This window comes from Peromyscus californicus, unplaced genomic scaffold (assembly GCF_007827085.1).
Source record: "Peromyscus californicus insignis strain IS unplaced genomic scaffold, ASM782708v3 Scaffold_24__1_contigs__length_46423439, whole genome shotgun sequence".
Taxonomy (NCBI): domain Eukaryota; kingdom Metazoa; phylum Chordata; class Mammalia; order Rodentia; family Cricetidae; genus Peromyscus; species Peromyscus californicus.
Window position 1 is genome coordinate 33,335,312 of NW_026294535.1, and position 130,822 is coordinate 33,466,133.

Sequence of the window (130,822 nt, forward strand, 5' to 3'; positions counted from 1 at the left end):
ACTACAGTGGAGTTGGTCGGGTGGTTCCTCTACTGGTTCGTCCTAGGCTCACAATTATGGCTGAAATCAGCATGGGAGGCCAGTAGGACTCTAAGATCAGCACTCGGCTCATTTGCATGACTAGCATTCAGCATTGGCTATAAGCCGGCCATCTAGGCTCACCTCATGACCTCGCATCCTCTAGTAAACAATACCAGCTTCCCTTTCATGATGGGAAGTCAGTCCAGCTTCATACAAGGCCAAAGGTAAAGGCTGAAGGATTCTAGGAGTATAGGCTCTGGAGTCACACAACACTACTTCTTCCACATTTAGAGGTTAAAACAAACTATAAACCAGCCCAGATACAAGGAATAGGGCAATAGACTCTACTTCTTCATGAGAACATCAGCAAAATCATATTGCAAATATATATATTACACACATATTTATATATGTGTAGTAGGGGATGAATCCATAACCATTAAACAAGACAACATATCGTATCAACATCACCACTGTTGTCGTCACCATCTCTATTTTGCAGACATCTAGCTGAAATATACAGAGGTTAAAACCCAAAGATTTGTTCAAAAGAAAAAATAGCAAGAGCATACACACACACACACACACACACACACACACACACACACACACACACCCCACACACACACAGTTACTGTATTCTCTAATATATAGTACCTATTCATCAAGGCAAATGCCAAGGAAGACATGTTTGAACTGCGGCTATCACTCTTCATTAAGCACACAAAATAACCTTAAACTCACTCTTTAAGGATGCAGAGTGTTTCTTTTCTTTACCTCTCCTCTTTTTCTTACATCCTCCCCTGCCAATGTGATGAATTTGACTCTGGAAGGTTGTATACATGGACCAGAACTTGGTCTCAAAGCTCTGTAGCTACTTCCCTCTCTGTCCCCCAACCTCCAACTCAAGACCTTAAGGAATTAACAGATTGTGATGCAGAAATGAAGAACTAGGGCTTTGTTGTCAAGGAAACCTAGTCTGGGTCCTGGTGGCTTCTACTCAAGCCGTACTTCCTTCTTTGGAATGGAGATCACGATGGGCATTTGTCTACCTCACAAGGTTGAAAATAAAGATCTGATTAAAGGAATCACCTTGGTACCCTAACCATACGTAAGTGAGTATTTAGTAACGTTGGCTTCTTTTAGCCTTTGTTTTATCATTCATACCCTGGCTGACTCCAGGCTTCTGAGGAACCCAGATGAGCTGGCCCATTCTGCGAAAAATGCTCCAGAAGGGATAAAGTGCTGACTGTGCATAAAAACAGGGTTGCGGCTGGTTCTGATACCACTATCTACAAATCTTGCCTAGAGGCTCATCGCCTGCTTCCTCTCCCACCCCACCCTTGTGCTGGCCTGGGGAGGAGGAGCAGCATTTCCTCAGTTTGTGAATAGCCATTGTGGTTCTGGGCTGAGCTTTCACAGTTCTGCATTTCCTTCCATTTGGCCTTCAAAGAGATCACAGCCAGTGTGAGTCTCCAAAGAAGTAAGGAGGCTGGTGCAGAAAGTGCCCTACAACCCCAGGCAACCTCCCTGACTGAGTCACTTAGAGCGTGCAGGGAGATAGATACACTACTGTCACCACTGTTATGTAGACAGACTAAAGACAGTATCCCCACTACCTAGAGCAGTGGTGCTCAACCTTACTAATGTTGGGACCCTTTAATAAAGTCCCTCATGATGTGGTGACCCCAACCATCAACTTATTTTTGTTGCTACTTCATAACTATAATTTTACTACTGTTATGAATTGTAATATAAATATCTGTGTTTTCCGATGGTCTTAGGTGACCCCTGTGAAAGGGTCATTCAACTCCCAATGGTGTTGTGACACACAGGTTGAGAACCCATGGCCTAGAGGAAACCATACAAGCCACCCTCAGAGAACCCACATGGCGCTTAAACTGTCTGTTATGAATAGAATCAAGTATCACAGACCATGAGACTGATACAATTCTTTTTAATCCTTATTTTTATTATTATTAATTATGTGGGGAGGGCAGGGTATGTGCGTGGGAGTGCAGGTGCCCTCAGACATTAGAGGCATCAGATCCCCCTGGAGCTGGAGTTATGGGCAGCTGTGAGCCACCCATCATGAGAACCAAACTCCAGTCCTCTGGTAGACCGGAACACATTCTTCCCAGTCCCCATGTTGAGACCTTTAAAAAGTAGGAAGTAATATCGTTGTGGTATTTACATGTGTTTCTAAAGCCCCTGCCTTATAGTTAGCATCATCCAATCCCAATTCCGAAATGCAGTTTCTTGGTTCTTCAGTTAAAATGGATGATGGTCTGCTAATACTTTAGAATTCGCCTGACCTCCCCCCCCCCCCCCCGACTTAAAATCTCAAGGATTCCTTTTTATTTCCATTTTTTCTTTCAGTGACATGTAATTGGCTTGCCTTCCATTTTGTTCATAGAGTCTGGGCTGATAATTTGTCACAATATCACACACACACACACGTAAGATATGGCCACAGCACATGCCATAAGTGTCGAGATGCTTGGCTGAAGTGGCCGACTTTCTCTGGCACACTGGTGTCTCTGGGAAGATGAGATGTAATGGAAGCACGGACTGATGCAGTGAGAAGAGAGAATGAGAGAAGGAAGGGGAACTAATATCCACAGAGAAGCCAGACTGTGCCAAATGTCAGGGCAAGTCTATGACCCTCAGCTCTGGCCACAGCCCTGGCTGTCCTGGAACTCCCTCTGTAGACCACACTAGCCTCAAACTCTCAGAGCGCCACCTGCCTCTGCCTCTGGAGTGCTGGGGTTAAAGGTGTGTGCCAGCAGCTACCCACAGAGCTTTTAAAGCTACAGTTGTAGGGTTCTGCTTCATACTCTACTAAACCGGAATTGCCTGAAGTAGAAACTCAGAGCTTACAGCCTGAAAAATCTCCCAGCGATTCTCTTGTGAGGCTGCCTTTGTGATCGGTTGGGAGATAACTGAATGATCAGCTTGTTGGGGAAAAGTATTGAAGACGAGAAAGAGAGAAAGCGCTGCTGAGCCTGAAGGTGGTCCCAAGGAGATATCAGACAAATCCGAGGGGAGGAAACCGTTACAGAAAAACAGCTGGAATCGCTCAAAGAACTCGATGCTGTAAATTCCATGTCACAAAACTCCAGGGTGTTCCAGACCTAAAACCATGAAGAGATTTAGCAATTCGATGTAATACAGGATCCTCTACTAAAAAAAAAAAAGGATACTAGAAGAGACATGACTGGGATCGTTGGCAAAATTGAAATATGAAACGTGGGTTTAAGTTTTGTATCAGTTTGAAGATCCTTAATTTAGGGATTTTATTAAGATTGCAAACTTAATCCAGGATGTCCGCCGCCTATTCTGAGATAGTTTAGGTAAATGTATTTTATTTACAGAGAGAGGGAGAGGAGACAGAGAGTTGGGAGGCTCAGGGAAGTGTTGTAGAAACTCTCGGTACAAACGTTACAGTTGACCTGTTCATGTGCAATTATTTCCAAATAATTATTTTTAAAATAAAAAGAAATCGAGGAGACGTTTGCTGGGCGGGCTTTCGGAGGGTGGCATCCACAGGAAGCGGCTGAGTTACAGTGAGGCCAGTGGCTCAGATATACCAAGATGCATCTTCTTCTTCTTCGAGAACTGGGGGAAGTGCAAGAGGGGCTTGGCGGCCGCTGGGTGGAAGAAGAGGAGGAGGAGGAGAGATTAGCATGCACAGTAGGAAAGAAATGAGATGAATTTGCAAAAACAAAGAAAAAAAATGTCAGAGAAGCCAAAACTCAGAACTGGCGCTGAGCCTCCTGATAAGTATGAGGATAAGATAGACACCCTGGGAAGACGTGCTAAGTACTGTAAATCTCTGCAGTTTACCCCAGCTAACGGCTGCACCCTCCAATTCCACACACAGACAAACAGCTTTGAAACCCAGTCACTGTAGAATATGGTAAAAAACTAACTGGAAACACTATGGATTCCAGGAGCCGTTACTGGAGGAAGCCATGACTGTTTCCATACGTCCCTCCCACACTTGAAGGGAGCTGGTAGCCACACGCAGAACCATCACTAGGTCCAGATGAGAGATTCCTACTGCAGACACTTCTGTTTGGGAGCCAGGGGCACTCATGTTTCTGTGGCGTCTCCTGTTTCAGATCCCTCATAGATTTGGGCCAATGAGCAAGCCATCGTGTATAGCCTTGCGAGATGCCTGCTGTCCCAGGCTGTGTGCCTGTGGGCTACCTGTGTGCTCTTCTCTCTTCTGGGATTGGGGGTGTGAGGGAGAAAGAAAGCAGAGCGATGGACAGAATTCAGCACGTGCATACTTTGCTGGGGGTTCTGATCTTGGTGTCACAAGTAGGAATTTCAGGAGTGTCTCTTCATTACTGAGAAGCACTAATCCTCACAGGGTGTCTATTCCTCCAGAACAATGGCTAAGGCATGGATGCCACTTCTTCTAAGGCTTGGCGGCTAGGTACCAGATTCTGTGGTGGTGAGAGTTCTGATTCTGCACTGAGATGAGTGAGAATGTTACTTTGTGTAAGATTCACACAAAATTCTTAGCCACGCCCTCATTGAGTGGAAGAGTATAAAGGTTTAGTCTGTCAACATATGACTGAGAGCCAGTCGCCATGACCTGGGGATGTGGAGCGGATGAAGAACAGAGCTCCTTCCTTCAAGGGCTCTATAATCTGGCTGATAGTTTTAACATTACATTTGTGGAAAACATGATAAGGTCTTTTGATCTTCTACCTTCATCACTGTCAGACCAGCCCTCAGGGGTCTCGGGGATTCTCTGAGTCTGTCTCACCCAGGAGAGAAGGGTGGGGTCAGGAAGACATGTTGAATTAGAGATAACCAAGAAACAGGCAGAATGTAGGACCACTGTGCTTCTGTCTTTTGATTTTTTTTTGAGTCAAAATCAAGATTTTTTTTTTTTTAACAAGGAAAAGATGTGATTTTTCTCAGTATTTGCCTTCTTATTTTGATTTTTTTGTTGTTGTTGTTGTTTTTGGTTTTTGGTTTTTGGAGACAGGGTTTCTCTGTGTAGCTTTGCGCCTTTCCTGGAACTCGCTTTGGAGACCAGGCTGGCCTCAAACTCACAGAGATCCGCCTGCCTCTGCCTCCTGAGTGCTGGGATTAAAGGCATGTGCCACCACCGCCCAGCGTCTTATTTTGATTTTTAAAGCGATGTTAAGATCGTGTTATAAATGCCAAAGGTCACCCAGGTTAACCAAATTATAAGCCTCTCTGTGGCGATATATTGTGTACCCTAATAGACTTGACTGAAGAGCAGAGAACAGAACAAGCCACTAGATTAAACATAGAGGCCAGGCAGTGGTGGCACACACACCTTTAATCCTAGCACTCAGGAGGCAGAGATCCGTCTGGATCTCTGTGAGTTCAAAGCCACCCTGGACTACATGAGATTGACTCAGTCTAGGAGAGAAACTGAGCCAGGCAGTGTTGACACACACCTTTAATCCCATTACTGGGAAAGTTGAGACAGGAAATGATATGTGTGGGCAGAGAAAGGTATATAAGGTGTGAGAGACAGGAACTAAAGTCTTTCAGCTGAGGAAAGCTTTTCATGCTGAGGAGTGCTAGAGGTAAGTGGTGGCTTCTTCCTTTGTCGCTCTGATCTTTCAGCATTTACACCAATATCTGGTCCAGGGTTTTCATTATAAGACCATTTTAGGAATTTGAACAACATCTCTCCCTTGTGGCATCTAGAGAACTCATAGGGAAACAATGTGACCCACAGAATATTAAAAATATGCCTTTGGCTTCCCACCTTAAGCCTCTAAAAAAGCGAAAGGCTTTGTTTGTTTGGCTTTTTTTTTTTCAATTGTTTTACATTTGTTTATTTATTTTATATGTCTGAGTGCTTTGTGTGCATGTGTGTATGTGCACATGCATGCCTGGTACCCAGAGGCCTGAAGAGGGCATCATATCTCCAAGAACTAGAGTTATCAATGGTCGTGACCCATCATGTGGGTGACAGAACAGAACCAGCAAGTCTTCTGCAAGAGCAACAGGTACTCTAACTGATGAGCCATCTCTCCAGCCCCATGTTACTTTTTCTTTTAAAACCAATCTTACCTTATGCCCAGTTATCTTATGACAGTTTATCTACTGTCAAGGATTGGGTGAAACGATTTTGTGAGTATCACAGTCGAACTCCTGCAGCCTTTCTGCCTAGACGCCATGCCACACACTGACTGCCCTGTGGGAAGCATCGCCACCCAGACTTGCCTTAATGTGAGCAGGCTCATCTCTTGGGGTGGGTGGTGGCAGCTGTGGTGTCGGTAAAGAGGCATCAGAAGCCTGGAGCTTGAGGAAGCGGTTTCCTTAGAGCCACTGCTGTTTGTAAATCATGTGACTACCTTTGGCCACAGTACTAAGATGAAAGCTACCCAAAGTCTATTTCCTCCCAGCTTAAAAAAAAAAAAAAAGAACAAAAAGGATAAGAAATTAGCGTAGAAAATAAATACCAAGCGTACTGGCTAGTTTTGCATGTCAACTTGACATAAGCTAGAGTCATCAGAGAGGAAGGAGCCTCAGTTGAGGAAATGCCTCCATGAGACCCAGCTGTAAGGCATTTTCTCAGTTAGTGATCAATGGGGGGAAAGCCCATGGTCATGGGTTCTATAAGGAAGCAGGTTGAGCAAGCCAGGAGAAGCAAGGCAATAAGCAGCTTCCCTCCACGGCCTGCATCAGCTCTTGCCTCCAGGTTCGTGCCCTGTTTGAGTTTCTGTCCTGACTTCCTTCAGTGGTGTACAGCAAATGTGGAAATACAAGCCAAATAAACCCTTTCCTCTCCAACTTGCTTTTTGGTCATGGTGTTTTGTAGCAGCAATGGAAACCTTAAGATACCTTAAACCCTTAAAGATGTGTTGAAGAACCTACTGATAACTATTCCCTCCTCCTCCCTTCCAGGATGTAGAAAATCATGGCATGGCCACCAGTCTGAGTAGCTGTTAAATGCCTCTCACGCTGATCTACTGAACAGCTTTGTTTGGATACAAGATAGAAATGCAGTGTGAATTTATTTTCATTTGAACGTTCTGAGAAAGATATTCTCATCTGTGGACTCCATTATTCTTAGTATTACTGAGTACTCAATTCCCATGGTTTATCTTAATGTTCCTTGTAGAATATTATTTTACTATTAACAATTATAGGTCCTAACATTTCTGGCCCTGAGCTGGGAATAGCACTGTGCATGTAGTACATGCCTTCTCTTTCCATCCCTAAAACTGTCCTCCAAATGTTTTTGTTATTTCCTGGAGACTCATGATCTAGGAAGTTTATCTAGAAAGATTTCTTTAAGTACTCCAAATTGTATCTCTAGATACAGAACAGGATGGTCATGACTTCTTAAAAATAACTGTTCATCAAAATTATGCTTTCTTCTATTTTTGTGCTTCTCCTTTGAAACTGGTGACATTTGCTGCAGGTTAAAATTGTGTTGTTTTTACCATTTTCTATTGAGGCAATACAGTGAAGAACAGAAAAGTACTTGCTATCTTGTGGTTGGTTGTAGTTGACACATCTGCCTGGTTGCAATACCTTCTTCTAAAAATTATTGTAGTTTCCTAGGTAGAGCATTTGCATAGCCTAAGCGAGGCCCTGGCTTATATTTTAAGGACCACATTAACTTGGCATGGTTGTGCATGCCTGTAACACTAGCACTCAGATGGTATAGGCAAGAGGATCAGGAGTTCAAAGTCATCCTCAGCTACAGAGACAGATCAAGGCCATGTTTTCATGATGCCCTGTCTCTAAATAAATAAAGACATTGCATGAGATCTGAATAACAAAAAATACTTTTAAGGAGTCATGGTTACCTGCACAAGAGGAAGGCAATCAAAGTCCCAGCATGATAAACATTATGGTTGCACAGTTATATTTTTGTGGGACCCCTAAAAGCAGGAGTTGGGGATGTCTCTGACTCTTTGGCCTGCACCTGGGACCCTTTTCCTCCTAACAGGTCACCTCATCCAGCCTTGATATGAGGAGCTGTGCCTAGTCTTATTGTAAGTTGTTTATGCTGTGTTCAGTTTATTCCCCTGGGAGGCCTCTTTTTTTTTTTTTTGAAGGCAAGCAAAGGAGGGGTGGATTTGGGTTTGGGTGTCGAGCACTGGTAGAGGGGAAGTAAGTGGAGGAAACAGTGGTTGGGATGTAATGTATGTAAATAATTTTTTTTTTTTAAATCCCAGCAAGGGTTGTCGGGGAGCTCACAAGGCTCACACCTAGTTGAGGAGTTGTTGACAACTGATGGCTGCTGGTGGGGGATGGCCACACTGATAGGTTGTACATGCCCACCTGTAGATGGCTCCATGACCATGTATATAAGTGCTGCACTAATTGGATTCGATGGTTATTGCTTTAAAAATGATAGAGGGCATGAAATTAGGAGAGAATCTAGGGAGAGATGGAAGGCAGCATTGATCAAACTATATTGAATACATGTATGAAATTCTTAAAGAATAAATTTAAATATACACGCGCGCACGGGGGCACACACACACACACACACACACACACACACACACACACACACACACTTCTACAGACTTGGTGAGCAGGCCCGTATAAGCTCATCTACTCCACTCAGAAGCCAGAGCAAAAGGGTGTAAATTCAAAGCCTTCCTGAGGTATGGAGCAAGTTCAAGGCTAGCAAGGGCAACTTGGCAAGCCTCTGATGAAAAAAAAAAATGTTTTTTGAAGAAAAGTAAATACAGAGTTAGAATAAAAATCGGAAGCAGAGCACTTGTTGAGCATGTGCAAACCCCTGGGTTTAGTACCCAGTACTAGAAAAAAATAAATTCTTCCTAGAAGGAATGGCATCAGGCTGGTCTTATGCCTAACATTTGGTGTCAAATTAAGTTGTGTTCCCAAGTCTTTTTCCTGCATCATCCACGCTGAATTTTTCATGAAGCATTATAAATATCAAGACAGGCATGATATTTATTATAAAATTAACTAATTTATGAATTCTAAACTTGTTCAAGACCCTCTGAATAGTCTGTGACACATCTTGGAAACAGAGAAATCAGTGGAATTGGAGAGGCATCAAGAAGAAGGGCGAGTTAAAATTAGCTCGCCTAATAATAAAATTTTGGTTGAAGGTTTATCAGGGAGCAATCTGAACTGGAGCCTGAATAACTCTTCCCCACCGACTAGCACAAACTAAAACACAAACTGTTTCCTCCACCCCCTTCGTTACTGATTCCTCTAGGTCCTTCTAGGCCGGGCCCTATTATATGAATTTCTAGCAAGTTCTCAGCTCATCGCTGATGCTACACTGTCCTCTAAGAGCGTGTCTCCTCCTCATCTTCTTCCTCTCCCTCTTCCTCCTCGTCTCCTATTCCATTTCCTTTCCCTCCTCCTCATCACATTCCTCCTCTACCTTCCCTTTCTTTCATTTTATTGTTCTCCCTCTTATCTCTTCCCACTTTTTCCTTCTTTCCTTCAAAATCAATCTCTTCCTGTTTTAATCTTTCTCTCTCCCATGTTTTCTTCCTCCCTGTATGTCCCACCCCACCTCTTCCATTCCTCCTTTTTCTAATTCAGCACAGCATTTAAAACATGCATCAAGGCCATACTGGCAAGAGCGTGTTAGAGAATTTACTCACGTAACAGCATTTACTGAGCAGCTACACAGACCCAGTCATTCTCTCAGAAAATATTTGCTGAGCTTCTACTGTATTCTGAACCCTGTGCAGAAAGAGGAAGCAAAACTCCACCCGAAAAGAATTTCTCAAAGGACCAAAGACACAGACAGTACTCAAATACATAATTAGATTATCGCCACACATTATTGCTCTGAACTAAACAAGTGGGTTATGAGGGGGGAAGTATGAAAGGCATGTCTTCCTCATGATGTCTGATGTGTTGGAGGAATCTTCAAAACATAAACCAGAGCCTGGCTCTGAGCAGGTGCTTAGTCATGTTTGGGGAGGGAAAGCACGCACCTGAAGAGAGGAAGCGAGCAGGAGATACACAACAAGGCAGAGCCAGGTAATGAAGGTCCTGGGTGAGGTCCTCGGCCTTTCAGTCTCTCATGGGAGGTTTGCTTGCATTAATTTTTCCAATCCACTTTGCTTCCTCTCTACCGCAGAAGTTTCTGTTTCACACCCTGGTCAGTCCCTAGTCTACAGTAGCTCACCTCCTTCCTATTGAGACATCAGATGATGTCATAGGCACCATCCAGCAGGCACATTCCTGTGTGAGTGCAAACCCTGCTGGTGGAATGCTTAGAAAAAGTTACTGGTTAGAGAAGACAAAATATAATGGTGGTGTGCTCAGTGTGCTGTGCCCACACTCATAACACCCTTGCTTGATGTGTGGACAGGAAACTGGTGAGAGAGCTGAGGAGCGAAGGTGTTCCAGGTGAAACTGAAGCAGTGGCCATCCCTGGCTGGGTCTGAATTTCCCTGGGGAATGGCCTCACCCTGGGATAAGGAAAGAAAGATGTGGAGACCTTGTGCCATATACTCAAATCAAAGTATGTAAAGGTGGAACCACCACACAGCTAACTCCATCATGAGGCAACTGAGATTTTGGGGATGCCAAAGGTACACCCCAACTCTACCCCAGCCATTGTGGTAGAGTGAACACTAGATCACAGATGGGCTTATTGGGACTTAAAGTCCAGAGGAACATTCTGTACATTGGGCTTTTTAAATCTATGGCTCCTCGTACATGGTTCCTATAATCCTTGCAATTTCTTATGTCATTGGAATAATAAAAATGTTTTTTGTTAAAATATTCGACTTAGGTCCCTGAAACAGCTCCAAGTAGATACAGGTCAAGCAATGTTTTTCAACCACACCTGAGCCTTTATGAATGTGATTTTTAGAGGCACCACTGATAAACACTTAATAGGGGTGAAGAGACTGGGAGAATTGATGAATGCTTGAAAGGGGTCTCTTGGAGGAAGAAAGGGCTGAAGGTTGAGTTCATTACCAGTGGCCAATGATTCAATCAGCCCTACTGCATGTAATATCTATAAAAACCAAGTGCCCGAGGTTGAGGGCTTCCAGGAAGGTGAGAAGGAGCACATCCCTATGCTCCTAAGTGTGACATGCTCCCGACCCCAAGGGGATGGACAATCCTGTGCTCAGGACCTTGTACACCTTGCCCTATACACTAAGTTGTTTACTTACATCTTTAAGTTGCTCTTTGCAATAAGCAAATAAGTATGAAAAATATACAAAGAAATAAAGTCACCATTCCCAAACAGTGGTTCTTGCCCCTGGTGATTGATGAACTCAGCGTCGGTGTTCATAATATAAAAAGATCTATGCCTTAGCTGTGAGCTTGTAAGCAATGACTGTGTTAACTCAAACACGATTGTTACTGTGGACTTTTTATCACCATTTTTAGAAGACAACTGTCTAGTCAGAAGCAGCCACACCCTTCCTGTGGAGTCTGGGAAAGGTTTCCTGATGGCGAGGAGAAAAGGTTAAGCCACTGTCACAGTACAGAATGACTGATCCCCATTCCTGGAATGCAATGACTTCTAAAAGTAAATGCAGGGTCACATTATAGGAAAAATGGGCTCAAAAGCAGTTGAGGAATTCCAAACAAAGAGAGCAAATGAGAAACGAGTCAACATATTTATACTTTGCACAGAGTTTCAAACAGTCTCCATCCAAAAGGTGACCTTGGGCATGTGATCCTGTGCTCCTGGAACCTGTAACCACATTTACAGAGTTGCGTATTAACACTGCAGCTGTGGTTCCACTTTTTAACTTTTTTATTTGTTTATTTAATATATGTGTGAGTGTTTTGTCTGCAGTTATATCACATGCACCACATGCATGCCTGCCTGGTGCCCATGAGGTCAGAAAAGCATCAGATCCCCTAGAAGTGCAGTTAAGGATAGTTGTGATTACCATGTGGGCTCTAGGAACTGAACCCAGGTCCTCTAAAAAAGCCACAAATGATCTTAATTGCTTAGCTACTTCTGTGGCCCCTGTATTTGTTATTTCAAAAGGAAAAATACAGTCAGTAAGAGTCCAAGTTTAAGTCAAAACTATTGTCTCTCATTACACATTAATTTTTATGGGCTACTTAGAACCCACAAAGTATTGGAACCTCTGTGGTCAGCCTTGAGATGATAACGGTAAAATAATGATAAATTGAAAGTCCGAAGTTATATACCTTTGGAAAAGAAATGTTTATAACTACTGGTCCTTCCCATCATGTACTGATATGATTCTTCAACTATGTTGAGGATATTAAAAATGACTTAACCTCAATTATTCTGAATAGACATGTTCATCATTGATAGCTCAAAAATGGATTTAAAAACAGGATTTCTTATTTTCCAAATTCCTGGTCCTGGGAGAGCTCTTGGCAGGTTCCTGGGAGCACTCTTGGCAGGTTCCTGGGACCACTTTTGGCAGGTTCTTGGGAGCACGCTTGGCTGGGTTTCTGTTAATTTGGAAGCATCTAAGCAGTAATGTTGGGAAGGTTTTTCTCACAGTCCCTATTTGCTCCTTTTCAAATGTCTTCAGGTATACTCATCTGAGTCATAAGGAAGGATTATCAGATATATTAAAAAGCTTGGTCAAAAAAAATGCAGCATGTTAGTGAGTGTGTGTGTGCAAGTGTGTTTGTTTGTGTGTGTGTGTGCTTGGGAAAGATAAGATTTATTGAAGATTTCCAGGGGACAGTGAATATTTAATATATTTAAGTGGGAAGACTTTAAATCAAAAAAACCAATTGGAAACGATGACAAAGAAAAGCATAAACATCAGGAATTAGAAAGTGGGGCCTATCCAATGAGTAAATTTACAAGAGGACCAAAAATAAAAACAATAAGAGAAACTGATTTGGATGCACCTGTTGCTAAACAAGCTAACACTTGTTCAAATGAGGTTTGCCAAGTTGCTTTTACATTTGTGATTGTATCATAGTTCTCTGTGCGACGCCTTTAGAACATGGTTCTTCTTTGACTGAGCCTAGTTCTCTGAATACAGAAAGGTAAGAAAGGGCTAAGAGGAATGAGCTGAGAAACTTCGCCTAAGACTCAAGGTGGTTGGTGCTTGTAATGAAGCACCTGGCTAGTGGAGGAGAGAAGCAGGCTATGGGTGATGAGACAGAAAGGTCTGCCCGGCTGTGGAGAATGCTGGGTAGAAAATACAGAGAATGAAAATGCATTTAGGGAGACAAGTACCCTGGGTGAAGAAACAAGACACGCTGCATTTTCCCAAAGCACACAGGTGCTCGATGCTTGGTGAGTGCCTGCTGACTTACAAGGGTGATAGATTTCAGACCTGTATGTGTCTACCTCTATAAGCCTGAAGTCTCTGGAAGGGAACAAATGCAGTTTTTCATGGAGAAATATTGACAAGCACATCTTCTAGAAGAACTAAAGTAACTGTCACTTTCTTCAAGTTTTCTACTTTCCTTCAAAGTGAGTACAGGAGACATAAGTAGCCAATAACCTAAGTTTATCCACTCTGTAATATATGTGCGGGAGTGGGTATCCTAATCCCTCAGTGATTTGAAATGTGGTGTAATGGTCCATGAGAGACAGTTATTGACAACAATGCTGATTAAGCCAATTAAGACTCTGGAGTCTTTTATTAATGGCCAGACCAAGGGCAGGCTCACGACTCTGGAAGTCTCTTGGTGGCCCAGCTCAGGCATACATCATTTTCAAAGACAAAACCCACAAAGATACATCAAAGTTAGAATAGCGTCAGAAAATCTTAAAATGTTCATTTCTGCCAGAGCATAATAGTCATTTTAAACATAACTTGGCAATTATTTTGGCTAATACATCTGGAACCATAGTCAAGGCGTGGAAATCTCAAATGTGTTGCCAAAGCAGGCCTGACCGTTGTGGGGAGGGAGTGTAGGGGGCTAAGAACTATCTTAAGTAAACCCAAGATGGAATCCGAACAGGATTTGGCCTTACCTTAGTCGTTTCAGTGGGGTCATATCTCCTTTTAAGTACCTCAGAACCTTGAAACCATAAAACTGGCTACAAGGCTTCACTGTTATCACCTGTATGCCATTAAGTACATTTGCTTTTTAGATAGAGTTTTTCTCGAACCTACTTTGAGACACACATTTCTTCAGGTTATAGGACAGTTGTGCTGACAGTTGGTGTGGGAAACACCGTGCCTACTTCTTTGGAAGGTGTGGGAAGCTGAGTTACGGGAGTGTTTCCCACTGAACGAAGCTGATGTTCCTTTCTTCTGGATGGTCAGTGGCGACACTGCTTGCTGGGGGCTTGAACATGTTGCTGACGACTATTTTGTGGTCAGTTCACAGTATCTCCCTAAGATTTAGGGAGCCCAGAGACCTATGCAAGCAAACTGAGAGACTGGACGGAGAAACGAAGGTCGTGTTGATAATGGGCGGGCTGGTTGAGGGTCTTTTCTCCGGCTGATGTCAAAAGGATGTGGACAGTGACAAATGAGTATTTTGAGGCGAGAAGGGCTAAAAGCCCTCTAATAAAAGGCTTCAGGAAAGAGTGTGGGCGACCCAGGGAAATGTGCTCCGGTCAAGTTTAAGCCTGGGAAAAGAGGCCCTGGAGAAAGCAGATGAGAAAGATAGGAAGGAAGATGGGGAGGGGGACGCTGGGTGTGGAGAAGGGAGGGGGGCTGAAAAGTGAGAGGGCTCAAAGCACCGTTTAAGGCTATGATGACAGAGTTGAGGACCACTGAGAAGGAAAAAGTGAAAGTCCAGGAGGAAGAGAAGGCAGAGCCCCGCGGCCCCGGAAGGGACCCTTGGCGGTGGAGGCGGCAGCGGAGGCAGGGGGGCAGCTTGGCTGGCCTCAGGCCCCCTTGGCAGCCTCAGGCGTTGGCTCCTCAGGGCTCCCTCCCTCTCCCGGAGCATTGTTCCTTTGCCGGGAGACAAGGAAATTGCCTTTTGATTGCGGAAGTCCCGGACGGGGCTTGGGGGCGAGGCAGCACGGGTCAGAATGGCAGCGTGGGAAGGGCCGCGCGCCGCGGGTCCCCGCCGCCTGTCGCGTCCGCAGCCCGCCCTGGGCGGCAGCAGAAGCAGCTGCTGCCCCAGCCCCAGCGCATCGCCGGCTCCCAGGGAAGCGCGCTGCGCCCACGGGGCGCGCTGAGCGCGCAACAAGTGGTACCCGAGGTAGCCTGGCTGTCCTCCCAGCGAGATGCTGAACCATGGAGCCGCACTGGCCTTGTGGATCACGCTGAGCCTCCTGCAGGTGAGCGCGGGCAGGCAGGGGTTGGGGATGATGCTCTGATCCTCCCTGCTAAGAACCAAGTCCATCCTCTTCTCAGCCTCCGGGGCTGCACTGCTAGGTGGAAAGGAACAGAAATCTCATGTTTCTATGTAGGAGAGTCATCCTTTCCCAAAATTCTGCCATCTACCAAACTGACAGCTCAACCTGCTGTCAAGAAAGCAGCCTTCGGTCTCCAGATGCTCCTGGGGGAGGTGGAGCACTAGGGTGAAAGTTGCCTGCCATCCACTTCCCCTCTGAGCCCTTTCCTGGGTTGGAGGATGAGTGGACAACTGAGGCTGGGCGCCAGGGGTGAGGACAGGTGACTCCGGGAGGTGGATATATGTCTCTAGGCAGTACAGACTGTGGGCTTAATCTGTGCTCTCTGATCCTCTTGCAGGCTGGACTGGCAGAGCTAGAGAGATGTAACTTCACACTGTTGGAGTCCAAGGTCTCAAGCTTGTCAGCGTCTATCCAGTGGAGGACTTTGGGGTCACCCTGTAACTTTAGCCTCATCTACAACAGCGATACCTCAGGGCCCGCGTGGTGCCACCCCATTCGGATAGACAACGTCACCTATGGATGTAACCCCGAGGATTTACAAGCAGGAACCATCTACAACTTCAGGATTGTCTCTCTGGACGGAGAAGAGAGAGCTCTGGTCTTACAGACAGGTAAAGAAAGTGTGACAGGTGTAATGGGATGGCCAAGCCACTCTGAGCCTTGCCTTTTCATACTGGGGCTTTCATTTGATCTCTAGGCATTTAAAAAGTGTGTGTGTGTGTGTGTGTGTGTGTGTGTGTGTGTGTGTGTGTGTGTGAAGACACTGGACCAGGAGTTCTATTTGGCTGAGACCTGGTCAGAGCAGCTTGCTTGACTCTTGGAGCTGACTAAACGGCCCCTGGAAGGGGAGGAAGTGGGCAGAGGGAGTTGTCTAATTGATGTGGTCTGAGCTTCCATCATGTTAAATTGCCAGGCACCAGAATCATCATAAGTAATTGTTTTGATAATAAATAATGGAGTTGTGATGATTAAGGATATGCTTGGTTGCGTTTATAGGATGTGAACCAGGACATAAAATCTTCAGGAATAAAATAGTACTACTCATAGGGAAAGTTGGAAAAGTCCCTTGAAATGAGGGTGCAAAAGTGATCTTCTGTGTCTTGAGGTACACAACAGTAGAGAACATTCTTTGGCCACTCTGAACTTCGAACCAATGGCTTCCCAGCACCTCCTTCCATGTGTGGATGCTAAGTCTGTCTCTCTTGCCTCCACTCTCTTACTCTGTGAAATGAGAGGCTGGATGGTGCTTCAAGCCCAAGTTGTTCCCACCAGCAGAGGCTGCCACAGGCATTTACCTCACTGGAGCCTTAGCCTGTGAGGGTACCGCAAATTCCCCAGTTCCTTGGTCTTTGCCATCTCTGTTCCACACAACGGTGAAGGCTTCCTCCAACCAGAAGTTTAAATCAAAGAGAAAACTTCTGAAAGTTAGATAGAGAAATGGGTTGTCTTTAGGACTCTTCCTCATTTCTGCCAGTACAAAGATGATGTCTTTGGCCACAGCTCTTTGAAGGCCACCTGTCAGACGGGAAGTGCGAGCGGGGTTGGGAAATCTCACTGGGCCCCTGAAATATTAATGAAATATTAATCCTTTCATAATTTTCCTTTTCAAGTTATAACACCCACTTATATCATACGACAGATGAAACATAGAGGTGATTCTTAAGGGCTGAAGGAACCTTAATTTGAAAAGACAAACAACTTGTTAAGAATATGCTTACATTTACATGGAACCAGAGAGAGACAGAGAGACAGAGAGACAGAGAAATCAACTACAGAATTAGAGATTCTCCCAGAAGTGGAAGCAGCTGCATTTTCAGCCATGACATGGTCGGTTTCTTGGAAGTCAAAGACGGTTCTGTGGGTACTCACATTACTACAACCAGAGAGTGTTGAACCTAGAACATCCAGATGTAACAGTTGCACTGGAAAGGGTCTCACCAACAGTGTGTGTGTGTTCAGTGGGGCAGAGCGAATTTTTAAAGTAGCTGCATTTTCAGCCATGACATGGTTGGTTTCTTGGAAGTCAAAGACGGTTCTGTGGATACTCACATTACTACAACCATAGAGTGTTGAACCTAGAACATCCAGATGTAACAGTTGCACTGGAAAGGGTCTCACCAACAGTGTGTGTGTTCAGTGGGGCAGAGCAAATTTTAAAGTGGCTGCATTTTCAGAAGCTTTTGGGGAACACATAAGCCTTAAGGAGCTTGGAGACAGTTATTCAATCCAAGGATTTACTTTTTGGGGAAAAAAAAAAAGATCACGAGAAAAGGTTCCCTGTAGATGTCAGTAACATAAAAACAAGCCTTGAGTTGTTACGCAGGGAGATACTTCAAGTCTAGAGGTGTTTGGTGAAACATAAGAAATATTCACATCATATGGATGATATCGAATAAAAGGCTTCAATGTGTTGTTTTACCATGCTAGGGACAGAACCCAGGGCTTACTCCACACTAGGCAAGCACTCTGCCACTGAGCTACGCCCAAACTCATTCTTTTTCCTAAGGATGTACTTTTCACCATACATTTCCTGAGCCTCAGGATAAATACGGACGATGAAAATCACAGATGGTGTCCCACCCTTATTTCTATGACGATGTAATCTTTCTCAGAACTCTCCCTGCCTTTAAAATAAAGATTTCATTTAAATATGAAAATTTGAATTAGGATTTTAAAATATTGTTTTTTGGGGGGGATTTTTTAGTTGTTTATTTATACATTCATTTATATGTAGTACTTTCTAAATTTTAAATGTAAGTTTTCATTTTTGTTAAGAAAAAAGGACTAGTATTCCTCAGTATTGATTGCTAAGCCTTAGTGATGAGGTCCATAAATCATATTTTACTATTACTAAAGCAATGCCAACTAATATAATATCGAGTCAGAAAAAGCTTTAAACAAACAAAAGACGTCATTCAAAATGTGAGTTTTTTGCTGCCTTTTACCAATCTTATTGGTCTAGGATGAATTAGAACAAAAGCAAGAGTCACTCATGAATGGAGATCAGACTGTTGCTTACATGAGCTGGTGTGATTTTTGGGTATGGGTTTTACTGATAGTCCAAAATAGTTAAGTATTTTGTTTTATGTAGACCTGGACTTAAAAAAAATAAGTAAATTGTATTTCAGTAATAGTAAGCATCCATTCGAGATTTCAAATGAGATTTGGAAACTGTGGACTCAGATTTAGTTTAGCAAGTATTCGCTGTGTGGGCTAGCAATGGGAACAAGGCTAGAGAGAGATCGATGAGTTTATAAAATCATAGTACAAAGAAAAGAAAAAAATGGTCCCTGCACTTGTAGTCTAGAGCAGGCATGAGAGGTTATATTGACAATGGCCACACAGCCTTGCACATCTTTCCTGAATGAGGACTTGTCCTGCCTCCCGAGTACCAGGCTGTTATAATCACAGAGAAGACCGAGGACTATTCTTAAGTTTATCTGGTCATTAACTGAAATGCAGCAAGAATGTTGTGAATGTCCAGTTGTGCAGTTGTGGATTTACCAGGAAATAATACAATAGCCATACCCGATGTTGAATAAACGGGCATGCTTCAGGGACGGTAACCTCAGAGTCTAAAACAGCCTTTGCAAAGTGGTGGCCTCTGGGATGTCTTGGTGTTTAAATAACTAGACCCTGTTTGGCTTCTGTAGGATTTGTGAAAATTCTAGTTCGTCTCAGCAGCACTAAAAATGCAAAATTCACTGGGCACGTCTTTAATTCCAGAACTCAGGAAGCGAAGGCATCTGGATCTCTGAGTTTGAGGCTAGCTTGATCTACATACTGAGTTCCAAGCCAGCCAGAGCTACACAGGGAGACATTGTCTCAAAAAAAAAAAAAAAAAAAGCTGGATTTTTAGGTCAGTTTCAGATTTACAGAAAAGTTATGACCTAGCACCAAGATACCTCAGATTTCCCTGTTTTTACTGTGTTTGTTGCGGTAAATGAACCAGGATTAGCATGATTAACCTATAATGGATTAACATTTCCTTAGTTTTGTTTGTTTGTTTGAGCCTATCTCCCCTTCTCCCTTCTCTGTCCCAGAATTCTATTTGGTATCCCACATGACATTTCTTGTTGCTGATAATCCAGACAGCTTTGAATATTTAATACCACAATGCCAGAGAGAAAGAGAGAGAGAGAGAGAGAGAGAGAGAGAGAGAGAGAGAGAGAGAGAGAGAGAGAGAGAGAGAGAGAGAAACCCCTAGGTTTTGCTCTATAGCCCAAGGCTGATAGAACTTGCTCCATAGCCCAAGGCTGATGCTTTTCTTAGGTTTAGCCTGGGGCTCCAGATTTGGAGTTTTCAGGAGGAAGAGCATGTACAGAGGTCATGTTCTCATCGGGTCACACTGATGTTCTTCCTGTGAGCATGACCTGTCACTTTCGGTGTTGAAAAGTTGTCTGAGGTAGTGTTCAGTTTCTGATCCATTATCTCATCTCCTTGAGCCCAGTGAACTCGAGGTTGGAACTTTACCTGGGAATAAATACTCACAGGCATTTGATTTCCTGTTAATCTCAGATACTTATTAATCTTCCTAGAAAAAAAAAGTCCAAATATCCCCAACCTCAAACGATTTTAATTATCTTATCATGGTGAATTTCTTTTTATTTAATATCTATTTTTCATTTTTATGTGCATTGGTGTTTTGCCTACATGTATGTATGTCTGTGTGAAGGTACTGAATCCCCTGGAACTGGAGGTGTAGACAGTTGTGAACTGCCATATGGGTCTTCCAGAAGAGCAGCCAGTGTTCTTAACCACTGAGCCATCTCTCCAGCCCCAAATTTCTTAATCTATATGAAAACCATTTAGGCACCTTAATTACTGCATCAGCTATTATTTCCATTCCAAAATGTTATTTATTGTATGGGATTGACTAAGGCTGCCATACCAAAATTTGAGTAATCTAAAAACAAAATTGATTTTCCTCAGTCCTTGAGGCGAAGATTCCAAGGTCAAATGTCTGCAGTTTTTCTGTCTTCATGGGCTTCTCTCCTTGTCTTGCACATGGCCACTTTCTCAGTGTGACAGATCTGTCCATCCAAGCAAGGCTGTATCCTTCTTCTCTGCTTTTCTTGAAAGGACACTAGTCATATTAGATCAGGGCCCAACCTAATGATACCCGTTCAACATACTCACCTCTTTAAAGACCCCCACCTTCTCAAATATGGCCTCATTCTAGGGTCATTGGGGGCTTACAGCTTCAACTTACATGTCGACTATAATTTTAAATATAAGCCATTATTTCTGAAAACTCTCTGTAACTTTCTCTCTTCATCAAATTCTACACAGATTGGAATGAAAATGCCTCTGGTTTCCACGCTATGTGAAATGAACCTGAACTTGGAAATAATAGAGCTGGGGGAACCAAAGTGCCTCAGAATACACTGCAACTTGGGAGCCATTGACATTTCTTTCCTATCATTCATTAATAGTAATATTTGGGGACCATGCCTTCTTACGTGTGGTTAAATCTGTAATGCCTGGGACTATTTTATTGTGATTTCCAGGAAGAAAGACTTTTTGTGTGTTTTTATGCACAAAAACTTCATATTTAATACATGAAAGCATGTACTAATATAACAATAGATATTTATATATTTATATTTATATCAACATAATAGGTATTTATGAGATATATATATCTCATATATATATATATATATATATATATATTACTTTTCGGTTTTGATTTTTGTTTCTTTTGTGTTTTGAGGCAAGGTCTCCCTATGTACCTTCCATGCTACACTCAAGCTCATGACAATTCTCCCTCCTCAGCCTCTTGGGTATTTACTGTTTGACTCTATCTCATGGAGACGCTGTGGAGCGGGCATTTGAAAGGAGAGTTTGCATAATGATTGAGAGATGAATTCTGAAGGCAGGTGCCTTCACTGTTCACTGGCCAGGATGTTGAGAGAAAGTTGTCCTTTTTCTCAGGGCCACTTATTCATCTATGTAGTTGGGATGGGAAAACGATAATACCTACTTCATAGAGTTGTTAGGAGATTTTAATTGTCAGATTGGAATGGTTGGTCACATTCTTCATGCAGTAAATCTACTATTGCTTCCAGCTTGGGTATGGTCTTCATCTTGCTCAGAACTAATGTAATTTCCACAAATCCACCTAGCTCATTCATGACAGAGCTGGAACTTGATCTCTGCTTCATCCATCTTGATAGCCTCACCGTTGTTTACAGAATGTATATTATTTTTAAGCTGATATTGGTTCCTTCAGATTTCTACGTGATGTTCCATTACCTTTCAAGTCAACTTTAAGGAAATACAGAAAAGAACAGAAAGAAATGTTCTGCCTTCCTTTTTCATACGGCAGTTTGCTAGAGATCCTACAGAAAATAAAATGTAGAGACAGTGTTGGCCACTTTCTTTTCCCGTAGGAGAAACCACGCCTGGTGGATATACAAATATATAGAAATTATGGCACAAATCTGCCCCTAAATGTGCTAGGTGCAGCTGAAGTGAGCAGGACAGGTTTTTCGGGGATTTTCATTTTGAATGTTGTTGTATTCTTCCTTCAGTACGGAGGAAGACACTGAACATATCAAACACGTAAGAAAGTATAAAGAAATGGCTCAACAGTTAAGAGCCCTTGTGGTTCTTTTAGAGGACCTGGGTTCAATTCCCAGAACCCATATGGTGACTCACAACTGTCCATGACTCCAGTTCCAGGAGATGCAGCGCCCTCTTCTGACCTCTACAGTACTAAGCACATACACAGTGTGCAGATACTCATACAAACACTCATACACATAAAATAAATGCATTTCATTTTTTTAAAAGAAGAAAGTCAAAATAATAGTATAATGAAATAGCATGTACCTATTACCTGCCTTTGATAAATTACCACTTTTTGGCCAACCTTGTTTCATGTATATCCTTGTGTATCATTTTGAACAATCCAAACCACGGTGATCTCATTTGATTTATAAATATTCCAATTTATATCTTTATATGTGTTATTAAAAAAAACCACACAACAACAATATAGTTAACTTACCCAACATCAGAAAAAAAAAATATCCTTACTTGTTTAGCTGCCCGGGTATAGAAGCATATATCACATTATAGCTCACTCATTTCTACTTACATACAAAGTTTTGGAGCAGCAATCCCATCAGGAGCTGTGGCTGGAGAACTTCTCTTTATATTGCACCCAAGCAGCACTTTAGATAACACTGAGGAGACTGTGGTGTGGGTGACAGTGAACTGGGGACAGGAAGTACTAAAGGACACTGTGGGGAGTGGAATGCAGGCCCTGTAGACTGTAGGAATGCTCTCAGTGCTGACAGTGTTCTGTATTCAGTAGACGTGAACTCTACAGTGCTTCAGATTAGACTGCTTTCTCACTTTGCAGTCGCTCTCTTTATTCTGATCTTCAGGTCCTAGGCACCCTCCCAAATTTTTTAGAGTTTGTCTCTTTCATGAAGCACACAGCTGAAGTCCACGGTCCTTGGCTATTACTCTCGGCTTTTCAATTTTAGCATTGAAATTTCCTTTATTACTGTAGAGATCAAGCATCTTTATCCAAAAAAATCTGAAGTCCTCAAAAATCTGCAATGTTTTGAGTACTGACATGATGTCACAAGTGGAAAATTCCACACCATGAAACTCTCTTTTCTGCATGAATTCAAGATTTAAAATTACCTTTACACTAGGAACATAAGATGTAATGAAACATGCAAATGTTGTGTTTAGACTTGAGTTCAGTCCTCACAACATTCATCATGGGTATGGAAATATTTCAAAAAATAAAAAAAAGTCCAAATCTGAGACATGTTTGTTCCCAGCATTTCAAATAAGGGAAAATGTGTGGAACACAATACATGCAGTAAGACTCACACCAACCACATTCTATGAAGTGTCCCCCATGGGCCAGGGCTACCCTTAACTCTCTGCATGGCATCTTACCACAACTCTGAAAAAATGCGTATTGCTAGTTCCAGTCAAGACGAGGAACTGAGGAACAAGGGGACAGAGTCCCTTGCCTATAACCATCCTTGTGATAAATGCGAGTTGGGATGTACCCATCTATGTGTGATGCCAAAGTCAGCCACCTTGATAATCCATCTTTATTCTGTTTATTCCTCTCACGTATGTCTCCAGTTCACAGATTGCTAGCCTTGACCAGCACTTAATGAATATTTAGTATTTGATACTGTGATCTGCACAATAATACGGAGTCTGTACCATTGTTAACGATGTGGCAAATGATTGTCAAAAGTGTTGCAACTTCCTTCAAGGTTGTTAGTGGTGTACAGGTTCCTTGTGGCTGAAGTTTACATGAAATGTAAATCTAATGTCCAGAAACCTGATGTATTGGCACAACAGTATTATATATTCTACATTGACATAATATATTACATCATCCTTAAAGTAAGCAAGAAAACTGACTATGGCAGTGGTCCACATCTTTCCTAATGCTGCAACCCTTTAATACAGTTCCTCATGTTGTGGTGACCTCCAACCACAAGATTATTTTCTACTGTAATTTTCATAACTGGAATTTTGCTACTGTTGTGAATAGTAATGTAAATATCTGTGTTTTCTGATAGTCTTAGGCAGCCCCTGTGAAAGAATCTTTCAACACACACCCCTCCCAAAGGGATTGAGACCCACAGGTGGAGAACTGGGGCATTATAGTCAAACAGCAACAACAAAGGAAATTCTTTCCACAAGAAATGTATTGAATGTGCTGGAGACTGTGGGAAATGCCTTTCCTGTGCTAATTTTCTCCTCATTTTCAAGAGCATGTAGCAGGAATTATTTGAAATTATACTCCACACCCCTCACGTAATTTCCATGAAAAAAAACCCCTCTGATTATTTTATTTGAATCATTGACGTCCATTCCAGTTTATATAAAATGCCAAGTAAACGTTGCTTGCAATCGATCAAGCTTGCTACCCACCTGCTTTTAAATAAGAATGATAGCTGTCCTGGTTTCTGTAAAGTACCAGAACTTGGCTCTGGGTGCCCAGAGGTCTCCTGAGCTTGAGGGAGACCCTAAAGAAAGATACAATTAGAAAGAAGGGCACTGTCTAAAGCCAGGAAAGCCTTGAGTGCCTGTGAGGAAACTTGGGCTCTGCCTTGAAGTGGATGCTAATGAAGATCTTGCTGCTTCAGTGGGGTGCAGATGGAAGCTGGGAGAGGCACACACAGGATAAATGGGCAATAGTGGAGGGAAGCCCTGACGTAAGGGAAACACCTAACCGTCTCTTGCAGTAGTGCAGCACAAAGTGATAGGACCTCGGGTAAATGCACTAAAACAACCAGGGAAAGGAACAGAGAAGGAAAACACTTCAGAACTCAACGGGGTGACTCCCTTGAGAAGCCAACATCCACTCCAGGGCATGATTCTGGCTGCTGTTTTATGTGTCTCTTGCCCACACTCTCAAAGCTCATGCTCAGCTCTGTGCTACAACCACTTCTTAATAAACTCCCGATTGGCTTCCTAAAATGATAAATCAATCAGTAGTTCGAGGGAGCTTCCATGGGCCTAGAACTAGACATAGGTTACTCCCGTTGAGTACGCTATCAACTGAGGAGATCTATAGACATACCTGTCATTTCCACGAACATCTGTTTGGTGGTGGTTACACTGAATATGCAATTCAGGGCAGCATTTCCCGTGCTGGGAAGAACACACAGTTTGCACCGGGTGTCAGAGATTTGGTTGTACTTCCTCAAGCCTAATTCACTGTGTCTAAGCTTCTCTAAGCAGAGAAGGCTCGTTGTAAATCATGGTGTCCTACACAGATATAATGTAGGTTCCAGATACCTGTCGACACCAATGCATAGGTTAGCTGCACTCTTCTGGGTTTAACTTTATTTCTAAAATAGACTCAATCATTTCCAATTCTAAGCCTAGAAATCCTTATATCAATAAACACTAATGTTTTTCAGTAACCTCACTGGTAAGAATTATAGGAATTAAATATTACTTGCATTAGAAATATAATTTTCTCCTTTCCAAGCGACTTTTTTTTTTCTCTTTTTAAGGAAAACATAATTCATTTTGGCTTAGGAATTTTGCCAAGCTTTGTCTTTTCTTTTGAGAACAGAAAAATCGGATTGGTGGTTATTTAAATAAATTGTCAAACAATGTTAAAATCCTTCCCACAACATACAACAACATACATACATACATACATACATACATACATACATACATACATACGTACATATAAAATTTGGGGGTGGGGGGACTGGAGAGATGGCTCAGGGGTTAAGAACCCTGACTGCTCTTCCAGAGGTCATGAGTTCAATTCCCAGCACCCACATGGCAGCTCACAACCATCTGTAACTACAAGATCTGGCACCCTCACGCAGATATGCATACGGGCAGAACACCAATGCACATAAAATAAAAATAAATAAATTATTTCTAAAAAATTGGGGGATGGGAGATGGCTCAGTGGGTAATGCTTTCCATGCAAATATGAGGACCTGATTCAGAATCCCCAGAACCCACACACACAAGCACAGGCATGGCAACACATGTCTATAACCCCAGGGCTCCCAGGGCAAGTTGGGAAATAGAGAAAGAATAAAATCCCAGGAAGCTCATGGGTCAGTCAGCCTCTTGTGTGTAGTGACAGCCACAAAGAAAGCCTGTCTCCAAAAATAAGGTGGAATACAAGGGCACCCAAGGTTGTGATCTACCCTCTGCATACATGCCATGGCATGCCTGTGTACCAGTACACACACACACACACACACACACACACACACACACACACACATACACACACACACATGCATACCCATGCAAACATATCATACACACTGATTGACATCAAAGAAGCCTGCACCCCAGATAGAAGCCTATGATTTATATCTCCTATGAAATCGAAAAATGTTTTTAATACCGTGAAATTTCTGCTGGGCTTAGATTAAAAAGAGTTCTCCAAACCCTTTAGTTTCTGCAGCATGCCGAGCAGCCGTGGACCGCTGCCAGCGCTGGGCTTTATCACAGCGTAAATGGGGTTTTAAGGGTTTGTTTCCAGGGCAGGTTCCCGCAGCCCAGGCACTTCCCAGTTTCATTGTTTCTTTGTTCTGCCGGATGTACAAAGGATCGACTGTTTTGTTTTCTGGCTCAGAGAGATTAGATGAAGTCCGCATTTCTGAAGTTCAACCTCTCGGCACGCAACCTGAGAATTCATTTTTTTTTCTCCCCCCCCCCCCCCCCACCGCCCTTTGGTACAGCTCCTATTTTGCAGATTATGTATAATGAGATTATACCGGTCATAACATTTTCTTTCACCTTTATCTGGCTTGGTAGTAGGCATAGATGGCAAGATTTATCTCTTTGGAACCGGCACTGAGTGAAATTATCCCTGTCACCCTTGCCCTTAAAATGCTACTTCAGCGAGAATACTTCTGCTTGGTCCTACTGGGTTGCTCTTGAGGCTTGCTGGCTAGTAGAATCTCATGGTGTTGGATACCTGATTCTTGTCAGGCACCTATAAACCCTGTGTGAGGAGAAATTGCCTTCTTTCCTTTTGATAGGGCATCTGCTGTGTGGGATAGAAAATTTAAATAACATTACCCCCATCCTCCTCCCCCCACAAAAAAAACTCTAGTTTTTCAATTAAAAAAAAAACTATGAATAAAAATCGTCTTGGGAAATTATTTTAACTTAAGAGTTAGAAAATTAGTTCCAAGATTTTACCAAGACTTTTTATTTCAAATAGCAGAAGCAATTAAAGATATTATCAGCTTAGTTTGCAAATTTTTTTGTTTTCCTTTTGCCTCCTTGTTATCAGTGATTCACAAGAAAATGTTTGATAAATGAGACAGAAATAAGATTTTGTATTAAGTACCCATTGCATCTGAGTAAAATCTCCTCTATACTTGATTTGCTCTCAAAACTCCTTGGAACTCTGGTATTTGTCATTATTATTACTACTACTACTACTACTACTACTACTACTACTACTACTACTATTATTGCTGTTATTACACTCAGACAAATAGGGAGATAGAAGTTTTGATGGAGTACCAGTCACTCACAGTGTCACATAAATGCTATGCAATAGAGTCAAGATCTGAATGCAGCTCTATCTAATCCCAAAGTCCATGCTCTCTAGGACTCTATGTCACTGGTTCTGTGGCAGATTATCAGCGTGTAATAGGACCCATACAGACAGCTAACTTTGAGCATCACAAATTGCCCAAGTATAGAACCACCAAGCCATAGAGCCAGATTCAAAGTCACCGAGTGTTAGAACTAGAACCTACGGGTGAACACAGGGGTTGAAAACACAGTGTGAGGTGCGCTTGTTTTCAAAGCTCACCTGTGCTCTGGGCCCTCTCTCTGAGATAATTTGCTTGTCAGTTACTCTTTGTATTTTTAATAATTATTGGTACATCGGTGTCATATTTAATTTTTACTGAATGATGAATTCATATAAATAATAGCATAAGACAGGAAGGTATGGAGTTTCATAAGCTGTATTACCCATATGATATCTTGTTCACCCATAGATGATAGTCTTAGGAACTGTCTGGCCACAGATGACATTTGAGTATAGAATGAGGTTAGCTTACTTGTTGGAGTTGTGTTATTGGCAAATGGGCATCATCTTTTAATTGCACTCTTATGAGTACGTCTATAATTCTTGATGTCATGAACAAAATGCAGCCCATCAGGAGGTGGATAAAGCTGAGGTCTGTAAAGCTATGCCACTCAAACAAATGGCCTGACTTATAAATTGCCCCCCCCACTATCTCCTTCTGACGTTGAGGGCCAAGAACTATGCAGGATTGCTAATCCTTTTCATGTGGATGTTTCTCAATGGGTCTGGCCTCTGCGCACAAAGTAGGGACAGACTGATTTCACATGTTTGACTCCTCACTATACCTAGTGAAGAGCTGCTCATGAACTGCTGTGGACCCAGTTCCCAATCTGCTGATACCGTCCTGATACAAGGTCAATGGTGAAGATTCGGCACAGGAAGAGCATGCTCCCCAAACTGACCCTCACTTTGAGAAATGAAATGAAGTGAATTGTTCAGTGCAAAACACTATCGATCCCACGAGCTCCAGGGTCCCTGGCAACTCCAGCATGCTGCAGAACTAAGATTTTAAAAATCTAAGGATGTTTAGTAATCCCAGCTAGTGAGAGCATTGATTTTGGTTAAGCAACTCTTATTTTAGAATCAATATCAAAGCTGTGTCTTTTGTGATTATCTAATAGCTAAATGCTACCCAAACTTACATAGGTAAATAACACCAAGAATCCACAACCCAGGAAGAGGCTGAGTACAAATTTCCAACTCTTATTATCTCTTAATAGTTTGTATTTTCTGGTTGGATCATCGGTAATTAATCAAGCACAGGCTGTATCCCTGTCAATGTCTAAAAAACATGCTGAACTTGGCAAGTCAAAGAAAACATTGATTGAGATTTCAAGGCCAGACCTACCTTAAGGACTTATCAAATAGGAGTTCACGTCACTATTGGGTAAGGGAGCCCTGTCTTTGAAAAACGGAACACTGGGTTTGCAAGTATGGCAACATGCCAGATTTTTTCCCCCCAGGTAGCAGATTCTTTAAATTTTTAAGGAAAATGAACCTGGGCTTCGGCAGAATAAACAGGTTATTTTCAAAGCCCTCATGCTGCCTTCTCTTTGATGGTTTTGCCTTGCAGATCCCTTGCCTCCTGCTAGGTTTGAAGTCAACCCCAAGAAGACAACTTCAACTACCCTGCAGGTGCGGTGGACCCCTTCTTCTGGCAAAGTCACCTGGTACGAGGTGCAACTGTTGGATGATGACAGTCAAAAGCTACAAGAGGTCCAAGTTCAAGAAAGTAACCCATGGAGCCAATACACCTTTTTGAACCTCACTGCTGGTAGTAATTACAGAATCGCCGTCATGGCTGTTTCTGGAGAAAAACGTTCCTTCCCCGTGTATACCAATGGGTCAACAGGTAAGATCTGTGTTGTCTGTGGTAAATAGTCTACGATAATCTTGTTTTTTTTTTTCCTTCTTTTTGATGGTGCTGGGGATGAAACCCCAGGGACCCCTGCATGCTAGGCGAACACTCCTCAGCCCTCTACAGCACCTTCAAAATGATATGTTATCAAAGGAAATGGAACTATGCCACCCACCATAAGTGAATAACGTAAATAACCTTTTAAAGGGAGGTTATAATGGAGAGGAGAGTGGACTGAGTATGGGGTGTGTCAATGTGCTGCTACCTGGCTAGGTGATCTTAAACAAGTCACGAGATTTTTCTGAAAACAGAATTTTCTCTTATTTAAAATAGAGACTCCCTACAGGCCTGTCTAACTGAAATCCAGGAAAACGAGATTTTTCTGACTCGTTTTCCAAATTGGCATCACAAAATGTATTTTTCCTCTTTTGTACATTTTCATAATACCAGGTAATGATGTCTTCTAAATACTCCCGTGTCTAAAGTAAGTTTTTGCTTCCTGAATATGGTGAAAAAGAATTCATCTAGTGTCCCCATGCATCATGATATCACTCCCAGAAAGTGCGTGGCTTTCCTGTAACTTATTCTCCTCTCTTTCTCCTCCCATTTTCACCTCCTACAGTTTCTTCCTTTATCTCCCCTATTGTCAACAGTACACTGCATTGGCCACACCCACCTTCATCTCCATAAAGCAGAGGAGACAAAACAGGCAATGTATAATGTCCCTTTGCCCTTAAAGCCTGCGGACTTTATAAAGGTGTTTAATGAAGGTTCCAGTGAACTCTTGAGGACCATTACTGATTATTGCTATGATAAAATATAAAGAGAAGTATAAATAAACATGTAAATTAAAGAACTATGTCTATGTCTTCTACAAGAGGATTATGAATGACCCTGTGGATATGTGTTTTTTTTCCCACTAGTACCATCTCCAGTGAAAGATATTGGCATTTCCCCCAGTCCTAATTCTCTCCGAATTTCCTGGTCTCGTGGCTCTGGCAATGTGGAACAGTACAGGCTGGTGCTCATGGATAAAGGGACCTTAGTTCAAGACAGGACTGTGGACAAGCATGATTCTTCGTACGCTTTTCATGGACTGACCCCTGGACACCTCTACAACCTCACTATTATCACCATGGCCTCAGGACTCCAAAACTATAGGTGGAAACCAGTGAGGACGGGTGAGTTCCCCTTCTTCAGCTAAACAAGAGCAAAGCTCAAATTGAGTTTAAATAGGGGTTGTTGTTTGGGTAATGGTAATGTAGGACAAGCTGAAACTCATATGAGTTATAGAAAGACTTTAACATACCTGCACTTTACTGAAGAAAAATGAGTCTTTTATTCCAAAGTTAAAGCTCGCCTGTGGCAGCATTTTGAAGCTGATAAAGTTAGTTGCTGATATGGCTGAAATTCCTCCATTTAATACATGCCTAAGGCTTCCTACTTCTGACTCGTAAATAGGCATCGCTTATCTTTGGGATCATCTGCAGTGAGTTGGGGGTGTATAGAAACATGGCCTTTTAGGACAGTTATTTCCAAAACTCTCTACCCAAAAGAACATGATGTGGGACCCAGTCACATAACCCAACCTCCTCTGAAAAAGCTAATTGAGCCGGGCGGTGGTGGCGCACGCCTTTAATCCCAGCACTCGGGAGGCAGAGGCAGGCGGATCTCTGTGAGTTCGAGGCCAGCCTGGTCTCCAAAGCAAGTTCCAGGAAAGGTGCAAAGCTACACAGAGAAACCCTGTCTCGAAAAACCAAAAAAAAAAAGCTAATTGATGCTACTTATTAATGAATTGTTCATTCACTGATCCATTTAGTCAATATTTACTGAGTGTTAGGTATATGTCAAGCACTACAGGTTAGTACCATTCAAGGTAGACAGTGCCAGAGTTCTCGTGGAACTCATTTGAATGGTCCTAATTAGTGTAATGTGTTGATAAACTTCTCTTTGTGAGTTATCTCACTTTAAAATAAGCTGTAAGATAAGGGAGTACCTTTGAAATTGCTCTGGTAGGGGGAGTATCTGGAACAAAAGGAGGCTGCGGAAAAAGGTACTGGAAACTCAGACACATTCGAATATCTTTTCTAACACACTCCAAAAATATGAAGATGTTCCTAAGAAAAATGCACAGAATGTCTTAAGAGATGTTTGTGAATATCAAGAGCAAATACAGCCAGACGTACGCTTGTAATCCCAGCACTCAGAAAGCTGAGGCAGGAGGACCACAAGTCTGTAGACAGCCTTGATTATAAAGCAAGTTCTAGGCCGTCCTAGACTGGAGAGAGGGAGAGAGAGACAGAGACAGAAACAGAGAGCGACACAGAGAGAGAGAGAGACAAAGACAGTCTGAGAGAAAGAGAGAACAAACAAATCACACTTCTGAGCATAGCATGCAAAATCACTGTTCTACACTCTTTTACTGAAACTGCATTAATTTATATTATGCCATAAGGCATAGTTCCAGCATGCGTAAGAGGTAGGAAAAATATTCATCACAGGTTATTTCTTGTCATGAGCTTTCCTTTGATGAAAGAGTAACACAACTTTTTATCATGACTTAATATAAAAGGTATCTTAGTGGGTTTGAGAGATGGCTCAGCTGTTAAGAGTACTTGCTGCGTTTTCAGAGTTTGGTTTCTAGCACCCGCATTGGGCAGCTCACAACTACCTGTAACTCCAGCTCCTTAGATTTAATGTCCTTGTCTAGCATCTGTGGGCACTTGGACACATGAGACATACATTCACACACACGCACACAAAGCCTTTTTAAAAGTATTTTAGCACACAAATTTTTACAACTACCAAACCTATTTAGTGTGCACTTGATGTTATTAAATGTAGAAACACACAAACACACTCACAAAGAAATGAAGTGGATGGCGGACCTCTTGGTGAATTCTATCTAAAGCATCCCAGAGCCGCAAAGGAATACAGAAAGTCTTCTAACCAAGCTTTATTTGTCAGGGAGCAAGGAGGCACAGTGAGACTGATGGAGAACTGTCCAGTATTCTGCGGGCGGCTTGCCAAGTTCCAGCCAGAATTCAGGCTCCTGACTGCAAGATAGTTTTCTTGCCATAGCATGGTCGTTCTTGGATCTCCAGGACCATTTTGTCTCTCAAGCGATTTCCTCTTGATCAAAGAGTATGTCCTGCAGGCATTAAAGTGTAGGTCAGAATGCGGCTGTAGGGAAGGCAAGAGATGAGGAGTAAAATCTCTTTTCCATTCATTGCTAATTAGCTCCTATGGAAGTCTCAGATCTGAAGGTGACAAATGATGGCAGTCCGACCTCTCTGAAAGTCAAGTGGCAAAAACCTCCTGGAGATGTAGATTCCTACAACATTACCCTGTCTTACCAAGGGACCATTGAAGAATCCAAAACGTTAGCGCCCCGTGTTACTGAAACTCAATTTAAAGACTTAGTTCCTGGACGGCTTTACCAAGTTACCATCAGCTGCATCTCTGGTGAACTGTCGGCTCAGAAGATGACGATGGGCAGAACAGGTAAGTCAGCCTCCAAAATACTCTTTGGTCGCCTCGATCATTCTCAGATATCTCTCAGAATAGGACACAATAATGTAGATGGGAACTTCTTCTCCTACCTGGCAAGTAGGGTCTTTATAACCAAGGATGATGCCTATAGAGTAGAACCCAAGCACAGAGTGAAATAAAGGGTTAATTACATACAGTGTGTCGTTTAAACAACGGTGCTTGGGTTCCTGTGTGATCTGCATGTTTTCCCTGCTCTCTGCTTTCTCATTCCACATCACCTAAGTAGCACAAATATACAAGTACCAATGTCAATAGAGAGAAGATTTCTGGCTCATTCTTATAAAAAGGCCAAGTTGGCACTTAACTGTGTTTCCCATAAATAGTTTTATGAATTGATGTCACTGAACGGTTATCTTGTTCTTTATTTGACTAAATTACTGGGTTCCGAACCTTGGACACTGTTAAAGGGGTCATGATGTACCCTGGCTTTTAAGACAAGGGTCTGCAAAGTACACCCTGTGGGCAAACGCACTTGGTGGCTTGTTTTTATATTTCTCTAAATGAAAAGAGGATCCTTCCAGGGTCATGTATGTAGTTCAGTCAAGGTTTGCTTGCTGACCCTTGTTTAATAGATGTTGCCTTTTAACCAAAGACTAACACACACACACACACACACACACACACACACACACACACACACACTAGAACCCTTTAGACACGCTAATGGCCTTAGTAATTTCACGTCAGGCCCTGTATAAACACTTTGCATTTATTGAAAGAAAACTGTAAGCTAAGAGCTGTGCTGTTAGTATAGACATTGTACAGATAAACTAGAGTGATTGAATAACTCGTTCATGGTCATCTGGCCAGAAGGTTCTGGAGCTTGACTTTAAGCCAGGTGTGTTCAATTTGAGTCCAAGCTCAGTGTCATTAGAGGTCTCAAGTAAGAGCTATATGGCTGGAAGGGACCAAGAGCAACACTCCCCTTCAGAAGATCAGTAGACACTTAGTGGAAATGGCCTGGCAGTGGAACCTAGAAAGTGTAGACTTCCCAGCAAATAAAAGGGGGAAAGAAGGGATGTCTGTGAGAGAATGAATGACAGGAACAAAGGCTCAGAAGCGGGAGGAGCTCGGGAGACACAGTTCTGCAGCACACACCCCCGAACACGCTAAAAGGGACAGGGAAGGAGGGAGGGTAGCTGCAGGGAGAAGTCAAGGGTCGGTCTAGGAGGAGGACAGTTCGGAACTTGAAGAGACATGGATGTAAATGAAGGACCTGGGGTTCCGTTTGTTCATTTTTGAAGAGAGTCTGAGTTGTTTGTACTCAAACATGCCTAAAACCATAATGCAAGAAGTTAGTTCTTTCCAGTTGCGATTAAACAAATTGAGAATGTTTCATGACCACAGCATCTAGTATCTTTTTTAAAAGATGGTACATTTGTCACCGTCCCCACCTTGAGATGCAATGTCAGTATGATCTCCAGGGCTGGCAGACAAGCAGTGAAAAACAGCATCACATCTCTAGGCTGTGAACAGCGTTGCAAGAGAGTCCCTCACCTGAGGTACACAGATATCTGAAAGGGATACACGGGTGTACAATAGCAGACAGTGTGTTCTTTATATATTGCTTCCCATAAAAAGAAAATGAATATTCTTAATTTGGGTTTTCAACACCTTCTTGGCATATCCTTGTTTAGTTCCAGAAAAAGTGAGGAATCTGGTTTCATACAACGAGATTTGGATGAAGTCCTTCGCCGTGAACTGGACGCCCCCTGCTGGAGATTGGGAGCACTATCGTATCCTGCTCTTCAATGACTCCTTGGCGCTGCTCAACGCCACTGTGGGGAAGGAGGAAGCCCACTTTGTCATGGATGGTGTGGAGCTCATACCAGGAAGACAGTATGAGGTGGAAGTCATTGTTGAGAGTGGAAACCTGAGGAATTCTGAGCGCTGCCGAGGCAGGACAGGTAAACAAACATGATTGGGTTTGTGATGGACAGAAATTAATTCATTCCCTGCATCACATAACCACAGAGCTTGTATTTCTGTACTCCCTCAAGGTGAAATATTATGAAGCTAACAGAGTTTCAAACATTTAATTTTGTCAAATTTGAACATCAGGCCTCTTTTCCACTGGTAACTCCATTATTTCATGAAAGAACAGACATTTTAAAGACGTATTTTTATGATCTTTAAACTGTGCTGAGGCACGGGGCGTGGGTGGGTGGGGGTGGTTGTGTAGGTTATGTGCACCTGAGTCCAGTAGAGGGCAGAAGATCCCAAACAGCCAGAGTAACAGGAACTTATAAAATGCCCCCACAGGACCTGGTAAAACCTGAGGGCTGGGAACTGAACCCAGGTCCTGTGCAAGGTCCTCAGTTTAACCACTGAGCTATCTCTCTAGCCCCAAGAAAAGACATTTTAAATCACAAAACAACAGGAAAGACACAATCTGAAACTAAAGACCGACCTTCCAAAATGTGTTTGTCCTATGCCTTGTCCTAATATTGCCTTATTTAAGGATTTCTGGTACTGGGGTAGAATGATTGACATGGAAAGGGATGTGATAGGATGACAGGAAAGGGAAGGTTAGGACACATGGATCTTGATCATTTCGCTGTCACCATTATATTGCATTTTCTTTGGCAGATCACACACTCCCCAAAACCTGTCTTCTCAACTTCCAAGTATGACAGTTATCCTTCCAAGTTCAACGTCTCTATGATGACCTTTGGGATGTAGAACAGCCCATATTTGAAGTGAAATTCATCTCTCTTTGTCTTGCCTACTAAAGAAATAACTTCACTGACTCAGTGTTCTTATGAGAAAGAATGCCAAACAGGATGACTGTGTTAGCCTCTTAATTCACCAACCGTAGCTTTCAGGGATCTTTCCCTTTTCCAAATATTAATGTCGGATGATGATCAAAAACATAGCCAGCATAAGCAAGACACCCCGACTACTCACAGGACAGGTGTCTTTGTCACCCCCCCCCAACATTTTTGCCAATCACTTCAAGCAATCTGGAAATGTAAGGTGAATAAACACTGGCGTCCAGCCTCATTGGCACAATTCTCTGGAGAACTCCTCCTCCAACTTTTTTTTTTTATTTCATGCTCAGTTTGCTTTCAGATTACAATCAATATTCTCTCTTCAGTTTCTTCTGTGCAACCTGGTCTCCTAGTTTAGTTCTTTCCTGATAAGTTTCATGTCCATGTGGCTGGAGGGTGCAGAAATCTGACTCTGAGCACTACATATGTAGCAGAGCATCGTCTGTGCTTGCCTGAATCTACAGCAAAACTCTGAACTGTCTCCCACTCTGCACTTCTAAACATGAGCTGCAAAGCAATTCAACACTCTTTGGGGGCCGTTGACCCAGTGTCCTGCCCCGTTGTTTGGCCTGGACCCTGCATATTTGTATGGCTACAACGACTCACATTGCTTCTTTAAAGTGACATCTTTCACATACTTGGTTTTTTTTTTTTTTTTTTTTTTTCAGAATCATATACCCTTGATGGCCTGGGTGGTTTTACAGATATCCTTAGAGTGAATATAAAAAAATTGAACACCTTGATTTGCACAATTCTTTCCAGGATTTTCTGGTTTATTAAAATAGCAAACAGGTGAAACATTTGTCTGATTATTCTTTATCAATACAAAATCGGGAGTCAGACATTGGAGTAAGAACCTGAATGATCAGAGAAGCTGTGGAGAAGCCACCAGTGACCTCCCATCTCTCCCATTGTTCCTTCATCCAAAAGGGCTGAGATACTCTCTCAGCCCTCCTTACTTCCTGTCTCTTATCTGTCCTCAGTCCTCCAAAACCTCTATGGTTAATTTGGGTCAACTAAACTAACTCCACTCTATGACTCAAAGCAAACTTCATTGTCAGAATAGGATCAAAATATCACCTAACAGCAAACCATTCTCACTGGCCACCTTGGGCCACAAAGAAGAGGAAATTTCAAGTCAAATTGTAGTTTTATACAATTAACTCTTTTAAAAGTTGGCTTCCCTAGCTGGGAAGTGGTGGCACACATCTTTAATACCAGGACTTGGGAGGCAAAGGCAGGTGGATCTCTGTGAGTTCAAGGCTAGCCTGGTCTACAAAAGGAGTTCCAGGACAATCAGGACTGTTACACGAAGAAACCCTGTCTTTTTTTTCCCCCATTTTTCTTTATTAAGAAATTTTCTACTCATTCTACATACCACCCACAGATCCCACCTCCTTCCTCCTCCCATCTCCCAGCCCTCACTCCCAAGCCACCCCACATCCCCACATCCCCCAAATCAAGATCTCCCATGGGGAGTCAGCAAAGCCCGGCACACTGAGCCTAGGGAGGTCCAAGCCCCTTCCCACTGTACCAAGGCTGTGCAAGGTGCCACATCACAGGCACCGGATTCACAGAAGCCTGCCCATGCACCCAGGGCAAATCCCAATCCCCCTGCCTGGGTGCTCCCTAAACAGTTCAAGCCAAACAACTGTCTTCCATAACCAGGGAACCTAGTCCAGTCCCATAGGGGCTCCACAGCCACCAGTCCACAGTTCGTGGGCTTCCACTAGTGTGGCCGGTCATCTCTGCACGTCTTCCCATCATGATCTCCATGTCCCCCGCCTGCAGAATCCCTCCTCTCTCTCATCAATTGGATTCCCGGAGCTCATCCTGGTGCCTGGCCATGGATCTCTGCATCTGCTTCCATAAGTCACTGGACAAAGGCTCTATAATGATAGTTAGGGTATTCGCTAGAGTAGACCAGTCCAGGCACCCTCTTAAAAAAAAAAAAGAACAAGAAAAAATTTTTGCTTCCTTGTTGTTTTGTGGGTCCCATATTTTGCTGTTAACAATGTCTTCTAGATGATAGCATCTTTTAAAGAAGTGGAAGAAATTAAAATTCTTTTAAAAGTGGAAGAAATTAAAATTCTTTTAAGATAAGGGCTGCCCTTCCTAAGGTTATTATTATTCCTTTCCAGTTGCTGTCCTCTTCATGACAGAGCAGGGTCCTCTCAGAAATAGAAGAGCACTTGGTCTTTCTAAGCGTTGAGAGTAAGAAATACTTCTCACTCCAGTGAAATACTCAAGCATAGTCTATTCATTTTAGTTTTATGGTCACAGGACTTTGTTTAATGATTTCAAAACAAGGATTCATGAGAAGAGAGAAACTCTCACAGCTGGAGAGATGGCTGAGGAGTCAAGATCTCACCCCACTCCTGCAGAGACCAGAACAGATGGTCTCTAAAAATTACTAATGGCTGTGACTGAATCAGTGACCCTAAGTCTCAATTGATTTTTTTCCCCCTCAGTCCCCCTGGCTGTCCTCCAGCTTCGTGTCAAACATGCCAACGAAACATCACTGGCCATCACGTGGCAGGCCCCCGCAGGTGAATGGGAGAAATACATCATTTCACTGACTGACAGAGACCTCTTAGTCATCCACAAATCACTCTCCAAAGATGCCAAAGAATTCACCTTTATGGACCTGATCCCCGGACGAAATTACAAGGCTACCGTCACCAGTATGAGTGGAGATTTAAAACAGTCATCTTCAACAAGAGGAAGAACGGGTAATAATAGCCACCATTTTTACATTTTTATGAAGGTCTATCCACTGAAATTTGCAAATATCCATTAAGTGCCTAGTATTCCTATTATGTACTTGGTGTGACATTGGATCCTTTCTATTGTGTTTTCTATCTTACCAAGTTTCTTCTTTTGCTTAGGTATATTTTACTAATCGGAATACAGTAGAGAATATCCTTGCCATGAAGTTTTATTGCAAAAGAGAACAGAAAATGGGGCATTATTGAAAATAGGGAGTATGGTAGAAAATATTATTTTTTAATTATTTAAAAAAGCAGGATATGTTACGTTGATTCTAATAGATAAAGGAAAAGGGGATGTTGATATTGTCAGGAGGGGGGAAAGTGTCACTCAGGGAGGAGTATGGGATCTAGGGCACAGTGAGGGAAATGGCTTTAGGAAGGAGAATGGATAATTTAGCTTCAGTGTTACCGGGGAGAGAAAGTACCTGAGTACTGATGCCAGCAGGTGCAATGCTGAGCCCTGCTCTTAGAATTACTGTCCTTTTCTCAGCGATGTGGGGAGCAACCAAGACTGGTGTTAGCAATGTATACGCTCTGGATAGTCTGTATCGCCCTTCCCTCTTTCTTCAGCATATATATATATATATATATACATACTATATATATACATACTATATATACATACCATATATATATATATATATATATATATATATATATATAGTATGTATGAGTGTTTGCTTGCATGTATGTATGTGTGCCTGGTGCCTCCGAAGGCTGGAAGAGAATGTCCTATCCCCAGGAACTGGTGTTACAGATAGTTGTGAGCCAGGCTGTGGATGCTAGGAAGCAAACCCAGGTCCTCTCCAAGAGCAGCAAGTGTTCTAAACTGCCGAGCCCTCTCTCCAGCCCTTTTACTTCTCGTTGTAAATTGTACCTCCCCAAAACAGGGCTTTCTGGAGTCATGCTCTTTCTGTTTAGCTCTTCTTCCAACTTAACCACCTGTCTGTCTTTCTTTCCTGTCTCAGAAATTCCAAGTGAGAGGGTGGTCCTTCATCCTGAAAGATAGTCTTTAAGTTCTTTATTGAAGAGTCCCAGGGACAAACTCTCTCCACTTCTGGTGTGTGTGTGTGTGTGTGTGTGTGTGTGTGTGTGTGTGTGTGTGTGTGTCCTTATGTAGCTGTCAGTTTTGCAAAGCAGTTTCCTATGCTTTTGTCTTGTGCTGCGAGATATTTTCTGTCAGGACACTGGAAGTTTTTTTCTACTTTCTCTGGTACTTACTGTCTCTGTTGGAAAGCAGGCTTCCAGTCTACTTCTTACTTTCCCATGAGAAGTCCCTTTAAGGTGGCTGCTCTAAGCCCCGCCCCCTTTACCTCTGGGGATCTGCAGTTTCAGAGGAGAGACCGGTACAGAAATCCTTTTGCTCCTTTACCTGAGATTTGTTGGGACTTCTGTTCTTTTGGCTTACTGCCTTTTCTCAGTCCTGGAAATGTTCAGCTATTGGCCCTCCAGTACCGTCGTCTCTGGCCTCCTTTCCATTCCCCATCTGTAGCACAGAGACACACACAAGCTTCACAGTTCCACATCTTTGCTTCCTGGCCTGCAGTCTGCATGATTTCTTCAGCTGTGTGTTTCACTCATGAATTCTTTTTCCAGCTCTCTCTGATCTATTAAATTCGGTTACATTTCTGTTCACTTTTTAATAGTCTCTTTGGTTTTCTCCTATCTATATATGTTATTCTATCTATATATGTTATTTTGCCCTTTAGTTAAACGTATACATACACTCACATACACACATTGAACAAGATATATGTTTTAGTTGTACTCTTTAATAACTATATGTAAATGTACATGTTTGTTTTGCATTTTGTCCATCATTATACTGAAATCTGAACTCCTCAGCAGTCAAAGAATATTGTCTGTTGATTTTTGCTGCTCTTTGCTCATATTGCTTTATTCCTTTAAATGTCTCTCTCTCTCTCTCTCTCTCTCTCTCTCTCTCTCTCTGTAAGCTTATATTCCTGGGAATCTTATTTTATGACAATTCTCTAAGACTTTGTTCGAAGATGCATTTCAGAGAGAATTTTCATTTGATTCTTCCATGTACCCAGGACCGCTGTCAACTCAGACCTAGCTTAACTTAATTAGCCGATGGGGATGGGGGTGGGGCGGGTTTGAGCACCCACATGGGGGATTTCCAGTTGTACGCACATGGAAAAAATCTCAAGGTTAAGAATGCTCAAGAAGGTTTGGGCTTTAGATCCGTGGCAGAGACATGTCCCAGCACATATAAAGTCATAAAATCTAAAAGAAAAAAAAATCTCAAAGGAAATGGTTTTCTCCCGTAGATGCTAAGAAGGCTGCCGTGGTGTGGGAAGTAGAGAAGGAATAGTCTCACAGGATGTAATTCTATGTAGGCTCAGCCATCAGCTCTCTCAGCCTGAGAGAGTCTTACACTTTACCTCCCATCCCCAGGATCCCCCAGTGCTGTAAAAACCAAAGGGTGAATTCATGTCTGAAACATTCGCCTAAGGCAACGGTTGGCTTCAGTTCTTCAGTGGCCAGCCGCTTACTTACCAGCCTCTGAGAATGCCTTATATGTTCCTGACATTCTTGTTTTATTTTTCATCCAATATGTGGGATCCGTTTATTGGAGTGATTTTTTTTTCATGGCAAATAGTCTAGCATAAAGCTGCAAACGAAAGCCCAAGGCATTGTTTTAGACCCTAATATTTTCATCACTCCTATTGCTCATATTGTTGGGTGATATTGTAAGTGTAATATAGTATTTGTTTAACTTTGCAGGGAAATGTTGGTCTCTTTCCTGCGGCAATTAAAGCATTTATTTTCTTATGTTTTGAAGTGGGGGGTCTCATTATGGTGCCCAGGCTAGCCTCAAACTTGTGGGTTCAAGAGAGCTTTCTGTCTTGGCCACCCCATTAGGTAGCTGGGACTATAGGCATATCATGCCCAGGTGGATTATTACATTTTACACTTCTATAAACAATGTATGAGAGCTCCAGACAGCACGTGGTCTTGTGTCTGTCTGTGTGTCTCTTTATCTTAAAATTAAGCCATTCCGGTAGGTGTGACATCTAACGGCTTGAGAATCCTTTCCTATGCCTTTTCACTATTGTCTCCTTTGGAAAAGTTTACAGTCCGATGTTTCGCTCATTGTTCAATACCATTGTTTGTTTTCTTAGCAAACAGATGGGTATGTGGTGTATGCATGTGTAAGCCGGTACACTCACACACATGAGTGACTGTGTGGAGTCCAGAGGTTAATATCAGGCTGTCATCTTGCATTTTTTTTCTAGTTTGTTTTTTTTTTTTTTTAAATTACATTGGTTTGTTTGTTTTTCTTGGTGAGTATGTGGGCAGAGACACATGCCGCTGCACATGTGAGGTGATCAGGAGACAATGTGTGGGAGTCGGTGCTCTCCCCTCCTGCCCCGTGAGCCCCAGGGATGGAACGCAAGTCGTCAGGCTTGCCAGCAAGTGCCTTAACCTACTGAGCCGCCCCACCAGCCGGCACCTTAATGTTCCGTGAAACTGAAGCTCACAGCTTCAGCTGGCCCGGCCGGCCAGAGACCATCACAGTGCGCAGTACCACGCCTGGTTTTTGTTGTTGTTGTTTGTTTTTGTTTTGGGTTTTTTGTTGTTGTTGTTGTTTGGTTTTTTGTTTGTTTGGTTTGGTTTGTCGAGACAGTGTTTCCCCGTGTAGTTTTGGTGCCTGTTCTGGATCTCGTTCTATAGATCAGGCTGGCCTTGAACTCTGCCTCTGCCTTCCGAGTGCCAAGATCCTGGTTTTTACATGGGTTCCAGGATCCCTGCTCGCTCCGGTCCTCAGGCTTCACCCACGGAGCCAATCGCTCCAGCCCCACAAACAAAAGTTTTGAGATTTCTTGATTCTTATACACAATTTGGAAACACTGTGTTGAAAATGTTTTCTTCCCGTGTGGGGCTCATTTTCTTACTATTGAATTTAGTGTGTTTTGGTGAGTGGTGGTGCTTAATTTTGACGTCTGGAATTTGGTCGTTCATAGACAGTGCTTTTGGTAGCACACTCGAAAACTCCACCTAACAAAGGGTCACAGAGACTCTTCCCTGGAATATTTAGAGCTCAGACTTACGCTGTAGGCCTACAAACCATTCTTGTATTACATTTTAATTAATTTATATTTAACATTTTCATATTAACATAGCATTTAATATTAATATAGGTCAAGGTTTCCTTTTTCATATGCACATCTAATAATTCCAGAGATATTTGTTGAAATGCTATCCTTCTTCACGAAATTGTCTATGAATCTTTCTAAAAATTAGCTATATATATAGTCTATATATATATACATATATATGCATATACACACATATACACATACTTATCTATATGCATAGATACATATCTATACACACATACACATATATGTATATGTATAAAGATGCATATGTACATATATATGTATGCATATATGTATAGTACATATATGTATGTGTATATGTATATATGTGTGTGTGCATATGTATATGCATACACATATGAGAAGTAAAGGAACTATAATTATCAAAACAGTTCAAACTAAACATACATATATATGTATATAAAGGGAGAGACTATATATGTATGTATCCATTGATCTTTTTCTGGACTTCCCATTCTTTTCCATCCCCTTATCTGTCTGTCTGTCTGTCTATCTGTCCTTTGCCAGTTTTATTTATACTGTCCTGATTACTATGACTTTCTGGTAAAATTACCCGATATTTGTCTTTCAACTTCATTTCTGTGATTAGTGGGGCTTTTGAGGTTTTGTTTTATTTTGTTTTAACTGTTTTGGTAATTATGTCCCTTTACTTCCCATATAAATTTTTGAATCAAGCCGGGCAGTGGTGGCGCACGCCTTTAATCCCAGCACTCGGGAGGCAGAGCCAGGCGGATCTCTGTGAGTTCGAGGCCAGCCTGGGCTACCAAGTGAGTTCCAGGAAAGGCGCAAAGCTACACAGAGAAACCCTGTCTCGAAAAACCAAAAAAAAAAAAAATTTTTGAATCAGATGGTTCTAAGGATCTATGTATGGTAACACTTTCGGCCAACATGTTTGTGTCTTAATACAAAGGTTAATGAACTTTGTGAAGGGGGTCTGCTGAAGCTCTGATTATTGTAAGTTAAGAAAGAAGCACGAAGAGAACCAGCTTCAGTATCTGTGACCATCAGCTGATGGATGGGTTGGAAGTGGCCATAGTTGATAATTTAGAAAAAGGTCACAGGCTTAGAGGTGAGAAAGCCCTAGCTTGGATACCTGGCTGGTTATTTATCAAGCTGTGGTGTAGGCTAGAAAGCCTATATTCTATGATCTTTGGTTTCCTCATTAGTAAAAGAAATATGAAATCAACTTTATAGACATGCATATCAGATAATATAACCTCTAAAATGCCTTCTGCTCTAACTGAAAGGTAGTAGGCATTCACTCCTTAATATAATTGTCGTTACTATTTTATATATTCTATAGCCTATATTATTATGGCATTTTCATGAACAATAACAATAGCCCTTTGGAGAACATACTTATAAGGAAGTAACTAACTTGTTAGACCATAACCTGACTACCAGCTTGAAGGAATTTCCCATTGCCAGCCTATAACAGTCATTGGCTCTGGTGGATTACATGGTTTTGTGTTCTTATAGAATAAGCATGGATAAGATCATATTAAATAAAAAGGTTCTCTAACAAAGCAGCCTTAGCCGGGCGGTGGTGGCGCACGCCTTTAATCCCAGCACTCGGGAGGCAGAGCCAGGCGGATCTCTGTGAGTTCGAGGCCAGCCTGGTCTCCAAAGCGAGTTCCAGGAAAGGCGCAAAGCTACACAGAGAAACCCTGTCTCGAAAAACAAAAAACAAAAAAAAAAAAAAAAACAAAGCAGCCTTGGTTATGTAAACTTCAAAGCCAAAGCTCATTAAGAAGCATCATCGTCTCATTATGAGACCTTAACTGACTTTGATCGAAAGTTGTTGAATAAACAGCTGGTTGAAGTGATTGAACCCTGTAGAGAAATAAATGTCCATATGCCACAAGAAACAGGGTGAAAAGCCCATGCCAAAAAACAAAAACAAAAACAAACAAACAAACAAAAACAACCATGTTTTTTATCCATAGTACTTTAGTCTGTCTCCATTTTGACTCCCCATTCTTATCCTACCTTGGAGTGACGGAGCGTAATGATTTTTTATCTTCTTTCTACTGCCTTTTAGTGCCTGCCCAAGTGACTGACTTGCATGTTACCAACCGAGGGATGGCCAGTAGTCTTTTCACTAACTGGACAAAGGCCTTAGGAGATGTAGAGTTCTACCAAGTGTTACTGATCCATGAAAATGTGGTCATCAAAAACGAGAGCGTCTCCAGTGAGACCAGCAGATACAGTTTCCACGCCCTGAAATCCGGCAGCCTCTACTCGGTGGTGGTGACCACGGTGAGCGGAGGCATCTCTTCCCGACAGGTGGTGGCGGAAGGAAGAACAGGTAAGAAATGCAGATGCGTGTTTGCAACTTCCAGATACAACAGTACGTGGAGGAGCTGCCTCCAACAGGAAGTTTTTAAACATCCTAAAATCAGGCCTCTCTGTGTCCTTCCTTCCCAAAAGCCAGGTTTCCTTACACACAGAGGTACATGGTATGGAAAATTGGCTGAGGCAGGAGGACAAGAGAGAATACTCAACTTTCCTGTATTTCCAATAACCACATCAAAGCCAGAAAAACATTTCAAGGCATGGTAACCGCTGGTGCCTGAACTTAGCCCTACTCTTGGGTTGGTTACCTTTGAAACTGTTTTGTTTTTTCCATTTAAAGTTAAACAAGTAATGAACTATCTTCCATGCACAGAGCCTTATTTTCAAGACAGAGAAGCGAGATGATAGCCACTTCACACGGTCAAAGCTGAATTGATGTAATTCTCAAGTGGCATATCTAGAATCTTCCTATGTTGCGTAGGTTGGATCTGAACTCTCTGGCTCAGACTTTCCAATAGTTAGGACAACAGGAATACACGGCTGCCCTCCTGTAACAGTCACATATATATTTTGTAAGCAACGTCATCAAATGCTGAGGGCTGAATGCCACCCAAAAAAAAAAAAAAAAAAAAAGCTCCTGGCCTCTAGTGTTCCTTGTCAAATAAAACTGTGAGCTAAGATGACAAGTAAGGATCGTTATGGTTACTGTGTCAGAGAAGCTCAGCGCCCAAAAAGCAAGTGGAATTTTTCTACATCATACATTGAAAGCGCATAAAAGTAATAACGTATTATTTCATATATTATATGAAATTTATGTTCCAGTTTCTGAGGGAAAAAAAATACACAAACCCAATTGAAGCTTTGATAGTGATGGATGGTTAAACTCAGAATCAGTTCAATAACCTTGACCTCTTCGTTTTATATAATTATTATAAGTTGGATTCAGGCTTCTCTATAAACCCAGTACTCAGATACTAATTATCGGTTGTGGTGTCATGGAAAAATCTCTTTCCCAAAATCACCAATCTCACCTACTTAATTAACTGCTTGCATTAATTTTCAGAGGAGCAGCTAAGAAACTGAATGCATGTCTCTTGGTCTTAATAGAAATTCACTGATGTATACCAGTGCTCTCTTTCTGTGGCACTAGGCTTAGGAAAGACACCTGTGTCTTTCTTGATACCTTCTTTCTTCTCTGGTGAGAGTTACTGGCACCATGATTCAGTGTAGTATAGTTGGGGTGAGGACTGAAAAGCTGGGAAGGCCTTTGCATCGATCTTCCAGTGAGTTGCAGCCTGTGTTAAGTCTGGTTAGACCGACTTGTCTTGCTGCACAACAGTGCAATGTGGTTGCTCCTGACTAGACAACTCTATCGATTGATTCTCCTCCAAGTAGAAATCAGGGATCCAGGCTCCTACTACCTGACGGTTTCCTTCCTCCAGATTCTCACAGCTCTTTCCACCTCTGCAGAGAATAAAGGTAGAGATCAGACATGGCCCGGAAGAGATTAGTAGACCTGGAAGCGGAGGTGTCTTTTCCACCCACATTCCACTTAACGAAACTGTTGCATGGCTGTGGCTAGTTACATCTGACTGTAGGGGAAGCTGAGAAATGTGGTCTAGATGAGTTTTAAGAGGAAAGGAAGCAGTTGATGAGCTAGTCACACTCTGTCCCAGGTTAATTTCTATTTTAAACATCACAAAGAGCTGGGAATGGACCTAGGGATAGAGCATTTGTTTCCCATACACAAAACCTTGGGTTCAATCCCAGTACCACCAAAAGAAAAAAATTACCACAATACTAATAAATATACCACAAGGGCTATCCAACCCATTATAATGTACCAAAGTAGTATAGTATCTGACTGATATCACTTGAAATCAGTGAATATTGGGAATAATGAGACTTTATTTTATAAATCATTTTTATTCCTGTATTTTAAGCATAATCAGAAATATCACTATTTGGTCCATGATACACAAAAGAAGCATTCATAAAGTGTATGAGAAAGTCTATGAAGGATAATTATAAAATTTTGAGAACAAAAATTATGAATGAATATAGGTATGTTAATTCAACTGTTGTCCTGAGAAAGGGACAATAGAATACTACTGTATACACACAATGACTAAGGATTTCAGAAACTTCCTAGATTATTACAATTTTTATACAGCACATTATAAAATAACTCAATGGCCAAAGCTATAATGATAACCATTAGCATTTCTTCAAATACTTGATATGTTTCTCAGTATCCAAATAATTTTGAAAAGTCTTCTTAGACCTCACACAAGCTTCCACAGAGTTGAAGCAGGCACACAAAAACCTCTCCAGCCTAGATAAAAAGACAGGAACTGAAATTTAAAATATCAACTATTTGGCCGGCGGTAGTGGCGCACGCCTTTAATCCCAACACTTGGGAGGCAGAGCCAGGAGGATCTCTGTGAGTTCGAGGCCAGCCTGGTCTACAGAGCAAAATCCAGGACAGGCACTAAAACTACACAGAGAAACCCTGTTTCAAAAAACATATATATATATATATATATATATATATATATATATATATATATATATATGAGATATTTGTGCAATCTAATCCCAATTTGAGGAAATATTCATTCTAGAGAAATACCAAATAACTTTTGTATCTATTTCATCTTAATCAAGTGAGTACTTTGGTGGAGAAAACTCCTGATAATTCTATCTTTTCTAAATAGCATATGGACAGCTCATCTATTGTGTGTAAGATGGACTTTGGGCATATTAGATTATAAGGACACTCAGGTTTCACCAAGTCAAACCCTGTCTTTTATGTGCAATGCAGTAGCCCTGACAATGATGTGAAAATGGCCAGCTAAAAGTTAAACAACCCGTGATGAACACATCAGGGCAGACTATGTGCGCTGTAAGAGTTCAGTTTACCATCACCAAAGGCAGTACTATGAACTAGATACATATCTCCAATACATAATGAACTTCTTACTCAATACCCCAGTTACTAATCTCTCATTTTCAACTTGTAACTTAAGCCATCTATCTCTGTCTGTTCCAAGTTTATATACCTGGAAAGTATTTGACATTTCTTGGCAAATGTTTGTGGTGTTGATCTCTAACTAATACAAGCAAAGGATAATCATGTCTGACCTCAGAAAGATGGTTTTCCCGGCTGTAGCTTCCTCTGCCCAGTCTACAGATAGACAGGCTTCCAGGATGTGCTTTTAGGCTTCTGGCCACTAGAGGGCAGAAAATGCTTTACAAAGGGATAGAGCCTCCAGGTGAACTTTGTATTAAACGCCCCAGGAATAAAACAAACAAACAAACAAAAAACCTGGTCACATGAAAGTCAAAGGCAACCCAGAGTCTAAGTTCTTCAGAAAATCCGAGGAATTTTTCTCCTTTACTCTCAAGTATCTTTGTTTTTGTCTGTTTGGCTTTTGTTTTAATGAGTTTGGTTCAAAGTGATTAATTTGGACTGTTAAAATCTGTGTTCCCTTTCCCACCAAGACCCTCCCAGTATACTCCCATAAAATGCCTCCTAAAACACTCCCTACACAGACACCCCGTAGTCACAGTGGCAGCATGCTTGGGTTATGAGGCGTCTAAAAGGCTTCCTTGTGAGGTTTTTGTTGGTTGGTTGGTTTTTTTCCATTAGCCTTCTGGTGAAAGATGGTTTGTCTTCCCAAAGCCCCTAGAGATCCTGGTACCTCCTTAACTCCCTGGATCAACTCAGACCTCCCGGTCTAAGTTTTCATTGAGCACAATAGTTAACTCAGATTTCTGATTCCGTTTTCTCTGACAATTCTTCCTCTTTTTTGAACCCACAGTCCCTTCCAGTGTGAGTGGAGTAACAGTCAACAACTCTGGCCGTAATGATTACCTCAGTGTTTCCTGGCTGCCAGCGCCTGGAGATGTGGATAACTATGTGGTGACCCTCTCCCATGATGGCAAGGTGGTTCAGTCCCTCATCATTGCCAAGTCTGTGAGTGAGTGTTCCTTCAGCTCCCTCACCCCAGGCCGCCTCTACAATGTGACCATAACCACCAGGAGTGGCGATTACGCAAGTCACGCCTTCAGCGAAGAACGGACAGGTAAGAATTGTGAGGGTACAGGGCTCTACAGACACAGAGCAGTTCTGTGTGGTTCTGAGCATCATGGACCTGCAGTGGTCCTGGATAAAAGGCAGTCAACATCACAAAATTGCTCCTGAGTCTTTCTATTTTAACTGAAAAAAAAAAAACCCTCAATATGTTACATTTACAGGAAGATTGCCCTAGCTTTCATAGCCAGAACACATATTATATTTAAGTAGGACAATAAATATTTCTGTTTGGGGAGTGTTCTTTGAGTACTGGGACATGGGTTCATATATACTAACTAATCCTTACACAGTCCTTTCTGAGATAATCATTATTATTCCTATGTTACAGATTAGGAAACCAAGTGTTAAGAAGATTAAGTCAGGGACTAGAGAGATGGCTCAGTGATTAAGAGCACTGGCTGTTCTTCCAGAGGACCCGAGTTCAATTCCCAGCATCCACATGGCAGCTCACACCTGTCTGCAACTCCAGTTCCAGGGTACCCAACACCCTCATACAGATATACATTGAGGCAAAACACCAATGCACATAAATTTTAAAAAAAGAAAAATGAAAAAAAAAAGAAAGTTAAGTCATTTGCCCAACTGTTTATTACTGTTGTTGAGCACCTAGGATGTTTTAGATCTTGGCTTTAAACTTAGGTCTGATTCACTCCAGAGCCTACAAAACTCTCAGCTCTATAGTCTTTCCCAAAATACGTGTCAGTCAAGACTACTGTGCCTCCTTTGCACACAAGGTAAAAATGGTACTCTTTATAGTTCCTAGACTAGGGAGCAAAATTCTTAGCAGATGAACGACAGGTCTTTGATGTGCCGGAAGGAACTAAGTATAGACAGTCACCGTTTTTCCCGATGCATTTACACTTTTCTGGGGTTTACTTCTGAAATTTCTGCTCAAGGTTGACATCAATGTTTTGTCAAGTCTTTCCCACTGGACTCTGGGTTGACTCTTGCACCTGAAACTATTCTTTTCCCATGATCATCTGGGACAATGACGTCATCCTGTTAGTGAGCCTAGATGCTGCGGCTAAGTAGGAACTTGGTGCCTTCCTGGGAGATGAACAATCAGAATCAAGGGTTTCCACCCAATTGCCCACAAGAAGACCCTAGAAACATAGCAACCCATAAAGTTGTGAGGAGTAAGAAAGGGTCGGCAATTTCTTTTAATGCTTCTTTTCAGTATTTTTGAATTATGTGTGTCTTTGCGTGGATATATGCACATGAGTGCAGGTGCTCATGAAGTCTAGTAGAGGGTGTCAAATCCCCTGGAGCTGGAGTTGGGAGTGGTTGTGAGTCAGCTGGTACCAGTGCTGGGAAACAAATTCAGGTCCTCGGTAAGAACAGTAAGCACTCTTGACCTCTTAGCCATCACTGTAGCCCCTGCGTCTTTGAGGATGAAGTACATAGCTTTCTATCTCATAGACTTTGTGCCTCCTGTCCCCAGTTAAGAGCCACCTGCTTGCATGGTTACAGAATGCTGCCATTGAAATGGTCCTTCTAGCTTCTTATTGGAGATCATGAAAATCCCAGAAACCAAGTGTGGCTTTTCCAAGGTCACGTGTCTCTACTGTAGCAAAGTTCAGCTATTACATCAAACCAGACTTAGAAGCACTATTAGGGAACAGAGATTTTTCTCTACCACCAAATAACCTAAAGTTTAATTATACCAATAATTACAGCTGTGACTTAGACCTGAAGAGCCAATTTTCACTCCCAGAGTAGCCTTATTGAGCATCATATTGATCAACTCGAGGCCTAAAACTGACTAGAAATTAAGGTTATGTCTCCTAACTACCAGTCTGCGACTTCCTGTCCACCCACCTCACTAGAATTCTCTATCCACATGACTCTAATATTGCAAGGCCTTTTGCTAAGATTTTCCCAAATGTGAGAAAAGCTATTTTCTGCTCAAAACAGCATCTTGACTCTTGAACAGTGTGAACTTGGATTTTGTGCCTGACTGACAGAGGCCAGTGACTCTAACAGGAGGCTCGTGTCTGAGTTGCTGCAGGGCTGATTTGGGCTGGCTGTCTTAATGCTCTTTAACGTTTCTAATGCTCTTCTCCTCCATGTGGGCGAACAGACCAATGTTTCTAATCCTGTGTTACATCCTCTCACCGTGCATTAAGACAGTTCTCACAAATGACTTCCAGTTCCACCTGCAGAGACCTTTATTGACTTAGCACCATGCTCGGCTACTTCTCCTTCCTGTAGTAATTGCTTTGCCTTCAGTAAGTTGTCAAGATCACCGACCATTCTTAGTCTGTGCCTACGGTGCCATTTCAGAATTTCTCATCCCTGCGATGGCTAAATGCTGACAGAACTCTAACTGGTCTCAGGTAAAGCCCTGTCTTTGTTCCAGACCTGTGCTGTGCTCTGTTCTAATATAAAGCCGATCAGTAAATATAATTCAACAGAAGATATCAATACAACCTGTATAAAAGCATCATTAAAAAAAAAGGGGTTCAAGTGCCAAAAATGATGGAGTTTCTGGCTGTTTTATGATTTGGGAGAAAGTAAAAGAAAAGGACATGGGCTTGGCATATGCCAGAGCAGACATCCTGTGACGTAAACCCAACTCCTACAGGCCTAGAGGTGTTCAAAGGAGCTAAAAAAAAAAACAAAAAAAAAAAAAAACAGCTAATTGGAAGAGAGGCTTGGTGCTCCGGATCAAGTCCAGGCCTCTTGTCAATGCTTCCCCCTGTGAATATCCATGTCTGCTTCTAATCAAATAGAAGTAGACACGGGGGCAGAGATGGCTCAGTCGCAGAATGACTGCCACGCAAGCATGAGGACCTGAGTTTGGATGTCTAGCACCCACATAAAAGCTTGGCATGGTGCCACACATCTGTGACAGTCGAACTTTGGGCCTGGGCTGGGGGAGGCAGAGACAAGCAGATAGGAGCTAATTGGCCAGCCAGCCCAGCCAGATTGACAAGTTCTAGGTTCAGAGACTGAGCCTCTCTCAAAAAATAAGGTGGAGAACAGTCAAGGAACATTCTAATCTCTGGCTTCTACATTTGCTCAAGCACACACACACACACACACACACACACACACACACACATACACACACACACACACACACACCATGTGACATGTATCTACACCCCACACACAAGAGAAAGAGGATTTGTCATTTATTCTTGAATCAAAACTCAGCCCTAAATTGAAAAGTAGACCATCCTTTTAACACCAGAACAGCTGCATTTTGCAGTGTTCCTAGTAAAATGCATTCTCCTATTCATGGAGAAGGAAAACATCGGCCCATGGAATCGTTTGTTTATATATCTATTGGAAAGAGACTCAGGTTGACAAAATAGCATTAGTCATAGTTCTTGCTTCAAAAAAAAACCACGTCAGTTGACACTTTGATTTTTCTAGGCATCTCGCTAGTAATTTTTATGAATTTAAAATGGCATGAGAAACCGCTGCCTAAAATAAAAAGCTAGCTAGGACGTTGACATTAATCTGTATCCAATCACATGGTTCATGCCTGACTAATCCATCCCACGATAGCCAACGTCCTGACTCATCATGCTCATCTCTTTCTTGCATAGCTTACTTATGTACGGTCCTAGTTTAATAAGGCTTTAATTTCTCAGTTGTTTTAACGTAAGAAGGCATTTTATGTATGGAAGAAGTATGTAATCTTTCGGGGACTTGAATTTTTCAAAATTATCATTGTGTTGCTTAGATTCACTCACAGTTCATATTTTGATATGAAAAGCAAGAGACCCAAATGTCTGTGTTTCAAGTTCATAAGAAATGAATGGTGAGAACTGTGTGATAGTTCACTGTGTACACACAACAGTTCAATATGTAATCTCTGTGGAAGGACATGAAAGACATCTTCTCCCATAGCTGGCTGGGTCCAGTTTTCTATTTTGCCCAAGGAAAACAGAATATCATTGCACTGGGGTCTGGGTTTGAGTTTCTTTGGTGACTAGTGACTCATAACATCTCTTTATATATGTAGTCATACAAGTTTCCTCTTTTTCTTGGTAACTTGAGCCACCCAGATATGCCATGGTCATTAACATCTGCACCATCCTTCATATTAGGCACTAGTTATTATTTTAATGTTTCATCGAATAAGAGACATTCTGTTGGTCATTATTAGATTAGAATGTATTCATCAGGTTTTGCTAACAGGTCATTTTAAGTAACATAACCACATTTCCCCTTTGTGATGTACAGGTCTGAGATTCTTCTTTTAAATGCACGCAATAAAAACTAGCTTGTTTGTTTTATTGTCTCAGGTTGGTATCATTGATCAGCTGCTCTCCCAGAACCACTCAAGCTTTCATTGTTACCTTTTCCAGTGCCTGACAAAGTCCAGGGAATCAGCGTCAGCAACTCTGCCAGGAGTGACTACTTAAAGGTGTCCTGGGTCCATGCCACCGGAGACTTCGACCACTATGAAGTCACCATCAAAAACAAAAACAGCTTCGTTCAAACCAAAATCGTTCCGAAGTCAGAAAACGAGTGTGTATTTGTTCAGCTCATCCCTGGACGCCTGTATAGTGTCACAGTCAGTACCAAAAGTGGACAGTATGAAGCTAGTGAACAAGGGAATGGAAGAACAAGTAAGTGGAGCAGTTATCAGAAGTATAGGTGACCAGACTAGTAGTAAGTTCATGGAAATCCTGAGTTTCTTCTGCTTTCTGACAACTCAACTATAGTCCCAATAACTCTCATCTCAGGCTGTGGGAAGCCAGCTCCCACCTTTTCAAGGGTTCTAAAAAGGAGGAGAGAGGGATAATAAAATATTAGATAGAAAGATAGCAAAGAGGAGAAAGACAGAAACATAGGACAGCTTCGGGAGGACCTGGGTCAATACCCAATGGCCTTTTCCATTTATTTGAAAGGGCTTTTTATAATAATGCCAAGGGACGAGGTAAAAGACCTCCCCCTTGCTAGATTAAAGCACATTGCACAGCCAAGTGTAGACCTTTCCAAACATCTAGTAACTACACCAGTGGTCAAATCATCCCCTTAAGCAGTCCTGCTGGGTAAAGCAAGCTCAGATTCTTGGACCCTGAGTAAGTTCTCACTAGGAAACCTCTATGAGTCTCCACAGCTCCCCCTTCTTCATATTTTAAAGGGCCCCTCAGACCCCTCAGATAGACTGTGTCTGTCTTAGGTCATTTTCTTTTTCATTAATTGGCCTTACCCATCATGGAGATACACTTTCTGTCAAGTGTACTCTGTCTTAGGTTGACAGCTAGCAAGAAGGACTTATCCATCTCTGACTACCAGCCTCTGGCAGGGCAAAATACAAAGCTTAACTCTGCAACTCTAAATCAGGTCCCCACTAGGAGTTTGCAAGTAGCTGGAACAACCACAGCAATCCCTATGGCTGCCACACCTCCCAGTAAAGAAGTAGAGGATGACTGAGATGGAATGTCCTCTTTGAATGGGTCTAAGATATCTATATCAGCCTCAGCTGCACCAAGCCCTTTTTTAAATCAATAAACTCTTGATGCAACTGCATCGAATAAATCTGTAAACTCCTGATGCAACCACATCAAACCTAAAGACTCCCTTAGCTTCACCAAACCACAGTTCATCAATATCAACAGGTTAACATAATTCTAGCATGAATATTACTATACATATTTACAATTCTTACAAACTTACATCCAAAAGCAAACTCTCAATAGGACTACTTACACTTTACAAACTTTAGCAAACATCTGAAAGTGATCTCTTAACAGAACTGCTTATATTTTCTTCTAACAGGACAGAGGGTACATGAATCATGAGTCACAACAGTTAAAATTGTAGGTGAAATAAAAAACTGCTACATTTCTGAAGTTTGAAGTTCAAAGTCAGTTCTGACAGCAGTTTTAAAGTTCCCCTGAAAGTTTGAAATCAGAGCCTAAATCATCAGTGTCTCTGGGGTCTTTGTATAGTGGTCCCATTGCCAAAGCTTGTTGCAGTGCAACAACCCAGTCCAAACAAGTCTCTGCGTTTTTCAGTAGCCTTCCCTAGGAGAGCTACCCTAGGGTGCAGGTGGAGTTATTGTACTGAGCGGCTGTAAAACTCTTTGAAAAGCTTTCTGCTCAGCTAGTAGGAGTCAGAAAACTGTCTCTTAAAGGAGCCACACTGTGGTTTGCTGCTAGCAACCAGAAGTGGTGTGGCTCTGGGCTCCATTTACATTCTAGCTTTCACAGTCTCAGTCCTTGAATACCAAATAGTGACAAAACCTTTATCCCAAACTCCTTCTCAGCAGTCTGGGGGGATGGCATTCCTTAGTCTCCTGCTTTCCCCGGACCGCAGGATAGAACATCAGTGGATCAAGAACACTGATTCAGCTGCTCTCACTCCAACTCCTCTGGAGGAGCATCAGCAGCTATGGTGTCATCAGAGCTGACATTCCTCTGTTCCACTCACCGCACCAAGTGCTCAGGCAGCCATGGAACTTCATTTTCATCTTGTGAAAAAGCACAAACATGCCTTCAATCCTGTATTAAAACAGAGTCGGGACCCTTCCATAATCCTGAGCAAGGATATTTCCATTTCACCTGAACAGTCACTCGGGTGCCATCATGCCAAAATCTATCCACAGTAGATTGCTTACGGACATCCACATTCAAAAAATTCAGAATGAAAAGAGTATGATTCAGTGCATTATGTGGTGACTGAGGGTGCAATTCCCCACTCTCAGTTTTTTGAAGCTGCATCTTGAGACTGCCATGGGTGTTTTCAATGATGCCTTGTCCTTGAGGATTATAAGGAATGCCTATTTTATGCTCAGTTTGCCATTGGGAACAAAATTGCTGAAATGCTTTACTACTATATCCATAACTATTATTAGTTTTAATAATATTTTGTATCCCCATATAGGAGGAACATTTCAGGCAATGAGCAATCACATGCTTTGTAGCTTCTCCAGACTGTGCTCTGGCCATTAAAAATCCTGAATAAGTGTCAATGGTCACATGTACATATTTTAATTTGCCAAATTCTACAATATGAGTGACATCCATTTGCCATAAATGATTAGGAAGAAGGCCTTGAGGGTTTACCACTAAGTGAGGTATAGGAAAATACTTTGGACACACCACACATTGTTTACCTATCTATCGAGCAACCTCTTTAGTAAGACTAAATTGCTTTCTTAGACTTTTGCTGTTTTGATGATAAAAAGCATGTGACTGTTGAGCTAATTCTACTTAGGATAAGGTGATCATCATGCTAATTTGTCAGCTGACACATTACTATCAGCTAAAGGGCCAGAAAGATTGGAATGAGTTCTAATGTGACCCACAAAGCATGGTAGCTTTCTTTGGTGAACAGCATCTTGAATTTGTTAAAACAGCCTCTTAACCTGAGTGTTACTAGTCACAATGCATAGAACAGTTTCTATAACTTGAAGAGCTCTATAAATATAATGATTATCTGTATGTAAATTAAATTAACTGTCTACAAGAAACTGAAAAGCTGTAGTTACCGCTCTCAATTCTGCTATCTGCACTGAAGCTGGGGTTGTTTGAACTATGTAACTTTTGCCATTGATAACATAAGTAGCTCTCCCATTGGAGGAACCATCAGTAAAAACTAGCATAGCATCTCTTATAGGATCTTTCATCACAACCTTAGGAGATATAAATGAATGCATTTGGGCGAATTGTAACAATTGATCAGCTGGAAACTAATTATCAGTTTGACCTAAAAAACTGAGAAAAGGCAATTGCCCAAGAATAATTATTTGAAAAAAGCCAATCAATTTGCTGTTTTGTGAAAGAAACACTGATGACACTTGGTTCTTTACCGAAATAACCTTCAGATTCAATCCTGCTTTTCTGTACCAAACAAGCTACAGCTTCATAATATGTATTTAATGCCTTGGCTGGTGAAACAGGAAGATGTAACCATAAAAGAGGACTGTTTTGCCGTAACACTGCTGTAGGAGTATGTCTAGTGGGCAAGATATATGTATGCCAAGGTAGATCATAATTAATATATCATACTTGCTGGTTTTGAATAACACTCTCAATCTATAAAAGAACCTGTCTACTTTTTTCAGTTAATTGTCTGGGTGAATTAGGATCACTATCTCCTTTTAAAGGGTCCAAATCACCGATAGATAATTTTAAATAAGGTCATAGCCATTGAATGTCCCCTAATAACTTTTGAAAATCATTCAAAGTTTTTAAGCCATCCTTTCTTATTCCATTTTTTGAGGCTTTAATTCCTTGGGAAATAATATATTTCCTAGATACTGGAAAGGTAGCTGTCTTTGCACTTTCTCTGGAGCAATAATTAACCCTGCATGGGTAAGGCAATGCTGAAGCTATCCAAAGGTATCAAACAAAATTTCTTCATCTTTATGTGCAAGCAAAATATCATCCATATAATGAATAATATAAACTTGCTGAAACTGATCTTAACCTTTTAGATTGCTTGAGCTACAAATTTCTGACACAATGTTGGGCTATTGACCATTCCCTGGGGCAAAACCTTCCAATGAAATCTTTTCATGGGCACTTTAAAATTAACTGATGGAATGCTAAATGCAAATCTTTGACAATCTTGGGGAGCCAAAAGGACAGTATAGAAACAATCTTTTAAATCCAAAATAATTTTATAAATATCCTTTGGTATAGCTATAGGAATCCAGGCTGCAAAGCTCCCATTGGCTGTATGGCTTCATTAATTTTTCTTAAATTCTGTAATAATCTCTATTTCCCTGACTTCTTTTTGATCAGGAAGATAGGAGAATTCCAGGGAGAATTAGAGGGCTCAATATGGCCACCATCCAACTGTTCCTGTACTAACTGATGGATGGCTTGTATTTTTTTTCTTCTGTTAGGGGCTATTGATCTACCCACACCAGATGGCCAGATTTCTAAGTTATAGGATCTGCATGGAGTACAGGCTATTCAATGACCCTTCCTAAAATACTCTAATCCATCCCTATTAGTCCTTTCTTTAGAGAGCAAAGATGACATTTGACCATCACTATTTTTTACCAACTCGTGGTCAGGAACCTTTGGTTTAGTGATAACTGTATTGGGGCTATATAAGTATATTTCCATACAGCTCATAACATCTCAAACCCACAAATTTGCAGGCAAGTGAGGGACAATGTATAGCCAAAAAGTTCCTTCATGATCTTCCTCATCTTTCCAGGAAGGTTCATTGCTGCTCTGCTCAGGACACTGAGTTTGACCAGTCCCTTGCTGCTGTGTCATAGTTTCCATCTTTGGCCACATGGAAGGCCATTGACTAGCAGTAATAGCAGACAGATTCACACCCATGTCTAGAAGACCAGAGCTTTTTCCATTTATAACCAAAGTGAGTTCTGGATGCTGTGACCTATGGCTTGTAGCCAATAGGCATCTGATAAACCAAATCCAGCTTCTCCTCTTTCATCCCTTTTAACTGAATTTCTTGTTTGCACCTGAGGAAGTAAAATTAACTGTGTAAGTCTCTGGCCTGTTTTTATTACAGAAATTCCCTTAGGTGAGTGAGTCATCACCTTAATTTCTCCAAGGTAATCAGCACCATTTATTCCAGGAGCAACAAAGACCCCCTGCATGGTGGTACTACTTTCCCCCAGCAATAACCCTACAGTGCCTTCCAGCAAAGGCCCATAAATACCAGTGGGGAGGGTCTACATCCCCATTTCAGGAGTCAAAACTATAGTATAGATGGAAGAGCTGAGATCTAATACAGCACTACCTGGGGTTGCTCTGTAGAGGTCCTGAATAAATTTCTTTGCTGGGAGACAGACTGCAGAATTACTCCAGAAATCTACTCTGTTAGGGCCTGGGCCTGGCCCCTCCATCTGTTTTCCTGAAAAGGATTCCCCTGGGTATCAGTCCTTGATAGACATTCACTAGCTCATTTCTTCCCTCTTTTGCATCTCAGGCACAACCCAGGTTCCTTATTTGCCCTTAAGCTTTTCCCCCATTCAGGACACCTCTTGACCTGGTGTCCCATCTGGCCACACCCAGAGCAGCTTCCCAGTGGTCTGACAGCTCCCCCTTGCCTTGAGCCATAATTTCTTTGCTGGTAAAGAACATCCTTGACTGTTTTTCCCTGTAATGCTGCAGTCATGACTATCTCCTGATTATACAAGGGCTCTCCCTATGTCTGAGCAAAGTTGAACATAGAGATGTTTCCATTCTTTCTAAAAGATCTCAAAGCAGCCTGACAAGTGGTATTAGCATTTTCATAGGTGAGCTGTTTAACAAGCAAAAGTCCAGTTTCTGAATCCCCAATTAACTTGCCTGCTGTCTGCATTAGCCTAGAGACAAAGTTCTGAAACAATTCATCAGACCCTTGCCTTATCTTTGATAAATCCTCAGCCTGTCTTCCAGATGGTGGAAGCTTATTCCAGGCCCTTTGGGCAGCTGCATTTACCTGAGCACACACTGCCACATCAAAATTTAAATGCTGACCTATCTCCCGATAAAGACCTTCTCCAGTAAGCATATCAAAAGTAATGGGAATCTGTTGGACCCAGTTTATTTCAGCTGTGGCCTGACATTGCTCTACAAACTCGCTTTTCCACAGTAAATAATCTCTGCCTGACAGGCAAGCTCTGGCCATCTGTTCTCAATCCCCAGGAGGCAAGGCTTCTAGACCTAGGCTTTCTAACAAAGCAAATGTAAACAGGGTGGTCGGGCCATACTGGTTGCATGCGTTTTTAGTTCCTTAAGTTGTTTAAATGGAATCAGAACATGCACCCGCATGATATTACCCTGGGCGTCTTGCTGCTCAATCACAGGGAACATTTGAAATCCTTGCATCTCCTCCCCTCTGCCAGCTGCTTCTCTAATACTAGCTTAAAAGGGAGACACAGGACTAGCAGAGAGGGTTTGCCATGCTCCAGGAGGTTTTTTGTAATAGGGCAACTATGGGCAACTTTTCCATTCTGATAGACCCCCCCCCTCAGGTGAATCTAATTCTGTCACTACAGAAGGAAGATGAGTACCCTTCTGAGAAGGGGAGACCTAAAGAGCCTCTAGTTTTTCAGAAAGAGAAATTACTAAATCTCCCAAGCTCTTCAGCTCCTCCCTTGTCTCATCCCAAGACTTCTGTTCCTTAAACTCAGCTTTGTGGCCAAAAGGGAAGTGAACCTGATTGAACGATTTTGTAAAAGCATCCCCATCTAGCAGCAGCTCCAGCAAAACAGAAGATTTTGTTTCTCTTGTGTCCACCTCAGGGAAAATTCCCCCCTGCTGCTCAGGACTCAGATCCCAACTATTCCAAATTAGTGCTCACAGGCCAACAGCTTCCACTGGGGTCTTTTCTGGCCCATGCTCCTCAAAACATTGTTGCATTTCGACTCTGATTCTCCCCCATGAGTCTGCATCCAGAGTCCCATAGTCGAAAAACCAAGGACACAGTTCCTCTGTGAACTCCAAGAACCTCTGTACTTATTACTGTTCTACCTTAACTCTCGTATTTTTCAAACTCTACAAGTGAATATACAAACATCTGCCTACTATTTACCTGCCCCATATTGGCTTTTCTTTCTCAGACTGCTAAGACTGCAGTGGCTGCTCATTTCTGGACACACTTTTCTGTGCACCAGGTCTGGCACTAGGGAAATTCTACTCTTACCCTAAGTTTCTTCCTATACCATATCCCTATACCTAAACCCTGTAATTTTGTTTATTTGTTTGTTTGTTTGTTTGTTTATTTTGAATAAAACCAAAACTTATTCTAAGCCACAGTCATCCTAGGGTCCCCCCTGCCATATAGACTCCCTAGTTCTGTGGGTTGCAGTCTGATTGTTCTTTGTTTTATATCTAGTATCCACCTATGAGTGAGTACACACCATGTTTGTCCTTTTGGGTTTGGGTTACCTCACTCAGGATGATATTTTCTAGTTCCAACCATTTGCCTGCAAATTTTATGCTGTCATTGTTTTTCTCTGCAGAGTAGTACTCCATTGTGTATATGTACCACATTTTCTTAATCCATTCTTCGGTTGACGGGCATCTAGGTTATTTCTAGGTTCTGGCTATTACAAATAGTGCTGCTATGAACATAGTTGAGCATGTTTCTTTGTGGTATGATTGAGCATTCCTTGGGTATATGCCCAAGAGTGGTATGGCTGGGTCTTGAGGTAGATCGATTCCCAATTTTCTGAGAAACCGCCATACTGATTTCCACAGTGGTTGTACAAGTTTGCGTTCCCACCAACAGTGGAGGAGAGTTCCCTTTGCTCTGCATCCTCTCCAACATTGACTGTCATTAGTGTTTTTGATCTTAGCCACCATTCTGACAGGTGTAAAACACCCTGTATTTTTTACCTAATTTAGTAGATAGAAATTGAGAGAGAGAGAGAGAGAGAGAGAGAGAGAGAGAGAGAGAGAGAGAGACCTAGACAGAGAGAGATACTTGCTGCAGGCTAACTTTCACTACTTGCTTCGGCTTAACTTTTAGCCACTCTGCTTTATCTATATACAGTTTTACTCCCAAAAAATAGAATACCATTCATTGCCGTAACCTTAATTCATAACTGGACATGCACAGCTGCTTCCATGGTGCCCCCTTCTCTCTCTTAAGTAAGTACCCAAGTACCAAGTACCTAAGTAACTCTGTACCCAAGTCCCAAGTTCTGGTACCCTCTGTGGGAGGCCGGTTCCCACCTTTTCAAGGGTTCTTATGAGGAGGAAAGAGGGATAAGAAAACATTAGATAGAAAGATAGCAAAGAGGAGAAAGGCAGAAACACTAGATAGCTTTGGGAGAACCTGGGTCAATACCCAACATCCTTTTCCATTTATTTGAAAGGATTTTTTATAACAATGCTGAGGAGCAAGGCAAACGACCTCCTTGCTAGATCAAAGTGCACCACACAGTCAAGTGCAGACCCTTCCAAACACCTGGTAACCACGCCTGTGGTCAAATCATCCCCTTATGCAGCCCTGCTGGGTAAAGCAAGCTCAGATTCTCAGACCCTGAGTAAGTTCTCACTAGGAAACCTCTGTGGATCTCTCCATTGGGCTTACATCATTCAGCTAAGCAATGGCCTACTATTATAGAATATTTATTGGTAGATAAAAGGAAGCAGAGTGATGGAGGAAAAAAAAAACATGTGTCTCATTTTTCTCCCCTGTCTTCTTGCATCAAGACGTTAAAATTCTAGACATCTTGTTTTATCTTCTGACTGAGAGCATAACTCATCTTATAATTATATTCTACCAACATGTAACATATAAGATTTATGTCGGGGGGTGGGGAAGAATCACAACTTAAGTAGTTGCTTTCAATTTTTCTTACTTAATTATGCATGAAGTAACTCAAGATTTTCCAGGGGGAGAGAGATGTTTGGCAGTTCCTTGAGTGTGATTCATAGATTGTGTAGGTAAACTTGATCGGTCCCATTCCTCAAATATCTTTTCATTTCTCTCCCTAGTCCCAGAGCCTGTGAAGGACCTCAAACTTCTCAACAGGAGCACCGAAAACCTCCATGTGACTTGGTCACTAGCCAATGGGGACGTTGACCAGTATGAGGTTCAGCTGCTCTTCAATGATATGAAGGTCTTTCCTCCTATTCACCTTGTGAACACTGCAACTGAGTATCAGTTCACCGCCCTCATACCAGGGCGCCATTACAAAATCCTTGTCCTGACCATCAGTGGCGATGTTCAGCAGTCAGCCTTCATTGAGGGCCTCACGGGTAATTTGAAGTACTGTTCTTGAGCCTGAGTGGACACAGTGATGTATTTAAGATCTTAGATAATGCAAGTATTTAGATTAAGAGTTAGATAAATGAGGGATTGCAAGAAGCATAACGTTGTCCTGAGAGTGATAATGATATTGTCAGGCAAGATTGACAAATGTATATTATGATGTGGATGTGGCAAGGAATCTTTCCGAGAAATAACAATGAGTGGACATGCCTAACTGGGGCTTCTGGGACACACAGATTATATTATATATTTAGTAAATAACTCTCCTGCTGGGATGTCAGTTCTTTGGAATTCTTTTAGTAGCTATCATATTTATTTAATAATTAAGTTGACAGCTTATTGGGGGACAGTCTCACAGCAATATATATCCTGTCCAGTCTTCATAAACCTATGACTCATTACTATCATCACCATTGACATTCTTTTCTTATGAAGAAATTTATAGAGGTTAAATAATTTGCCTATTATCACATAGCTAGAAAATAAGAAAACCAAGTCTTGGATAGAGACAGTCTAACCACCTCTCAATATATGGCTAATGTTTTCATTTCTTGATCTGCATCTGAACTTTCTCCCCTTAACTTCTGTTCCAGCAGAAGAGTTGAGGGGGGAATTGGTATTTTTTCCACATGCATTCTTTCAGAAATGATAAACTATTCAAAAGCATAACCTGGGGAGGCTCTAGGGATGGAGCCCAAGGCCTTGCATGTTCTGTATCATTGAGCCACATCCCAGAGTAGCTTGGAAACTTTAGTTGAATATTCTCACAGTTCATTTTTTTTTTAAATGATGGTTTTTAAATTTCTTTTCTTTTCCAGTTCCCAGTACTGTCAAAAATATTCACATTTCTGCCGACGGAACCACAGATAGATTGATGGTAACCTGGACCCCTGGTAGTGGAGATGTTGACTCCTATGTGGTATCAGCGTTCAGGCAGAATGAGAAGGTTCAGTCTCAGACTATCTCTAAGCACGTCTCAGAGCACACTTTTCACAGGCTGGAAGCCGGGGCCAAGTACAGGATCGCCATTGCTTCTGTCAGTGGGTCCCTGAGTAACCAGATAGATGCGCCCGGGCAGACAGGTGAGCTCATAGCTGGTCAAGACCCAGATCGTAGAGTGCTTCACGGTTCTGCGCAGTAGAACAGTGAACGAATGGACTTAGCAAACTGATGAAAATCTAATGTAAAACTACCTAAATGTGTACATTTCATGGCAGTTTCATAAGCGTTTCTCATCTTTGCTTTGTACTTTTTTGTCTTAATAGAGTTTTTTTTTTTAATTTACATGTGCTTGGGAAAAATGTACACTTGCTGGAAGATGTTTCAAACTTTATTTATAGACAGAACTCTTCAGAACTATGCACTTTCCAAAATTTCATTTGTTTTTTTTCGAAATTATTTTTAGGGAAGGAAAGCATAGTTGTGCGCTTTGGTTTTAGAGGATTTTTCCTTAATTGAGTATTTTCTCCTGAATGGTCGAACCTGAGTTTCCTCGCTTTTCTTGTTTCTTCGAAGTCCCCGCGTCTGTCCAGGGAGTCACTGCAGACAATGCCTACAGCAGTAACTCCTTAACGCTAAGTTGGCAGAAAGCTGTCGGTGTGGCGGAAAGATACGATATCCTGCTTCTAAATGAGAATGGGGTTCTCCTGAGCAACACGTCGGAGCCGGCTACCGCTAAGCAGCACAAATTTGAAGATCTGACGCCGGGCAAGAAATACAAGATGCAGATCCTCACTGTCAGCGGAGGCCTCTTCAGCAAGGAAGCCCAGGCTGAAGGCCGAACAGGTAGGTAACACTACGTCATGTTTGGGCCAGCTATCTCCTTGTCTGCCGCGGGGGAGACGCTGTAAAGTGAGGGAGCGAGGCCATGCTGGGAGAAGATGCATAGCTCTTGACACAGTAGTCGAGTCCATCCTGACTGCACACTTCCACATCAGCCAGCCAGTCCACACAGGCTTTAGCACACCATACTCCAACTCTGGTTTGTCATTAAAACTTGCGCTGTTAGTTTGCTATTGCCATAGACGACTTCGCTACAGACTTGATCGTTTGAAAGAGTGCAAATGTATTAGCATATCGTCCTCAAAGTCAGAAAGAGGGGTTAAAATAAGCTGTCAGGTGGTAACAACATGCTTTCTAGGTTCTTCAGGGAGACATTCTTTCTTTTCAACCACCGTATCTGTCTCTGTCCTCATCGGCTCCCTCCAACTTTGGAGGACTCTTGCTCCAGGACTTCAAGCGGGCACCGCAGAGCAGTTACCATGGTTCCCTGCCACTGCCTTGTCCCTCAGCCAGCTCCGGAGCCAGTGCTGACGTTTTCTGCCTCGGTGGTTCTCTGCTGCTTTCTCGTCTGTAGCCAGTCACTTGGGAGCCCCTCCAACCAGGCAGAAGCACTAAAACCAGCTCTTCTCAAACTAGTCCAAAAGTCAGAAACAGAGAGAATTCTTCCAAAGTCATTTTAACAGATACCATAGCCAGATAAGGAGACAAGAAAAAACAAGCTGATAGACTAACATCTCTAGTGAACATAGACGCAAAACTCAGCAGAACACTAGCAGTTCTAACCCAACAAGACCAAACAAGACTGTTCATCATAACCAGAGGATTTCCCTTGTGGATGCTAGAACAGTTCAATACCTGCAGATCTGTGTATAAGCTCTCCATAATACAGGAAATGCATTCAATGCCATTCAACTTCTGCTCATGACAAAAAAAAAGTGCACAAATTGGATCTAGGAGCCAATACATAAAAGCCATACATAACATTTGGCCAACATCATACTGAATGAGAAGAAAGCTGAACTTTCCACTAAGATCTGGAACAGTGGTTCTCAACCTTCCTAATGCTGCAACCCTTTAATATAGCTCCTCAGGCTGTGGTGACCACCAACCATAAAATTATTTCGTTGCTACTTCATGACTGTAGTTTTGCTACAGTTATGAATTATAATGTAAATATCTGTGTTTTCCAATGCTCTTAGGTGACTGTGAAAGAATCGTTCAACCCTCAAAAGGGGTCGAGACCCACAGGTTGAGAACCACCGCTCTAGAACAAGACAAAGATGTGTAGCCCCACTACCCTCATACAACATGGTACCAGAAGTATTACTCAGAGCTAGTTAGCAAGAGGAAGAAAGGAAAGGAAAAACCACACAAGTAGGGTGAAAGTTAAATTATTACTGCTTGTGATTATGATTTTACCTATTTAAAAAAAAAAAAAACCTCTAGAGTTCACAGAAGACTGTTAGAGTTGATAAACAAATTCAGTAAAACTGCAGGATGCAAAGTCAGCATACAAAAACAAAAATCAAAACATTTTAGTGTATCATAACAAAACTCCTAAAAAAGGGAATAATGAACAGAATGCCATTCACAATAGTTACAAAGAAAGCAAGATACACAGAAAGGAATTTACCTAAGGCAGTGAAAGGCCTCTACCATGGCAATTACAAGTCTCTGGTAAAGGGAATTGAAAAGGAAACACAAACTCAAAATTGGAAAGACCTCTCACATTCATTGGTTATAGGGAAGGAAGAATATTGCCAAAATATCCATCCACCTAACGTGATTTACAGCTTTAGTTCAGTACCCATCAAAATACCAATGGCATGTTTCACAGAACTAGAAAAACATTCTAAACTTAATACAGAAGCACAAAAGATAGAAAACTAGCTAAGACAATCTTGAGTAAAAGGAACAGAGCTGGAGGTATAATACTAGCTGACTTTAAAATATACTCTAAAGCCATAGTAATCAAAACAGCATTACAGTGCCATAAAGAATAGTCATACTAATCCATGGATTTCAATGAAGCATACAGAAATAATCTCACATATTTGCAGCCAACTGGTTCTTAGCAATGGTGCCAAGAACATTACTGGGTAAAAGGCAACACTCCCTTTAATAAATAGTGCTTAGAAAATAGAGTGTCTACAAGGAGAGATTGAAACATGGCCCATATATCCCGCCCTATACAAAAATAAGCTCAAAATGGATCAAAGACCTTATTGGTTGGGGGTTTTGTTTGTTTGTTTTTGAGACAGTGTCTGACTATGTAACCTTGACTGGCCTGGTCTGAGTGCTGGGATTAAAGGCATGCACCAGCATGGCTAGCCTCACAGACTTCATTGTAAGACCTGAATCTATCAAGACAACAGGAAAACAATTCAAGACACCAGTGTGGCCAATTACAATTATGGGTGGGGGTGGGAGTAGGGGTGGGGGAGGGAAGCAGGGGGAGATGGAGCTGGGAGGTTATATGAAATTGAGAAGCTTCTATACAACAAAATAAGCAGTCACCATAATGAAAAGGCACCAAAAGAATTAGGGAAATGTTAGTGATGCTGTTTATCTGATAAAGGATTTTCATCCAGAATATATAATGAATTTGAACATTTAACAACAAAACCCACAAATTATTTCACTTATAATAGACAAAGGATATGATCAAATAGTTCTTTAGGGGGTTGGATTGGTTTCTGTGTGTGGGTTATTGTGTGTTTGCTTTTGTTTGTTTGTTTGGTTGGTTTCTTTAATTTTTTATTGATTCTTTGTGAATTTCACGTCATGCACCCCAATCTCACTCATCTCCCCATTCCTCCATATCTGTCCTCCACCCTTGCTACCTCCCCCACCAAAAGAAAACAAAAAAATTAAAAATAAAAGTAAGAGTTAAAAAAAAAATTCACCATGGTAGCTACGGTGTGTCACACTGTCACACATTTATACCCTTTGCCCAAACAGCTTTACTTCCATAATTCACGGCAATGAGTCATTGGTCTGGTTAGAGGTCTCTGGCTTCTGCTACACTATCAGTACGGGATCCTCACTGAGAATTCTCTCAGCTAACCTGTTGTTACACTGTGTCATAAAGATCCTGCAGTTTTGGATCTGCAGCACAGGCCCCTTCTCTCACTCCAGCAGCTCTTAGATGGAGTGGGTATTTGGGCAGGCCAATCAGAGCTTGTCTGGAGCACAAACTTGTCAAAATCAGAGACAGAAACTGGAAAGGGCTATCACCAAGGTCTCTTAGGGAAGACCCACCCTAGGAGGCTGCTATTTGCATCTATTGGAAGGCAACATATCTTAAAGGCAGGGATGATGCATGTGTTTGGGGTTGAATGTGTCCACCAAGGTGTTCATCCTGGACTGTGTCAGGGACATGCCGAAATGCTGACTTATTCTCTTGTTCCTTGACTCTTCCAGTCCCGGCGGCTGTCACCAATCTGAAGATCACAGAGAACTCCACGAGACACCTGTCCTTCAGCTGGACTGCCTCGGAGGGTGAGCTCAGCTGGTACAACATCTTTCTGTACAACCCAGACAAAACTCTTCAGGAAAGAGCTCAAGTTGACCCGTTAGTCCAGAGCTTCTCTTTCCAGAACTTGCTACAAGGCCGGATGTACAAGATGGTGATTGTTACGCACAGTGGGGAGCTGTCCAATGAGTCCTTTATATTCGGCAGAACAGGTGAGACCCAAGCAGGGATGGACTGGGAGGGAGGTGTCACAGTATCCACTGGGTCAGCCCTGACTTGTTCGTCTGTCCCCATTCTGTTCAGAGTAGAGCTTTATAGAAATGTGTGACCTTGAAACCTTTGACCCTAACTCAGACTAAGTGTGAGTTGTGTCTACTTATTCCACTGGCTTCTGTTCCTTGGCCTCCACTTATTTGTTTGATGGGGTTTGTGAAAAATTAACCCAGTTCCTTTACTTGCCAGCAAACTCTTCAAACGAGGGTTGTAACACCTCACGACTCTAGTCAAGCTATGCCCTGCACCTGCATCTTCCTACAGGGAATAGATGGAAGGCAGAGCAGGTCCACAGAAGGTCAACTACAAATCACACATACGCACAGAGGAATGTATACACACACACACACACACACACACACACACACACACACACACACACACACACACACACTGACCACTGTTGTGTTGGAAACTGAGCCCTAGCTAAGGTGAACAAGAGTTCCAGGAAAACAGGAGACAAAAATCTCTCTGGGCTACAAACAAGTTAATTCTTATTTCACTTCTTCCTTATTTGACAACTGTTTCTCAGTGCTTTGAGGGGCCAGGCACATGACTGACTCCTAGAAAATGGCAATGACCAAGAAAGACAGGCTTCTGGCCTTAGAGAGCCCCATGTGAGAGGAGAGGAGAGGAGAGGAGAGGAGAGGGTCAGGATTTTAAAGGGAGATGACTTTGAAAAATTCCATGAAATGAGCATGTGCAGACCATGGCTTAGTAAGACAGGACACTACTTTAAACAGAGGGATTTTTTTCGGCTGAGATCTGAGGGTGAGAGGAGACATGTGAAGACAGCACCCTAAAGGCATTTTCTATTTGCCCACCAAAAGGACTAAAAGAAAGCTGTGATCAGCTCAGACCACAAACAGCCTAGATGTTACCGTTGTTATCAGTATCATATAACAATATGTTTCAGGAGGACCTGACATGTTAATAAGCAGATAATGGAAGATGTACATAGGCATGGTGGTGCATGCCTTCAATCCCATCACTCAGGAGGCTGAGGAGGGAGCATTTGTGAGTTTGAGCATTTGAGCTACATAATAAGATTCCACATTAGAAAGGGGAAAAGGGAATGTCCAAGAAATCACCATTATCCAAACAATACCAGCTTTAAAAAACAAAAACTATGGAGTACATAGCATTGCAACTTATTTATGTATTAGCAGAAATGACTCTGACCACTTCTTTTTCTAAACTGAGGTTATGCCCATACAGACTTTGACAAGAAAGAAAATGATGTAACTGAGAACCTAAAGGCGGATAGGACAGTAAAGAAACTCAGAGGGTGATTATGGGATGGTCGCTGCCAGAGAGGTGGGTGGGGCTAGGAGAAGCTGGAACCATTTTCTGGGTCTTTTGGAAGGTAACTGGTACATTGCTGCCTGGTATTAATCAGTCCTGAATATTTCACTGGACCTGTTTATCAGGGTGCATATGGCCAACAGGAAGAATTTCCACCTGCTTTGATTCAGTTTAATTTGTACCCATTTTTACCCCACACAAGCCTCAACATGAGCAGTCTGGTCCATCAGCACGAACTGAGTCCACAGTGCACGGGACTGAACCGTGTGCCCAGCACAGCCCAGATTCTCACCTGTGGATCAACACAGTTGAGCACCATGATTTCCATTCTCAGTGCAAGGTTTTGTCTCCTTTCAGTCCCAGCTGCCGTGAACCATCTCAAAGGATCCAATCGGAACATGACAGACAGCCTTTGGTTCAGCTGGAGCCCAGCCTCTGGGGACTTTGATTTCTATGAGCTGATTCTCTACAATCCCAATGGCACAAAGAAGGAAAACTGGAAAGACAAGGGCCTGACAGAGTGGCGCTTTCAAGGTCTCGTTCCTGGAAGGAAATACACGCTGTGTGTGGTGACTCACAGTGGGGACCTCAGCAATAAAGTCACAGGGGAGGGCAGGACAGGTAAGAAGCCCAGCCAAACACTGGTGAGGAGTGACTTCTAGAGATGTATTTTGACTATGATTTTAATGATAAGATGGCTCCTCAGGGGGTCAAGAACTTGCTGCTCAAGCATGAGGAGCTAAGTTTGAATACCCAGAACCCAAGTAAAGTGGAGCATGGGAGTGTATGTCTGTAATCCTAGGACCCTCCTCAGGCAAGGTGGGAGGTGGGGACACAGGAAGCTTGTGAGCCAGACACCCTGGCATATACAGGGGTGGCAGACAACAAAGAGACCCTGCCTCAGTCGAGATAAAGTGCCAAGACTAACATTCAACATTATCCTCTGACCTTTACACATTAACACATGCACTATGAGATGTATGCATGCTCACGTGCTCTCTCTCTCTCTCTCTCCCTCTCTCTCTCTCTCTCTCTCTCTCTCTCTCTCTCTCTCTCTCTCTCTCCCTCTCTCTCTCTGTGTTTCACACACACACACACACACACACACACACACACACACGGGAATACACATATGTCTGCACATAATGGACACACACACAAGCACAGGGATACACATATGTCTGCACACAATGGACATACACACATACACACGGGCATACACATAATGGGCACACACATACACGGGCATACACATATATCTACATACAATGGACACACACATACACACAATGATAAGATAAAACCCATCTCTGCTTTGTATAAAAAGCACAAGGTTCTTAGTTTTGGACAGTCACTACTTACCTGCATGAAGCAAGGTAGATCACTGAGCATCTCACCCTCAGTTTTCATATCTGAAAAATGAGGATAATGATACACATCATCACTATGGACTAGTCTCTCCTATATACTGTTATGCCTTGGGTGCACACAAGGTGGATGCCTTGGAATCCGTCCTAGTTGGGGTTTCTATTGCTATGAGGAGACAACATGACCACAGCAATGCTTATAAAATTTTTTTTAATTGGGTAGCTCACTTATAGTTCAGAGGTTCAGTCCATTGTCGTCATGGTGGGACATAGTAGCATGCAGGCAGACACGGTGCTGGAAAAGTAGCTGAGAGTCCTACATCTTGCAGGCAACAGGAAGTGGTCTCAATATAACACCAAGGGAAGCTTGAGCAAAAGAGACCTTAGTGACACACTTCCTCCAACAAGGCCACACCTACTCCAAAACAGTGCTGCTCCCTTTGGGGGACATTTTCTTGCAAACCACTAGAGAGTCAGTCTACAAGACTATTTAAAACTGGACACAATAAAACTGAATCCCAGCCCTTTGCTTCCAAATCTGATGGAGTACTTTCCTACACACATAACCCACTCAGGGTACATTCATGCTCTGTGGCACCCTGGTAAGGAAACTATGGTTATGAATATTTACAGAAAAGACCCAAAATGCTAGATAATGCCTAATGCAAGATAACTACTGTAAAAGAAAGCTTCTATATCTATTGTGATCATGGGATCACTCTGTACATTATAGTAGATCTTATGTCACTCAATGCTCTGAAACTATATGTTACATCACAAATTTGATTATGTGATTTTCCATTTTATTTTATGTATAGCCCCAAGTCCCCCCAGTCTTTTGTCATTTGCTGATGTTGCAAACACTTCCTTGGCCATCACCTGGAAGGGGCCCCCAGACTGGACAGACTACAGTGACTTTGAGCTGCAGTGGCTCCCCCGAGATGCACTTACTGTCTTCAACCCCTACAGCAACAGAAAATCAGAAGGACGCATTGTGTATGGGCTTCGCCCAGGGAGAGCCTATCAGTTCAGCGTCAAGACTGTCAGTGGAGATTCCTGGAAAACATACAGCAAACCAATCTCTGGCTCTGTGAGGACGAGTACGGCTTGTTTTGCTGCTCTTGGCTTCTGGATGGGATAAGAGGATCATCTTACTCCAATGGGGCTTGGGTTGAATCCATAATCTTACTCAAGATGGCTGGACTTGGTAGAGAGTAGATGGACAGAGTCCTTCTAGGTTTCTGTAGGCAAGATTGGAGGATGGAGATGGAAGTCGGTACAGGGAGGATCATGAGTCACTACAGTTATTTCCCAGCCTCCTCTTCAGCAGAGGTCATGTTTATTGAGTAGTGACTCTGCCAGCCAGTGTTCTAGATGGCTGTACATGCTTCTACATTAAATCATTACAATAACTATAGGAAGTAGAGAGTCTTGTACAGGTGGTTGGTAAAGGTGGGAAGTCATTTGTCATTTGTCTAGAAGTGTTGGTAAGTAGACTTTGTATTCAGGCTGGAAGCTTCCCCTTTCATCTCTAAGCTACCCTGCCTCAGCTTCTAACCAGCCATTTTTAGTGTGCTCACAGGCATCTATTTGTTCAACCATACTAGTAATTTTCTTCTTCGTTTTTTGTGGGGCTTTTATTGTTATGTTGTTTTTATTTGGGTTTGTAGTGTTGAGGATAGAACCCTTGGCCTCACACATGCCAGGCAAGTGCTAAGTCACCCAGCCACGCCCTTAGTGACATTTCCAACTATTTCTTTTGCATGTATGTTTATTTATCTGTTTTTGTGTGTGTATGCTCTCATGAGTATGCATGTGTGTGCATGCCACAGCACACATGGATGTGGAGGTCAGAGGACAACTTGTGGAAGTCAGTTGTCTCCTTATAATCATGTAGATTCCAGGGATTGAACTCAGGCCATCAGGCTTGGTGGCAAGCCCCTTTACCTGGTGAGCCGTCTCACTGGCCCCATTTTGACTTTAAACGTTTTTGTTTGCTTGTTGTGTTGTGTTTCAAGGCAGGGTTCCTCTGAGTAGCCCTGGCTGTCCTGGAACTCTCTCTGTAGACCAGGCTGGCCTTGAACTCAGAGATCTGACCGCCTCTGCCTCCTGAGTGCTGGGATTAAAGGCACGTGGCACCACCACCCGCTTTAAACTTTTTTTTCAAAGTGCAGTCCAGCAGCCAGAAATTTTCCTTGAAGATCTTCAAAAATATTTTCCCCAAAAAGCAATTCAATACATTCTGGGGACTGTGTGTGTGTGTACATCTCAGAGATAGTTCCCTCCAAGAGTGCTTGAGGAAATGATTCTCCCACACTCCTGAGCTGTCTTTTCCCCTTTGCGCCTCCAGAGCCAGACAAGATACAAAACCTGCATTGCCGCCCCCAGAACTCGACAGCCATTGCTTGTTCCTGGGTACCACCTGACTCCGACTTCGATGGTTACAGCGTTGAGTGCCGAAAAATGGATACCCAAGAAATCGAGTTTTCCAGAAAGCTGGAGAAAGAAAAATCTCTCCTCAACATCATGATGCTTGTGCCTCATAAGAGGTACTTGGTGTCCATCAAGGTGCAGTCAGCCGGTGTGACCAGTGACGTGGTTGAAGACAGCACCATCACTATGATAGACCGTAAGTGTTCCCAGAGGTCTGCGCGGGACCTCCTGCCGCACCCGGGAGAGGACTTCGCATCTCTCTCGGTCATTTCCGGCACTCCTGCTCTCTTGCACACAGTCCACATGTACATAGCCCTGTGTCGCTATTACTTGGAGAAGAGGATCAAATGACCCCAGGAAAATGGAGACATTTGTCTGAGTGAAGTTCTCCAATAGCAAACACGTCAATAGGAAAGTGCCCGAACAAGTTGGGATTCAAGCATCTCACCTTGCCTGATCTAGTTAGTCCATAACGAGTGGGGCTTTTAAACAATTCGGTGCTACAACTTGAGGAAATCCTGCAGGGGAGCCGCCTCTTTCATTAAAGCTTCATGTGCCACCGCAAATGGTTTTCTCTGCCTACTTCTGTTCAGGGGAGGAGGAGAATTTCTTCACGGGGGCTGTAATCACACTCTCCGGCGGTGGCGCACAGAGGCTGGGGTGACTGCAGACCTTCACCTCCCTGACCTGTTCAGGAGGTGGAAGCAGCCCCGTGGTGACCCTTCCTGACGCCCTCCCCACCGCTTTTTCAGGCCCTCCCCCACCACCTCCGCACATTCGTGTGAATGAGAAGGATGTGCTGACCAGCAAGTCTTCCATCAACTTCACCGTCAACTGCAGCTGGTTCAGCGACACCAACGGAGCTGTGAAATACTTCGCGGTGGTGGTGAGAGAGGCTGACGGTAAGCCATGACGAATTCATGAACCAACCACACAGCATCGCCTTCTTGGAGGTCGCGTGGGGGCTCCTTCAATGACGACGTTTGAAGAGTAGAAAAATTACATTTTTTTTTTTTTTTTTTTTTTTTTGGTTTTTCGAGACAGGGTTTCTCTGTGTAGCTTTGCGCCTCTCCTGGAACTCGCTTTGGAGACCAGGCTGGCCTCGAACTCACAGAGATCCGCCTGCCTCTGCCTCCCGAGTGCTGGGATTAAAGGCGTGCGCCACCACCATTTTTAACACTCATTTCTATGTCTGCTGGATATAGGGAGATATAAGTAAAGCTGCCCGGAGACTCCTTGGGCAATGAACCCTGTTATCTTTAGGCATAATGACAGGAGCATGATAACAGTAATAATAACAATAACAATAACAATAACTGTTGAGCCGAACAGAGTTGCCCATACTTACAAGCTCAGCATTCAAGAAGCTGAGACAGGAGGACTACTATGAGTTCAAGACCATCCTTATAACTATGTAGCAGGTTCTATCTAAAAAAATAATAAAGATCATTTTTAGAACCCTTACTATTTCTCAAGCACTGTTGGAAATGCTTGAATATCCTCTTAGCTACCCAGCAATCTTGTTTATTCCTATTTTTTTAATCTGCCATTATATAACAGCATCTCAACTCTTTATCTCTCTCTGTCTCAAATGCCTCTGACGGCCACATACTCCCAAACTATGCATCCATTCACAAAAATTCCCAAAAGCTTGCAAGCGAGAAAAGATATATTTGAAGTGCCACCTCCTTTACTGAATTGTGTTTGCTTGATATTACTGCTGCTTGTTTTTGGTGACAGGATTTTTTTTTTTTATGTAGTCCAGTCTGGTCTTACCCTCCACTTTGTAGTCCAAGCTGACCTCAAACTCATGAGTCTCCTGCCTCAGTTTCCCCACTGCTTGGATTACAGACATATTATCACACCCAGCTTTTAATTTTTAACAGTATGTCAATATCTAGTTTTGTAGCCTATGCAGGGACTACCCGGTTTCCACAGACTGGGTAAATGCTATACAATAGCTATCATTATACACAACTGAACTGTAACCTTTAGAGTTTATTATAACACATTCTGTCAAATTGCCAGTGTGGGTGCCGTATCGGGGGTACATGTGTTCAAGTATCCATTTACTGTTCAGGTCCTAAGTGTTGACTCTCCCAAAGTAGAGTGTCCCAGTGTGCATGGTGACGTTAGTCCATTTCACCTTCCTTATTTTTCTCAAAATTATTCAAGGTGCTATACATGAATTCCCCTAATTGCCTCTGACAACTTTGGAGCAGTTTATGGGCAAAGGGGAATTCTTAAACAGGACAACCCTGGAACAGTTTCCAGACTAAATGGTATTTTAGTTTCACTGGGTGTTTCACAGTCTGTGTGGTTTTGCATTCTATTTAATTGTATGAAATGGGTTATGCATAATTAATTAAATAATTTTGAGGGTCACTGGCACATTCCTGATTTCCTCACACCCTGTGGAACTGGAGATGAATTTGTGAGCTGTGAATAGACTTTAGTTGGGCAGCAATGAAGATAATGTGTTTCCACGTCATGGGTATCTAGGGCAGGGACCCAAAACTCACAACTGGCAGGGCAGCCAGCCTTCTGCTCCACAGACAGGTACATTTCCGTTACTGGTGTCCACAGAGTTGAGCGATCGTCCCTTGGTACCCAAAGAGAACAGTCCATCCACATACACTCATCCTAAAGGCAGTATTCCCTTTCACTTCAACTGTTGCCAACAAAATAATGTCTCCATTTCAGAAAAGGTGAATTAATGACCAAACAACCAGCCAAATGCAAGAAGTCATCTGCCATCTGGGACTTCAGTACACTGGTCCCAAGGGGGGGCTCTCCTGGCTAAAGGGCATGGAAGAAGGGATATATAAAAGGAGGAGCCCAGAGAACCTTTGAAAGGTGGCATCAGGGTTTCAAATGGGTCCTTGGGAAGAGGAAGGGAGAAAAAAGGACCCCCAAGTCTCTGTGTGGATCCTTTCTAAAATGTGGTCTAAGAATAAAAATCGGGAGGAACTCAGTTCTTGGAATTAATCTCTCCTGGTCAGTTCCTTCTCTACCCTCAAATCTGCTTCCCTAGAGACAGCATAAATAAAATGCCAATAAATCAGAAAAAAAAATATTTATAAGATATACTCCAGGTGAGCAGATCTTACTAAACAAAGTCCTAGGTGCTGTGATAAACCCACTTCTGGAAGGGCATCGGAGATAGAATCCCGTCTCTGTAATATTTTCCTTATTAATTATGCTTTTTGTTTTTCCTCAAGCAACATCAAAACTAGTTCACAGCGTCCAAGCAGGCTGGGTGGACAAGGAGGGTATTCTGGGAAGTGTTCGGAGTGAGCAGACAAATTTGAGGCAGGAACAAATTGTACTCAAGATAACAGAAGAGTAAGATGTCTCTGGGTGTGCATGTTGTCCTCTAGGGGCCAACTACTCTGCCTTGGGACACGATTTTTCTTATCTCTTCTCTGTCTCCCAGGTCATTGAGTTTCTGCAACTACAGTGAGTTTGGCCAGGCAGAGAGATTACTGAGTGACTTCACTCTCTTGACGGGGCGTCACCAGGCGTCTGGAGCTATGGGACACGTTATTATTTGATGCAATTGATTGATTTGGTAGTCTAGAAAACTGATTGTGTATTGCATAACTATAACAATGATTATACTTATTTTAGAAACAATAGGTTCAAATAGCATGTTTTGAGATTGCCAAATCTGTATTATGGGATGGGCTAACCAAAGATAGTGAATGAACATGTAACCTTAGAAATGTAGCACTCAAGATAAACACACACACACACACACACACACACACACACACACACACATCTTTAACTGTGGGTTTTCTCCTGCAGGTATGGATGAGCTAAAGCCAGAACAACAGCACCCTCTCCCTTCCTACCTGGAATACAGACACAACACCTCCATTCGAGTCTACCAGACCAATTATTTTGCCAGCAAGTGTGCGGAAAGTCCCGACAGCAGTTCTAAGAGTTTTAACATTAAGCTTGGAGCGGAGATGGACAGCCTTGGCGGCAAATGTGATCCCAGTCAGCAGAAGTTCTGTGATGGACCACTGAAGCCGCACACCGCCTACAGGTTAGATACATTGCCATCATTTGCTAGAGAGATGTACTACGTTATGAGGTGCTGAGGCAGCTGAGCACTACCGTGCATATGAACTCCTGTAGATTAATAGCCTACGCTGCTCGAGTGCTCTATATTATAGAGAGTAATCTATAAAAGTTGGGCTCCTGCCTCCATTCACAGGTAATGTGCAAAGAGGGTTTTCCAAAGCATTGTGTGAAACACCGGGGGCTTTTAATAAATCATTCTTTCTCGTGCAACTCCTTTAGCATTTGTCAAGAAATTTACGATGCTCACTGTTGTGAAAATCTTCAGATAGGCCGAGTTGAGGGAGACCCAAACAACATGAAGCTCTATCATGCGTTTTGAATGAGACTGAAATCATACTTACTCTCCAAGGTGTGTAAGCACGAAAGTGCTCTATGGTCCAGACAGAACTCTTGAAGGGAGGCCTGAATGAATAGAAACACCTGTTCCCCACTCCAAGGTGGCAGATGAATAGAGCAGCTGTTTGCTGTCGGTCCCCAGAAAGTACAGCTGCAGTCAGAAAGGGCCTTCCCACCCTAGGAATTTGTGGCATTCTTATTCTTCATGGTGGTTCCAAGAGCAAATAGAGTCACCCAATCAGCATCCTCCAGAGAAAGGAAACCTAAGCTCCTGTCTTGGATGATAAGGCTACATACATCCAATTTTATTATTTCCTCGGGGGATGGATGTTCTCTGTTGGGTGTTGTGGCAAGTCTGATAATCCAGGCAACATGGCGGCTAGTCAGATTCCCTGTGAGCCAGTGTGCATTCTGGTTGATCAGTGTCAAGCAAGGTCTTACTGACTCTTAACCTATTTTGAGTCCCACTTCTGAGACCAAGTAGATTTTTTTCTGTCAGTTTCCAAAGGAGATTGTAGCATATCTTCACACCTAAGAGAGTTCTTTGTCTCCTCCACCAGCCCATCAACAAAGGCAAGCAGATGGTTTCCCCAAAACAAAGGCTTTCTTGGGGTCCAGAACTCCATGTAACTACAGGGACTCCACACAAGTAATTCTCAGGCAAGATTATGGCCTCCAGGGTAAACATGAACAAACCCAGGGATCTATACTTCAAAAAGCCCATGGTTCTTCATAAAGGAGATCAGTCATTAGACAGAGGAGGCAAGATACACACACAGGATCAGAAACTGGGACCTTTCAGTCTCTGTAGGAGTCAGAAGAGTCCTTGGTTCCTTGGTGATCTGGGTTCAAAGAACCTGAACAAAATTATTCTGGGAACTGTTCTCCTGTAGAAGTGAAAGGCTAGGACTGTGCTTGTTCATTGACTTAGAAAGATAGAAGATGATGGGGTATCGTAGTCCTCTCTGTCCAAAGAACTACAGGATCTGCCTGGGACTAAACCCCATGATTTCAAGCCTTTCCCATTTTAACTAAGCACTTACCATGTCCCAGTGTGATCCTTAGCATGTCAGGTTCATTTTCAGCTAAGATCTTTAACCTCAGCTTAAGATCCTTTTCCTTATTAAATCAACAATATTCACATATTAAACCAAGGGAAGTTTCTCTTTAGTATACATGAACTGCCAGCACTACTACTCTGCATTATAAAGTGAAAGTTAAGGTTTCTTTAACATAAGCACTGGGGTATTGTGACAATCCATCTGATAATAAGATGGCTCCAGAAAGCTGGGCTTGGTAGGCCAAGCCTTTAATACTAGCATTTGAGAGACAGAGGCAGGGGGATCAAGAATTCGAGGATACTCCGGTGTCTTGGTTAGGGTTTTATTGCTGTGAAGAGACACCCTGACCATGGCAACTCTTCCCCCCCCCCCACTCCCCATGACAACTCTTATAAAAGAAAATGTTTAATTGGGGCTGGCTGGCTTACAGTTAGGAGTTTAGTCCATTGTCATCATGGTGGGAAGCATGGAGGCATGCAGGCAGACATGGTGCTGGAGAGGTAGCTGAGAGTTCTACATCTGGATCCTCAGGCGGCAGGAAGAGGGAGTGACACTGGGCCTGGCTTGAATGTTTGAAACTTTAAAGCCCACCCCCAGTGACACACTTCCTCCAATAAGGCCACACCTACTCCAATTAGGCCACACCTCCTAATAGTGCTACTTCCTATGAGCTTATTGGGGCTGTTTTCATTTAAACCACCATACATGGGCTATATAGCAAGTCTGAGCTCCAACTAGGTACATAAAACCTGTCTCTAAAAGACAAAAACAAAACTAAACTAACAGTTGGCTACTGAGTAATATGGGGGTGGCGGGGGGGGGGAGGCTAAGTAGATGGCTCTGTTGGTAGAGTCCTTGTCAGACAAGCAGGAGGACCCAAGACTGATCCCCAGAACCTACATACAAAAGCTAGGTGGAATGGTTGTATGCTTGTGATCCCAAAATTGAAAAAAAAAATGGTGATAAGCAATATTTTCTAGGGTTCACTAGGGTTCAGATAGCCTAGCTGAATCTGCAAGCCCCAGACTAAAGAGAGACACTATCTCAAGAACAACAGACACTCACAAGGTAAATAGCTCCTGGGGTTGTCCTCTGGCCTCCCTACAGGCCTGCACACATGGCCATGCACACCTGCACACACCTGTACCTGTACACACACATGTGGACACGCTGCACGAAAGAGTGTTTCAGTCTCTGGATGGAACAGAATAGAACAAAGTAAGATTTCATCATGCCATTCAGAATGACATACAGCTTAAACCTTAGGAATTGTTTATTTCTGGAACTTTCCAGGTAATAATTTTGGGCCACAATTGACTCTGTAACTGAGATGGCAGAGGGTGAAAGTGTAAAGAAAGGGCAATAGTACTACATTTCACAAGAAGAGCAAATAAGAAACTATGGACGATTATGTCTGGACCAGGACCACCTATTTCCTGGAACATACTTGTCCTGTCCACAGTGGCTGCCAAGGCCCAGGGGAAAACCACACCATTCGAGCTCCAGCTCTGCTAGTTTCTAGCTGTATCACATTGTAAGCAGCATCCTAGCACCCTAGTCCTTGCCTTCCCCATCTGCACATCATCACAGAGTTGTCCTGAAGGGTCATGGATGTGACAGATCAGAGCTCCTTGTGTCTTGTCTGCGATTCCCATTCAACTACAATAGCTCATGTCCTGCCATTTGCCCTCTGACCCCTCACTCCATCAAGTTCCCTGTGGCTGGCTCTCCTACATCTCTGACTCTTTGAAATTTGTTTTTACAATCCTTTGGGATGCTTTCCGCTCTTCTCTGGTTTGCTTATAATGTCCGCTCAATCTTCAGACAGCCCCATATCATACCTGTGAACCACAGAGTTGGTTACACTATATATCTACTCTCCCCTGGCTTCATTGACAGCCCCTAGCCCTACATCCTTCTAATTCTGCATTTCTCCATGACTTTTAAAACCCCTCTACAGAATTACTTGACCTCTTTGCTAGGCTTCAAGGGTCCAGTGTAACAGGGGACACAGACATGCCGTTGGTCATAGAACAGTTCAGCAAGTACTTGGCGCACACACACACACACACACACACACACACACACACACACACACACACACAGTGTCCATTGAGTGTTTATGATCAGAGGGATCAGTCAAGATGAATCCTGAAGAGTTGCAACATTCTTATAGCTTCATCAACTCACAGCATATATATATATATATGTATATATGTATATATATATGTATATGTATATATATGTGCTTTCTAGAACTCACAGCATATACATTTGTTTTCTAGAACTCAGCATGCTTGTATTTTTTTTTTCTGATACATTTGGTTCAGTCCTGTGGAGGACAAGCTTGGCAAAGAATACTTGGTAAGAGGAAGTATAACTTCTCAAAGCACATGGAAGAACCACATATTAAATAAAGAGCCTCATGTAGTCAGAACTCTGCCTGTCTTAAGGATAATCACCATGGTAACACTTGAAGTTGTCAGTCTCCTCCTCCTCCTCCTCCTCCTCCTCCTCCTCCTCCTCCTCCTCCTCCTCCTCCTCCTCCTCCTCTTCTTCTTCTTCTTCTTCTTCTTCTTCTTCTTCTTCTTCTTCTTCTTCTTCTTCTTCTTCTTCTTCTTCTAATTCCATGTTCTTTCCTTATCAATGGTACTCATTATCATCAGACACTATAGGCTTACTGTCAGATTTCATCTAGGGGTTTGGGGTCTGGGATGGTTGGGATTTTGTTTTATTCCTCTTATTATCCCTGGCTCCTAGAAAAGTAGCCTGCACACTGCAGGGGCTCAATAAGTATTTGATGAGCAAATCAGTGAATGATTGCATGAACCCATGTCTATCTGGTCCCATAATTCATCTTAACCCTACGTGCGTAACGACCAGCTGCCCACCTGTTTTCCTTTGAGCTCATCTTTCAGCCCATCCTACTCTGCCCAGTCACTGGTTTTCATTTAAATAAACTTGTTTTCTTTCAGAATCAGCATCCGGGCCTTTACACAGCTATTTGACGAGGACTTGAAAGAGTTCACAAAGCCTCTCTACTCAGATACATTTTTCTCTTTGCCCATCACCACTAAGTCAGGTAAGGCTCCTTTCCATCCACCTGTGCCTTCTCCAGTCATCTACAAGAGCCTTTAGTGGGGAAGGATGGTGACTTGCCTGATAGCGACTGGGTATTTATTTTCCCTTGGATTTTAATCTCCACGTGACCACAGATTGATGTGGATCAGAGGGATTACACCAGGTTTACAGAACAGACTGGAGGGAGATTAATCTTTAAAAGAAGGTGGAAGTACATGATGTTTTTCCCCTAAAAATGAATTTTTAAGTGAATGAAAAACACCAATATTAAGAGCTTACACGGGTAAAACTATAAATTGGTACAAAGGGCTCTCTGTTGTAGGTGGGACAGAAACCATGCATATGGAGCTGGTTCTCTGTATCCACAGGTCCAATACTGTGTATCAGGAAAATAAATTCAAGAAACAAATATGTGTTTGTGTTAATTATAAACAACCCTTCTTTCCATGCCATTGTTCTCCAAACAATACAGTCGACCAACTGCTGCCACAGCATTCACAGTATATAGGCACTGTCTGTTAATCCAGAGGTGTCCTGTGGCAAACAGAGGGTGTGCAGGTTATGTGCAAATGATACACCACCATTTAGGCAGGGGGGTCATGGAAGTAATCACCCTTAAACACTAGAGACAAATGTCCATGTCAAAGAAGTGGGGAAGAAAAACAGTAAGTATTAATTATGATATCCAAACATAGAGAAGCAAAAGGTGATTTTTGTCTTCCTTTTTTATGTTTTCTTTTACATTATTTAAAATCTTGGGCTAGTGAAATGCCTCAATAGGTAAAGGCGCTTGTGATGATAGTTTCATGGCTCCCGTCCCTTTGTTCTTTGATGCCATCACATCCAAGCTTTCCTTGTCCGGTGTGCTGCAGTGCTCAGCCTTTTGGTCTGAGGACATGGTTTTGGTCTCTCCTGCTGTGTGATAAAGGATGCCCCAACCTCACAGACCTTCCTGTCTGTTTCCAGCAAATCCGAGGATAACCTCCTTCCTATCGGGCCAAAGAAGGATCAGAAGCCAGCTAAGAGGATTTGGATGTGTCTGGCTATAATTTACTGTTGAGTAGAGACCTTTGCAAACATGATTCTTTCTGATTTGAACTATTGTTATGCAACAGAAAAATTTATGTAGTTCAATAAAAGAAGATGCTAAGCAAATATTTAAAGCAGAATCATAAACACATTAAAAGGAAAACTACTCTGTTGATTTGATGAGTAATGTAAATCAATGTAGAATAAACAGATCTAAGGTCTAAGAGTGGAGTTCCCAAAAGGGGCTACTCCACAAAACTAAACAGAAGAGGCAATATAAGAAGGCTTTTCAAAGAAAATACAAATGACTCACAGCAATGAACACTTAAAAGTAAAGATGTATGGACTAAAGGGTAAAAACTGTGTGACTTACTGGGCAACACTGCACAGCTTCCATGATGAAATCTTCTTCTTCTTCTTCTTCTTCTTCTTCTTCTTCTTCTTCTTCTTCTTCTTCTTCTTCTTCTTCCTCTTCTTCCTCTTCCTCTTCCTCCTACTCCTCCTCTTCTTCTTCTTTCTCCTCCTCCGGTTTTGGCTTTTCTTTTAAATTTTGTTTTATATTGAGAGGGGAGGTTGCAAGGGCAGAGGGCAGATGCAAGGGGATGGGGAGATAGGTGGGATTGGGATGCAGTGTGTGAAATCCACAGAGTCAATAAAAGAAGTGGGGGGGGGGAAGCTATACATCATCAACTCCTAAAGTTTACTCTGGAGCCAACCTGCCTATAACAGGATGTAGGTAACTCTTTCACCTCAGCTGCCTGCTCATGGCCTTTGGATAGTCAATATCTCACCGTGGGCATCTTGAAGGGCACGAATAGCAGTGGTACTTAGCTTTCCTAGCTGTCAGATTGGTTTCTTACCACTAATTTTCTCTCCTTTCCTTTGTTATTTCCATCTGGGTGATCACAGAGCCCTTGTTCGGGGTCATCGAAGGTGTGAGTGCTGGCCTGTTTCTAATTGGCATGCTGGTGGCCCTTGTGGCCTTCTTCATCTGCAGACAGAAAGTCAAGTGAGTACAAAGTAAAATGCCTTTAGTGATGAGGCTCACAAATGGAGAGATGCTACGAAAAATGTCCTTTAGCCTGAAAGGGGGAAAATAGTTTCATTTCTCCAGGTTAAATCACTGTAGTTTCCTCAGTAAAGCCAAGAGTCAAACTTTGAATCCATGACTCATGGCTCTCCAGCTTTCCTACATTGATGAACTGGGCCCTCACCAACAAATGAGATGCCATCAGTAGATCTCTTTGCCTATGGGGGAAAAAAATCCTTCTGCACAGGCAAAACAGTTGAGGTACATATCCTCATGAAGACAGGCTTTTCCAAACTGTTTGCCTGCGTGCTTTTCTGAAATACCCTAAAAAGTATGACTGGCATGAGAATCTTGGGGTTTGCCAGCCACCCTAATTTCAGAAAGAGCTAAACGAATGAGAAAGCCAGCCTGTGCTTTCCAGTACCGGGTCCTCTTCTGCCACTTTTTTATTTTCTTCCAGTTTGTCTTCTCCTTTGCAGCTGTATCTGGCATCCGAGGTTTTCTGCTTTAGGGGACTTTCTTAAGGAAAGTTTTATTGAATGTGGGAAGCAATTATGACCTGTAGCCAAACGTCAGGAGACAAATCTTTCAGTTATCCTGGAGATGTGTTCCTGAGTGGGCAGGATGACTTTATGTTGTTCCGTCTCTTCTTCCTCCCCCAAAGAGATGTTGGCTGAGGGCAGGCTTCCATGGAATCTGAAAATTCCACATTTGCACAAGTGTGCACAGCCTTACCATAAACAGGAAAGGGGAGCGCCTTGTACAAGCCAAGTAACATAATTAGAATAAAGAAATCTGTGTCCTATGTTGTAGCCATGGCCGGGAAAGGCCATCTGCCCGCCTGAGCATTCACAGGGATCGGCCTTTGTCTGTCCATTTGAATCTGGGCCAGAAAGGGTAAGTGCCAAAGTCTCCTTTGCTCGGTTTACTGAAAGATGGTATTCTGCGAGATTTGCTAACAAGGCCCCTCTTTCTTTTTTGTCTGTCTCACAGCAACCGGAAAACTTCTTGGTAAGAGAAAATGTATTAATGAATCTGCTTTTGAAACACAACTCAGGCTGGTGATAGCACGTTCCCTGTTTCTTCAGTAACTTTCTTTTCCTTTCCTTTTGTTTCTAATTACAGCCCCATAAAGATAAATCAGTTTGAAGGGCATTTCATGAAGCTGCAGGCGGACTCCAACTACCTTCTATCCAAGGAATATGAGGTACCACGTGGGCCCAGGGAAGCCTTTGCACTTGGTCTGTAGAATTCCCTCTTGAGTGTTACTGTGAAGTCGTGGTTAGGGTGCCGATGGTCTCAGCAGAGCACTCCTTGTGTCTGAGGCGGCTCCCTGAACAGCGTTCCACCTATTCTCAGAGGGCAGTTTGAGCTCGAAGCACACAGCAAAGCAAGGACTTTCTGGCTCATTGGGAAAGAATGAACAAGTTTCAATACAATGCTGTCAGTTACTCAGCCTGGACATTTGCCTGTCTGGGAAACAACGTAGTTTGGAAAAAGAGTCCCCAGGCTTTGAACACGATTCTCAGTTTTGCCTTGTGTGTATGCTGGAGCGCGGTATTTATCACCTTTAAGCCTCCTCTGTAGGATGGTATTAGGGGCACCTCCCATGTGGGACTGTGGAAAGGATCCGAGCCCATGCCTCTGGAACGCCAGGTGTTCCGTGAACTGTAGCTCATGTGCGTGTCTTTATGTTATTATGTCTCTCAAGGGCTGTCTGAGCTGCCTTCTTTTATTTTATATTCTCCAGTTGCAAACTTTTTTTTTTTTTTAACCTAACAGGACTTAAAAGACGTGGGTCGAAACCAGCCATGTGACATTGCTCTCTTGCCTGAGAACAGAGGGAAAAATCGATACAACAACATATTGCCCTGTAAGTTTTGTGTTGGAACTTGTGGGGCTATCACATAAAATCCACGTGTGTGTGTGTGTGTGTGTGTGTGTGTGTGTGTGTGTGTGTGTGTGTGTGTATAGAATAGCTGGATAGGTATGCTCTTGGGCTCCAAATGATTTTAATAAGGAATGTTTCAAATGCTCCTGCCCTTCTCTCACAAGGGTTAACGGCCATTTAAATTCTGGTTCTGAGAGGACCAGTTGGCATTTCACTTTGCTGTTCTTACTGTTTCTCCTGGGAGGCTCAGAACATGACCAAAGTTAAGAGCGGGGCTCTGACTGACTCACTTGGGTTTACTTCACAGTCTCTAGTCTGCAATTTTTCAGAAAAACCGCCTGCCCTGTTAGGTAAAGCAATTGAAGGTGGTTTTTCTGGCTAGTATTCAATCCAGAAGTGAAAGAGAGGGGGCCCCTGCATTGAGCAAGTGTTGGAATGTTGCAAAGGAAACCATAGATGGGACTTCCCATTGTCTCCTGCATCCATTGTTTATGTGGCACTTATATCACATGCCCAAGTTAGTTACCCTGTCAGAGTCCTAACTATTAAACAGAGATAGAACACTATTCTTGAGGCTGCTGGGATCAAAGGTAAGGCAATCTAATACCACATTGCCTACATAGGAATACCGTTCCGTGTAGACACTGCAGCAAATCTTCCAATGTATCTCCTTCCAGATGATACCTCAAGAGTGAAGCTGTCCAACGTAGACGATGACCCATGCTCTGACTACATCAATGCCAGTTACATCCCCGTAAGTGAACGCCCAGGTTACGGTGCCCAGGATGAAGCTTTAATGGTAGTCATGCGGGATATGCCACACCTTCCGAACTGCCCCACGGCTCTGTCTAGAAACACTTGCAAGATTTAAAAGACCGTGTCTGGTTGCCATAAAATACAGGCTGTTGGCTTCCATCACGGCTGAGCCCTGTTTTTCACAATGGCCATGGTCAGGTGCAATTCACACGACCCCAGGACTAGTGTTCAAAGACTGTTTTCTTTCTGGGACCCTGAGATAGGTCAGGTTAGAGCTGCTTAAGGGAGATGCCCCCCATGGCTAAGGCTGCCGTGCCAAAAGGGCCAACCTCTTGTTACTTGGACTTTTGGAAACCACACACACACACTTGAAAGTTGTGTTAACTTCTGGGATCTGATACTGGCTTGCATCTTGCCAACCTCCCACATACAGCACAGGGAAAGAATCTTTAAAGGTCAAAAAAAAAAAATCCCAGATCTGAATTCCACTTTTGTCCCTGGCTGGCTTCATGACACAGCAATGAGTTCTGCTACCTCACTGAGCCCCTACTTCCTTCTCTAAACCATCAGGAAAATACTTCAAACTATCGTCTATACAGTCAATACATGCTAACCAATTAAGTGATAACTATAATCTAAACACTGAGCTATATAAAGGGATTGTGTCTCTAAGAGAACTGCTGAAGAGTCAAGACCTTGAAGAGTCGCAGGGCCGTGTCATATTTACCACACCAGAGCAGCGTCTCCTATGTGAACGAACCTCAGTGTCACTCACACTTCAACATCATCCGTTCTACCTAGCAGAGATAGGGAGAGCCTGGTATTTCACATTTCTAACAAGCCCCTGTGTGATCCCATTCCCTGCCAGCCTGAGGACCACAATGAGTAGCAAGAGACTAGAGGCTACCACAGAATGTGAAGAAGGAGAATGTCACACCCGATAGAGAGAAAGATGAGAGATGACTTCAGTCAGACAGACAAGGTGCTAAGGATAAATAAAGATTAGCCAGCTGAGAAGTAGTGTGTGGGTGGCTGGGTTGTGGATGGCAGAGCCGATGTAATATAGAGATCTTGAGCAAAGGCAATGAGAAATGAGCCTCCACTAAGACTTAAAATTAATTCTGTAGTGCTGAAGTGAAGAAAGAATTAGTGGAAATATCCAGGTCACCATGGTTAGGATTAAGTCAGATCTGTGAACGTCCAGACCCGCTGCACACTATCTGGTAGTGGCTCAGGGCATCAGTGGCTCGTTTTCCATTAAGCTTCCTTTGCATGATATCTCTTTCTGAATTATTGTGATGTCAATTATCCAAAAAGACTAAAGTCAGTCCTTTTCAGTTTACACACACACACACACACACACACACACACACACACACACAAGCACTAAATACACACACAAAGACACACAGCCACACACAGGTACACACAAACACACATAAAAGCACACGCAGACACATACACAAAGGCACACACAGACACAGACACACACATGGGCACGCATAGATACACAAACACACATAAAGGCACACACAAACACAGGTACATATAGACATACACACACAGACACATACACAAAAGCACACACACACATGGGCACACATAGACACACAGAATCCTCCTCCATTTGCCTTTACACTAGACCCAGCTGATAAAGAGGATGTGACTTTAAACAATGGCCCCATGTCCTCGCGTTTGTCCTTCCTCCTCCCCAGCCTTGACACTTGCGTTCATATCTTAACTCTCTGCTCCAGGGGCCTGGCAGAGACCTCTCTATACCTTCTAATCCGCGAGCTTACTCTTTGTTTACAGTTCTGAAGAGGCCATTGTTTCTGACTCTCCGTATTGTAAACTCATCACAGGGTAACAACTTCAGAAGAGAATATATCGCCACGCAGGGACCGCTTCCTGGCACCAAGGATGACTTCTGGAAAATGGCGTGGGAACAAAACGTTCACAACATCGTCATGGTGACCCAGTGTGTTGAGAAAGGCCGAGTGAGTAACCAGTCTTCCTGCCTCCCTGGCTTTGGTTTCCGCTGTTGTTTTGATGGAATCCTATCCTCCCGCCCCATCCAAAGTCACACCCACAGAACCGAGAAGAGACCCTGGGAGAAAGCTGTTAGGGAATTAAGCCACTTGATTATAAAACAATCTGGATCCTTTTTTAAATTCATGGTCAGACATTTCGTTCCAAGCTGTTTGCATGTGAAGCCTGGGATAGTCGGAAGTAAACATGGGTGGGAAGCATGCCTGACCCCATGTATGCTCTGTCCTTCAGAGTATGGGTAGGGGAGAGAGAGACCCTACCAGGGTCGAGGGGGCTCTCAGGAGAGAAGTATTTTAGGCTGTATGGCAGACACAAAGTAAAATATCTATCTGAAAAACCGATCTATCTATTAATAGCTATCTATTAAAACCTCTTATATTTATAATCCCCGTTTATAATCTTCTATATTATCTGGCTAGTTTTAGGATTAAAAGAGAGACTAAATATAAAGAGCTTAATATGTGTATGTTGGATATCCAGACTATCTTCCATCATCCTGACATAGGACCCTTGTCTTTCTCTGCAAGACTACCCTTATTAGATAATATTTATGATACATGTAACTACAAATATTGATGAAGTGGCTAGAATATGTCCATATCCATGTAAACAGAAATTCAATACACATATGTAGTTCTATCTGCCTGCCTCACCATACACACTAAAATAAAAGCGATGTTCACCGTATTTGATACACAAGTCTACACACAGAAATACAGATAGATATACATTTATAGTCAATGAATGTGCATCTTAAAAAATATATCAATTTTAATTAGTATGTTCCACAAAACATAATATAAAAACAAATACTCAGAATCTCCTTTCTCATCTACTTGTGCATATAAATACAAGTTTAGCTGAAAGTTTTAAGTTCTCAAAGATCTCTTGGGCACATGGCCCAGGTAAGGAAAATGATAATATATATATAAATATATATATACATATATATACACATATATATATACATATATATACATATACATATACATACATATATATATACACACACACACACACACACATATATATATATATATATATATATATGTGTGTGTGTGTGTGTGTGTGTGTATATATATATATGACCAAACAGGGCCAGGAAGACAATGCCATCCTCTGCTTGGGTAGGTCTTTCTTCAGAGAGAACACTTTTCCCTTCTCTTTGAAGTTCTTGGGGATAGAATCCTAGGCCTTGTGCCTGCTACACAAGACCTCTCTGCCAGTGAGCTATGGCCCCAACCCAAGAACAAGAGATCTTTAAGTCATTGTTTATCAGTCAGTGGGACCAGGACACTGAGGAAATCATTCAGAAAAAAAAAACATAAAACCCAAAGGTGAATGAATCTAAAGGTGGGGATTGGGACTTGCTTTGGGGGACAATCTCTTGCTGTCCCTTGGAACAGCAACCCAGCTTTGTCACTGGCCATGAACAGATTAATAGAAAGTAATTGATCAAGTTGCTTTAGCAGCTGATTCTGGATCCCCAACTCAGGAAGGGATTTGAAGGAGGGGGACTCCAGATGACCTCACTGTCATGTTTCCAGACTTAATTTTTTTCCTGTCTGTTCTCCTCTAGGTGAAGTGTGACCATTATTGGCCTGCAGACCAGGACTCCCTCTACTATGGGGATCTCATCCTGCAGATGGTCTCAGAGTCCGTGCTACCCGAGTGGACCATCCGAGAATTTAAGATATGCAGTGTATGTTAGTTTCCTTGACTTCATTTTAAAACCCAACTTAGAAGCCAGGTACTATGGTTATCTATTTGGAATCCCAGCATTTGGGAGGTAGAGGCAAGACGAAGTTCAAGGTCATCCTCAAATACATAAAGAGCTTGGGCAAGCCTGGGCTACAAGAGATCCTATCTCAGGAAAAGAATGGGCTGGCGGGGAAGAGGGAAAGAGGGAAGGAGGGAGGCAGAGAGGGAATAAAAGAAACAACCCAACTTACATAGAGGAGACTCTGTGAATCCTGCTTTCCCTGGTTCATAGCCTGTAGTTTCAGACCATGAAAACCTGTGTGTGACACAGTTGTCAGAGTCCTTGAGTTTTTTCCTCAGACGTCCCTCTCACCACCTGCTCTCCACCCCTGCAGGAAGAACAGCTGGATGCACACAGACTCATCCGTCACTTTCACTACACGGTGTGGCCAGACCATGGGGTCCCAGAGACCACCCAGTCCCTGATCCAGTTTGTGAGAACGGTCAGGGATTACATCAACAGAAGCCCGGGGGCCGGGCCCACCGTAGTACACTGCAGGTATGAGCAACCTGAGAGGTCATCAAGGTGGAGGCAGCGTCAGGAAGAGTCCACAGCAAAGCAAAGGTGCACGGTCCAGGAGGTCTCCCCAAGCCAGCCAGGCTGCCTCACCCCAGAAGAGTACATCATGTGCTCTTCTCCCTCTCCTAACCTCTTTCTTCTTCACAGTTTCCAGTTTCTTCACCTCCCACTTCGTTCTCCCCCTCGCTCTCTTCTTATTCTCTTTCCTGCTGCATGAAATAGAGAATCCTTAAGTGACTTCCACACCCTCCATCCTGGACCCCATCTCACCTTCAGTCCAAAGTCTCATCACTTCCTTTCCCGTTCTAGCCAGGAAGTTGACAATACAAGTTGATTCTTTTGTTTTGCTTGCTCCTAATTTTTAAAATTAACTTTGCAGATTATTATACAAACCAATAGGTTTCCTTATCACATTTCCATACCTGTATGTCCTTTTTGTATGTTTTCCTCTCCCAAGGCCCTCCCTCCCTCCTACATTCTGCCTTCCTCTGATGGGTTCCCGCCTTACCCCCTCTGCTTTCACATCACGTGTATTCCATTACCTTCTTCCTCCTTAAGAGCACTATCTCCCCTCTCACGGCCCCCTTTTCTAGCTACATTGCACGCGTACACACACACACACACACACACACACACACACACACACACACAATACATGAGTTACTTTTTTGTTGCTGAGATAAAACACCTGAACAAAGCACCTTATGGGAGAAAGAGTTTCTTTGGGCTTATGGTTGCAGAGGTTGCGAGTCCATTATGGCAGGAACAGTATGGCAGCCAGCAGCAGCATGGCAGTTGGAGCTAGCTGTGAGCTGAGAGCTTACATGTTGAACTATAAGCAAGAAGCAGAGAGCGAACAGGAAGAGGGGCATGACTATAAATACTCAAAGCCTACCCACAGTGGCGTACTTCCTCCAGTAAGACCACACACTCTAACCCTACCCAACGGGTACCACCAACTGGGGACCAAGGGTTCAAATGCCCGAAACTGTGGGGAATATTAACCACTCAAACCACGTCATGTGAATTTTCATCTGGGTCTTGAATGAAAGAGAAAACATGTCATTTTTTCTTTCTGAGTCTGGTGCACAGACTTATTCTTGCTTCCTGCTATTTTGTTTTGTTTTGTTTTGAAGTCAGGGTTTCTCTGTGTTTTCCTGTTATTTTTAACTCCTTGAGATAGCTTTCTCTCTCCCCCACCTGAAGAAGCCTTTTCCACCTAAGGAGCTTACTGACCTAGACTTCCCTCTAGGTCTAGTAGCATGTTCTTGTCCACTGGAGACACTATCATAAAATACTGCAGAGTGGGTGAAGGGACTCAGTACCGTGGGGTGCTCCCCTCTGGATAAGGCACAGACCACACCCAAACACCGATTTCCTACAAAAAGAGATCCTTCATGAAACAAGGCAGAGAGACAAGATGGCTGAATCTAAATTGGATAGAAACAGCAGGAAATAGCTTTGCAAGTGTTAATGTTAAGAGGGAAAAGGGGCAGGTCTGTGTTAGCATGAGCTAAGACGTATTGGTAAGTTCTGACTGGGTATTTTAATTGGGATAGTCAAAATAATGAGTTTTGATTCCTGGACCTTGGAGTTGTGATATTGGACCTTGGTGATCAGCCTCAGGAGTGAGTCAGCAGCCAAACAAGGGGCTAGGCCTTGGTGGCTAGCTTCAGGAATGCAATCTAACACTTTAGCAAGGAGGCAGAAGATCAAAGGCAAAACCTGTGGGTACCATGTTTGCCAAGCTAGGACCTATGTTTGCCATGCTTGGGGCCCTTCACTGGGTGATTTATAAACAACAGAAATTTATCTTTCACAATTCTGGAAGCTTCAAGATCAAGCCACAGACAGATTGGTGTCTTATAGGGACCTTGTCTCTGAAGCCGTGTGCCCCTCCAGAGAAGAGAAAGCTGTCCTCATATGAAGGCAGGAAGGCAAGGGACAGGAAAAGGGACCTCACAAACTCACTCCAGCTGTCTATAGTCAATTTTTGCCCTTAAATTTCTTTTTTTCTCTTGACTTTTCTTTGCTTCAGTTCATCTGTCCATAAAATCAGCTTAACAAGCCATCTCTCTCTCTCTCTCTCTGGGCATCCTGGTGTTTAGCTAATTAATGTTGCAGCACACTTGAATAGCCCTACCTGAGTGGCACTGATAAATAAAGAGCAGAGAATTGCTACAGTAAAATAAATGTCAAACGTGTTCATTTCTCCCCAGCAGCCCCACACCCCAGGAGCCCTGCTTTTATATGTCTTTGGACCTCAGTGCTTTAATGGGAATATGAAACACTCAGGGGTCTCCTGCTTTCTGAAGAATGGCAGGCATTTTCTTTCAGAAACATTGGAAAATTGCTTTGTATCTTATAAATGTGTTCATTGCCAGCCAAAATAACCAGAGGGGGTGTCTACCAAGAATATTGATACTTATTTAGGAATAGTAGAGCCGTGCAGTGGGAATGGGTGCCATAGTCAATCATAGATATGTTCAAAGTTGAGTTTTTTAAGACAAAAGTGAGAAAATTTACATACACTACTCTGTCACAAGTCTCACTGGTCTTAATATCCCGAGGGAGGAGTTGGTGTTCGCTTACTGGTAGAGGTACCATTGCTGGCCCTTGCTTGGCAAGTGTCATGTGGAAAGCATTTTACGTGGATTGCTATAGCTTTAACACTAAAGATAACTTTGGTACAGAAACCTTGGCATGTGTGTAGCGTATACAAAGCATGGTGTAAATGGAGAATGAGAAGAAATTTCTTGTGGGCTCTAGAAAGTTCTTATAGTATTTATTGCAAGTGGGCAAACAGGCATGAATTCTCCTTTCTCAATATTCTTGGCTCTGATTTTGTCTGGGTTGAATGAGGCCAAATTCGTCTTGGTATCATCAATCTGCACAGTATCAAGAATCCTGTTTTAAGAAGCAATTTAGCAACATCTAGCAAAAGTGTTCATACCCTATAACCAACCCAGCACTGCCCCTTCTACCTACCAACTGCTGAGCAACTGCCACATGGATGCACGATGATGTTCACTGCAATATGGCTTTTAATAGAAAATTAAAAATGATCTCATACCCTTCAGTATGGAGTGGACTGGTAGTGGTTTGTGGCTTCTTCAAAATAGTTAAAAGTTGGAATTGAGCCAAGCATAGTTGCATGTGTCTGTGAGCCCAACACTTGGAAGACTAAGGCATGGAAACCATGAGTATATAGCAAGACTTTTTCTCAAAAAAATCAAGCAAACAATGAGAAAAAAAGAAAGAAAGGGCAAATGAGATAGAGAGAGAGAGAGAGAGAGAGAGAGAGAGAGAGAGAGAGAGAGAGAGAGAGATGAAATTAGTTCTGTGTCACAAATGGATAAATCTCAAAACATTACTCACAGTATTGAGTAGAGAACTTGGCAAAAGGATATGTGGTATCTTAGCATTTTAGTAAATTTTCAAAATGTATAAAATGTTCCTTTTGAATTAGCAGGTATGGGAAATTATAAAAATAGGCATGAGTTTGATATATACCAAGGTCAGAGTGGTGCTTACATCAACAGGGTGAGGGTTAGGAAGAAGTGGGAAGAGGTAAACCACAGGGGCTCTAGGTAGACTATAGGAGCTCTAGGTAGACCATAGGGGCTCTAGGTAGACTATGGGAGCTCTAGGTAGACCATGGGGGCTCTAGGTAGACTATGGGAGCTCTAGGTAGACCATGGGGGCTCTAGGAAGACCATGGGGCTCTAGGAAGACCATGAGGGCTGTAGGTAGACCATGGGGCCTCTAAGTAGACCATAAAGGCTCTAGGTTGTCTTTCTTTGAGAGTAAAGAAAGATTCCTGTATTCTCCCACAATTTGAGAGACAGGAGAAAGATGGCTAGAGTCTCCTGATGTGGTCATGGAAGGAAAATTAAATCAGAGGCCCCATCTTCCTTTTGCCTCTCTCCAGTGCTGGTGTGGGCAGAACCGGGACATTCGTTGCCTTGGACCGGATCCTCCAGCAGTTGGACTCCAAGGATTCTGTGGACATTTATGGAGCAGTGCATGACCTAAGACTTCACAGGGTTCACATGGTTCAGACTGAGGTAAGATTTCTCAGCTGAAGGATACCAGTGCCCTTCCCCACACCTAACCTATCGCACCTACCCACCCATCCCCCAAAAAAGGCTTTGCATGGATGAAAAGTTCTACGTACAATCACAGTAGCCATGGAAACCACACAGGCAGCTGTGCTCCACAACCAGCATCCTCCAGCAAGGTTCCCTTTGAGCTCTGCTGAACCCACAATTCTAAACTCACGCTGGCCCTAAATAATTTCTGGTGCAGCATATATTAATATCCCATGGGACTCACCTTCTGTGCCAGATTTGGCAAAAAGCCTCTTTGGTGTTCTTGCCTCTCCTGCAGACAGCTCCTCCTCACCAGATCTGCTACCAACATTGTATTACCCCTATCCAAGTGTGTGTGTGTGTGTGTGTGTGTGTGTGTGTGTGTGTGTATTTTTCCTTCCTTCCTTCCTTCTTTCCTTCCTTCCTTCTGTCTCTCTGTCTCTGTCTCTCTTTCTCACAGAGAGAGACGGGGGAGGGGGGGTGCAAGTACATGAGTGTACCTGAAGAGACCAGAAAACGACAGTGAATTTCCTGGAGCTGGTTGTGTACCACCCACCAGTGGGTTCTGGAAACCAAACTCTGATCCTCCTCAAGAGCATAAAGTGTTCTTAACCATGGAGCCATCTCCCAGTTCCAGTTCTGTTTTGTTGACATAGGACCTCACCATACATCCCAGGTTAGCCTTAAACTTGCAGTCTTAATCCCCAGAGCAATAGTTACAGACATGTGCCACCATGACTGGCTGGTACTTTCATTATAGCAATTGATCTACCACATCCTCAATGTTTCATTATGAAGTTGGTTAAGGGCATACAGAACTTAGGCTAGGTGTAGTTTGATGGCAGAGTGCTTTCCTAATATGCACAGGGCCCTAGGTTTGTTCACCAGTACCATGGGGTGGAGGCAGGGGTGTAACTAGGGGAAATCAGATAAATAATCTGAATTAATTCAAACTCCAGCTTCCACAAGCAGCAACATCATGTTATTTCCTCATCTGTATCCCACACCAATTCTCCCACTTTATAAAGCAAATCCATTACATTATTGCATCCACAAATAAATCATTATATATATAATATGTCTTTGTGTCTATGCCTTTCTATATATCTGTCTCTCTTGTCTCTGCCTGCCTGCCTCTCTCTAGATAGATAGATAGATAGATAGATGTGTGTGTGTACGTCTGTGTGTGTGTGTGTGAATAGATACTCTTCAGCATCATGATCACCACATCGTTTATCACACTTAATTTTAATTGTAATTTCTAGTCAGTATTTAAATATCCCCACTCATCTTTTTAATTAATTCATTCATTTATTTTATTTCTTTAACACCGGGTTTCTCTGTGTAGCCCTGGCTGTCCTGGAACTCTTTAGGTAGACCAGTCTGGCCTCGAACTCAGAGATCCGCCCACCTCTACCTCCCGAGTGCTGGGATTAAAGGTGTATACCATCACATCCGGCTCCTACCTATCTTTTAAAAACATTACTTTTTGTAAAAAATTATCTAGCTTTCCTTAAAGCCCCACGTCGACTTCTTTCATTTATTTGAAGTATCTTTATACCTATGTTATGTCTATAAGAATCCTTCCTGCTTGTTTTCTAAGCCGTTCACTTGACAGAGAACCCAGCTCCTCTGTTCCGTAGGTTTCCATGGTGGTAGTAGGTCCCTCTAGTCCTTGTGGTCAGGTGGCCGTTATACCCAGAGGCTTGTTAGGTTGTGGTCCTACAGTCACAGTGCCCCCAGGCTGGTGCTGGTCACCTCCTACTGTGTCACAGCAGAGGGCCAGCAGGCCACCACATCCCTACTGCTTGGTGAATTCAGACGGAATTAACGGTGGCTTCACCGGCAGGACCCCAACCACTCGTCACCAGGGTTCCCAGTAATCACGCGCTTCACGATGATGGCTGTCTGCCTGTCATTTCATTTAGGGGATAGGATTGTGTCGCATATCTTAACTGTCATCCTTCCCCACCCCAGGAGCACAAGGTCTTGGAAACAGAAACTTTACTGTCTCTGTATCCATTTTTAAAATCTATTATACAAAGGAGCAAACACCCTACTATTATGGTGCTAAGAAGTGAGCACCAGTGTTTCATTTCAGCATCATTTCCACAAACTCAGACTATAATTAATCTGTAAGTTGGAAAAGAAGTATCTAACATTGTAAGTAATCTTGAGTGTGTGTGTGTGTGTGTGTGTGTGTGTGTGTGTGTGTGTGTGTGTGTGTGTGTGTATGTGTGTGTGTGTGTGTACATGCTCCTTTCCGTGTGCATATGCATGTGTGTTGGGGGCGGGTGTATACATATGGAAGCCAGAAGAGAACATTGGATGTCTTTCTCGGTTGCTGTCCCCTTATTTTTTGAGACAAGGTCTTTCTCACTGATCACTCACTGATTCATCTAGATGACTAGCCAGTAAACCCCAGGGTCTCCACCTCCCCAGTGCTGGGACTACGGACCTGCACCACCACACTTGGCTTTTTATTCGAGTGCTGGAGTTCCAAGTTCAAGTCCTCCTGCTTATACAGCTTTACATTAGCTGGTTCCACAGAGTCGATGCATTGGCCCAGGCCAAGGGACTGTTTCTTTGCTCCAGGTCAGATAAAAACCAAAGGCCTGCCTGGCTTGCTTGGCTATGTGAGTGGGCATGGGTGCAGAATGGTATAACTCACCATCCAATGCTATGGGTGATGCCTTCAGAAAAGGAGAAAGGAATTTCTGAGCCCTTGCTTAGTTTGTCTGACAGGTGATCCTAACTTTCTTGTACCTTGAGATTTGGGATACAAAGGGACACAGGTCATCATCTCATATTTGGTGAATATATCAAACAGGGAGGCTTTCTAAACCAAAAGGCAATGGGGGGACTTGCAAATGTCTTCTCCTCTGTTTACCCCTCTGCCTTGGGGCAGATTGGCAGCATAAATTAGAGAGACACTTTGATGCAGCAAGACATTGTTGAGGGAGAATAGTCGGACACTCTGACTGCCCTCATGAGAAGGAACACTGGGGCATTGTGGGATCAAGTGTCTCGGGTCCCATTTAAGAGACTATCCGGAGGGTCTCCTATGGCCCAGGCAACCTGTATTTTAGCCACACTGGACGCCCCACTGGCTTTCATGTTATCTTTATCATGTGGAATGCCCACTTTATTCAGATTCTTTCAAGGTCACTTTTTCTTTCCTGTTGGATATTTTCTTCCTCTAAATAATCTCAAGAGCTTCTTGTCCTTCATGAACCTTTATAAACAACTCTTGTTTGTTGTCTTCTAGGTATTTGATGCATGTCTGACCTTTTGCTAAACATTGCTCTCAGGAATCATGAACTGAGTGGCTATACATGTAATATCATAAATCCTACATAATACTACAAAGATTGGTGGAATTGAATGAAATAGATGATGTCAATCCTCAGCCAGGGCTTCCCTAATTAGAAAAAAAATCTTGTGTGACTAGAAGGCTTATATTAGTTGTTTTTCTATTTTTCATTAAGAATTAAGTGGAGGTAACAGTAACAACTTGATGATTTTAGAAGTAATCAGTTTTTGAAGGGACATCCTATTGGGAAAAGAAAAGTTGATATTTAAGACAAGGCAAATTAATAGAGAGTAATTAGTTTCAAAGCCCGTGGTGGATCACACTGTTGAAAAATTTATTACTAAGCCATGGCCTAGGTATAAAAGAGTTCATTCACGGCTTACCTCTTCCATCCACAAATAATTTAACTAAAAATAGGAGTTATATGGTGCTGGAGAGATGGCCCAGCAGCTAGGTGTGCCTACTACTCTTTCAGAAGACCTGGATTTGATTCCCAGCACCCACATGAGTGTTAACACTCTGTAACTCCAGTTCTAGGGAACTAACCCAATCTTCTGGCCCCAAAGGCTCCTACACATACGTGGTTCACATAAACTCAAGCAGGCATGCACACACATAAAAATAATCAGTCAATTTTCGAAAGGGCAAGTTGGCATAAAACCAAGTAAGATCTGCAAGAAGAATACCCAAGTATAGATAGTTCTTAATACTGGAGCAAGCCTTGCTCGTGGTTGGATTTTGTAATGTCCTTGTCTAGCGGGTACTACAGCTCAGTGGTAGAGCTCTTACCTCGTATGTGTACGGCCCTGAGTTCAATTCCCAGCACCATAAAAGACCAAACACAGGGGAGGGCAGAGGATGCAGCCCAGTTGGTAGAATGCTTGCCCAGCATGCATAAAGCCCTGAGTTTTACCTCAGCTTGAGGTAAAAACTTGGCACAATGAGCCTGGCTTGTGTTCCCAGCACTTGGGAGCTAAGACAGGAAGATTGGAAGTTCAAGGTTAGCTCTGGCTGCATAGCAAGTTCAAGGCCAGGCTGAAGTACGAGACTCCTTAGAAAACTGAAACATACAAGTCTGAATCTAGTCGCTAGCCTAGAACTAACTTCCAAAGCCCCATAGGTAGAATACCAAGCTAGTTCGCAGCCAGGACCGATGCCTTAGTGCCACCCATAAAAACAAAAACTGTTCACTTTGAAAACGTATTAGAGAGGGGAGATCTTTTATTTCCACATTGTATTTCAAAAACCTTTAAAACCCTATATGCTCAATGGCATTGGTTGCTTTAAATACACAGTCCAGAAATAACTTTCCATATCCACCTACCTGATACCCACGCCGAGTCTAATACCCTGAATGGATAGAGCACAATGTCTGCAGAGGAGACTCTGGGCTCCTTGTTGTTCTGAGAGGGAAATAGATTCTGAGAAACTTCACCAGTCCCCCTTGAGTGGGGTTGTCCGCTCCTTCCAACCTTCCCGTTCCTTGGGTTCCAGCAATGGCTGTATCAGGATAAGAAGCACAAGGCCAGGCATTATAAACGCACAGACACTACAGACACACAGGCCTCCAGTCCTCCTTAAGGAGTTCACTTGGTAGAAAAGAGGGGAACCCAGTTAGGAAGTTTGGTTGCCTGTGGTTAAGACACTGTTGTCAGTGGAATCTTTGTGATGTCTTTATGGTCACCAGAGCACTTACCCTTCTGTATTTATTTTCTAAAGTAGTTAATTCCCAAGTGGCTGACCTATGGCCATGCCCTCTTTAAGTAACCTTCAGTGGATCCCTGCAATCCACCACCGTCTTTGAGGTCCCTCTGTGATTCAGACTCAGATGCTAAGAGGACAGAGACGGACTAGACGCTGAGCCTGTGTTTAAAGCAGTGGCAACCAGTGGGTTAATTGGACACACCTCCTTTCCCCACCATACCTGCAAAAGGTGGGGGACACAAGAGGAGAGTATGCAGTGAAATGATTTCCTCGTAAGGGGAAAAAAATAATGAACTGAAAACATGAACTTTGAGGTCATACCTCTCGAATCAAATCCAAGGGCCTCATTTCTGGGCCATGCAAATTTGGCAAAGCTAATGAACTCCTCTGAGTCTCAGGTTGCTTCATAGTTGCATCTGCTCCACAAGGGTGTTGAGTTCTGAAGACAGCATATGCAAAGGACATAGCAAGGTGTTTGCGTTCACTCCTGTGCCTCCTTTGTGAAGGACATAGTTCTAGGCACTCAAGGCACACATTGTAGAGATATGCATCTTTTAAAAAGAGTGGATGGTTCAGTGAAGTGCTTGTTGTTCCAGCAAAAGGACCTGAATTTGGATAAAAAGCCAAACTCCATGGTGAAGTCCCAGTCAGCTCCGGTGCAGAAGGAGACCCGACCTCAACAAAAGAAAAAGGAGCAGGAAAAGAGAGTCTATAATTTATGAAATCCCAGCAGCTGTGGGTGTTTTGCGACAGCCCCTTACCTTTCTTCTGCAGGAGGGTGCCGCCTTCCTCTGACATGTTCTCTGATTTTCCCCAGTGTCAGTACATCTATCTGCATCAGTGCGTGAGAGACGTCCTCAGAGCTAGGAAACTGCGGAATGAACAAGAAAACCCCCTGTTTCCTATCTACGAAAACGTGAATCCAGAGTATCACAGAGGTAAAAGCAGGTCTCACCGGCTTTCATTTCGCCTGTCCTCAAGTTCGATTCCCAAAACGCACTCAGTCTGGGAACTAGTACTGCCTCGATGTCCCTCCAACTTGAACCTCCCATTTCTTCTTCTACCAACCCCTCCCCCAAAGGTGGCAACCAAGGGGAGAAGCAGAAGGGGGACGGGTCCCACAGTTGAGCAGAAGCTTAGTATCCTAACAAGTTTTTTAGTGCTGGTGTGATACCCAGGGCTCCCACTGGCAGGTAAATGCTCTAACAGTAAGCTACAGCCCCAGACTCTCCACCCTCTCCCTGCCCACAGCGTACTCTCTGCAAAAGATTCCCTTTAACATTTTTTTTCTAAGAGATAAGACTGACCACCGGGGAAGAATGGGCTGCAACCATAGCTGAGATTAATAACAAAATTGATGCGGTGAAGAATTTGGCCATCGGGTGTTCAGTGTCTTTCACGCATTCATCTCCGTGACTTTTCTTCTCAAGTATGCAGAATGTACGCTGTGCATAAAGCCTTTTCAGTTACAGGACTGAGTGAAGAGCAGTAACGCAATTGAGGACTACACTGGTCAGCTTGGAATTATCACACGAGGTGGCTGACTAGACACTGGACACTCGACAGCAGAAAGTTCATTTAGCTCACACGTTTGGGGCTTCAAGGGTGTAACATTGTGTCAGCTCACAATGTCTTCTGGTGAGGACCCCGAGGTGAATGGTGGATAGCGACACCATTCACAGGAGCACCAGTTGAGGCAAATGGTCACATCTCGAGCCAGGGAAAGAGATTAGCCAGGAGAGGCAAGACCAAGTAACCCCACGAGAGCTTCCTTCTGAGGACCCACCGTCTTCCGAAGGTTTCACCACGGCATGCTTCCAACGCAGTCACCCTGCAGACCAAGCATTTGACCCTTGACACAGAGGTCATATTCAAGTCGTAACAGGGACCAGCTACACCAGAGCACATTCACTTATAGAACAGTGCAGTCATTAGGAGTGGGCTCTTTGGTTCTTTTGTGTGAGAGGAAGGCTGTGCTCCTGGAATGGTCTTGGAGTCCTACACTCAAGCATCCCTTCTACCTCAGCCTTACCATTATTAGCAAAGCTAGAGGCACATGCCATCACACCTGGCTTCGATAGGATCATAGTGTGGATACCCTCATAAAGAAGCTTGTCTTGGTTGCTGTAACAAAATGCTTGGGACTAGATATTTTATAAAGATAAGAGGCTTGGGGTAGGGATGTATGTAGCTCAGTGGTGGAGCTCATACTTAGTGGGCATAAGCACAAAGATAAAAAGTAAAAGAAAGAAATGGAGTCTGTGAGTAGTCTGACCTTGTGCATTTGGCCTTTGATGGGGTCCATCAGCTTATTATATATTACATCAGATGGCGTGTGTGTGTGTGTGTGTGTGTGTGTGTGTGTGTGTGTGTGTGTGTGATGAGATAATACGGTTAGAGAGCAAACGGGGAACTAGGAAGGAACAGACATGCTTTGGGCCCTGCTTTCACGGTTTCTAAGTGCAGCTCAGCTGACAATGTCTCCTAACTTTCCTTGGTTCTCTGCAGTCTCAATTCCTGCCCACCCAGCCAGCATGTTATTTAGTGAGCTGTAAAGAACCAAACAGAGAGCTATTTAGAGGAGCACTTTGTAAACCAGATAATCTTTTGTGTTCTAAATAATAACCCCCTAATTTATCGGTGAAGTAAATTAAGGTTTTCGCATGTCAGTGTCTTTAAGAAACTCCAGAATGGTGGAGGTTGATGGGGTAAGCTCTTAGGGGTTCCTTTGTCTTGTGTTAACTTGTTTGAGAATCTTTTTAAAAACTAATCTTAGGTGTGCCTCAAAGAAGCTATCAGTGGGTTCGAAATAGATGACCACCGTCCTAAAGGCTAGGATTCAGAGGTAGCTCTGGAAGTGTCTAGTGTGGCAAGCCATATAACCCTGGGCAAGTTACTCTGCCTCTGGGCCTGTGGCTCCCTCTGTACCTCAGAGGCAGGACAGGAGCATCAGGAATCCCTTCCAAGCCCAGGAATCTGGGCTACTAAATGGCATGGGCTGGCCCCATAGTAAGGCTCTATCCTAAACCACGTGGAGCATTAATATCCACCAGTGTCCTCCGGGTATAAATTTCATAAGCACGCTGTCAGAGACAGTCCCTCTACAGGAGCGGTTCTCCACCTTCTTTTTTTTTTTTTTAAAGATTTATTTATTTATTATGTATAGTGTTCTGCCTGCATGTATGCCTGCACGCCAGAAGAGGGCACCAGATCTCATTATAGATGGTTGGGAGCCACCATGTGGTTGCTGGGAATTGAACTCAGGACCTTTGGAAGAGCAGTCAGTGCTCTTAACCGCTGAGCCATCTCTCCAGCCCGGTTTTCCACCTTCTTAACACTGTTACCCTTTCATACACCTCATGTTGTGGTGACTCCCAACCATAAAATTTTTTTCCGTTGCTACTGCATAACCATAATTTTGCAACTGTTATGAATTGTAATGTAAATATTTTTGGCAATAGAGGTTTACCGAAGGGGTTGGAAACCCACAGGTTGAGAACCACTGCTCTACAGTTTCTAACCACGCCATTTTTGCTTCCAGATGCAATCTACTCGAGACATTAAGGTTGCACCTGCAGATGCCCTGGATTAAAGTTTTTCACTGTGTGACTTTTAAAAACCAGACCTTGCTTCACGCCCTGCGGAGGTGCCAGCTATTTCTGTTGATACTATGTATAATTTATTAATCTGGAGAATGTTAAAGAATTTATGTAATTTAAAGGTAACAGATATTATTGTATATACTTGTATTTTGTAGTTTCTCTTGTAAATATGTATTTTTCATAATGTTTAATATTGAGCTTTATATAATAGTATTTTTCCACACTAAAGTGTTCATGGCTTGTTCTGCATAAACTGATTCAACCTGTATGACAGGGCCACCGGTGAAATGTGTGTAGAGAAAGCGGCAAGGACAATCCCTGGGTCTGTGTTTCTTGCCTAGGTTGATATCCACGGGGTAAGCAAAGGACAGAGCTGGAGAGAGCATACCATAAGGCTAGCTTTGCCAAGCTGCTGCCTTGCTAATGAACCCTGGGATCTAAAGGCTGTAACCGTCAAAGGAAGATTAGGGCTGTGGCTACACCTTGGTGGTAGAGCATATGCCAAGAAATTAAAAGTAAATTCAAGAACTGGAGGACTAGACAGCACCAAAGCTGAGCTAGGTGTTTTTGTCTAAACTGGAAGCTTTTTATCTGAATCCTCCCAGGGTTACAAGCCATGGTCAGCTCCAGGACCTTGAAACTTGCGGTGACTGCAGGGTTGAGGGCTCTGGTAGAGAATGAGACCAACAGATGAGACCTCGTGACAATCAGTAATGCCAGGTGTCCCTCGGACTGGAACCTCCCACACAAAGCAGGGTGCATCCCTGCGACATTCGGGCTTGGTTTTCCTTTGGAGAGAGGGATGGTGGTAGGTCACGCCCCTGATTGAAGAAAGCGTGATATACCAACAAGTTCATCGCAATCTCTACATCACATATAATGAAAGAAAAAGTAAACAATGCTTAAAAACAACAACAACCACCACCCAGCTGTGCTTAGTCTAAAAATCTTTCAGAAGATCTTTTTAAGTTGATGCAGTTAAAAATGTCAAATACTTATCTGAATTAATATAAATGGCAACACACACCCTACCAATTATCTTTAAGATCCTTGCTTTACTTTGACTATAAAAATTCCAGTGAGTTAGAAAGTGGACATTGTCAAATCAAGGCCGGATTTGAAGTTGATAGAAACAGAGGAACAGTTCCTAAGGATCCCTGTAAACAGCAGTGAGGACTAGGGGTTCTCTCAGTGTCACTGTGCTCTGCGCCCTTGAGAAAATGGCACTGTTAGGCTCTGATCCTGTATCCAGAAAACCTTTTGGACAGGAAAAACAGGAGCCAGCTTGGGACAGGAAGAAGAGGTGTCAGCTTGAAGGTGTATAACTAAGGAGAAAATGGAGGTCATACATGGCATTGGTGTGGTGTCTGTTAGGGATCATTTTTCTTAGAGGAAAAGAAAAAGCTAGGCTGAAGGAGCCGCTGTGAGGTGGCATGCTTGTGTGGCCATATCCAGAGGTTCACACACACACACACACACACACACACACACACACACACACACACACCTCAAGCAAGAGGAAAACAGAAAAAGAGTTGTAAACTGATGTTGCTTGGTGCAAAGTATGTGGGTAACCTGAGAAGAGAGGTTTATTTTCAGCTTTTTTTCATTGAGAAAAGTCCCCAGCAAGTGCCTGGAACCTGTTAGGTGCTGTTGCAAAATCTGTTTCTTTGTCCACCAAGAGTGCATGATGGCAGTGAAATTAGCATTGTGACTCCTTTGAATGGAACTTAAGAGAGGGCCCAGGCGAGGCTATGAGAGCACAGTGGTCACCTCCCTTAGGGTGCTCTGCTGCTAGCAAGTGCTGAAGCTGTTTCTGCTAGATGCAGAAGAGAAAGCAATTAAAATTGCACAAACCAGAAATTATAACCACAAAGCATCTGTACATGTGTAACCATAAATGACACCTGCACACCCTCAAAGCATTTGGGGGCAGAATCGGAATTACGGAAATGAATACAGCCACACAGCCAGGGAAAACCATACATTCATTCACCTATTGTCATCTGTTTCGGGAAATACTGATTCCTCCTTCTCTATACTAGTTTTAAACCCCCTTAGCAACAAATATTTCGCTATGCAATCTCTCTCTCTCCCAGGAAAATGAAATACAGATCTAGTTGATCCATTCACTGAATTTAGCAGACAGTCAGACTGGAAATGTAGCTACTGGTAGAGTGTTTGCCTGGCCTGTGGGAGGCCCTGGGTTTAATCTCAGGTACCACAAAATAAGCAAGGAGAGAAACGAAAAGGTTTCTTTGCCATTCGCTCCATCGGATGCATCTCCCCTTAATTGCATCATGTGGTTATGCCTCGGTAAACACTCCGCTTCCTGTCTTGGCGGGCATCCTGTCTGCACCTGAGCGCTGCTCTTTAATCAGCAAAGCTTCAAAGTACTTCAAGGCTATCAAATCTTGAGAGTCTCTTTGGCATCTTAATAATTATTTACCCAGGTTCCTTATAATTAACTCCTTTAATCTCTTCACATTAAGTCCGTTTTACATTATCATTCAGCTTTCCCCTGGAGAGCTGCCGACTTTTCCACTCTTGACACATCTTCCCCCTCTGGACTTGCAAATGTTCGTCCTGAGGAACTTCCCACCCTTTAGTGACCAAGTTCCTCTTTTCCACAGCCTACCCCTTCTTCCTATTCGATAGCTCCTGTGCCAATGGGATGTGACTTTATCTTCTGTCCATCTCATCTCCCTTCACCCATGGCTAACATTTCATAAGCTCAGTATTATAGACGAGTGATCAAGACTTAATTTTTTTCAACATTAAAATGGCAACAATACAGCAATTTGGGGTCAGTTATATTTAGGAGGCCCTGTAATTAATTTTGTTATTACCTCTTGGAAGAGAGCCCAAAATTATATGAGAAAATAATGTGAAACTGTTTAACAGATGTCCAGCAACACAAAAATAGGGCTCTCATGTTACACTTCATACTGTTTCTCTTATCTTGGTGTTAAGGATATAACTTTTCATATTAAACACTTTCTGCTCCCATTGCAAAAAAAAAAAAAAAGATCTGCCATGTACTAAATTCTTGCTCAGTTAGTTTATGGGCATTTTGGAAGGTTGACTCCTTGAAGCTACTAAATCTGTATATTTGCCTGAGAGTCCCAGCCATGGAAGACGCTAGAATTTTTGTTCACCCAAGCTGCACGGAGCAAACCTGACCACGCAACGATGGATAGGTAGTAAGTAATTAGCTGCTTGGTTGTAGAAAGAGTTCAGAGGTTTTCCAAGTTCTGTTTCATTGAAAAAAAAATGAATATAACTGACCAGACAAGAGTGGTAAGAAGGCATGAGCAGCCCTGGTGAGCAAGTTCACATCCCCGAGGAGTCAACAGAGAAATGGCGCACCTGCTTCAATGCCCCGTTACCATTCCGAAGTTTTTTTCATCCGCGCTTCAGAAACGCATCCAGTGTTGAAAGACGATTTCACAGCCAAGGAAACTTTAGACCATGATTGCAGAGAGGAAGTAAAATGATGTAAGGAAGGGAGAACATCGGAGAAGAGGTGAGCAACGTGAGCATCAGGAAGACAGAATGGCATGTCTTCCTTCTTGGGTGGTTCTTTGAAAATCTCGTCATGTATTTATTTCTATGAAGACAGATGGATTGACCATTCTTTACCCCCAAATCTGGAACTCAAAATGCCCCAAAGTCGAAGGCTTTTTTGAGCACAGTAGGATGCTCTGTAGCTGGCCTTGGGTGACGTGTCAGTCAGAACACGGGCACATGAAAACTACCGTGTAAAGTTACCATCAGCAATGTGTACAGGGTATAAGGGAGACAGAAATGGATTTCATATTGAGGGATTCATCCTCAGTATTCACATCATAGCTACTCAAATAGTCCAAAGTTATTTTTAAAATCAAACAGATTCTGATCACAAACATTTCAGGTAAGGGATCTTTGACCTGTGTTACTCTTGTTGGGATTCACTGCGATTTAGCTGATTCAACAACTGAATGGATTCATTTGGTTTTTGAATGCACCAGGTGTGTGCCTAAGTTTCCAGGATCTGTCACTGCAGACACAGCACCTTCGTGTCTTACAGTGCAGGGTAACTTTGAGAGTGTGGCCATTTCAGTTGAAATTCAGGGTGACATTGGATGCAGCCATGATAACAGAAAAAAAAAAATCTGTTCTCTTCTAAAAATGTGTCTAGCAGTGAAAACATTTCTGGCTGAAAGAACACTTGACTTGTACGGAGGCTTCCTTGGAATAAATGTATGCTTTATATTTTTTTAAGGATTGTTTATATAGATAACATTCATCAAATAAGGAAATTATTGATGAGTGCTCCCAAAGTAGAAGTTTATGTAATGGAAATTAAAGATATATTAAAAGATTTACCAAAGATTAGTTTTTTTTTTTTTTTTGGTTTTTGGAGACAGGGTTTCTCTGTGTAGCTTTGCGCCTTTCCTGGGACTCGCTTGGTAGCCCAGGCTGGCCTCGAACTCACAGAGATCCGCCTGGCTCTGCCTCCCGAGTGCTGGGATTAAAGGCGTGCGCCACCACCGCCCGGCCTAAAGATTAGTTTTTAATGGATATACCAATGTACTTGATTTTTTTTTTTTTTTTTTTTTTTTTATAAAACACCAAAGTAAGTCTTTTCAAAGCTGTGAATCATGTCAGACAAATGTAATGTGTCCCTTCTTAGAATAGTCACGAGAAGGATTAGTTTGGGCTGTTTTCTGCCTCAAGTAATTTCTTTTAAGAAATACCATTCTTGCCCCGACAGCAAGCTTTTCCGTTATGTCTGAGACGTATTTTAATAGCTATGTGTGTAAATATGCGTTGCATCGAGAAAGGAGCACCTACGATTGTGGCTTCAGAAATCTAGCAGAGCCGACCAACCTCCATCTGCCAGTTAGCAGGAAGGTCTAGACCAGAATTCAGAGTCTTTCTGATCCCAACTACATGGACAGGAGAAGGCATCAATGTCCCCACTTAAAGGGCACTTGGCCAATGTTGGTGAGGCTCCTCGGGCTTAGAAATTCTCCAAGAACAGAAAGCAAGCTTGTTTTCTCAACTTCCACTGGATAGAGAAGAGTTCACACCTCGCCCATACCCTGCCCGCATAGTGTAGAGTGGAAGTTGCTCCTGGCTGTGTGCTTTGGATGTTGGATCGTGTCTGCTAGTCCTAAAGTCCGCAGAAGTGAAGCTAGCCGCTCCTACATCTGTGTAAAGCATAATATCTAGTGTAAATAAATCCAGCAGCTGAACTTATTATGTTCTATAATAGAGCACTTTCGTGGTTTCAAAATCATTTACATGTTCTCTGCAAATCTAGTTAAAATGGCAATAAATCTATTTTTTTCCATACTATAGCATCTACCCACACTATTGCATTTGTAACCAGTGTTGTTTGAACAAAGAACCTCATTGGTCTTTCCATTTAAATAATGTATGTGCTTAATATATTTTCAGATGTGTAATGGTGGTTAAAAGAACCTATCTGGAATCTTGCACACACCCTCACCAACGTAGGAATAAAACTGCTGCTTGTTGAAAGCGGGTGTCCTGTCTTCTAGTTGACTGTTTCTTGCTTCTCACTTTGCATCATCCCCTGCTCAAGAAAAAGGTCAGAAATGGCTGTCTTTAAGCTGGAAAACCCTTCCAGGCCATTATCATGATGACTGTGACTGTCTTAACTTGGGTTCCTGTAGCCGTAGCGAGGACTCAGTTTCCCTAGGGCACTGTGAACACCTACAATGGACTCTGCGGTTGGCTGTCTCTGAGTGTTTGTTTTCACTTGTGTTGTTCGTTAATAACCATGCATGCCATCCATGACCAACAGCACTGGTGTGTCCCCAGAGGTGCTAGGCTGGGGTGGGGTGGGGTGGGGGTGGGGTGATGGCTGGGAGACTCCACACATCAGCGGACAGTGTGACGTTTACTAAAGAGTTGCCGTGCTGACTTCTGGAGTTGGGAGTTTACCCTTTTGCCTATTTCACATTTCAGTTGGAAGATCAGTGTCCTTCACGACTCCTGTATTTAGTCGTTTTTCTCTGTTTTCTTTCATTATTTTTTTTGTAATATCTCACTCTAATAACATTTATTTTTTTTTTAAGATTCACATTTAAGTCTATTAAAGCAATCCCCCTCTAAGAAGTTTCTAGGTTCAAAAGATTACCGTAGGAAAGCACTTTGTTTTATGAGGTAGGACTGTTTATTTTCTTCTCTGAAGGGTCTGTTTGACGAATTTGTCCTTAAGAAGAATAACAAGACAAAAAAGACAGCTCGGCAAAGGGCTTGCTGATGACCTGCATATGATCCCCAGACCCTATGTGGTAGAAGGAGAGAACCAATTCCTAAAAGTTGTCCTCTGACCTCCAAGTGTACACCATGACACTCCTGTGTACCCGTACAACAAATATATACACATATACACACACATACACACACATACACACACACACATACACATAAACCCATATATACACACACACACACACATACACATAAACCCATATATACACACACACACACACGTGCACACACACATACGTACATAAACACACACATACACTCACACACGCACGTAATATGTCATAAACTTTATCAAAGCTAAGTACATTAAGCCACCTGAATCCAGAAGAGGGTTTTCATGCTGCCTATAAAAGGAGCTGTTTGTATTTGTAACGGATGGATGAAATTAACTGGCAGGATTTTAGCCCAAGCAAGAGAGCCATGCAGCAGCCCTGCACTGGAGAAATTAACAAGTACTTACTTCCTCCGCACAGAAGATAACAAACCCCGAAGGCAGGCGTCTGTCCCCCTCTGTAGCTCTGGATCTTATTTAGGCTTCAGCTGTCCGGCCCTTTCCTGGTGTCTCACACTTTGGCTCCATGTCTATGCGAGCTAACACACGTGCATTGCCTTTTCGCTGGTGATCCACTCATCGTCAGCTCCTTTCACTGTGTCTTTGCGGGGCAAAAGAGTCTTTCTCTTCCCCTGTTGCATCCCTCCCAGAATAAGCGATAGCACAGCCGCTTACTGTAAACTAAATCCTCTCCAGTTCCTCTAAAGTCCAAGAATGTGGCTGGTCAATTCTTAGGGCCAATAGATGCTTTCGGCAAAGGGGCAGCGACTGTCTTCTGCGGAACTGGCATGTTCACGTAGAGTAGGATCCGTGAAGAGAAAGAAACAGCCATTAAGACAGACCGGGTTAACAAGCCTAACTCCTAACTCAAAGGATCTTAGAGGTAAAGGAGTCAGGAGCAAAATAAGGAAAGCCGGTGCTCCCCTAACCCAGGGGTTCACACTTCCTAATGCTGCCACCCTTTAATACAGTTCCTCACATTGTGCTGACCCCCAACCATAAAATTATTTTTGTTGCTACCTCATAACTGTGATTTTGCTACTGTCAGTGAATCGTAATGTGAATAGCTGTGTTTTCCAATGGTCTTAGGCAACCCCCAACAGAGTGATGACCCCCATGTTGAGAACCACTCATTGTTAGTGAGAATTTTGGGAAACCCTCCTTGGGGTGCATGTGTTACTGAGGAAACCCTTTCAGGGTCCTTAGCCTCTTTAATAAAATAATTTAAGCCTCAAAGAAAGTTTGAGGACGATTTTTCTCACAGTGTAAAAGAAAAACCATAAGGCAGGCTAGCTGTAAATCTTGGCAGCTGCCCAGAAGAAGGAGAGGGAGATGAGAAAGAACATTATGCCTTTTGAGTTAGGCATGGAGATTTGGAAAGGAGCCACATGGCAAAGGGAAGGTAACTTCAGAGAATCAGTGAAAAAGCTCAAAGTACTGGAGGAAAAATTATGCTTTTCTAAGTGAGGACTGAAGGCTCCAAAACAACTGTACAGAGAACGGGGATTCTAGGAAGGGACATCTATTATCTCATTTAGGGAATAATTATTCCTCCCATGGATATACAGGGGCAAATTACTAGTCAGTGATATATCTGGTGACATAATGGAACCTGGAAAGGAGTGCCAGACAGAGAGATAGACACATGGGGGACTTCTGGATTTGGTGAGATGATGAAGTCCAAATACAGAAAAAACCTTGAAAGGGAGGCAGTAGCCATCTATTCGTATGACATTGTGTAAATTCACCTTCCAGATGGCTTGTCCTTAGCCAGTTAATGGACCTGCCCAACTGGACCAGTGCTTATATTTTGGATAGCTTGGAATGTTACATCTCTACTCAGTCCTTGGGTAGATTCCATTCTCTTGGCCAGAAGAAACAGCTTTCCCTTAATGGGACTCCAGTGGTACTGTAACATTCCCCCACTTTAAAGATGTACCCCGAAATCAGTTAGGAGATGGGCTAAAATTAAAAAAACACATACAATCCATTGCTACTATAAAAAGCCAGAGATCCAGTTCCAGGGCCGATTAACACAGAGATTAGTGTCTAGACTGCACCTTCAGCCTTGCCGAGCATCTGGCCTCCAGGCGAGGGTTCTTGCTCATTTAGAAGATTAGAAACCAGAGCTCCCGTCTGCTGTGCCCGGCCAGAGAAGCGAGGGCATTCTGCTGTCTTCTGGGTCCCTGTCTCTAAACGGTCTGCTGGGTTTCTACCTCCCATTCTCACCACCACAAAGGATCAGAGCACGGGAAGGCAGGATCTCACTGTGTCCCTCGGGCCCCAGAATGGATGAGGAAGCATGATAAATGCAGACTCGCCACTTCTTTTTAGATAACTATAGCCCTGATACCTGCGAAGGCTTCTCGGTTCCTGGAGGATTTCCCTGGGCCTTTTCTCCCGCAGTAGTTTCCTAGAGCCTCAGCTGCGCACAGACTTTCGACTGTGCGTGTACTTCAGGCTGTGCGTGTCCTTCGCTGGGCAGTACGACACACAAGAAAAGCGCAGGTCTAGAAGGAGAGAAGAAACTGTAGGCTGTTCTCACGCTGTGTGATTGTAAGTCTCCAGGACCAGCTGCCTTTTCTGCCCACCTTGTCCTGAGGAGGAAGTCATTCCCAGAAACTTTAAGAGTAACTGTATCCTTGAGCCTTGCAGACAGCTAACCCTTCTCCATTTCAAGGTCTTCTCTGTATATCTGCTTCATCATCTCACCAAGTCCAGAAGTTTCCCCACGTGTGTCCATCCCTCTGTGTGGCACTCCTTTCCAGGTTCCGTCTGTCACCAGACACATCACTGACTAATAATTTGCTCCTCTGTATCCATTTTCTCCCCTGTAATAGCCCTAACCTGGGGGCAGGGTAGATGGTTCAGTGTGTAAAAGCATTGTTGCCCAAGCGTAAGAGCTTAAATTTGGATCTCAGCATCATGTAGTAAACTGGGTGAGGCTGTTTGAGTGCCTATCACCCCAACACCATGGAGAATGGAGACAGGAGGAGCCTATGTGCTTGCTGGCTGCGGGCCAAGGTCCAGGTTCAGTGAGAGACCTTGTCTCAAAAGAAATTAAGGCAGACAGTGACAGAGCAGGATACTCAATGCCACCTTCTGGCCTCCATGTACATGTACACAGGCACCACATCTATCCACATGTATACACATCACACACACACACACACACACACACACACACACACACACACGTCCTTACCTCTTCTCTGGTAACCAGAACCATGACAGGTGGTAGGTACCCAAAGGCAGGAATGTCCTTGACCCAGACGTTGCCTTCACAAGGGATGGAGCCCTTTGACTTATCTGCAAATAAAGTTAGGTACAGGCTCGCAGAGACATAGCAGGAATGAGCTGAAAACATAGTCCAGGAAGCTTTACAATTCAGATCCATAAATGGGTTCGTCTATAGTCACGTGTCACTTGAGGATAGGGATCCATTCCAAGAAACGCCTCCGTAGCTGACCTCATTATTGTGAAATCTTGGTGCACGCTCATACAAACTAAGGTGTCCGCACCATGAGGCAATATCATTTTTACAGGACTACCACTGCATGTGAAGTCATCATCAAACACCATAGAACGTCACTTGCACGGCATTTCTGTAACACCTATCAAGTGTTCTAAAGGAGTTTGTAAAAGAAATCTTTTCATTATTTTGTGAATTATCCTCAGGACTGGGGATTGAACTTGGGGCCTTGAGCATACTAGGCAAGTGTTCTACCACTCAGCTGCATTCTCAACCCAATACAATTCAAAAATTTGTATTACATATTTATTTACTTGTTCTTCATGAGTGTGCTTGCAAATGGCATGGCACACAGGGGTCCGTCAGAGGATAAAATCAGGTCTCCTGGCTCGGCAGTAGGCTCCTTCTGTTCACTGAGCTACCTTGCTGGACTCCAGTACAGTGTTTAGTAACCTCTTAATGCTAATTTATCTGTTACTTTTAAGTTGTTGTTGTTTTTCACTGTGCCAGAAGCCTTGAAATGGCAGTGGGCCTTCTTTGACTCCCGAGACCTGAGGTGAACCTCCTCCCTGACTTGCTTCCGCAAACCCTCCCGTCACACCTGTATCTAACTCGTCCTCAGCTTTTCCGGGACAGTTTTCCCCAAGGCATGCAGCAAATGCACGCAAGGCTCCAGACACACCAGTGCTGTCTTCACGACACTTACAGATGCATTTCGGCAACACACCTGGCATCATCCATTGCATTTGAACCCACAGTAGTTAACCTAATCTTTCTTACAACCTCACAAAATGGGAAACGGAGACCTGAAGAAGTCATAGTCAACACACGGCAAAGTCAGGATCCAAGCTCAGGCAATCTGGCCTCACAGCAAGTGTGCTCTGGGCCGGGCCTTCTAAACCAGTGGTTCACAACCTTCCTAATGCTGCCACCCTTTAATACAGTTCCACATGTTGTGCTGACCCCCAACCATAAAATTATTTTCACTGCTACTTCATAACTGTAATTTTGCTAATGTTAGAAATCATAATGTAAATGTCTGTGTTTTCTGATGGTCCTTAGGGGATCCCTGTGAAAGGAGCATTCGATTCCCCAAAGGGGCTGCGACCCACAGGTTGAGAACCACTGTGAAGCCTTCATTGTGCATCAGAATCACCTGGAGGCTAAATGGTTGAGCTTGTTCAGAGCTTCTAAATCAGCAGGTTCATCATGTTCTGATGTTAAAAACAGTAAATACAAAAAATTAAGTTACTCCGTGAAATTCTTTGATTGGGATTTGACTCCATTAAACAACCATGTTTCAAAAAATGCTTGCACCTTTTAAAAGGACTCGATAATGATCTAGTTCTTGTTTAGATTTTTTTGTGTTTGCTTTTTGTTTCTCGCTGAAAAACCACAGCTTCAAGACTGATGATGGGGGGAGCTGGAGAGGTGGCTCAGCAGTTGGAAGCCCTGGTTGCTCTTCCAGGGACCTGGGTTCAATTCCCAGCACTCACATGGCAGCTCACAACTGTCCATAACTCCTGTTCCAGGGGATCCGACCCCCTCACACAGACATACATGCGGGCAAAACATCAATGTACATGAAATACAAATAAATAAATAAATAAAAACACAAAAAGAATTATTAAAAAAAAATAAAAGACTGATGATGGTCTGGGTTCAAAACCCTCTCTGGCAAGTGGAGCAAGCTAAGTGGCTATTTCTCTCTGAGTCTGTTTCCTCGTTGCCAGGGAAATGCCCATGCACCTGTTTGCAGGCTTGCTGGGTGGGGAGATAGTCCGTGACAGATGCCTATCGCTATGGTCAGCACAAAATCTCCTTTATATGCCGACTCCTTCCCGGCTCTAAGGAATTGTACTGTGTTCAGGAACAGTAACACCTGGCTAACAAGACAGTCCCAACAAAGGAACTTGAAGTAAAGGATGATTTCCATAACCCGTGGAGGGTTAGTCAGTCGGTCAGTGCCTCAGAGGAGCATGCAGAAGGTGACAGCAGCATCCTGAAGTCAAAGAGCAGAAAGGGCGTTTAATTAGGGCCAGAGCCAAGAGGAACAAACTGCCTGGCAGAGCCCTGGCACCTGGAAGGACCTGCAGGCAATAGCTTGGCCCCAAGGTCCTACCTCTCTCTCCCCTTACAAAGCTGCCAGATCCAACTCATTGGAGCCAACCGGGTAGTCTGGGTGAGTCACTCCATCGGGGCCAATGTATAGCTGGAGAGAGTGAGCAGAAAGGGGGGTGCGGTTAACAGAGTGGGAAGCCAAGGACAACTAACCAGAAAGCAATGAGGGGGATAAATCTCTGCCAACAACCTTTCACCTCTGGAAGGACTCGTGGCTTTACCACCCTTTCAGATAGTTCGTGGAATCTACCTTGGGTTTAATTTTACACGATACATAAAACAGTGTGAACTTCCTGTATGTATTCAAACTGTTTGGCCAGAAGAATCACCTAGCTAGTATGTCTGTAGTCTACCGGTCATGGTGCTGGGTTCCAGGCAAGGCCTCAGTAAATATCTGCTGAATGGCACCCTAATTGAGGAAAGCATGGACAAGAATGGGGGGACATTTCTACCACTGAGAAATAGTGTAGCTCCCCAGCATTGATTATATTTTAAAACCTTGTCTCTATGTTTTATAATACTAATTTTTAATTGAAACATATTGTCTGTCTCTATAGAGTACACTATGATAATTTGGCCCATGTACATAATAAGTGATTAAATCATGGTAATAAGCCCATCTACTTCTTCAAATATTAGTCATTTTTATGTGTTGGAAATTTGTAACTATTTTGAAATATATCATTCGTGGTTGTACTCAGTAAGTCTCCTAGTGTACTACAGAGTACTAGAATTAATTCTCCCTGTTTAATTGTGTTCTGGTTTTCTCCATCCAGCTTCTTTCCTCCCCTCTCTCTCAAATGCCCTCTCCATCTCTGATGACCACTGTTTCACTAGATTTTCTACAAGATCAACTTCACAGTTTGCACCAATGAGTGTGAGCATATGGCACTGTCTTTGTCTCTCACTTTTTCACTTAACATAATGATCCCCAATTTTATAGGTTGATTCAAGTGACAGGATTTTGTTCATTCTGTTTTTTGGTTGGAACTATTCTATACATACACTGATGGGCATCTAGCTTGATTCAAAATCTTAGCTACTGTAAATAGTGCTTCAATTAATATGGGAATGCCAGTATCTCTTTGGCATAATGATTTCACCTCCTTTGGATGTATACACAAGTAGTGGGACTTCTGGATGACATGGTAGTTCTGTTTTTTAGTTTTTTGAGAATTTTAAGGCAGCATTTTAAGGATTATGTGTTACCCAATGTGTTTTTTTAGCATGTTTCTTTTCTTGTAGCAAATAATTGAGAGAAAAACATTTTAAAGGACTAAAGATTTATTTTGGATCACAGGTCAGGGATCCCAGTCTATTGTTGGCTGGTACCATTGCCTTTAGTCCCACAGTAAGGCAGAAACATCATGGATGAAGAGACAACAGGACAAGGCTGCCTCTCTCACATCATGATGGAAACAGAGAGAGACAGTGATAGAGGAACCAGAGCAAGATGCCCTTCAAAGCTGTATCCCCAGGGACCTGCTGCCTTCAGCTCAGCCCCACTTCCCAAAGTTTCTATCACCTCCACAAGTAGTATCTCCCCTGGGGTCCAAGCTTTAACATGTGAGTCTGTGGCTGACATTTCATATTCTGCCCTGGCCCCAAGGGCACATGAACAACTCATAATGCAAAATGCATTCAGTCCATGTCACAGAGCCTCCAAGGTCTCACCATTTCCAGCATCATTCAGAAGACCAATTTGAAAGCCTCTGAGGCTCAAGGCAAACTTCACTACAAGTCCTTAAAAATTCAAAGCAGATGGTAAACACACAACATATAATAAGACAGCAAATATTCCTATTCCAAAAGGGAGGAACGGGAGCATAGAAAGGACTGGCGAGACCAAAGCAAAATCAAACCTCAGCAGGCCAAACACTAAATCCTCCAGCTCTGTGTCCAGCATCCAGACACATGGTGGGATGTGAGCCCCAGAGGTCTTCAGCAGCTCTGTATCTGTGGCTCTGCCATTGCCAGCCACGTGATCCTTCTCATAGACTGGCTCTGCTCAATGTCCATAGCTTTCCTGGGCAAATGCTCCATATTCCTGGCCCCTCTAACTTCTTAAAGAGCTCATTATATCTTCAACTTCTTCTCGTGGCTTCACACGTTGCCCTCACGGAGGTTCTCGCAGAAACTGACCCTGCTGCACACTGATTGGCTTCCCAAGCTTTCCTTTGGAATCTAAGTGGAAGTTGTCATGCCCCCATAACTCTTACCTTCTACTTATCTGAAAAATCACTATTGCATGACAACACCAGGATCTGCTGGCACCTTGAGCAGTATTGGAACCCTTTGGTCATGGCTTTCACTGCTGAGTGCATGGAAATACTTCCCTAGAAAACACTGTACAAGCAGGAAATCCTGGAGTAGCTCTCCTCAAGGGTTGCATCTCTCAAATTTATTCTTTCACACTGTACTGACTGGTTTTGTGCATCAACTTGACACAAGCTAGAGTCTCCAGAGGAAGGAGCCTCAGTTGAGGAAATGTCTCCATGAGATCCAACTTTAAGGCATTTTCTCATTTAGTGATCAATGGGAAAGAGCCTAGTCCATGGTGGGTGGTACCACCCCTGGGCTGGTGGTCCTGGCTTCTATAAGGAAGCAATCTGAGCAAGCCAGGGGAAGCAAGCCAGTCAGCAGCACCCCTCCATGGCCTCTGCATCAGCTCCTCCCTCCCGGTTCCTGCCCTGTTTGAGTTCCTGTCCTGACATCCTTCAGTGATGAACAGCAATGCTGAAGTGTAAGTCAAATAAACCCTTTCCTTCCCAACTTGCCTTTTGGTCATGGTGTTTTGTCACAGCAATAGAAACCCCAACTAAGACACCTCCTTTGAGTATGTGATGGGTGGTGTCTAATCTCTATGCTGCCTTCAATGTATCTTTCTATTGTTTCAATGCTCACTACTTAGTTTATTTTTTTCTTAATTAAAAACTATTTTATTTAGCTCTATGTATATGGGTGTTCTACCTGCATGTATGTCTGTGCATCACATTTTTGCCTAGTGCCTAAAGACCACATTTGTACCTTGTGCCTAGAAAGGCCAGATGAGGGCATCAGATTGCCTGGAATCCAGGTTACAGGCAGTTGAGAGCCTCCGTGGGCACGCTGGGAATTGATCCTGGAAAAACAACCTGTGCTCTTAATGAAGCCATCTTCCCAGCCCTTGGCTTATGTTTAAAGGTGGTAATCTCTTCAGAAGCCAGGCTCTCCACTTGATTTTCAAAATGCAAATTTTCTAGGTCTTTGTGCTCTATGGTTTGCTCCCAGGTCTCACTGCAAGCATGACTAAAAGCAGCTGGAAACAATCCTATGATGAGGACCTGTCTAGGCATTTCCTTCACCTGGTTAATTACTATTATCTTCTTTAAATTCTACCTCCTGCAGAGTCTCAGGACATAGACAGAGTGTAGGCAAGGTCTTGCCAGATTTTAACACAAATGGCTTTTAGCCTAAATCCTAAAGAACTCTCTATTTCCATGTGACACCTCATAGGCACACTCTTTTCTATCCAGATTTGTGCCAGGATTCCTTTCTTCTGAAGTCCCACCACAACCACCCATTTATCTCTGCCTGCGTAATATTAAGGCTCCTGTAGCCCTTGTTTCCAAACTTTTCCAAAGTCCTCTCACACACCAGTCCCACGGGCTGCTGAATCATGTCATCAAGAAGCCACGACAGTAAAGATCCCACTTCTTGAAGCCAATCTTCTCCATTACTCAGCACGTTTTGTCATTGTAAGAAATATCAGAGAAAACACTATGTTTTAAAAAAATGGGGAAAGATGTCGGCTCACGGTTTACTAGATCAGTTTATTGTCTGCAGGCTTCCCTTGTTATGTAGATACATCGTGAGGAAAGGCTCTGTGGAATAAGATTGTTGATTGCATATTAGGCAGCAAAGGAGAACAGGCAAGGAGGGATATTTTTCAAAGACCCAGCCTCAGTGGCCCACCTCCTCCAGATAAGCACCACTTACTCAGTCTACCAGCTTCCAAAATTAGTGCCACCAGCCAAGGATTGAGCCTTCAGTATATAATCTATGTAATCAAGCCTGCAGGGAATATTTTATACACTGCGTACAGCATCTGTCTCCTCAAGGAGGTTTAGTCTTCAAGAACTTGAGTCTACTCTATCATTCCCTCCTCCTCATTGACTAGCAATTGGGAAACTCAATACCCCTTCCATAATCAGACATCCTACAGAAGCATATCCTTTTATTCTGGAAAATAATCTCCCTGCTCATGATTCCATTCATTGACTGAGCCTTGTTTTTTGAAGTCCATTAGAGTTGGAGTTATATCTCCCTAAAATTTACACATTAAAACCCAGTCCCCTAGCACCTTACAGTGTGACCTTATTTGGCAAAAGAACTGTAGATGTAATTAGTTAAGCTAACAACACACTTGAGTAAGGTAGGGTCCCAATTCAGCATGTCTGTTATCTTTATAAAAAGGAAAAACTATGAATGAAATGATTGACTGATAAATCCACAAGCCAACAAACTACCAGGGACTTGAAGAAATGTCTAGAATAGATCCTTCCCTCAGAGTCCTTAGAAGAAGCCATTCTCAACATACCTTGATCTCCAAGTTCTCGCCCTTAAGACTTCTGAGACAATATACTCCTATTGCAGAGGCCACCTACTTGATGGTACTTTATTGAGGTAGCCCTAAGAAACTCACACAGGTTATTAAAGATAACAATGACAGATGCTCATACATCCTAAGTTCTCATGCTGTACCGCGGAGGGCACACTTCTTGAGTAGGATGTGGTACTATTTTTATCCTTATTCTCTCTATGTTGTAGAGAGAGTAATGGGCCTATATAGATGTCCACATCCTGATCTTTGCAACTTGTACATATGTGAGATTAGAGGAAAGGGGGAGTCAAGTTTGTGGTTGGAATTAGGGTTGCCAATCATCTTGAAACATAGCAATAATCCAAGATATTCTAAATATCACAATGGAATTGTGAGAAACATTTCTGGAGAATGGAAATGCTGGCCATAAGCATATGAGACAGTGAGCCTTGTCCAGTTTTGATGGCTTTGAAGATGGGGGAATGGGATGATTAGCCAAAGAATGCAATCTGCCTAAAGAAGGTGGAGAAGATAAGGAAATGGATTCTTTCTAGAGCCCCCAGGAAGAACACGGCCCCACTAACTTCTTGGTTGATCCCAGGGAGACCTACTTTAGAGTTTAGCCTTTGGAACTGAAAGACAACACATTTATGCTGCTTTTAGTCACTAATTGTATGGTAATTTGATACATTAATAACAGTAAATGAATACACCCCACTTTGTGATAAGAGATCTGAGATTTAGAGAGTTTATATGACTTGTCCAATTAGTAAATGACGAAACCAAAATTGGAAGTCAGGTCCCTAAAACACAGCCCCTCTGTTTCTATCTACCACGATAATTTGCAAAATCAAATTCTAATCCCTTTCCACATGACAGCAGCTCAATCACACAACAGGACTGTCTTTAGAGTTCTCGAAAAAGTAATTTCTTAAACTAGTCCTCAGATGACAGTTTCCAGTCTCCTCACTTCCTGCAAAATATGGCACCCAACTTGAACACAGTGCCAGTATGGCTCTGATATCATGTTGGGGGACTTCCATCAGTCTTTTGCCAAAGTCAGAATTATAGTTCAAAACTGAAACATCACTTTTGAGTTAAAAATTGAAGTGATAGTTTCCTTCTATTGGCAAATTGGCTGTGAACTTAATGTTCGTACAAAATGAGTCATTTGAGTTAGAACACTAATTTATTTGAGCAGCCTGGTCGACGTCACTATGAGAAAAGTGCCATTGCTTTGTCCCAACATAGATAATCTCTAAAGGATCTCAGTGTTTGGCTGGAGCTCTGATAGCTCAGGCTCCTTCCTGCCTCCACTCCCTGCCTCCCAGGTCTGAAGGAAGTGTGGAATGATGAAGACTTACTTGGCTACCCTTGCTCAACCAGAGACAGAAGCAGTTATTTGAGACAGTTTTTATGGGGATGAGTACCTCGAATTGGAGGCAAGATCAGTGTAATAAAAACTGGGTAAGAACCTTGATTTGGGTGTAAAATTTCGGGTGTAAAATAAGCCCCATGGACAGGAAAAATGGCTAGTACTCAGCACACATGAGTCAGATGTTACATTTATTGAATTATTCATTAAACATAACCATTATTAAAAACTAACCCTTATAAGCCTACAGCTTAAATTACATTGAAGATACTGGTAAATCAAAACTCGAACTCATCACTTCCTAATAAATTTGTTATTACCCCTACTCATGAGGTTCTGTTTGTTCTATATGGCTGAAATATTATGGGATGCCATTACTGTACATCTCTTTCCAACTCCAAGCTCAGGGTCATCACACTGATAGATTCTAGTCAGCGACACTGGGAATATTTATACCAAGAGATCAGCAAGTGCTCTAAATGAGGGCATTCTTCCTATTCCTTGGCTGGTTGTCAAACAATTCCCAGCACACCACTTCCCGGCAGAAAGCCTTCCTACCCTCGCCCCCGGACACACGCAAACTCGGCACCCCACTTCCCCCAGTGAGAAATTATGTCACCAGTTTTCATTTCATCCACTAACCCTCAAGCTCAAAGTAAACATTTCTGGAGATCTTCTTTTAACATCCTTTCGTGGGGCTTGGAAGACTGTATTCACACATTTATAGCTCATCTGTTCCCTCTTCATCTCAGAGCGGCTTTGAATTCTATAATAACACTGGGTTAGCATTTGGGGTATGCTGTCTCAGAAAGTAGAATTTTAGAAACTAATGGGAATATGGCGATGCTTTTTGGTGTGTCTTGGCCTCTGATGTGTGGAATATGACAAACCCCCTGGGATAGCCCTCTTCCTAAATTATCTTTTTGTGTTCATGATACTCGAATCTGCTAATTAAAGATATACTGGGGTTTCTCTTAGCCTCCCAATGTCATTAACTTCATAACTTAATCAAAACTCTCAGGATTAACGCCGACCCCATTTAAAATATTTTGGAGACGTGGTAGGTTTGCTCCTTTGTTTAGGTAAAACAGTAGAGAGAGAAATTTGTTTAATTATTAATAATTACGTAGTTCTTATTTTCTTCTGTTGGGATCAATTGTCAGGGGTACTAGGGTGCTAGTAGTAGAGCGCATGCCAAAGATGGGGGACACAGAGTTCAATCCCTCGAACTAAGATAAACTCAGATGGTACTGACCAGTGGAGTCTCCAGAGTTCATCAGCCTCAAGAAAGAGCCCAAGGCTGGTAAAGAGGAATTCTTCAGCTTGATGGCGGGAATGGAGCAGGGAAGCCAGGGGAGCAGCTGGGTAGATGGTTCAGTTGGTGAAAGGCCTACTGTGCAAGCATGAAGACCTGATGTTCAGATCCCATGTGGAAAAGCTGGGCACCGTGACTCACTTCTATAACCCCCGACACTGGGATGAGGAGTGGGTACAGGCAGATTCCTGGAACTCATCAGCCAGTTAACCGAGCCAAATTGACGATCTCCAGGGTTAATGAGAGACCCTGCATCAAAAAAGACATTGGGAAGCAACTGGGGGAGATACCTCGTGGCTACCTCTGGTCTCTACATTCGCAACCACACATGCACACACACACACACACACACACACACACACACACACACACACACACACACACACACACACACACACAGGCTAGGGGAAAGGGAGGAAGAATAGAGGCTTCCTGCAAAACATGGAGCCAAGAAGCCTGTGAATCTGAACTTGAAATTCAGGTTTATAGGAAGACAAGCATTTAATACTGCTAACTTTCACTGCCTGTATTGTGCCAGGAACTATGTTAAGCACTAAGTGCTTTGCATATATTATCTTTTCATACATTATCTCACCAATTATCCTAGCTAAATGGGCCAGATGAGTGATTCGCATTCTCAAAGTATTCCACATACTTCCAAGAAAGAGATTTAGACAATCTGGTAAATAATCACATAAGATCTTTAAAAAGATCCAGTTTTGCTTTATGACTTCTATAGATTTTTTTTTTTTGAGACAGTCTCACTCTGTCACACAGGCTGGCCTCCAGCTCTCAGCTTTCCTGCCTCAGCCTCCAAGTCTTAGGATTATAGGCTGTGACTCCCATACCCAGCCTTAACCAACTCCTCTTGCTAAAGATCAGAGGAAAAGCTACCAGACAATCAAAATGGAGTTTATTAATTGTGACACTGAAGAAGACATCCTTGACCAAGTCTGCTTGTACCTTCAAAACAGAAGTTAGGGAAGGGTATTCATGGGAACTGAAACGCAGGACATGTGGTTTAAGGCAAAGAACTTGTAGGAACTGAGCAAAATTCATGATATCATGGTATAAGAATTGGTGAAGCTATGAAGGAAGGGTCATAAGGTCTTTTTTTTTTTTTTTTTTTTTTTTGAGAAAGCAAATGTGAAACCAAGCATGGCGCAGATTTATAAGTGGGAAATGCAACCCCATGATGAAACAGTGTTAGGGCTCATTATCACAGAGAATTAAAGGATGGCCAGTTTACTTACGACATTGTGTTTCTCTGTCCGTTGGGTTTCTTGACTATGAAGCGGAAGTCCCACGAGGACAGGTCTATGTGATTATGAGGCTTTCTGATTTGCCATTGGGCTTTCCACTATTGATTTGTGTCCTTTACCTACTGTCATTTAGAAGTCCTTGCAAAAATTGGATCGGGGCTGTGACAACGTGACTCTTGACGGATGAAGCCATGACCCTTCTATTCAAGGGGATCAGCGTATACCACCCCAAAAGATGCCAGTTGGACTAGAATTATTTTGAGCTCAATACAACCAAAGAACAACATACAGACTCTCCTCTCTATTATCTCTCAAACCAAAGAAGCCCATAACTTACCAATCCCAAGAGCTTAACCCTTTGTCTTCCCCTCCTCTCATTTCCTGACCGTGCTATTGGTTAAAATGGTATCGAAGTTCTGACGTTCAGTGGCTCCTTTGCACCTTTGCTTTCCTTACATAGCTCCTTTTTTTTTTTTTTAAGGTGGAGACCTCTGTATGTATATATACCGCTTCTCTTGTTAACATTACTCTCGTCAGTTTAATACGCAGGGCTTAGCTATGACTGAAGGGGGTACAGAATTGTTTCTCTTCCCCTACATTAAGTCTGTACAATTAGTCCATACAAGATCTAGTATGTCATGGAGATCTTCAATTAGGGTTTAATTTTGACAAAAGCACCCGTTGTTTCCAAACTAACCGGAGACTGGGTATGAGTGGAGGGGATCCTCATAGGGTTTTCAAGAAACTGCATTGAGCAATATTGAATCTAATGCGATTGTCTGCCCAGCTGATCTCTCCCGATCCAGTTAGCAGATAGTATCAGGCAGGACGGAGGAATGTTTCTGGTTATGAGACAAAGGTGAGAGATGTGGGTTGGGATAGAAGGAGTGCTTCAGGGTTATTAGTGCTGTCCATCACCTGAGTAGCTTGTTGCCCTGGAGGGAGAGGTAACAAAATAGTGCTACTGTGACACTCAATAACAAAAGACATTCACAAGGATGCCCTACAGTATTAAGAGAATTCTTACCCTGTGAACTTAAGGGTGTTAGATCTCAGACTCAGGACAAATGGCTGAGATGTCTATTTAACATAACAAAGCAGACCTGGCTGCTAGATTCTCCTAGCATCCCTTGCTTGGTCCTTACCTGTTACAGGGTATGGCTGGAATACCCCGCCCTACCCTAAACTTCTCCATCCCAGGAACTGGGCTGCCCTTCTCTATATAATCTGGGAATGTCCTTGCTACACCAGCCCTTTTTCACCTTCTGGTCTACCCTTTGCTCTCTTGGCCAGTCTCTTGGCCCACGATGCCCCTCTTGGTCGACAGCTTCTCTCTTCTTCTCCCTACCCCTCTCTTCTCACACGGCCCTGCTCAGTCTGGACTCTCCCAGATGTCTCTGCCTCTGCTCTCTCTCTCTTTTTTTTATCTACAATTAACTTTCTCTTCCACCATACCCAGGAGCAGTCATGCCTTTTCCTTTTTTATTTCTTTCTATTTTTTATTTATTTTTTCATTCAAAAGTGCCTGTCAGAAGCACCTCTGTTGTTCACTCACTTCGTCTACATACATTTCTTTTCCCTTCAGTTTGTAACAAGCATGATACTTTCCCTAGTACCTCTCCTGGCTACATTCTTTACAGGCTCCTTGATCAAGGTTTCTTTCCTTGGAGGCTTCTGGCAGTTCAGTCTGTAAAAGCGTTAGTTTATTCTGAGGGCGCTTTCAGAAATTGCTGTGAGGTGTTAAAGATCCAGCAACAGGGCTATTTCCAACCCTAATTTCAACCTCCGCTTATATGTTAGATTTCTTATTTCTGGCTGCAGGCTGTTCACGGAAAGTGAGGCAAGAGCAGAGGTCACACATGCTCCAGCTCGGCTCTCAGAAGCTCCCTAGAGGTAAAGAAGCCCTTTCTCCAAGTCTCCAGTGACACCTCTTGTAAATCTCTTTATGTCGATCAAGAGGACCACAGCTGGGGTGGCCTGCCTTTTGCTCTAAGATGCCTGTCAAATGAACGGCTGTGTCCTTACCAAAAGTCCCCCCCCCCCCAGCTCTTCGGCACAACCTGCTCTTGTGTTTATTCCACTGTAATCCAACGCATCAACGCACTGATTGGACAATTTAGGGTAATTTAGAATTATAGCTAAGCTCCTTCCTGATTGAAGTTGAAAAAGACAAGAAATGTACGGTGTTGTTTTAAATTGCCAGATTCTGGGGTAATTTGATGGTGAACACAGTGACTTTTTTTTTTTGGCTGTTCCTTGTTTCAACAAGTGCTATACATTAAATACAAAATATTTGTTAATTTTTATTACAAGTTTTTATTTATTTTTTCTTCTCTCTCTCTCTCTCTCTCTCTCTCTCTCTCTCTCTCTCTCTCTCTCTCTCTCTCTCTCTGAGACAAGGTTTTTCTGTATAACCCTGGCTGTCCTGGAACTAGCTCTGTAGACCAGGCTGGCCTCAAACTCAAAGAGATCCACCTACTTCTGCCTCCCAAGTGCTGGGATTAAAGGCATGCACCACCACAGCCAGCTACAACTTTTCATTTAAAAGCTGGCTGACATCAGTATCTATTTGTGATCCACTGATTTACATTTCTAGGGTTAGCTTTGTCCCAGACTCTGTGCTAAGAGACTAGCTTTCTAAATTCTGAAGAATGTGCTTGACAAAGAACTCTCAGATAAACAAAGAACATATTGGCAGTTAGCTGGGAGTTACTTCTCTTTATTTTAATTATGCATCAGAAGAGCAGTGAGATACATTTCTTGTCTCGAAAGATGAGGTGAGGTGGTAAGGAAGAATCAGTGAGTTAACAGTCATATAGCATATGATAAATTCTTAAAATAATAGAGATGTACACAAATTTGCATGGCATCTAGGAGGAGCAAGTGGTTAATTCTTGATAGCAGGAGTAATGAAAGAGGCATGGCTTGAAGGTAGAATTAAATTTCTCAAGTTGGAGAAGAACATAGGAAGCAACATGTATGAAGGACATAATGAGCCTAGAGAGTCATCATTCATTCATTCATCCATCCATCCATTCATCCATCCATTCATAAATACAGAATGATTGAGAAGAAAATCTGCCAACACTGTCCTACTTTCATGAATTCTACAATCAACTGGGTGAGGTAAAACAAAACGGACAAATAAGTAAGTAAAAACAAACATCAATAGATACTAGAAGGAAAGAACGCAGAGCAAAGGAAAGCTGGATGGTAAGTCCTCTTGTGGGGGTGGTTACAAAATGCTTCTGGGAGGAGTCAATGTTTTAGCTAGAAGTGAGAGATGAGAAGAATCAGATATGCAAATAAAATGAGAAATCAGGTCCAAAATCAGGACCACAGGCCCTGAGAAATCAGAGTGTACTTGTACTCTAGGGCATACGGTACGAATGTTGGGGTATCAAGAAAAGGTTGTACCATGCTCTGATGTATTTCAGGACAAGTTATCCAAGGCAGATGATTATCCCTCAGTTTACCTAATAATGTTTGTCATAGTTTTTTTTTTTTTTTCTGTCGATGTCTGTTTAAAAACTAGAAACAGAGACCTAAGCATGTATCAGAGATGTTGCTGTATAGGAAGGTCTTGGAGTAAGTAAAGACCAGACAAAACAGAGCAGCAATAGGTAAAAGCAAGAAACAGTAGACTGGAAATCACAGATGAGATTATAACTAAAGCCAGGGAATGGATGAGACCAGAGAAAGATCGGAGAGACAATATGCATTTAATATCAATTGGCTAATAGTCTCTGCATCTATTGCTAGGCACCCTGCAGTAGGTTGGCAAGTGTTTGTATGGCTATACTCTACAGCCCACTGTGACAAGAACATGTTAGTCTGTCCAGAAAGACTTCCTCAAGAACATATCAACATCATCCCAATCGTAGACTTGATTCTCACTTTCTCATGGTCCATCTGACCTAGACTTCCTCACACTGTCTGTCATGGCCACTCAAGTATTATTTCAGCCATAGATCTTATTAGTGGCGTAATTGTGTGTGTGTGTGTGTGTGTGTGTGTGTGTGTGTGTGTGTGTGTGTGTGTCTTACTTTTCTCATTTCTGTGACACCAAAAAAATACTTGACAAAAGCAACTGGAGGAAGGTGGGATTATTTTGGCTCACAGTTCTAGGGGACACAGTCCACCATGGTGGAGAAGGCATAAAGACAGGCGCTTGGGGCTGGTGGTCACATTGAAGCAATAGTCAAGAAGTAGAGGGAGATGAATGCTGGTGCTCAGCTCACTTAACCTTTTTTATTCAGTCTGAGACCCTGGCCCCCAGAATGGTGCTGCCCACATTTAAGATCAGTCTTCCCACCTCAATCAACCTAATCTAGAAATTCTTTCACAGATACACTCAGAGATTTCTCTCCTAGATGATTGTAGATCCTGTGAAGCTGACGACTTCAACATTAACCGTCAACATTAACCAACACAGTGTGTAATTTGTAATTGCTATGGGAGGTCTGCTTGGGTGCATCAGGCTATAAGATTGTAAATAAGCTCAGCTCTCCATGCCAGTCTGAATTCTACCAGGAGTCTTGTTCTTGCTGATGTATATAAAGTACAAAGTATTTCACACAGGGGCTGCTTCTCCGCTAGCCATCCTAAGCTTAGAGCAGAATCGAGTCTAGCAACTGCCACTCACTAAATGGAACAAGTGTCCATAGGTGACTCATGTCCTGTGCTGTGACTCATAGACTGTGTAGAACTGGACAAAGTGGAAACAGCATTTGGCTTCAGATGCAGAGAATTGTGTGTCATGCCCTCGGCAGTGACTTTGAAACACGAGAAACTTTTACTTGCTATGAGCAGGAAGTGGCATTTAATTAGGCACAGTCTGACATCAATGTGCATCTTCCTTGCTTTGAGTTTATCTCATTAAATCTCACTGTCTCTCAATGACCACAAATGCTAGAACTCTTGGAGGTTATTATATTTCTGACCTTCAATTATCACTGACTTTTACAAGATGAAATGCATTTCTCTCAAACTTCAAACACCTCCAATTCCTCCATAGACTAAGGGTAGTTTTGTTTGAATTTATCATCTTTTCTAAACGCAGTTTGGAAGTTTAGAACCTAATTGGATCTTTTCTAACTGCCATGTGGTGCTTGGGTAATGGCATTCATCAAGTACATTAGCTGTGGTTTTGGAGACAGAGGAAAAACCCTTTGTAAGCATTATCCTGGGTCAGAGACTTGCTAATGAGACACCAATATTGTTTTATATATTCCAAACATTTTGGACTTATGTAGAAACGTTACCTCTTTTAGGGGGTGCATTAGTCATGCAAAAGTACCTCAGTCATTTGCAGTGTTCTATGAAGAATGGACAAAGTGGATGGGGCTCTCTGGATTTCATGGCTAAGAAAAGAAAGAATCCCAATAATTGCTCTTCATTGAAGAGACGACTTACCTCTTAATAATTCTGGAAATTTCTGGTGAGGCAGAACTTTTCAATAACATCAATGTGTTGAACAAAGTAGGGGATTTAGGAGTATCTGTTCTTTTAAAAATAGATATCAGAGGTGAATTTTTTAAAAGTTAAGAGTTCTAGAAATAAAACTAGCTAATGATAGAACTTCAAAAAAGGACAAAACTCAGTACTGGTCTTTTACATTGGTAGGGACTAAGAAAGGAGAATCAAAGGACCAAAGCACAGGATTTTGTGACCAAAAAAAAAATCAGTTTTGAGACCATTTTTTCATTTTTATTGAAATCATGCTGTACCACCACCCACCATGAACAGCAGCCATCATCACCATGACGGTTAGCGTTCATCCACCAGGCTGTGTGCTGAGTCTTACACTCTCCTTTACTCCTCACTAATGACCCACTGTCAGTACCTCAGCATCAGCACCATTTCACAATTGAGGCGTCTGTAGACACAGGCTAACTTGTCCAGGACCACATACCAGCAACAGGGAGAAAGCAAACACCAAGTCCAGAATCCCCTCTTCTGTTTCCCCTCTCAGAGAATGACTCCCAAGAAGTGACATCTGTTCTGATAAGCAACTGGACCTGTGTTCTTTTCTGAAGTGGCACCCTTCTTATTTCCTACACAATTATAAATCTCCATGTCCTAAAGCTGGGTGTGCCAGTAGATGTCTGTAATCCTAGCACCCAGGAGGTAGAGGCAGGAGCATCACAAATCTGAAGCCAGCCTCAGGTACATAGCAATTATGAGGATAGCCTGAGCTACGCAAGATATCTAACGTCAAAACAAAATTTAAAAACAACACTAAACAAACGTACAAACAAAACCAGTGCATTTCCCCACATTCTAGAATACATGTTTGAGTTACATCGCTGAATATTATCTATCATTTCCCTGACTATTTCATGATTTCCATTTTTCCTCTTCAGATGAATGAAATTCCACTGTGTGAATGCACTATATTTTAATTATGTGCTCATCTGTTGATAGTCATCTAGTTTAGTTCCATCTTCTAGTCATGAATACAGCAGTAAGCGGCAGGTTATAGAGGACTCTGGATATAGACATTCTTATTTCTTTAAAAAAAATGCCCTATAGATCATATATGTCCTTTACATATCTCCAACTCTGCTGGCTGTCCCTAACACCATCTTGCCTGAGGAAACCCCATTCCTTACAAGTATCTTACTGTGGCAGAAGAATAGTTTCTCTTTTTTCCTCCTCCATCCTCTTGGTTTTTTTTTTTAAAGAAAATACTAATTAAATCAATTCTAATCATTAGATTAACTCAAGCAAGGTAGTTTAATTAACTTTCATTTTAGGAAAATGAAATAATGGAAAGAACCTCTGATGGCCAAATCCTATCCAAACCCCAGCAGGCACTATGAAAAACAGTGCACGAGAGAAAATTAAAATAAACATGAAGACAGCTTCAGGGGGCATGGCTTTT

At 42.8% G+C, this 130,822-nt stretch overlaps 1 protein-coding gene across 1 annotated transcript; it reads left to right on the forward strand.

Moving 5' to 3' along the window:
• The first annotated feature begins 15,001 nt into the window (after positions 1-15,001).
• On the forward strand, positions 15,002-109,003 carry Ptprb (protein tyrosine phosphatase receptor type B). The gene is made up of 32 exons (XM_052753406.1): positions 15,002-15,193; positions 15,609-15,882; positions 28,939-29,217; positions 30,147-30,404; positions 32,464-32,727; positions 34,413-34,682; positions 38,018-38,278; positions 44,507-44,773; positions 48,585-48,848; positions 53,182-53,445; positions 62,242-62,505; positions 63,337-63,600; positions 64,034-64,303; positions 67,724-67,987; positions 69,711-69,974; positions 71,539-71,820; positions 73,071-73,349; positions 73,906-74,055; positions 76,964-77,207; positions 81,618-81,724; positions 83,662-83,761; positions 84,596-84,679; positions 84,776-84,793; positions 84,908-84,989; positions 85,565-85,655; positions 86,351-86,427; positions 88,292-88,426; positions 90,058-90,180; positions 90,575-90,738; positions 94,691-94,826; positions 100,685-100,805; positions 103,409-109,003. Exons 1-32 carry the CDS (start codon positions 15,140-15,142, stop codon positions 103,429-103,431), a joined length of 5,997 nt encoding a protein of 1,998 aa, XP_052609366.1. The 5' UTR covers positions 15,002-15,139; the 3' UTR covers positions 103,432-109,003.
• The last annotated feature ends 21,819 nt before the right edge of the window (positions 109,004-130,822 follow it).

Coding starts and splice junctions, on each gene's coding strand:
- Ptprb (XM_052753406.1), top strand. CDS start 15,140: ATGCTGAACCATGGAGCCGCACTGGCCTTGTGGATCACGCTGAGCCTC. Junction 15,883..28,938: donor AGCTCTGGTCTTACAGACAG/GTAAAGAAAGTG, acceptor TTTGCCTTGCAG/ATCCCTTGCCTCCTGCTAGG. Junction 84,990..85,564: donor TTCTATCCAAGGAATATGAG/GTACCACGTGGG, acceptor TTAACCTAACAG/GACTTAAAAGACGTGGGTCG.